At 51.8% G+C, this 143,417-nt stretch overlaps 1 protein-coding gene across 2 annotated transcripts; it reads right to left on the bottom strand.

Annotated features, from left to right (window-relative positions):
- Positions 1-26,446: 26,446 nt before the first annotated feature.
- Positions 26,447-101,068, bottom strand: GFRA2 (GDNF family receptor alpha 2). 2 transcript variants are annotated; one of them, XM_081135766.1, is made up of 9 exons: positions 100,342-101,066; positions 95,090-95,404; positions 90,955-91,038; positions 75,952-76,306; positions 41,277-41,386; positions 40,407-40,547; positions 38,296-38,468; positions 28,634-28,687; positions 26,447-27,804 (listed from the first exon to the last, which is right to left on the bottom strand). In XM_081135766.1, the coding sequence occupies exons 1-9, from the start codon at positions 100,379-100,381 to the stop codon at positions 27,682-27,684; spliced, it is 1,395 nt and encodes a 464-aa protein (XP_080991892.1). In that variant the 5' UTR covers positions 100,382-101,066; the 3' UTR covers positions 26,447-27,681. The 2 variants fall into 2 exon arrangements, with proteins under 2 accessions (XP_080991892.1, XP_080991893.1); XM_081135767.1 differs by lacking the exons at positions 90,955-91,038; positions 95,090-95,404 and having other exon boundaries at positions 100,342-101,068.
- Positions 101,069-143,417: the final 42,349 nt, after the last annotated feature.

Consider the following 143,417-nt stretch of genomic DNA (forward strand, 5'->3'; position numbering starts at 1 on the left):
AGATGAACAAGGGCTGTTGCAGGCACCTCACTTCCTTCCCTTAATTTACAACAAATCTCTATTTATTGAGCCAGTAACATATTTGAACACTGACTCATAAGAGACCCTTCTCACAGACACCGTATATCTGGCAAATAACTCCCCTTCCACTGAGGTGTGTGCGGAATTCAGCCCAGGCAATTTACAGGGCTGTGCGGGGAGGGGCATGCGGGGACTCACAGCAGTAAGAAGAAGGGAGGGCTATCCTGTGGAGGGCCCACCCCTGCAGCACGACTCCAGGCCCCGCTCCATGGGTAGGCCCTTGTCCCCACCTTGTGCAGGAAGACAGGTGCAGGTATAGAGGGAGCGCCTCGCCGTCCTAGGGGGCCATCTCCCTGCTGATGCCTCCGTGCCTGCTCTCTCCTTCTTTCCTCGGCCAGCTCCGCGAAAAACCAGGCAGGTGTGATCATGTCCATTTTACAGATGGGGAAACAGGCCCAGGAAGCAGAGAGAGAGAGTGACTCAAGGTCACATAGCATTTCGTTCATCATTTGTTCTGGGCTCCAGAAGGATATTGCATCTCCTTAATTTTGATAAGGTAGGAAAAAAAGAAGGTAGCAGCTGTCTCTCCCTCACTCCCCGCAGCTGGCGGGAAATGTAGCAGTGTGAGGTGGCTGGCTGAGAGGGAGAGCTGGCCATTAACAGTGAAGAGGGGGAGACAAAAGGTATCTGACTGGAGTTAGAGGGGGTTATGACAGATCTACTTACAAACCAGTTGCTCTCCCCAGATTATCACCTTCAAAGCCCTTGAAAGGCAGCTGGTAATTAAACCTCATTACTAGAGTAGGACACCCTCCTCCCTGCCCCTACCTCTACACATAAACACATGCACACACACACACATCACACACATGTGCACACACGTATACACATATACACAGATGCATGTGCCCACACACGTACACACATATATACACACACATATGCACATGCACTGCTCTCCAGAGGAGAATCAAAAGGCTCCCAAGGTTGTCCCAAGTTCAGGGATATGACTATAGAGTGCTGCACTCAGGCCCAAGGAGGTGTATTGCTTACAGGTGTCCCTCAAAGCCAGCCCCAGGTACCCTAAAACCACAGCACACCAAGGAGGTAGCAGAATGAAACAGAAAGAGTCGGGGACCTGAGTTCAAATGTCACTTGCTAACTTCATTACCTGGGCGAGTTATTTAGACTCTGAGCTTCATGTTCCTCAACTATAAAATGGAATCATACAGATCTGTTTTGGGGGTCGGGTGAAATATTAGACATTTAGCATCGTGCCCAGCATACTCTAGGTGCTTAATAATTTACTCAACAGTTTCTCCTTCCTCTTTACTCTTTCTTCCTTGCTAAAACGTAGCTCTTTACCTCCAGAAAGCTTTCCCCCAAGGCCCAGCTCCCTGGACAAAGACCTGAGATTCTGAGCCAGGGTAGATGTGGGAGTGACTTACTGAGGAAATGCTCCCAGGAGGAGCTTGTAAGGAAGAGGGAGCCAATGTCAGAAACAGAGCTTCAGGCCAAGACCCAGGAAGGTGACCTCAGCAGATACCTCAGGGATAGTTCCACATCTGAGATGTCCTGACAGTGAGACCAGGGAGCTGGGCCTTACACTCCAGTCAGGGAGCTGGGGGTGAGGGGTTTCCTGGCACCCCAGCACTTTGAGAAGCAGTTCCCAGACCCCCAGGGCTATCCTCCTCAGGGACAGGTGTTGGGAGAAAAGCTTACCTGAGCCAGGAAGAGACACATGGAGGCAGTCACAGAAGGGGGATCCGAGGGAACCGCAACTCCTCCTCGGTTCCAACTTGCCGAGGCGGCCGGGGGCCTGTGTTACTGAGCATGGAGGAAAGGCCAGAGCGACCCCTCGTATTCAGAGGGGAGCATGTCAAACGCTGGTAAAAGTCTGACACAGACACTGTCTAATCCTCTCCCAGTGGCTTTGCATGAAGCAGACGGGCCAGAGAGCATTACCTTCCTTTCTAAAGAAAGTGAGGTGTGGAGAGGTGGGATGAATCTCCGTAGGTCACAAAGCTAATTAACAGCCATCTAAATCCACATTTCTGGACTCCCAGTGTCAGCCTCCTTCCAAAAATAGTGTTCAGATGCACACACCATATGTTGATGAGAATTTGGCCACTTTTCAGAAGTGAGGTGCAGGTAATACTATGGAAAGGCAGACGGTAGGAACCACGGCAGTCAAGGTCCTTCCCCCCCCAGACAGGCAGTCCCCAGGTTGGGGCAACAAGCTCTCTGTGAAGTGGAAGTCACCCTGCAGAGAACTAATGGTGACTTCATGTCTCAGTGTAAATGCTTCCATTCGTTTGCTCGCCTGCAAACAGGATGGTACTATGAGAAGGTGAGCGTGGTGGAAAGGGGAGGTGGGTAGCCTTTGCTGGACACTGAGGACGGTGCTCATCACTCGGTCGTGGCCACCTTGTCAATCATCTTTTCCTCCACTTCACCATCAGCTCCTCAAAGGCAGGCTGGCTGCTCGTGCACTGCTATGTTCCCGGTGTGCCCTGGGCACTCCACCAACAACCAATGAAAGATTAAATAAGCACACGATGCTAGGGGGTAGGGCTCTGTGGTGGGGACCTCAGGAAACGGGCTTGTGTCAGCAAGTGTGAGAGGTAAAGGTGGGGGTCAAAGAGAGAGGAGGCCCTAAGAGGTTGGGACAAGGTCACAAAAGAAAGACATCCTTGGCTGTCCCAAAATCGTCCCTGTGGACAGCAGTTCTCCAAATACCTTTCTCACCCGCTGGTCTATTTGTTTATTCCAGAGCCCTCTGGGCTGGGTAAGTGTGAGGACTTTCCTAATAGCTCTGGTCTTCATGGAGGTTCTCCAGACTCTCCTCCCTGGCCGCCCTCCCCCCACTCTCGGTGCTGAAAGGGTGGACATGGCAGACCCCCCTGCACTGCGGGGCCCCTGGGGAACCAAGCGCCCAGGCTCATCAGCCTGGATTCCCGCCCCCTCCCCCAACGCTTTGGCTCCAGGACCTTGGAGAACAGGCTGCACCTTATCCAGCCAAGAGAGAGTGAGTGGGTGGCAGGAAATTCAACCTGAACTCCTGTAAAATTTAAAGAAAGTAGTGAGAGAAGGCAAACATCTGTTGCCAGATGGGGCTGAAGGTTTGACACATTGTTTCTTCTCCCTCCTGCTAAGGAAGCAAAGCCTCATTGAGAACAGACCCATGAGGGGTGTGGGGGTGTGGCCTGGCCTCCCCACATGCATTCCACTGTCAGCTTGGGGACAGCTGGCCCATCCTGCTCCAAGAGCCTCCTCTTTTAACCTCCTGTCATCCATTCTTTGCTCTGACAATGCAAACTAAACTGTCTGGCCTGCCATGGTGGGAAGTCCAACAAAAGCAGCTCTGTCCTCTAGGGCTAAGGGGCCTAGAGATGCTGCCTTGGAGGGGCTTCCCTTCACCCAAATGTTCACTGCAGAGAGGTCCAAGTGTGGGGTAGGTGCCAGGCAGGAAAGTGAGTTCCGGCTGGGAAGGGCTCTGGGAATGGCCTGAAGCAGCCCCCCATTTCACTGGGGAGGAAACTGAGGCTGCAGAGAAAAGAGGCAGCCCCCCATTTACAGCTCCTTCTCCCTCCCACAGGAGGCCCAGCAGTGTGCGGGGTGACCTGGGAATGCAGGCAAGGCAGGCTGCTGGGAGGACTCCAGCCCTGCTCTTGCTAACACCTCCTACCCGATCGATACCTACCACAGTTGGGCTTGGCAGGTCTCATCTCTGGCTCACAAATTCCTCGCTGTCAGCAGCAAATCAAAAATCCCAAGCCTTTCCAAGACATCAGTCCTTGGGGACGTCAGTGAGAAACAGGAAGGAAATGGACTTTTTCCTCCTGATTCCAGAAAAAAGACCAAAAAATGCTGGAAAAGAGGGGCCAGGAAAGGGCAGGGCAAGAGGCCAGCCTGCAGAGGGCTGCTGTTGTCCTTGTGGACAGCTGGCCTCACCCTCAAATCTCAGCTCTCAGTGTCTTGTAGCTTTGGCTCTGGGCCCACAGAGAGCCCTAGCTGGAGAGCCTCTCAGCCAGGTCCCCCAAATAGCATCTCAAAGAGAGCCTCCAAACTGTCTTCTGAGGACCAAGACCATGGCCCCATTTCCCAAGCCTTTGTACCTCCTGCATGGTCATTATTTGGGTTACTTCCTGCTGCTCCCTCATGAAGATTAGCCGTAAAACCCTTGGAAAGAAAAAGGTGTATGTGCCCAGCTCCAGGGTCAGGGAGGAAGGGAGCAACAGAGATGATCTGCCTATGGGACACATGGCCCATAGGTCAGAGAGGAGAGCTCCAGAGGAGAGAAAGGGGAGATGGCCTGGGACCAAGAAACCCCCAGGACCTTCATGGGGGCAGTTTTGTCTGATTGGCTCCTTGTGGCAAAGAATGGGCTTCAGCACTTTCCCAAACTTTCCCCTCAAGGGACAGCCTGAAGACATACACTCCCGGGGCCCAGCACATACAAGAGGCCTGGGATCTGGATTAATTTTAACAAGTAGCCCAAGTGATTCTTATGATCAGGCTGGATTAGGACATTTGGATCTTTCCAAGTCAGTAAACACATCTGTATTCATCAAAATCCCAAGCTAAATAAAAAGATATACACAGAGAAGCCTTGTTAAGAACCTCCCCTACTCCCGACCACACATAACCCTTTTTGATCCACTTCTGGTCTGTCTCTCCAGTGTTTCTTTATGGAAATACAACCACTGGTGAATATATATCTCATTTCTTCTCACCCTTTCACAAAAGATGTGATAATATTTACGTCTGTGCCTAGCTTTCTTCACTTAACAGAAATATCCTGGAGATCTCAACATATTTGTATGTGGAGAGTTTCCCCTTCCTGTCTCACCACTGCAATTTCCACTAGGTCCATGTGCCTGATTTATTCATCCAGCCCCTGTTCCAGACACCCGGTTGTGTCCCATCTTTCGCTACCATGAACAATGCCATAATGACTGACTGTGGTGTGTCAGTCACACTTGTGCAGGGGTACCTGTGGGACAGATCTCCAGAGGTGGGCTCGCTGCTGGAAGGCAAACGCCCTTTTTTGCTGGCAGACATCACCAGTGTACTTCCACGGAATTATGCCACCTCACTCTCTGCCAGCGTCGGCAGAGAACGAGACGGTGTGCTTCCCCACAACTTTGCCAACACTGTGTTGTCAAGATTTTGGGTTTCTGCCAAGTCTGAGCAGCGAGAACTGATGTCTCTCAGTGCTATTGTAGTTTGTATCTCTCACTACAAATGGTTTGTGCATCTGTTCAAAGGGTAAAGGACCATTTGCATTTCTTTTTTGTGAACTCAGTGTTCATGTCCCTTGCCCACTTTTCTACTGGATTACAGAGCTTCTTGATTTCAAATTCTTTTTACATTAGAGGAATTAGCTCTTTGTGCTATGCATCGTACGTACTCTTTTCCCCAGTTTGTCATTCGCCTTTTGGTTCTGCTTATGGTGTTTTGGGCATGCATGAACTTTTTTATTTCACATAGTCAAGTTTTTCCAACTTTTCTTTGGCTTCTAGATTTTGAATTATAGTTAGAAAGGCTGTCCCCACCCAAGAGACACCCCATGTTTCCTTACAGCATTTTTATGTTTGTGTTTAACATTTAAGTCTTTGCTCCATTTGGAGATTGTCACAATACTGATATTGTCAACCAATGTCTGTTGGCACCAGTTCAGACGCCCACGGGAAACCCCAATTTGGGATGCAGTGAAGAAGGAAGCTATTTCGTGCAAAGGACTCCATGGTAATACAGCATGGCTGAAAATAGCATGGGCGTGAGGCTGTTCCTGGGCCAGTTGGCCCTGGGGCCAGGCCCCTCTTCAACTAGGCAGCTCTGCTCTGCCCTACTCCACACTGGTCTGCTCCACAGGTCTGCTCCGCTCCAGTGATAAGTCCTGGGTGTCTCACCTCCAGAGCTGGCTTATACACAGAAGTCCCCGCCCCTGGACCCTGATTGGTCAGAATAAAGCGGCTCTGATTGGTTAGAGCTGATTGGCTGGAGAAAGCCTCAGTCCTATTGTTTGGAATAGGACTCCAGAAGCTCCTTCCTAAGGGCTGGCTCAGGTGGCAGACACACAAGCAGGTGGACAGTTTGGCTCTGAGGCTTCTGCAGCAGAGGCTTCCATGGAAGTACAGTTTGTGTGAGAGGCCCCTGTACAGAAATGGCTGCTAGGTTCTGTTTGTTTGTTTGTTTGTTTGTTTAATTTGAGCCCAGAAAGCCATCAGGAGCCCTTCTCAGTAGGTGTCTTTTTTTTCTCAGGGTTCACACTTCCCAGAGACCCTCCTCTTTTCCTCTCTTCCTCCACCCTCTGTTGTCCGGCCAGGTTTGCGGCTCATTGCTGAACCAGTCCAGAGCCTACATCTCAGGCAGGCTACTGTGGGATTTTAGCAATAGGGATGGGCTCTGGGTGGGGCTCTGGGTGCACCTACAGGTAAACTGTGGCCCAGTGGTCATGTTCTGTTAGGAATTCAGCTTAGCACAGACTTGGGATCATAGTCATTCTCTTCCAGGAATACCATCTTTCCTCCTCCTTTCGAACCTTCTCTCCCTGGCTGGTTTTCTCCAGTGTCACCTCCAGGCGTAGGCATTTTGTTCATCTTCTGTGGGCCCTGGAGAACTAAGACCTGTCTTCCTCCAGGTCCCCTGCTTCAGGTCGGGCTGTGCTTTCAGTGGCTGGACCTAACTGAGCAGCATCCTGGGGACCTGTCCACCCCAAATCCCTAAACCAGCTGCCCTCTGGTTCCACTGTCATCATCCCATCTGCACTCTCCCCCCATCTGGTCCAACCCTTTACGAGGTCCTGCCCCCTCCACGGGGAGAAGGGTTGAGAGTAGAAACCTAGGAGGTACATATCAGTGTGCTAGCCTCGCCGCACTCAAGTGGTTGCCTAAGTATTGAGACTTCCCCACAGTATTAGCCTCTTCAGACTTCATTGTGCATTTTCTTGCATCCCTCCATCAATCTGGGGCAAAACTCTCATTTAAATTAGCTGGGAAATGAAGGGATACTCATCTAAATGAATAAAAAATCTGAGCTATAGAATCTTGCTTAACAAATGTAGTGTAATCTCTTTAAGGTAGGCGAACACCCAGTAAGGCCTACTGGATGCGGCCCGACTGCCTTTCCCACCCCACTCCACTTGCTCTCCACCTGCATGCTGTGCTCTAGCCACAGTGGTCTCCTTAAGAGGGGCCTTTTCTAAACACCCTCACCTGGCTCGCACCTCTGGGTCTTTGCAGCAGCTGTTCCATCTGTCTAGGACACTCTTCTGGTTATTACAGCTATGTCCTTCCCTTCCTTCAAGTCCCGGCTCAATGTCAGCTAATCAAAGAGACTTCTGTCCAAGGAACCCCAACCCTACTTCAGGACTCCCATTCTCTAACACTTTTCCAAAGCATTTTTCACATTTAGACAGAATATACATATATATGTGTGTGTGTGTATATATATATATATATGTGTATATATATATATATATATATATATATATATATATATATATATATATATGTGTGTATATATATATATATATACACACACACACACACACATATATGTTCCTGAGGGAAGGGGGGACATGTGTTGGGTATTTGTTATGATCTACCTCCTTTCATCAGAATGTGAGCTCCAAGAGGATAAGATCTTCATCTGTTGTTGCTTTCACTGCTATATCCTTAGCACCTAGAATAGTGCCTGGCAGAGAGAGGGACTTCAGCAAGTGTTTGTTGATTGACTGAAAGAAAGTAGGTAAGGAGTTCCAGTGGGTCTCAGGAGAGGACACAGGTGGCACACTGAGGGAGAACCCAGGAGGGGGAGGAAGAGAGAGAATTTTGAATTAGCATGTCAAAGTAGAAGCCCTGAGAATCTGGCCTGGGACACTTTTTTCTTGTCACTGAGGAAGTCCAGAGCCCACCCCTCATCCCAGCCACACAGCCCATCCTCAACATCAGGGCTGACACTAGTACCCTAATCCAGTCATCCTGCCTTCCACCCTGGAAGATGGCTTCCTCTCTTAGGTGGTTACATTTGTACCCTGCAATCACGTTTAAAGGAACTAACTTGCTTAGCCAACTCTCTTCTGGTGGACAGAACAAAGGGAACTTTGGGTGGATTTAGACCTGGTTGTATTTAATGGGGATGTTTGAAGAGAACCCCTTGGGGAGAGCATCTGGGTTGTGAACGGAGGGAGACTCTGGCATTTATTCATGTAAGTTCAGCTGAGTTCCTCCACGGGAAGCTTATCTTATAATCAAGCTGACAGTCGTCTGGATTTCTCCATCCTGTCCCTCTAAATAACTGCATGTCCTGGTTTACCCACTTAAGAAAAGTGACGTTCCAGCCAGGCGTCCACAAGTCCCTTTCTGAATTTGCACCAAGAGCGTGTGCTTGCTTTGCACTGTGGCCAGATGTCTGGTAAATAAACTGAGAAGTTCGTAAGAAAAAATCTACCCAGTGTATAAGCTGAGCTGGGAAGGGTTTACAGAGGGGCTCAGACAGGGAGGGAGAAGAGGAAGGAGCCTTATTTACTAAGTGGGGCAGCTGATAATAAAAGGGGAACATTGAGTCTTGCTTGTTCAGTTTTGTGATTGAGAAAGGCCATCAGCAGAGGGACCAGGAGCTTGTTAAAAATCACCAGGCCATTATAACCAAGATCAACAGCTGCCTCTCAAAATGGAGAGGAAATAGATACAATCTCAGGAGAAAGATAAAATGGAAAGATTCCAATGTACCCCAGTGCACAGACACGGCTTCATGGAAACCTGTGTGGGTGAGCAATCTCCTTACGGTAATTATCCCCTACCATCAGTGATGGACACTGAAGGGCACTGGTGAGGCCAGGGCAGGGGGGCAGAGGCAAAAGCTCCTCCCACTCTAGTCAAGGGTCCCAAAGCTGCCGACTGTTAAAGACAAGGCAGAAGGAGAGACCAAGAACAGCAAGCCCTGGGTCTTAAGTGTCCTAAGTTTACTGACAGTCTTCTACTTTAAAAAGTGCTAGTGCGTGCAGGACAATGTGCTCTTCTCTCCGGGGAGGGAGGGTCTAAGGGACCTGCTCATGGCACTGCCTGCTGGAGTGCTACTGACCCGCTGAGCTGGTGTCAGGGCTGAGGCCACACGCGTTTCTCCTCCCTGTGCCCCCACTCCGCAGTGAGGAGTGACACGGCGTGTGCATACTGGTTGGTTCATACATATGCACACACGTAGAAGTTTCTGGTTCACAGAACATGGAGGGGATGGAATTGTTTACTCTTTTACAGAACCACACATTGAGTTCCTGTGTGGGAAGCTAACAAATCAAAGGGAAATGGACTGAGAAATAACCAGAGAGATGGCCTCCTTGGCCCTGCCCTTCATCGACCCAGCTGCTTGTGGTCTCAGGCGACCACAGGACCACAGCTGGGCCTGGCAGTGGGCTGGGGGAAGCCCACCATGCAGAAGGGTCCTGCTGCCTGTCTGCCTGCCTTCCTGTCTCAGACTCCAACTGAGAGCCTGTTGGTCCAGGGCCACTTCCCTCAATGGCCCCCATGATGGCATTCTTCCTATGACAATTTGCAACTAGTGAAGAATTTTACTAAGCCTCTCATTTGGCTTTTTAAAAATGTCATTAACTATTTGCACTCAAACTCAGAGAAATCAAAGGCAGAGAGAGTGGACGGAAAGAGAGAAGCATCCGCAGAGGAGCCTAGAGGAAGGATTTCCCCTCTTGCTTTTCTGGGCTTCTCTGTGCATGGCGGAGATGGCCTTATAATAGGGGATGGATGGGATTTGGGACACTGCATCCTGGTGGATGAGGTCCCCTTTGGGGAATTCTGTGCACGGTCTGCAGGGCTGCACTGAAGTGGCCATGGCCTTGAGACGTAGGGCAGGCGAAGGGCAGAGGGGTCCTAACAAGCTCCTCCCTCACCACTGAGAAGCAATCAGTCTGGGGGCTTTCGGCCGGCTGCTCCACCTTCTGCTGGGGCTGGAAGGAAAGGTGTGAGGGAGAAGGTACCTATCTGCCTGGGAGTCAGAAGAGCAAGGCTGTGGTCCCTTGCCTCATGCCTGCCTCAGTGTCTTCTTTCGTCAGATGAGTGGACCAGGCAATCAGGCAATCTAGAATGAGTGGAATGGGTGAGAGCTGTGGGTGGTCAGCTTGAGCAGGTGGACTGCCTCCATGTGGGCCAGCTCAATTTCTAGGTACTTCAACAATAAGCGCCAGCTATGTGACCCTAGGAAGCCACTTAACCCCTGTAAGTCTCAATTTGTCACCTGTAAAGGGAGTTAAGTGACACTTTGAAGAGTTAGGAGTACTGAATGAGCTAATGTGTGTGAAGTGCCAAGTGTAAGGAATGGGACATAGTAGGCTCTTAATAAAATGGGTTTCCTTCTCATTTCCTATTTCCTCATTGCCCACACATATATTCTTTTTGCTCAGTTGCTGCACAAGTTTGGAAAGCCACACAGGCGGCTGCATTATTTTGATTCCCTGTATAAATGTGGGCGCTGGGAGATATTCTAGCACCTTCTCTCGGCTCTCTCAAGGGATTTGGAAGCCACAGACACTTGATGAAGGTTTGCACTGTCTGCACACCCATTCTGGGAGACACTGCCCCTTATAGACAATGTCCCTGAAATATGAGTATATATGATCTGAGATTTTAGTACAGGAAAAATGAAATCTTCTTGATGTTAGACCACTAAGGAAGAGATATTTCCCTGTTTGCCTTTGTTGCCAGAAGTCTTGATTAAATTTTATGCTTAGGAGCTATAATATCTGAAATATGGTATTACCCCACCTCTCCTACACATCCTTCAAGGAGACCTCTGGTTCCCCAAGTCTGGGAAAGGGACCCACTTCAATGTTCCTGGCATTCATGCTTTCCTCCAACAGAACACTGTCCCATTCCCTTCTCTCAATACACATACACACACACACACACAAACTTGCACAGGCACACACAGGCACACACAGAACTCTGAGGCCAGAGCGTGTGATCAGCTCAGTACACCCCACAGAATACCCAGCATCTGAAACTTATGAGATACTAAATGCTTGTTGAGTGGAGAGAAGAATGAATGAACCAATGGTTAAATAAAGCATTTTAGTTCAGGTGTCAGATATAACCATCTTCCCCTTCTACTCTATAGGTTTTATCTTTTACATTTTGATCTTTTACAATTACTGCATACCTTTTATTATAAATACAACCTTAACGCTTTTTGAAATTATGTGGGCGGGGCATAAATGCACACATAAAAAGCACCTCTTCCCCAAAGCCTCCTGTGCCAGCTCCAGCCAGTAAGCACCTTGTGCTCAGGAACACAAACTTGGGAACAAAGCAACACACGTGTTTTCCTGGCTCTGTCACTTAACAGCTGTGTGACCTTGGGCAAATTGCTTTGCCTCTCTGACCTGCTGCTGCTTTACTTATAAAAATGGAGGTAATGAAATTTCCCTCACAGGATAGTGGAAGATTAAACAAGACCTGGTAAGTAAAGTGAGTAACAGAGCATGTGGCCCATAGTAAGTGTGCGGCGAATGCTTATGAAGCGAGAAAGTGCTCGGCAGAGTGACGTGCCTGACATGTCCTGCTGTTCTAACTTGGCTCTAAGCTCCTTGCCTGATGCTCCTCTGTCTTGTGTAAACTTGACCACCTGGCCCAATACTGGGCACCTTGGCTCTGCAAATCTCTGAATAAACTTCTGAACATCACTGGAGGTAGTATCCAAGCTACTATCAGTCTGGTTTTTGAACTCACAGCACATAGATATGGGAGGGGCCTTTGAGGTCAGGTGGTCTGACCCCCATTTTACGGTGGGAGAAATTGAGGTCTAAAGAGGTGCTGGGTGGCCAAGAGGCCGGGACCCTGAGATTCTGACATCAGGCAAGCACACCTTCCCCACCCCACCCCCGTCACATTGCTCTCCCTGACTGCTGATGGAGTTGCTCACAGGGACACCAGCCTGGCCCTGGATATCAGCCCTCTGAGCATGTAGCTTCAGGCGGTCTTGAAGCTGCAGTCATTAGCCATGGTGCAGGCGTGGAGCGTTATGTTCCAAAGTGCCATTCACAGCCATGATCTTATTGTATCCTCGCAGGGACTATGTGAATGAAGCAGGCGGCAGGTGTTTTCATCTGGACACTCTATGAGAAGCTTGAGGGCCAGTGACATTAAGGCATGGGTGGAGCTCCCAGGTCCCTCCCTTCTTCCTTGTCTTTTAAAGTTAGCAGCTTTGGGACACCTGACTGAAAGTGGAGGAACTTTTGCCTTTGCCCCTGGCCTTGGCCAGACCAATGCCCCTCACTCTCCATCACTGATGGCCCAGCTGGGAAAGGAACAGTGTTCTTTTCCCTGGGCCTGGTGGGAATGCCGCCAGGGGCTATGTCCAGCAGTTAGCACCATCTTTCAAGTTTGCTCTGGAGAAGATCAGAGGCTGAATCCCTCTGAGTCAGTCTGTGGGAGCTGAGAGGGCCTGGCCTTTTGGTGAGGCCACCTTCGCCTGTGGCTTCCGCGAGCTGATGGAATCAGGGGGAGCCTTGGGCCAACTTTGAAGGCCCTGACTTGTATCCTGGGCTGGACTCAAAGTTAAAAGCTCCAACAGGCTGAGTTGCCAAAGACAGTATTACTAATGTGGTAGGTATGGGAAGGGCCATGTGTGGAGAGTCAAGGCTGTGACGTGTGCCTCGCGACCTGTATCATGTACATGCACACACCTCCATTCGGAGCAGCTGCCGGACACACGCATGATTGGCATTCAGCAACTTTGCAAATGCAAATTGCAATATAAATTTAATTTCACATTTAAGGGCTTTTAATGCATAGCCTATTTATTCAGCAGCCCTTTATGGTTTATCATCTATGCGGTAACTTGCTCCACATGGAAGAGAGCTGGTGTTAACCCTTAGCTAAAAGAAACATATCTTTCCTGGGCTGAGCCAGGCTCAGCTCCCTGGGCATGTAGGACAAAGGAGGCCCAGGGGTGCTGCTGACTCAAGGAGGCAGGTAGGCAACTGGAAGGGGGAGTGATCTGCCTGCCACCCTCCCTCTATTCTGATGACCTACTTCTCCTGGTCCTCTGGAAATCCCTGCGGGCTCAGAGCCTAAGATGCAGGACAAATGTGTTCATTCAATACCAAAGCCTGCTGTGTTGGCCACAGGGGAGCCCAAGGGGGAACTGCCTTAAAAAGTCTGACAGGCCAGCAAGCAGCATGGGCTTCCCCCCATACCATGTGTGGGTGACTGGTACTCATAAAGTCTTGTTCCCCCAGCCTAGTCCCCACACTTTCCTAGGGAGTGAAGAAAGACTTGCACCCCACCCCCACCCCTCCCCCCAGGAAGATCCTCACGCCTTGTCCTTGATCCTTCGGGTCAGCAGGCTGGTTTGAAGGTTTCAATGAAGTCTGTTCTAGAGAGGAAAGCCCTTTCCCTATACTGGACTAATAACACAAGCAGCTCTCTCTGGGGTCTCCTTCTGGAGAATGACTTGGGCCTCACGGGGTATCTCCTCCACCTCCTCCACTGCTGTTGGGAAACATTTGCGCAAATTATTAGCTGTCTCATTACATAGCCAGGCCTTTGTCAGAACTTTTCTGCTGGGACCTTATGTAAAGTTGGGGTTTGAGGTTCAGTAAGCATTTCTGAGGAATTCTCTCAAAAGCCCATGGAACTGTAATTGAGCTCCTGCCCTGCTGAGCTCCAAGTGCCACCGAGGAGCTAACCCTGACTGCAGAGCCTCCAAAGGACACTCAGTTGGGACACTCTTTTTTTTTAATCCTCACTTGAGGATATTTTTTCTATTGCTTTTCAGAGAGAGTGGGAAAGAGAGACAGAAAGAGAGAGAGAAACATCAATGTGAGAGAGACACATCAATTGGTTGCCTCCCAAACACATCCCAACTAGAACTGGGGATTAAGCCTGCAACCAAGGTATGTGCCCTTGGCCAGAATGGAACCCGGGACCCTTCAGTCCACAGGTGGACACTCTAACCACTGAGCCAAACCAGCTAGGGTGGGACACTCTCTGAGTCCATGGGCAGGCCCGGCACACCAAGCTCTGGCCTCAGCCAGAGCAGGACCATCTATTGGAAGGGGCAGAGTGTAGTAGAAATCACTCTATAAAAAATGTGAGCCCCAGCCCAACCCTCAATCCTCTTGTTAAATGTACCACTCAAGCTTCAAACCTCATTAACTAAATCTCATTAGTGGCCATGAGAGTAACTAACATTAATTGAGTGCCTTGTAGGCATGTTACCTGTGGTATCTTATTTAATCCTATTAATAATCCTGTGAGGAGGTGTTCTTAGGTTCTCCACTTTATAAGGATGGACACTGAGGCTAACAGAGGTTTAATACCTTGTTCAAGGTCACTTATTTGTGGTAAGTGGTGATGATGGAGGACTGGGATTTGAACCTGAGCCTCCTGCTTACTGCTGTGTTAGCCTGTCCATTTGTACACACATATTGGATGTTTTCTGTGCATCTAACCACTGAAATTCAAATGAAGTCCTTACCCTGGAGAAGCTCAGTCTACAGGGGAGGCCTTCTTTGAAGTTTGCCCTGTGGGCATAGCCTGGGGAAGTGCTCAGGTAGAGGACACAAAGCTTGCAGCCCTGGAGCACCCCCAGGAAGGTGGCTCAGTGTCAGTGACTGACTGTTGGCTATCCTACCAGTAAAGGTCAGGGTGCTTCATGGCAGCTGAGTCTGGAAGGAATGGGCAGGAGATGCCAGGTGGCCAACCCAGCAGAGGGAACAACATGTGCCAAAGCACAGAGAGAGGAGAGTTACTGCCACTTCTGTTCATTGTGAGTTGTTTGGTGTGGATGGTCCAACACCAATAGGAGACTGATCTGGATGGAGGGAAGGGCCTACATGGAAAGACAAGGGGCAATTTCATGGATCTCAACATCTTGCTGAGGCCCATCTTTGCTATCCACAAATGGCTTTCTCTCTAACCTTAAACACTTAAAGCCTGTTTTACACGTGCTCTTTGGGTCAGTGTCATAGGATTCCATCCCCTGCGTTAGGTAGTTGCAAGCTGCTGATCTCAGCTACTTTCCCTGGGGCATCTGGGAATCTTTACCTCCTTGTAAAACCCCTCCCCAGTCTTAGCACATAGGAACCACCCACTCAATGTATAACTTATCTTCCTTTGTTCCCCCCCATCCCACCCCCAATGTCATTGAACAATCTTAATCCTAAATGGATGCTCAGGAGATTATGAAATGAGGTCACATGTTTGGTGCATCTTGCTAAATAAACCTCCTCAGTGCTCCTTATGTCCTTTCATAAAATCTTAAATAATAGGAGTAAACTAGGAACAGTTGGGGAGTATCAGGGGAAAATGGTGACTTTAGACTCAATACTGAGGCTCACTGTGCTATCACCCCACTGAGCATCCACTGAAGACCCTGCAGCTGGAGCTCCTTCTCTCTCCCCAACCCCAACCCCACGTGTGTCCTGGAATGGGAAGATTCAATACCATGAAAAGGTCAACACTCCTTAGGTTAATCCGCACATTGAATACAATCCCAATCATATGCCAATGGGTTTTGTTTTCACCCTAGAACTAGACCCGGTATTTTGAAGTTTATATGGAAAAATAAACAAGCAAATAAATCCTGAGAAACAATTTTTAAAAAGAAGAGCAATGAGGGGAGACTAGCCCTACCCGACTATTTGAAAAGAGTAAACAGCCTCATAATTAAAACGGTTTGTCATTGGAACACATTAGTGAACCAATGGAATAGGGCAGTCCCAAGATAGGCCCAGAACATATGTAAGAAATTAGTAAATGAGACGGCAGCATCTCAAATCAACATGGTAAGGAGGACTTTTAAAGAAAGGATTTGGGAACAGGAGAACAGTCATTTTTGGAAAGAGATAAATTTGGCTCTATATTTCATACTGTGAACACTGAAGGGAGCGGGGGGGGGGGGGGGGGAGACACCTGCTGAGAAGAGCTCCTGGCAACTAACTGGGCTCAAATTTAAGAAACAAAAACAGCATAAACTTTAGGAGAGCAAACAAGCTGGCGGCGCTGGTAACCACTGCACCCGCTGCCTCCCGCAACCACATCAAAATTACAACTAAAATACAGAACAACCATCACTCAGAACCTCCTGAAATCTGGCTGAACAGAAGCCCCACAACCAGGGAGCTGAAGAAGCACCGAGACCAGTAGGAGGGGCGGAGACGCTGGCGGATCGGGGCTGAATCAGAGACTCGCCTCGGGCCCACACCCGGTGGCGCAGGTTAAACCCGGGAGGGAATCTCAGTGGTGGGGGTTTCCTGGAGAAGCGAGGGGTCCCAGCCCCACAGCAGACCCCCAGGCAGGGCTCCAGGGCTGGGAAGAGAAGCCCCCACAACTTCGGGCTGTGAAACCAGCGGGACTGTCGCTCAGGGACGCAGAGGCTTGAGGGAGCCCCAGGCTTTCCTCTTAAAGGGCCCGGCATGGACTCACTCAGACGCGCTCCCTCTGAGCCCAGCGCCGGGCAGCAGCCTGAAAGGACCTGGGACACTCGAGGAGGAACTAACCTGCCTGAAATTGGGGCAAGAGGTGGAGGGGTGGCTTCCTCCAAGGCAGAAGGGCTGGCAGAGGCCATGGCTCCTGTGGCGAATCCTCCCCGCACACAGTGGGCAGGCAGGCGCCATATTTGAATCGACAGCACCTGGCTCACACCTTTGGCCCCGCCCCGTGATTCCTGGAGGCCCCGCCCCTCCCCACCTGCAGCTCATCCAGGCCATTTCCAGGGGCTTTTCTGTGCAAGTGGCCTCTCGAGCCTCATGCTTAGAACTTTCCTAAAATCTCTCAAACAAGCAGCAACAGGCCCCATACAGCTTGATAAGCGGCCCCAGGCCTGCACTAGTGGCAGCTGCATTGGCTCATAGCTTGGCCTTTCCTGGACACCTCCAAGCCCAGGACAAGTAGCAGCCAACTACGGTTTGCTGTGTAGCTCATGCTGGGTGGCCCTGGGCAAGGCACTGGCACAGGCTGACTTTGCACCTCCCGGGAGGCCCCAGAGACAGTGCACCTGGTGGTCACACTCGACCACACTGGATCACAACCCTACCACATCCACGAGTGACACTCAAGGGACGCACTTGGTGAACACCAAAGCTCCACTGAAGTAAATCCTGCTCCATAGGGGTGTCTCCAGCACAGCCGCACTTTGGCTGTAAATGCAGCTGGTCCTCACACCTAATTGGCCTGGGGGTCAATTCCTCCCAGTGACGCCAACAGCAACCAAGGCTCAACTACAACAGGACAGTGCACACAGCCAACACAGGGGAGCACCTACAAGGCCCAGCTCAGGTGACTGGGGAGGCTGAGCCACTGGACCCTATAGGACACCTACTACACAAAGCCACTCTACAATTTCCAGGAGACATAGCAGCTCTACCTAATACATAGAAACAAACACCTGGAAGCAGCCAAAATGTGGAGGCAAAGAAACATGTCACAAAGGAAAGAACAGAAGAAATCCCTAGAAAAGGAACTAAATGAAATAGATCCAAGCAAGCTAACAGATACAGAATTCAGGATTTTGTTTATAAGGATGTTTAAGCATATTATTATGGAAATAACTGAGAAAATCGATAACATAATAAAGTACCAATTTGAAATGAAGGCTAAAGGAACTGAAGTGAAGAATAATTTACATGGAATCAACAGTAGAGTAGAGGACGCTGAGAATCAAATCAGCAATTTGGAACATGAGGAAACAAAAAACACCCAACCAGAAGAGCAAAAAGAAAAAAGAATCCAGAAATATGAAGATAGTATTAGGAGCCTCTGGGACAACTTCAAGAGGCCCAACATTTGTATTATTGGGGTGCCAGAAGGAGAAGAAAGAGACCAAGGAATTTAAAACCTATTTGAAAAATAATTACAGAAAACTTCCCCTACCTGGGGAAAGAAATAGACTTATAAGTACAGGAAGCACAGAGGGTCCCAAACAAGAGGAACCCAAAGAGGCCCACAGCAAGACACATCATAATTAAACCAAAGGTTAAAGACAGAGAGAATCTTAAAAGCAGCAAGAGAAAAACAATTAGTTACCTACAAAGAAGCACCCATACGACTGTCAGCTGATTTCTCAACAGAAACCTTGCAGACCAGAAGGGAGTGGTAAGAAATATTCAAAATGAAGAAAAACATGAAACTACAACCAAGATTGATCTACCCAGCAAAGCTATTATTTAAAACTAAAGGTCAGATAAAGAGCTTCACAGTTAAGAAAAAAACTAAAGGAGTTCATCACCACCAGACCAGCACTACATGAAATGTTGAAGGGTCTTCTTTAAGAAGAAACTAATGAACCAAAGAATCTGATGAACTAAATAGATCCAGAGACATTGATGCATGAATAGACCATCATATTTCAGAAGAAAGAGGGAAGGAGGGTGGAGGGTGGGAAGAGATTAACCAAAGAAGTTATATGCATATATGCATAACCCATGGACACAGTCAGTAACTGGGTGAAGGCCTGGGGAGGGGGTGGGAGCAAGGTGGAGGGGGTCAATTGGGGGGGAAAAAATGGGACACCTGTAATACTTTCAACAATAAAGATAAATTAAAACAAAAAACAGAACCTAGCAGCCATTTCTACACAGGGGCCTCTCATGCAAACTGCACTTCCATGAAAAGCCTCTGTGCTAAACCCCTGCCTCTGCACTGCTAAACTCCCTGCCTTCACTGTACTTCTGCCAGCCGAGCCAGCCCTTACAAAGGAGTTCCTGGAGTCCTATTTCAGCCAATAGGACTGAGGCTTTCCCCCATCCAATCAGAGCTACACAGCTCTAACCAATCAGAGTGGCTCTATTCTAACCAATCAGAACAGTGCCTTTGGACCAATCAAACTGTGAGGATTCAGCATCCTCATTTGCATGAGGAGGGGCCAATCAAGAACCAGGGGCAGGGGCTTCTGTCTGTATAAGCCAGATCCCCTCTGACTCCAGCAGCACACTTTTCTACCAGATACTGAAGCTGGGAGAACGTGGAAATTGTCTCAGTGGAGCTGACCTGCAGACAACAGGGGAGAAGGGCACAGAGGAGGTTAGAGCAGAGCTGAGGGGACTGTGCAGGGCTACTCAACTGAAAAGGAGCCTGGCCCCAGAGCAGCTTTACAGCCTCACGGCAGTGCAAGACAACCATGCTGTAGCACTGTTGAGCTGTTGGCACTAGTTTCTTTCTTCACCGTACCCCCGAATTGGGGATTTCTGTTGGCATTTGATTTGTCGCCAAGGGTCATCTGTTGACAGAAGCAACTCCCAAGGGTAGCCAGGTTCCTGCAGAAGATGACAGGACCTGAGGGGATCCCCCTGGTTCCACTGGAGATCAGTCATGGGACCAGTCACAATTACTCAGGAGACAGCACCTGGAGTTCCTCAGTTATGCCACCGCTGCAAATATTTCATGTTAAAGCTGTAGACTTGCCAGACTACATGGAGATGCCCAGGTTGAGCTATACCTGCCATCCACAGAAAAGGCAGCCCCCTGCTGGGGCTGCTCTGACTGGGTCCTTTCCTGGGGCAGACTGAGGGCAGGTGTTGGTGGTGTGAGGAAGTCCTGCCAAAGAGTAATGTGGCTCAGTCCCATTCCCAAACAAGGACCCAGCTGTGTGGCTGCTTACCCAAACACTCCTCAGATTGCCCAGGACCTGTCTTGTACAGCTGCCCTGGGCCAGACAGTGAGGCACACTGGTTTGGGCAAGTTTGTGGGTCTGGCAAGGGGCCATCCCTGTCACCTGGAATGACAGCATCTCTGGACCACTTCCAATCGACAATCCGGTCAAGTCTCCTCCAATCAGAAAAGAAATGCTATAAACTCCCTTTCTAGAATTAAGTATGAGTCCTTTAGGTCACTCCAGCATCACACTCACCCAGTTTTACAGCACAGAGAGTGATTTTAGGTTGCTGGGGACCCTGGAAAAAGGCCTTTCATCTTCCACCGAGGATAAAGGTGAAGGATGGCCTGGACCAGAAGTGTCATCCCACAGGGATCTGTTTAGCCAGCTAGGCTGGACTCTGCTTTTTAAATGGAGTAAGGTGAGAGCTGTGGCCTTTATTTAAAATTGTCAACCTCCTGCCTGTGGGTAGGTGGAGGACGGGAGGAGCAGTCCACTGTGCAGGCCCAGGAAAAGTCAAGAGGAAGGTTTTCCTGGAAACCTGGATCATAATGGTCATGGCTGGTATACAAATTCCTGCAGAGAAGTTGAGTTAGTTACTTCTAGTCTGGGTGGTCCAAGTGTAGGAGGTCAAGGGTGTAACTGAAGGGTTCCCTCCCCAGTTCTCTCCTAGCCCGGCCAGGGAGAGAGGCCAGCACTGGGTCAGTCATCATTCCATGTAGCCCAGCAGGTGCTGCTTCCCAGGAAACACTGTCTTGCCAGGAGCAGGCGTGGCAGAGTGAGGGGCACCACCTCAGCCATACACAGGAGCCCACAGCTGCAGTCCGCAGCTCTACACAAGACACTTGCTGAAAAATTGGAGCAACCAAGCAGGGTAGCAGTGTTTATTGAGAGAAATGAATTCCATCTCCTTCCAAGTCATTCTGTGCTGGGCCGGTGAGTTCAGAAATAGCTGGCAGTGAGAGCATCGCAGAATCCCATTGTGGAATGGCACGGAGAGCAACACCTCTGACCCTTCCCTTTGTAGATGAGGAGAGGGACAAGGCGAAGTTAAGTGACTTGCTGACTGCCACACAGGGGCTCTCGGGGGCTCTGCTGCCGCTCCTTGGCCTTCTATGTGTGAAGTGGCCCATCTCCCTTCCCACCCCTTGCTCTCAGCTACTGGCCCTGCTCCAATACATGCAGGCACCTTCATGCAGATCAGGGAACAATGCCCCCTCCTCAGGGAGGAGGCCCTGGGTGGGTGCAGGTGAAATTTAGCCCCACTTGCTGACCTAGCCTGAAGCACCGTATAGAGCACAATTTCACAATCTACATGCGGCTCCCATGCTCCAGCCCACACTTGTGTGGGTGTGGCCCATAGGCCACCTGGTTTCTCTCCCAAACTTTCTCTCCCACCACTTCATCTGTGAGTTCAGCTCGCTCATCAGAGTGGCAACCTGATCTCTCTTCCTCTAACCTGAGGATAACTTCAGCCCCATCATTCATCATCACCACCAAAGCTCTGTGGTCAGACTGCCTGGGAATGAGAGCTTGACCTCAGAAATCATCTAGAGAAGGGGGAGCAAACTGTAGCCCAGGGACCAAATCCACCCTGGGCCTGTTTTTGTAAACAGAGCATTATTAGAGCACAGTCTCCATCACTGACATACTGTCTATGACTGCTTTCAAGCTACAGTGGCCAAGTTGATAGCAGCAACCAAAATGGCATGGTCCACAAAGTCTATAATATTTACCAGCTGGCCCTTTACAGAAAAGGTTTGCCAGTACCTGATCTAAAGCAACCTCTCTGAGGCTCAGAGAAGTTTGGTGATTTAGCTAGTTTCACTAACTGATGGATGGCCAAGCACACCGTTTGAAACAAGGTGTCCTGATATTCTTTCCAGTATATCCCAGACTTCTTGCAGAAAGAAAATGGGCTTGGACATATCATCAGACGCTCAGCTTATTGCCAGCCTTTTTCTGTAGGGAAATCACAAGGGAGAGATGGTTCTGCTCAGAAAGCATTGAGGTCACTCTGAACTCCTTCCCAAAAGCTGGTTTTGAGGGTCTGAGGCTCCCTGCCTGGAGAAAGTTCCTGAGAACCTGTGATAGCTAAGCCACTGTGCTCTTGCCTTGGCCCCAGAGGTACCCACACGAGCCTGCCTCCCGATGGTGCCAACGTTGCCCTAGCTCCCAGGGCCAATTGATGCCTCCTATTCTGAGTTTGGAGCTGGTGCACTCACTGCAGTAGCATATCCTCTGTTTTCACGAGTGGACAGAGGGTGGCCAATCAAAGGGACTCCAGAGAACATGACATCTGGGTGTTCAGTAGCCAATGTCCCCGGCAACTGGCAAATCAATTCAACTGCGATTTACAAATGTGAGGAGGTCTCCTTTTTCTTCCTCCTGACCCCTCCTGCCCTCCCAACTCCACCTGATGATGCTTCCAAGTGCACAGTCCGGGGCCTGGTGATTGTCATGTTCTTGTGTCTGCCACAGGGAATCCATCAGAGCTCCTCAGGAGGAGGAAGGGAGAAGCTCCAAGGACGGACCCCAGGAAAGCTCCTTCCACTGCTGAGAGTAGGAACCCTGGCCTGCCAGGCAGGCGCTGAGAACCCAGGGAGGCCCAGGGTAGCATGCCCAAAGGGTGAAGGGGAGGGCGTAGCATGCTGGACACGTAAGATGTCCCACTTAACCTCATCAGTGGTCCATGAGGCAGGGACTGCCATCCTCATTTACGGATGAGAAAACCAAAGCCCAGGTTGGACGTGGTCACCCAGTTGGTCAACAAAGGATGTGGAACTCAAACCCAGGTCTGCCTGACCCCCGGGTGCATCCGCTTTCCTCTTCACCATAGTGCCCCCAAGGCAAGAGCAATCCAGAGTCCAGTGAGCAAGTTTCCAGCTGGCCAGTTTCCTCCCAATAGGCCATCTTCCAGTCAGAGCCATTTTCCGACACGGCCATTATCCACCCCAGAAAAATCAGGATGGCAAACACCAAGGTGGGATGCTCACACCATCCTCCACTAGAAAGGACTGGGGCAGGAGCCTGTCTGGGGCAGCATCTTCCTTGCACTTCTCTCCCTTCTCAAGTTCACACCACACTTGATTCACTGAACTAGTTTACAGAACTCCAGAGGAGAGTGAAGTACTGAAGCCTCCCAGGGGGCAGCCATAGGACAGCATGGGGCAGGGCATATAGTGAGGGTTGGCAGCCTGGCATGGTGGTTACAGCACAGACCTGCAAGCCAGGCTGCCTGGGTTTGCATCTGAGTGCCGCCCCTCCCCCCGTCCCATCTTGGGCAAGACGGTAACTTCTCTGTGCTTCGGTCTGCTCTTCTGTAGGGTGGGGAGACAGAGCCAGCCAAACCCAGATGGATGAAAGGAGCTAATGTTTATGCAACTCAGAACAGCACCCAGTACAGGGTGAGGGCTACGGGAGCATTAGTTAAACCTTAAATACACATAGTTTAAAGTCTCTTGTTTAGTTTTGGTTTTCAGTAATGCTATGAAAACCCTTCTGAAATGTTCACTCCCCTTTTTCTGCTCTGGAAAGTACAACACAAATAATAAGTCAGTAATTCACTCCGGAGGTGGAATATGGCAAGTATCGTTCTGTTTAATCGATAGTCTGCATAGCCCTGGTTTTGTAAATAGCATCTTTGTGATTTCAGTGCCCTCTCTGTTTTCTCACTTGCTTTAATGTAGGAGGTGTACAATGAAGTGGGGTGGCTGGGTTTTTAGGAGACACATCACAACTTAGAAATCCCAAGTGGTCACCTGGGCAGGCTAGGGTCCCTTTATTCAGACAGGAGGCACTGGGCAGGAAACCACCTCAGCGTGGCCTCTGTCCACCTGCCTCTCTCCTCTCTTCCTTCCCCTCCCTCCCCTCTGGAGCTTGTTTAGAGTTTAGAAGGACCTTAATTATCATCGAATATGACTTCGTGGGTGAGCTAACCAAGGTTGAACAGGGGACTAGAAACTGGCCTCTCCACCACTTAAACCAGCCACTAAGAATGTTACCAAACCTATTTACCACTTTTGGCTCCAAATGACTGGTTAACCGTAAAAAAAAAATTTAGTCCACTTTTAAAAGACAAGTATCTACCCCCACTGAGATTTAAAAGAATGAGCGACCAGCTATGCACACACTTACTAGTACTATCAGAGTATATGACAGTTTGTCCCCTTGACATCCAGCCCACTTGGAGGAAGAAAGGCCCAGTTTAAATTCACATCACAGATTAGAAAAGGCTGCAAAGAATTCCTCTAGCCAGCAGGCAACATTGGGGCTTTGCCCATATGCGAGTGAAGGAAAGTCTGTCATATACTGGCACCTGGCAGTCAGTGGGACAGGGCTGGGAACCAGGGACAGGCAGGTGTGCACACACACACACCCACACCCACACAAGGCCCACTGGCAGGAAGTTAAGCCATTGCAGGTGGACCATCAGACCCTGGGAGCCCAGAGACCAGCAGTTAACCAGCACTGGATAAGTTATACCAGGGCTCCAGGGTGGGCATTTCAGTGAGCAGGTGAGCCATGAGCAGGAACTGGGTAGCAGTCAAGAGGCAGCCACCCTGACAGGCCTGGAACTGCCTGGTGTCAAGATGGCCTGGAGGAGATAGCAGGGCCCAGCTAGGGCCTGAGTGCCAAGCCAGGGCTCGTGTCGTGGAAGGACTCGCAAGAGCAGGGCTGGGATGTCTTGGCAAACCTGTTGCCAAGCAGGTTATAAAGGCAGGGACAGGAGTACAGGGAACTGAGAAAATGACCCCATGTCTGGTCTTGGAACAAGGCCAGCTGTGCAGCCCACCACCAGGTCAGCACAGGACCAGGGCATGGCTCTCTCGGTGCCAGATCCCCTGAGCTTCTAAACTGCCTCCTTGGATCCCCAGCCACCACCAGCGGGTATGGGGCAGGGGGGCTCAGCTGGGCCTTTAGACAGGTCCAAGTGGTCCTAGCTGCATTGAAAGGAGGGCAGCAGGGGCAAGAGCCAGGTTGGAAGCTGATGTTCTTGGCTGAGCAAAATCATCCCACGCTGGAAACTTTCCCAACGAGGGGAGAAGTATTCCTATGTGGTTCCGAAGTGACAAGGTACCGGAGCCTAGAAAACGCAGGATAGGTAGCACAGTCTTGCAGATAACGTGTGTCCCAGATCAGGAGTCCCCAGGGGGGCTGGCGGCAAAGAAAGTTCATTTCATAGATTTTGCTGACTCTGGAGGTAAAGGCACAGTGAGCCTACACTGCATGTGGTAACTCTCCCAAAAGAAGTCCAAAATAGTTTAAGATCTATCTCTGGTAGCCCCTACCAATCTCCTGATTTCTTTCCTGTTTCTTTCCCCTTATCTCCCCCAAGCCCAATCTCAACATCTAGGCCCAAATGTCCTAATGTTACCAAGACTCATTCAGACTATTAAGCTAATTAACACTAAATAGTAACGTTTTATTCTTCCCAGTTTTATTAACACATTTTGAGAGGATCACAGAGAACAGGAGTCATCTCAACCAAAGGAGTGAATATGTAATGGTAAAATTTTAGCTATGTGATGCTTGGGAGATGTTTTAAGGCAGAGTAAAGCTGCCCAGAATCCATTCCTCCCTTCATCATGGCACCTCCATCTCTTCTTGGGAAATTCCTCTTCCCCATCATGCAATCCAAGGGCTTATTTCCCATTAGGGATGCTGGATGTGACATATCCGTGCACCCAAGAATGGCGGGAGGTAGGCACAGGGTCCCAGTGCACACAGCTGGATGATGGTTGGTGCTCATTCATCACGGAGGAGGCAGCATGCTGACACCATAGATCCTGACATCTAGCCCTGCAGATGCTCTTTGGCACCTGTCCTAGCGTCCTTGGTCTCCTATTTCCCACTGATGCTATGAGCCACCGCCCCACCAAGCCTTTAAGTTAACCAGACTTAAGTTAACCAGACTTTGCTGTTTGCAAAACACATGGATCCCAAGTGGCCCCCACAACTGCCACACACAGTCAGGCCAGTGATGATGGGGAAGAGGGCGGGCTGGCTCAGCGCCCCTCCACACAGGGGCTGGAACACAGTACATCACAGTGGCCACCACCGTGGACATGGCACATGGGTGACCAGAAACAAGAGTCACTTGGAGGGACCCAGGATTGGGAGAGTGGAAAACGGCATCCCATCTCCCAAAGGTGACAGGATGGGATCATGGGCATCCTGAAGGCCATGCAGACAGCAGGAACATCCCCTCACCTGGCGATCTACCCCCTCTCCTGCCATGTGCACTGGCACACGCACAAGAACACTGCAAGCCCACACACACGTGTACACACTCAGCTAGCAGGCAGTCCACTGGTCCTCTTGGGGAAGCTCTCTCCAGGAGAACATGGCAGGCCCTTGTCTGGGGGAGGCTGGGTGGTAAGTGGAGAAAACAAGAAGGGGTGGACCTCAGTCATCTTCCTTCCCTGGTGGGACCAAGAAGCCAGGCCTCTGCCTTCACAATCACATACCTTAAATAAACCAGGAATCTCCGTGGGGACACTAACAGGGCAACTACAGAGTCATCCAGGCAGCCTTAAAACAAAAACATACCCTAAGCATGACATCAAGTTGTCCCCCACCTCCATCCTCAGGGCCACTTTTGTTCCTTCTGGGTTGGGACCAACCACCAAAGGGCACTGGCACCGATCAGGAAGGGGAGGTGGGACTCTCGGGCCCACTGAGTGTATAAGCACCTCCTAACGAGCGTCATCACCCACACCAAGCACACAGGATGGATGGTCCACCAGGGGCCCCAGGTAAGCAGCCGAGTGTGGCACTGGGCCAGGAACCGGGGGAGAAGGCACAGCGGAGTGAGGCAGAAAACAAGCTGCTTCCTAGGACGTTTATTGGAGCCTGGCCAGCGTGATGACAATCAGGAGCCCCCTTCCAAGGCCCGGCACCCGACGGGCCGGGACACAGGGCGTCACTCTCCTTTGATCCCATTATAGACAATGTTATAAAAAAAATAAACTTTACAATAATACATTTCGCTCATCTGTTGGGGTATTATTTTGATAGTTTTGTTTCTTAAAAAAAGGAAAGAAAGGGGAAACCACACAATATATGTATATGGATGTGTATATACATATATGTTGAGAAGGGGAAAATGTTGTGTACATACAGTTGGTGTACGTCTCAGAAATGAAGAAAGGTAAGGTGGGAGGGGGAGAGAGAGCTGCAGACACCAGAGCGTGGGGCAGTGCATGTCCACCGTGTTCTTCTCTGCCCCTCAGCAGCCCCTCTCTCCAAAGAAACCCACCAAAAGTATCATTTCTCTTTGATTTAGAAATTCCTGCAACCAAGGAGGAAGCAGCAGCCTTGAGCTGGTGCCCAAGTGTTGCTCCCTCCTCCCAAGGGGGTCTCCCAGGTGGGCCGAGCTCCCAAGCCCCTGGAGCTGCTCAGCCCCCCATGCTGCAGTTGGTGGGGGGACCTCCCTGTCACAGCCCTCCACAGGTCAGAAGCAGACTTGCCCAGCCCAGAGGAAGGGCAAAATAAACTCCACCCTTGAAGCCATGTGGAGGTGCTACAAGTGCCCAGTTGGACCCAGGGGCCAGCCTCACTGCTCTGTCACCTGACACCCACTGCCAGCCCCAGTAAGTCCCCAGAGTGGGCAACTTGAGAACAGCAGTGGCCACTGTCCTGCCTCAGACCACATGAGGCATGGCCACAGGTCCCTTGGCCACAGGGATCTCATCTTGGTTCCTTCCAGCAGCAGGGACCAGAGAGGAAAACACCAGAAGAAAGTGCAGGGCGTGTTCTAGACCCTTGTGCCCTCCTCGGTGCTGGGTGCCCTTGCCAGGGGACCTCCAGGCGGCTCTCAGGCTGCCGGCCTACTGTCTGTCTGGTTTAGAAAAACTTCTCCAGAGAAGAAACCTGGGAGCAGACAGGTTCAGAGACAAGGTGGGAAAAAAATTTTTTGCAAGGTGTGTGTGTGTGTGTGTGTGTGTGTGTGTGTGTGTGTGTGTGTGTGTGTGTGTGTTTCCATTTCATCAGGCGGGTGTTCTCGTCACATAGCTTTCGGAAATCTCCAGACGTGGTGCCCAGAGTTTACAAGGCCAGCTTCAACATCAGGAAGGAGACTGCGGTCAAGGCGGCCGATGGTCTGGCTCTGCAGGGGCCTGAGTTAGGTCTGATCACCTTGTTAGTCCCTGGGATGATGTTGGTAGTGAGCTGAGGCCCCAGTAGAAGGAGAGACAGAGGCAAAGAGAACACAAAAGACAAACCAAATGAGTCAGAAGGGCTGGGAGCAGGCAAAGAAAAGGACTCCCCATGCTCCTGACCTCCCAGTCCACCCAGGACGACAAGCCTTTGCCCTCCTGCTTGGAGGCAGAGCCAGGCTTCCAGGGAGTTGGGCTGAGCCCCCAGCTGGGGCAGGCAGGGCCAGTCCCCAGGACAACCCGGCTGACACTGCCAAGTGAGGAAGGAGGTCTTCAGACACAGGCCAGAGAGGAGGGGTGATATAAAGATCTCAAGGAGAAGAGGCTCCCAGGGTCCACAAGGACCTATTCCTACATGTGGCTGACTCCCTCCTCCTCCAGGAAGCATCCCCTGCATGTCTCTGACTGCGCTCTCCTCCTCCTGTAGAACCTCACATGGCCTCCTTCTCTGCTAAGTTACAGAGAGACTATTACGTAGTCAGATACCTTCATGCACTGGGGCCCCTGCTAGGAAGGGACTGTCTTTCTCCACGTCTCTGTCTCCTTGAGATCACGGAACCAGCACAGAGCAGGTGCTCTGAACACCTGTCTTAAAGGGTCAGGAAGGCCTGGGAGGGCCCCCGCTCAGAGCAGCCACTCGTGCCTCTCCCAGAGACAGCCAAGGGCCCTGGCTGCAGCCTCTGCACCCGCCCCCCCAGAGTACGTGCCCACCCAGGTCCAGGCGAACCAGCAGCTCGGCTGGCCCATCCCACAACGGGACCTGAGGGCTCTGAGTCTGAGGCTCGCCTGGAAACAGCCTCCTGTGGCCAGTCCCTGCACCACCGCACTCTGCCCCCACTCACCTCTGTGAAGCACATGCTTAGCTCTTTGGAGCTGTTGGCCTTCAGCCCCTGCTCCTGTGGGAGAAAAGGCACTAGTAAAGACGGGACCCCACAATTGAGCTTTGTTCTGTGACTGATGAGGCCCAGTGATTCCGTGGCCCTGCCATCCGCTGTTTGCATCATGAAGCACAGGGCACATGTGAAGAGCACTGGCTCCATCCCAGGCAGCACAAGACCCTGCCCCTTTCTGGCATCCTCAGCAACTAGGTCCTGTCTCTGTGGGCTCTGAAGGAGAGAGTCCTAACTCTGCTCTACAACTTATAGCATAACAAAGTAATAAGCCACTCACGGGTCTCTCTACCATACTCTTGACAAAGCAGGGATCATGTCTTCCTCCCCTCACACAGAGCAGTGTCTGGCCCGTAACAGCAGCTCAGTAAATGTTTTACTCAATGCATGAATGCATGAATAAGTGAATGAATGCATGCATGCCACGGATTAGCATTGGCCTCTGAGCACCGGGATGACCATGGGTCCTCATTTGGGTTCATGGGGAAGGGCTGTGATTGATTAGTGATGTCTGCCACCGGTGCATGTTAGGTGGCCATCTGGCAATAGTGCCAAGTGTTAGCCTTTCCCCCTAAACAGACGTGTGGCGCCTGGGAGCTCTCTGGTCAAGGTGAGGAATGGGAAAGGAAAGCTGACTTGGTGATGATTCAGGGTTCTGTGCCCCTGGCATGACCATGTGGATGCAGGACCAGAGGGTGTGCGTGACGAACAGGCCTTTGCTATCATCATCATAACAATGATCCATGGGAACCAGCTGGTGGATGTGGTGTTTGCATCCTGGCTTCAAATGGGCTTGGTTCTCAAGGCACCTGTGGGGAATCTCTGGCCACCAGAAGCAACTGGAAAGCCCAAGAAATTATGCCTAAATCACTGCTCTTGGCCAGAAGTATCATAATCCCTTGGACATCACAGACAATCTACCACCCAGGGCATCTGGTCAGCTAAACAAAGCCCCAGCTGTCACGCGGAGGTCTGGCCAAGAGCAGAGTCACTGCCAATGGTGGAGATGTGACCACGGTGATGATGAGTGCCGTGAGCACGGAACTAGGGACCAGACCCAGGAGGATCCTGCCCAAGACCATAGCACCAGTGATCCCAGGGGCCAAGATCCAGCCCAGTGAAGCCACCAACCTGCATCCCTGGGGAAGGGTATATGTTATTGGGCCCTTCTGGCCCCAAGAACTGGATTCTGCTGCCCAAGACCAAGTGCAGCTCCGGCCAGGGCTGTGGGAGGCCACTGCCAGAATGACCCGCATGCCCCACCTCAGAGACTGTGCTGTCACCGTCTTCTGACTGCCCCCAACCTTCACCTTCACCTTCACTTGGTCACTTCCCTGAGCGATTCCCAGCCCCTGCTACCTCCCCACCTGTGATGTCCTGCGGCCTGTCGGGCTCTGCCACATAGCCCAGCACTATTCTTCTCTGCACCCTTTCCTGCTCTCACTGTTCCAGGTGTGGCCAGTCTGTATCCTTCCTGGGGCCCTCCCCACAGTGCTCACTAAATACAGAGCCCGTGCAGTCAAATAGCCATGATCAGGGTCCTCAACCCACACAGCTCTGTTTTTGTTTTATATATTGGAGTTATGCACAAAATGGTTTTAAAAACTAGTCTACTGCTTAAAAATAAATAAGGTCTGAGAAAACAACTCAATTAGATGACCTCTAGGCCCAGCCATACAACCTTCTCTGATGAGATGCCAGCTCTCAGGGAGCTCAGGGTCCTGGACACTGCTGGCCTTGGAAGGCTACGCCAGGGGAAACCCAGCAGCTGAGATGAAGCCTGGTGTGGGCACTCTGGCGTGGGCACTCCGGAGCGCCTGGCCTGTGGCTGGACTGCACAGTTCAGAGTGAGTGGGATTGACAGGCTCCTCTTAAGAGGGGAGAGGGGAGGGTGTGCTGTCAGCTATGAGAGAGGGGAGAGGAGGGGGAGGAAAGAGGTTGAAGAGAGCAAATGCGAGTGAGGGAGAAGTAGGGAGAAAGGGGGAAAGGCAGCACCCAGAGATAAGGAGCGCAGGGAAGAGGGGGAGGGAGAGAGCGAGGGGGGTAGCTGGGGAGAGGGGAGGGAAGGAGTGGGTGGGGAGAGGAAAGGGGGAGGGGAACAAAGGGTGATAGGAAGAGGCAGGGAGAGTAGGGGGGGAAGAAGGGGGAAGGGGGCAGGGAGCAGAAGGGAATGGGAGGGTCACAGAGGAGCAGGGAGGGAATACAGGAGAAGAAGGGGCAGAAGGGGACCCCTTCACCCTCTCTGACCCAGGATACAGTGAGAAAGCCCCAAGGGAATCCAGGGCAGCTGTGTCTCTGACTAGGGCCCCAGGGACTTTGGGGAGGAAAGGACTGACCTCCATGAAGATCAGGGACAGGACCCTCCCCATGCCTATCACAGCCCCATCACGGATACGCCTTTCCCAGCAGTCACCAGCCTTCCTGCACCGGCCACATGGCAGAGCTGCAGACTCCAGGCTGAGGGCCCCACACTGTGCTGAATGCAGGTAACATGCAGGCCCCACTGGCTGTCCCAAAGCTCTTCCCTCGGTGCTATGAGAGCTAGAGCACAGATGTTTGTCCTGAGACCCTCAAACCTGTTCATTCAGACTGCCCACCCCCCACAGGATCACCCTTCACCTAAGGAAGGGCCTGAGAGGCCAGAGCCCTGGGCTCCAGTCTGTTTCAGCCAATGACCGGAGACAAGCCCCTTCATCTATTGGAGTCCCAGTGTCTTCATCTATAAAATAGAGAGAGACAAGCGTAACTCACTGACACATGTGATGATATATGACACAGTGCATATGGGACAGCAAAGCTCTGCACAAACATAAGGGCTCCTTAATTCCACAAGGCAGGACGCTGAGCCAAGCTTAGTTTGGCCTCCTAAGACAGGGATTATGAGAAGAGCAGGGAGGGCCAGGGAAGAGGGCTATAAGGGGAAACCCAGAGCCTCCTGTCCGCTTCTCTGCCCCAGCAGCTCAGGGAGCAAAGACGGGAAGAAGTCTGCCCCAGGTGAACACCAGCTGACTTCCAGAAAACTCAGAGCAGAGAGTGAAGGCTGCGGTAACCTCTAAGGCGAACCTGAGAGCCCTCACCCGGTCCGGGCACCCAGAACAGTGCCAGGTGTCTGCCCATCAGCTGACCTTCTCTGAAAAGGGCACATGGGAGTGGGATGGGTGCAGAGAGAAAGAAGTTCTACTACCTAATTCAAAAACAACAGGAGTTTCAAATTCCTGGCCGTCCTCCTGACCAATGCTCCCTCCCACAGGGAGTTCCAAAGATGAATGGTCACAGCCATGCTCACATCCCAATGAAAGAAACATCCACAGTCACCTCCACACCAGTTGAATAAATGAGGGGAAACAGGCTGCCTCCTTCCCCTGAACCCCCAGGTGGCAGGCTGTCCTCTGCTGCCATGCCCCCACCCAGGCTACCCCTGAAGCCCATCTCACTGCGTGGACTCCAGTGGAGAGACTCTAGGGGAGGGCTGGGAAACCTTTTTTTCTGCCAAGAGCCATTTGGATATTTATAACATCATTCTCGGGCCATACAAAATTATCAACTTAAAAATTAGCCTACTATATTTGGTCAAACATTTAATGAACTCACCCCTACCTAATGTGATGGCTGAAACTTCGGTTGCCTTGGCAGGGCCAAACCAAATAATTTCATGGGCCAGACGTTCCCAACGCCTAGTCTAGGGGAACAGGGGTAAGCTGTCCCAGCCCCTGCCCCTAACCTTACTCTGAGCCTCTCATCCCCTCAAGGCAAGCTCAGGGTCTATGACTCTGCAGTACCCAAAGGGCACAGGCCTGGGCTGCTGAACAGTGGGAGGCTGGGCTCTGGGACTGGGAAGAGCTTTCCCACACTGTGGGATGCCACCAGAAGCATGAAAGAGCTAGCTATGTGGGTGGCACGGGGGGACCTGAACTGGGGAAAGAATGCAGCAAATGCAAGATTTACCCTTCTAGAAATTCCTCCTAGAGGAAGTTGGAAGGAAATTATCAACTTCCTCCCCTTTCTTGCCCACCTCTGTCTACACTCCCAAGCCAAGTCTGGCAGCCCCAGAGCCTTGTTGGTCTCGCCCAGGTGCCAGCAGTATGGAAAAACTGCTGGCAGGAGCTGGCCAGCTCTCTGCTGCATCCCTGCTTCTATTTCTGGCACCATGCCCAAAACTCAGTGCCCTTGGTCACTTCCCTGCCACACACCCCCACCCCAATAACTCACAACTCCTCCCCACAGTTCAACCCCTCCTTTCTTGCCTGACTACCGCCAAGATCTCCAACAGGTCCCTCAGTCTCTCCCTTACCAACCAATCTCCCCAGCTGTCAGATATCTTCCCAAATCACAGTTCTCATCTTATCACGATACTCCCTGTTCAAAAGCCTTCAGTGGCCTCTCAACACTCACCACTTCAACCTGCTCTTCAGGCTTTATTCCCACCCACCCCCTCTCTGTGCTCTCACCCAAACCTACCACCTGCTGGGCCTCCAGATCTGGAGCAGGCAAAGGTTTCTCTGCAGAGGGACAGATAGTAGCGATTTTAGGCTCTGTCAGCCAAGCGGTCTACCCCACTCTGCCTGCACACATGGGCAATGTGTACACAAGGGTGTGGTGTTGATCCAATGGAACTTAATTTATCCTAAAAGGCAGCACATCCCCTTCTCAACCTGCTCCGTGTACACACAAGGGTGTGGTGTTGATCCAATGGAAATTAATTTATCCAAAAAGGCAGCACACCCCCTTCTCAACCTGCTCTGTGCTGTCGTGACTCCCTGACTCTGCTCTGCTTGCCACTCTGCCTGGGGCGCCCTCAGTTACTCCAGCCCACCCCCACATCTCCGGGTGGTCAATTCTCCCTTCCTTCCAGGCCTGCCTAGCAGTACCTGGTCCATGAGTCCTCTGCTTCCACTCCCAGCCCTAAGCTGGATCCCACAGCAAGAGACTAGTCCTCTTGGTGTACCAATCACTGCCTCCCCCATGATTATCTGAGCATGTCCATCCCACCGGTATGGGGACCAGGTACTGGCCTAGTGAGCCTGCTGGCCTCAGTGCCTGAAATACAGTGACAGGCAGAAAGAATTTATGTTGAATAAATGCATGAATGCACAGATGGATGAATACATGAATGACTATAAGGGAGAGCTGGAGGGAGGGAAGAAAAGAAGCAATGCACAAAGGCCGCTCAAAGCTTCAAAACAAGCCAGATTTCTAAATCAGAAATTGTGCCTACTGGACATACAGACACAGGACAGGCCTCTCAGCCCCACTCTGATGTCCGGGGCCTATGCAGGAACTAAGAGACCCATCAGGGAACAGGCGGGAGGAGGGAAAGGAGGGAGGTGGCTGCTGGCTGCAGAGCCCATGCAGGTATGTGGTGAAGGGGCTGTGGCAACCCCTCCAAACTCATTTTTAATTCCCCCAGATGTGATGGGCAGAAACTGGCTGGTGGAGACACGGAAAGCAAAGGAGATTGTGTTGCTGGGGCCCTTAGCACAGGGGAGGATGAGACTCCATCCAGTTGATCTGATGAGTCCTGCAAACTGGCCCAGAGCAACCCATGGGGAGTGCCAAGGACCCTAGAAACAAACAAGGGCAGGGGAAGGTGCTAACCCACTGCCAGTCACACTGCACCGTCCTGGTCCAAGCCCACTGTATGACAAAGGGGCCTTCCAACCAATCTTCCTGCATTCTCAATAGAAAGACTTCACCTCCGCACATTCGGGACACACAGAGGGCATCAGTGGGAGGGAGGAAAGCGGAATAAAGACCTGCCCGCGAGCAATAAAACAAACTGTTTTCTAAACTGGCGAGCAGGACATTCCAGCAGAGCAAATGGACTGGGGTTATTTCCCTCCCTGCACAAGCGCTACTCAGTGCCAAGCACCATGCACTCAAGTTATCCAGGGCTATACAGAGGGTGAGATGCGGCCAGTCTTCCAGGGATGCTTGCCTGGAAGCAGCAAGTATAATGCATGGTGATGGGGCCAACATGAGGCAAAGCAGGAGCCCCGAGTAAGTGGGAGGCAGCAGGGACTGACCAGTGCACAGCCAGCACCTTGCTTGCCCAGCCTTCAAGTCTACAGCATGGGACAGCCTCATTGGGCTTCAGAACCGAGGGCCTTGGGTGAGAGTACAATACGGGCCTGTCTCCTACAGGTTCCCTGCTCCAGGGGAAATTCACATGGGGGGTGTATGTGTGTGTGTATGTCTGCCAGAAGGGAGAGGGGAGAGGCCATTCTGCAGGTTAGATTCCGCCATGCGTTCCCCAATTCCAGAGAGCCCCTCCCGTTTGGGCAGGGCCACCGATCAGGACACAGCTGGGAGTGGAAGTGTAGGACCACAGGCCTGAAGACAGGACCAGGATGCCCAGACACAGGGCTAACTCAGGGCCTCCGGGTTCCGGGCTCTGCTAAGGACACCCACATGTCTGCTCAGCAGACCCTGATTTCTTCTCCCACCGTGGGAGAGCCCCAGAGGAGCAGGAGTGGGGGAGCAGGCAGCACAGCGCAGCCAGGAGGAAACTACCCCAGAGCTGGGCCCTGGGGACTGGAAACAAGTTACTGTCCTCACTGGGCTTCAGTCCTTTGGGGTTTAAGGAGATCTCAGTGCCATCTCTTCCTAACATCCACCCATTCACGTGCGTCCCCAACTGGCTGCTGTCTCTGAGTCAGTGAAGGGTCCCTAAGGTTTCTCCAAGGGTCCAGGTCTGTGGATGGGGAGGACGGGGGTGTCTGGGGTGCACGGCCTCCCCCATCCCCTCCCACCCTAATCTCAGCTTCCTGTCTCTGCCCTCACCCAGGGACTACCTTCTGTAGCCATGGGTTGCTGTCTTTCCCAAGGATCCCACAACCGCCACCCATGGAGCCCTTCCAAGCCAGGAGAGCTGAGGGGGGGGTATGGGCTGGGGAAGGGACAAACCACCCACACAGCCTCCCGCCAAGGTGAGGGTCCTTACTCACCCTCACTCCCACACCTGGCATGGAGCAGCAGGTGCTCATTAAAAAGACTGTCATTGAAACAGAATCAGGGGCCCCTCCCCTTCAGCTTCTATGGGAAGAAACCAGGCATGACAGTGGGTGGGCAGCCTCTGAGGATCTGCTTCATTCTCTTCCCTCCTGGGAGGGCTGTCCCCAGCTGTCCTACTCAGAGAGACAGAATCAACAGACCCCGAGTGGAGGGTCACAGCAGCCAGGCCTTGGGGAGCCCCTGCCAGGCAGCCTCCTGAGCCCAGCCCCCGGGACTCATAACACCAACCATAGTGTTCCTCAGTTTCCCAGGCCCTGTCACATTCACCACCTCTCACATGGATCAAACCAAGGGTAAGACAAGCCCCCACATGGGGATGCTGCAGAAAATCAGGCTGGGGTGAAAAGAAACCAGGCAATGATTTAGCAAACCTCTAAGGTGAAATGGGGCGAAAGGGAGTCGGAGTCCTCAGGCACAGAGGGGGCTGTGGTGGGGCAGGAGGTCACAGCTTTAAACTTTCTACACCCATAGTCAATCACAGTGAGCACCGCTTGATGAGTCATGATCTCCATGGGTGAGCCGCCCCAATGGGCTAGGGGTGGAAGCGTGACACATGGACGCTGATGGTTCTCGGAGGGACATGTGGGCCTCATCAGAGCATGGTTACCCGACAGGTGGCACAGCCCAGACTGGCCGAGCTGCCCGCTGCTCTAGCATGAAATTGAGCTGGTGACTATCTGTGCAGCAGGCCTCTGAGCCCCCAACAGCCACCGCTCAAGTATGCTCAGAGTAATTAGGAACAGTTCAAGGGTGACATGGCACCTCAGCCCAAATCTGCGGGGGGGACCTAATGGAGGGGAGCGGGACATGGAAGGCCCACGCTGAGCCTGACATGAGGGCACGTGGAGGTCAGCTATTACCTCGCAGGGGAGCCCACTGGACAGGGAAGGATGTGGGCTTCCCACCCAGGATGGCACCAGCACTGGCCCTGTGGTGCAGTGGGTGCCCGGGGAACTTAATGCCTCCACCAGGCCCATCCCTGCTCATGTCCTTGTCCTGGCACTGGGGGCTTTTCCAGCTTGATTTAGGTTATAAGTGACCATCAAAAATTGCATACAGGGTGGGGCAAAAGTAGGTTTACAGTCGTTCATATGGAAAATAATACAATAATAAACAATATAAGAATAAAACCCTGTGTTTCATGTACTCACAACCGTAAACCTACTTTTGCCCCACCCTACATATTTAAGTTGTACAACCTGATGAGCCAATATACGTGTAGGCTGTGAAACATTCACCCCAAGCCAATCAACCTATCCATCAGTTCACACCTTTGCCATTTTCCTGAGTTTTCTGGTGCCTGTGTGGCAAGAACAACTAAGTCTAAGGTCTACTCTCAGCAAATTTCAAGCACACAATATAATACTGTCAGCTACAGTCACCAGCTCTCCAGAACTCACTCATCTTCGTGAATGAAATTTTGTAGTGAATGCCCACTCGCTGCTGATCCCATTCAGACTGGTGTCTCCACTGCCTGACACACAGCCAGGCCTTACTCCCCTTGCCTCCCACACCTATGCTCAGGCTGTGCCCCCAACGCCACCCCCAATGGCTATCCTTCACACTGCACCCACCTTCTCAGACATTCCAGTCCCAACTCCTGCCTGAAACATCCCTCTATGCCACACCACCCACCTCCTCACTGTCCCCTTCCTCCTCTGCTCTCTCTCAAATTCTGCATTCTGTCCTATTTTAGACTCTTTGTTCCAGGTGTGCGTGAGAGAGAGAGAATGAGTGTGTGTGTGAGTAGGCACGAGTGTATGTGTGTCATTGAGTGTGTGTGTGTGTGTGTTATGACCAGAACCAACCTCCTAAGCAAAGAATCTACTGCAGCACCTGGTGGGACAGCATGAGGGCAGGTCAGCAGAGAGGGACGCTGAGTGGGGAGCCCTATGATAGACCCCCACAGTGCCACCTGTGTCCCCGATGTGGGCACTGATTGCAGTCCATGTCTAATGGTTGTTAGATTGTTTGGCCTTGGACAACACCGTAAGGACCACAAAACCCAGGCCTCTGTCGAACTCATTCACCAACACCTCCCTAGCGTCTCACGTAAGACCTGGCACACACTGAGTACGTAACGCGTGTTGGATGGATGAGCAGACGATGGACAGACAAAAGAAATGATCATCATGGGTCTTGGAGTCAGATGTAGGTGAAATCTTATGCCACCTCTAACTAGCTGTGACACCTGGAGCATGCTGCCTAAACATTCTGGGTTAGCTCCTATGTGTAAAATTAGAACGCCAACACCTCCCTGTGCGAGAATTCAATGAAGTAGGTAAAGTCCGCTGGCACATACTTGGGAAGTAACAGATGGCTGACACACAGTAACCATTCCATTTCTCCTGCACCCCATGCTACCTAGTACAATCCTGTGATAGAGCAGGAGTTGGATACTTGCAAGGTAAATGCCTCGTGAATGAACACATGGGCAACTAGCCCCACCAGCTCCTCCCTGCCTCTGGGCCCCGATCCAAAGGGAGGAGCTGGCGCACCCCAGTTTGCTAATTTCCCACACCCGCCTCTGACATCATGATGTTTCTCCAGGCCCTCAGCCTGCCCTGACTCCGCTCCCCAGCTGTAAAGCCACGTCCCCTCACCTCGACAGATGTGCAGGTGGTGATGACGCTGGTCCCCAGGTTGGTGCTATCACTGAGATCATCTGGCAAAGAAGGCGTTTTCTCCACCCTAGGGGCCTGCGTGGCCTGGAATGAGGGATTTTTAGGGGACAGGTTCACATCTGTGCCGTTGCCAAAGGCCTGGATGGCATTCCCTGTGGAGGGAGAGAGCAGGCGATGCAGAGAAGTCAGGGGCCACCTCCGTCACTTCTGCCCCTCGCCATCTCAGCCACTATGTTCCCTGTAACAGCCCTGAGCTGGGACAGAGTGCAGCTTGGCCAGACTCAACTGTGCTGAAGCTCTCCTTTGGATAAATGGTGTCACATGGAGAAGAAAATAGCAAGAGGGCAGTTGAAAAAGACAAGAGATCAGAAGAGAAAGAAACATAGGTGATGGTGACAAGGAATGTAGAGGAAGAGAGGGGGGTGCTGGGAGTGTGGGAAGCCTGCGGGGAGGAATGGCCATGCCCAGGGCGGCAAGCACCCTCTTCCAAGTGGCATTCAGTGCTGCAGACCACACCCCCTTCAGGAGCTTCCCCAGCCCAAGCCCCCAGGCACAAGTTCTCCTGGCTCCTTGGCCACCTCAGATGCTTCTAGGTCCCCACCGCTGGTGTTCCAAGGGCCCCAGACCTGCCCTCATCCCTGGGTGGCCTCGCCGACTCCCACACCATTAATTCACACTAATTCACCGAGGACTGAATTTAATGCAACCTCTTGGACAGAACTCTGTCCCCAAGACTTGACCCTATAATCCAATGCTTAAAGAAATTCCTACTCCATGTCCTCCACCTCGTGTCTGCACCTGAACTAGGCATCGCTCCCTTGTGTTTCAATAGTTTTCCCAGGTTTCCAGTCCTGAGATTTCATCTCTCCCCATCCAAGTGCCCCAGTCTGCCTCCCTAACTGCCCACTTGCCGTCACTTGGGCCCACCTCCAAAAGACCTCTGCACTCCATCACTCCCCTCCACCCTCCCTGACACTGCTCTGGTTCACAGCTGTCATTGTCATCTCCCATGACAGCCACAACTCCCTCTGAGCGGATCCCATGTGGGTCACCAGTTAAGAGCCACATCCCTACCCTGACCCCTCCACACCAGACCAGAGAGTGAGCCATCTGAAAGGCAGATCTGACCCCAGCAGCAGGTCCTGCCCCCTACAGTGGTCCACACCATCACCCCAACACCTGCTGGGGACCACAGGATCCCCTTGGGGAGGAAGACTCTCCTGTCCAGAAAACCTCAGCCATCCTCATGCTCTGTAGCAAGGCTCAGTGGTCTGCGGTTCTTGCAACTTTCCCTGCCTCTTCAGCTAGCCGATGTCCCTATACCTCGGTGAGTCAGGCTCTGAGAAGCCTCCAGGGGCTCCCTACTGCAGGCTGAGTTGGGCATTCCACCCTGGGCTCCTGAAAAGCCCTGTGCAGACCCTTACCCAACATGTACACCCTGGACTCTGACTGCATGGACCTCGGTCAGGCTGCAAGCTGTCCATGACAGGCACTATGACTTGTATCTCTGAGTTCCCAGTGCTGTGCAGAAAGGGAAGATGGACAGATGGACAGATGGACAGAAGGAAGAACAGAGGGAAGAGAAGGGAGAGGAGACCTTCAGGTGGGCGTGGGTAGCAAAGGTGTCAGTCTGAAGAGATGGAGGTAGACAGAGCTTTTGGCTCCCCTTGCTCTCTGGCCTTTGGATTAGAAGTTTGATGACTTGGGGTGGGGGGGATCACTGATTCCAATAGGTCCTTTAAAATAGATCCTTAAAGGGAGAAGTGACAGCCAGGATCCTCACCACAGGACTGTCCCCAAAGGAACCTGTCTGAAGTCAGCATAACAGACCAGAAACTTTCAACCTTGACTTGACACAGGCTCAAGACCTCCAGGGGCAAACTGAGGCTGGTCCACTGACAGCTCTGGTGTGACTCTCCAAGAGCCCAAACCACAGTTTCCACGGGCAACACCATGCTGGAGAAGTGACACATAGATCACGGGCTGTCCCAAGGGAGGAAGAAGGGAACACCTCAGGCAGCCCTCCAGGGCCCCTTGGGACATGAGGGCTATGAAGGGCTTCTGGGGAGGGGGGATGCTGCAGGACTTACGAAGGCAGGGATTCTCAGTGAAGTCCCTGAGGAACTTCTCACATTCCTCTTCCATGTTCCCACTCCCACGACAGCTGCACCAGGGGGACACCACGATGCCAGTGGGGCTGGAGTCCACGTAGTTGGGAGTCATGTCAAACCCTGGGCAGGAAGAAAGGGAGGCAGAGAAGAGGGGAGCGGTAACACCTCTTCTTTGGGCTTCCAGACCCCAGGCCCCACAGACAAGAGGCTTGGGGCGCTCCCTCCCACCTACCCCCAAACACACATACATCCTAACTCACAATCCAAACTCTGAGTGTTACTATTCCAGGCAACCATGGGGGTCAGCAGGGGCAGAGGGCATGGGGATGGCTGAAGAGACACCCAGCTGTCCTCCCAGAGCATGGCCCTTGCCTTCTCCTTGGCCACCAGAGTGTGTTCTGGAGTTAATGCAACTAAGCTCATATCCTGGACTTGGATCCCAGTGCCAACATTTACTAGCCAGCTGAGCCTGTGCAAGTTACTCCACTTTTCTAAGCCTCAGTTTCCCCATCTGCAACATGGAGATCCCAACACCTCCCCAGAAAGTGCTGTTATGGGAATTAGTCATGTAAACTGCTTAGCACAGCATCTGGAATATCAAACTGTGCAATCAGTGTTCCTTTTTCTTCTCATTTCGAAAGCCATATAAGTTCCCTGGGGCCTCCTCCCCCATGAAAAAGAGCCAATCTCACCTCTGGTTTCTCACGGCAGTTCTGTCTAAAACTGCCACCTGAAAAGGCGAGCTCAGGCTGTCCACCCACTGGCCTGGAGCTGGGCCTCGGCCCCCGCCTGCTGAGACTGGGGCCGCACAGAGGCACTGTGAGCTGGGGCATGCGGGGGGTGGCTTACCAATCATGCCAGCATAGGAGCCCAGACACGCCTGGTAATTGTCAGCTGGGCAGCTGGTGAGCGTCTGGTAGGAGGCGTGACAATTGGCATGGAAGTCTGCCAGCCGGGACCTGGTGTTGAGAGAAGACATGGTGAGGACAGATTAGCGTGGCTGCCTTTCCCGCCTCCTCCATGCAGAGGGGCCCCTCCCACAGCTTCCCTGGCTGCGGGAAGCCAGGGAGAGGGGGAGCATGGGGACACCAAGCCCTGGGGCTCGAGGCTGGGAGCTCCTAGGGGACAGGGCTCCGGGAGAGCCAGACACACAGTTTAGGGGCATCTCCTCTAGATAGATCGTTCAGTCAGAGAGACAGAGAATCCACAACGGGTTTGCCAAAAATGCCCGGGACCAAGGCAAGGAAGCTGGGCGCTGCCTTCTGCTTGACTGCACTCCCAGTGATCTGCCCAAGTCCTTCCACATAGCATTCTTCCCACCTGCAGAATGGGACGAGAACCCTGCCCTAGCTACCTCAAAGGATGCATCCGAGGTCCCAGGAGCCCGCCCCAGGGAGGTACAAGAGTCCCCCTGGGGGGCAATGCCCTGAGGGCGTTGCTCACCCATCTCTTCTCTATCAAACCAGGGAAAAGCCTAACCTGCCCCAAATCACCAGCTTCCGGTTCCCACCAGCCTCTTCTTCCCCTGATGACATAACCTGCCATCATCCATTCCTCTCTGTGGGCACCGGTGACACCGCTTCGTATCTGTGTGCACACAGCTCTGTGTCCCCCCTCAGCCATCAGCCACCTGGAGGCAGGCGCTATCTGACCTGGCCTGCCCCCAAGGGGGGGTCACATGGAACCCAGGGCACTACAGCAATTCCCACTCCTTCTTCCTTCTACCCTAGCGGACGGACACAGGTCGTCACATCAGCTTGGATGGGGTCCCCTCCCGTCACTGCCTATTATAGGCCAGTGCCCTTTGCAACATGGTCCTTGTGTGTCACATCATTTGTCTCACAGCAGCAAGTAATAGATTTTGTTCACTGCTATGTTCCCAATGATGGCACACAATAGGACCTCAACAGATATGTGCTTAGTGGGAACACCACAGAAAGACCAGAACCCAGCCTTTGACTCCCTATCCCAGTTCTTTCCACACTGTGAGGTACCTCACAAAATCATCCCAAAGGTCACCTTGAATTCAGCTTCCCGGGTTCTCCACTGGACTCTGTCCCATTTGAGGAAGCAGAGAGAAAGACAGACAGACACGGGGACAGCCTGAGAGCACTGCCCTCACAGCAGGTAGCTGTGTGGGTCCCAACACAGGACAAATTCGGGTTTGCCTGGGGGCCCCCGGGTCCTGTGGGCTGGAGGTTGGGAGAAGGAAGATGCTCTCTGGAGGGATCTGATCCCAAGGAGGCTTTGCATGCCCCTGACCCCTGCAGCCTGCAGAGGCAGCGAGGTGTGGGAGGTGGCAGATGACAGGCACCAAACTCAGTCAGGGGCCCAGGGTTCTCACGTCAGCTGTGCCCCTAAATCACAGGGACCTTAGGTGAGTCCTTGCTCCTCAGGGACTTGGTTTCCTTATTTATCAAATTAATAAAACGTGCTCTTAGTTTATAGTTTAAAAGGTATTTTCAGAGTTTGAGAAGATGAAAAAGTTCTGGAAATGACTGGTGGTGATGGTTGTACAACGTGAATGTGCTTACTGCCACAGAACTGGACACTGAGAAATGGGTAAAATGGTAACTTTTATGTTATGTATAATTTACCACAATAAAAAATGATTTCAGAAAAGGTGCTTTCACAGCCACCCTTTATCACTGAACCCTCACAGAAGCTCTGTGAGGTCCGGCAAGCAGTTATGATCATCCGACTTCACAGAGGAGGAAGCCGGCCTCAGAGGAGCTAACTGACGTGCCCAAGGTCCCCAGCTGCTGAGCAGCGGAGCTGGGCCTGCACCCAGACCTCCACCACCAGGCGATGTCCGGCTGGCAGGCCCCTGCTCCTGTGCAAAAGCCCTTAAGGTCCTTCCAGAGCCAGTGTTCTGCGGCACTGTAAACGTATTTTGTCTTTCACAGGAAAAAAACAGGGACCGGCGGTTATCTCCGCCCTGCCTCCTGCCCATACATACACCCCCTAGCTCACCACCCAGCCCCCAAATAGGGAAGAGCAGCTTTTCCAACCAAGCCTCCAGCCCCCACAGAGTAAGACTGCATCTTGAATGGGAAGACCAGCGTCTGCCCACCCCCCACCCTGCAGCCCAGCAAATGAGGCAAGGAGCTATGAGAAGGTGAGAGGGGGTGGTCTCTGCCCACACCCCAGACCTTCAGAGACCTGAGAGGGGACAGAGACTTTAATAGGTTCAGGGGATCTGGAGGCAAACACAATCTCTAAGCACCTGTTATGAGTTGAATTGTGTCACTCAAAAAAGATAAACTGTCCTAATCCCTGGTACCTGTGAATGTGACGCTATTTGGAAATAAGTTCTTTGCGGATGTAGCCAAGGTGAGGCAATAATGGAATAGGTGGACCCTCAATCCAATGGCTGGTATCCCCATAAGAAGAGGAGAAGAGACACAGACACGCAGCATGTGCAGATGGAGGCAGAGGTTGCAGTGATGGGCCTACAAGCTCAGGAGCACCAAGGATGCAGGCAGCACCAAACGCTGAGAGAAAGGCACAGAACGGATTCTCCCACCAAGCCTTCAGAGGAGGCCTGGCCCTGAGGACACCTTGATTTCAGACTCCTGGCCTCCAGAACCATGATAGAATAAATTTGTTTGAAGCCATGCAGGTTGTGGCACTTTGTTACAGCAGCCACAGGAAGCTCATACAATACCTTCAAAGACCACATTGTTAGCTCTGGCCAAATGTCTCCCTCCCAAGGAGGGATACGGTCATTCAGGCCCCAGCACTGAGGAGGACCCCAGGTGGGCAGGGTCTAGCCAGGACTGAGCTCCTGCAGGACATGGGCTGCTAGATCATAAGCAGAGCCAAAAGTTCCCATCTCCCCGCCAAGAAGGTACCCTAATACCATCTCTTAGCCAAAATACAGAAGTCTGTCCAATGCCATTTGATCGCATATAGGGCCTGGCTCCCTCCTGCTGCCTCCCAATGCCCACCTACTGTCCTGACCTGTGAAACCTTTTCTGACCGCCACCTGTGTGGATTTCTCCCACCTCAGTATTCCAGCTGCAGACATCTGAACCAGGCAATTCCATACTTAATTGCATAGACACTTACTGCTGTGGCCCTGTTTGGTCTCTCCAACTGGAACCCACGTTCCCAGGGGGGCAGACTCTATTGATTTCTTCATCCAAACCCCTTGGGTCTGGACGGGCTGGTAGATACCCACTTATCCTTTCTCCAAACATGTACTGAGCCCCTGCCACATGGCTGAGAGGCTGAGTATGGGAACAACAAGCATGTCCCTGCAGTGTCAGAAAGGAATTCCCAGGGAATGGGGACAGGGCAGAGCACCCACCAGGCCAGGGTCCTGCGGGAGCTCACTGTCCACTAAGCAGACCAGAGGGCCCCTCTGCAGGAGTGGGAGCCTTGCAGACAGCTCTGCTCCCACCAAGCACACAGGCCTCACGTCCCTTTTGCAAAGCTAGTGCTCCAGGCACTGACACTGGGAACTGTGAGGATCCTGCTGGGCCTCACCATCCATGAGGCCTCTCAAAGTGTCATTGGACCCCACAGGCTGGAGGAGTGAAAGCATGAATAGGGAGAATATGAGAACCCACAAAGAGAAGCAACATCCTGATCAGAGGAGAGGGGTGTAAAGGAAGGCCAGGGAACAGAGGTGAAAGAGCTCCACACAAGGTGGGACCCCTCAGTGAGGAGGGGCAGAGCAATCCAGCCAGTGGAGAGGAGAGGGTCTGCCGCAAGGCCATGCTCTGCCCATCCCTTGCCCATGATGTGACCTGTGCTCAGTGTCTCATTATCAAATGGGGTGACCCATGTCTGCCTACCTCCCTCATGGAGACATAAGAGAGGTGGGGCACAGAGAAGAGGCATCCATCACCCTTATCTTCCCTCTGCCTGGCGTCTCGCCACCAGCACTGTGCCTGCCACCAGCAAGTACAAACAGGGAACAGCTTTCCCTGTGTCTGACAGAAGAAAAAAATACCTGCTCACCCTGCCAAGGTGGATGTGGGTCCCACACAAGGCAGTGTGAACATATTAGGGAGAGATAGCTCCCTCACCCCTCTCTCGCCACCAGGCTCCTGAGTCACCCTGCTGGAGCCCAAGTGAAGATGTACTTCCTACCCCAAAATCACTTTCCATGCCGGGCTGAGGACATAGGAGGAAGAGCCGGGCACCGTACACAAGGCACCAGTGCTAGACCCCGAGGTGACCACAGGGAAGGGCCATCTTGCTCCTCTGAGGCCATGGCCTACTTCCTTTAAAGCAGACCCGCAGCTCTATCAGCACACAGGGAGGGGAGGAAGCAGGCCCAAGACCAGCAGAAGGCCTAGGGGAAGGGGTAGGGGGGAAGCAACTGAGCCTTCTGTCCCTCCACTCCTCCATTCTGTGTCAAAGCAGCCTTGGCAGGCGAGAGTGGCAAATGGGGCCATTTAGGAGAATGTCCCGTCCAAGTCTCCAGGAGGCCTTTGATTGCTCAGGTCCCCTCCACCCCTTAAGACACACTGAAGTCCACAGCAGCGGAGCCCTCTGTCAGCATCAGAGACCACATAGTGCCCATTTCCTTCAAGCCCGTGACACACTCGACTCCAACCACGACACACACCAGCCATGTGCCTGCTCCCAACCGAGCCCTGGCAGGTGCGGTCTCCAAGGCCAGTGTTCTCCTTTCCATAGCTCATGGCGAGCCCCCTGGGGATCTCTGCGCCATCTCTGAGCCAGATGCCACTCTTCCCTGCAGGTGCCCTAATTAGGGTCACCTGTCTCCTGGACTCTGCTCTCACTGCCAGGATAGACTTTCCGGGATCAGCCCCATCACTCCGCAGATTTCTTCCTTTAAGAGCCCCCATAAGAGAGAAGGCATAAAAGAAAGCACGAGACCAACAGAGACAGACCAAAAAAGAGAAAAACAGAGAGCCAGCAAGAGAACCAATGCGAACACAAGCCAAGTCCATCTCGCAGAGATCAGGCGAAGACTGCCAAATGGGCTCAGGGCAGCAGGTGGGTCTGTCCAAAAACACAAGCCCTCTTTGGGCTTGTTTCATCAGCAGCTGTCGCCTATTCAATCACAGGAAAGCAGCGGGAGGGACAGAGAGAGACACTCGACCCCCAATTTGATTAAACAGTTGCCAGATTAAATATACTTAATTTGAATTTCAGATAAGCAATAACACACCTTTTTATTCGTGTAAGTATATCCCATGCTGTATTTGGGATATACTTATATTAACCAGTTTTCCATTCTTTGTCTGGAATTCAAATTTAACTGAGTGTCCTATATCTTATTTGTTAGACCCAGTAATCCTATTTGATAGGCAGAGGTGCTCCTACAAAGTCAAGGAGATGTGTGGAGACTGACCCTCACAAGCAGAAACCATCCAGATTGGGTGGAGGGGTGGGTGAACTTCCTATAGATCAGTGGTTCTCAAAGTGTGGCCCGAAGACCAAAGCATCAGCATCAACTGGGAATTTGGTAGAAGCGCAAATTTTTGGGCCCCACCCTGGACCTAGCAGATCTGACGTTCCAGAGCAGGGCCCAGCAATCTGTGCTTTACCAAGCCCCCCGGGTGATCTGGAGCCAGGCTGCAGCTGGGGGGATGGCCATCTGCGCAGGCTTCAGAGCTGGTCTCAGCTTTCATCCCCGCCTCATGGCCCAGCCAAGGAAGAAGGTCATGCTTCAGGCCATAGCTCATGGCTACATGGACGAAAGGGAACTTTAGTTCCCTTAAATTCACTACGGGAATTTAAATGCCGTCTTTTAAAGGTTAAAAGGACACATGCTTACACACACACCCACACACACCCCTGTCCCCACACACACGCAGTTACACCTGGACACACCTCTCCGTGCCATGCTTGGTCTTAGTCAAGAGAAAGCACAGGTACCAGTTATCAATGGGACACTCCCTTGGTCCAGATTGTAAGCACCTTACCAAACACATACACTTTCTCAAATCTGTCTGGCCTCTTATAAAATTGGGGTGAATTGCTCCCACAGAACCCCTAAAATCCCAACGCTGGCCAATACATGGTCTGGAGTTGTTGTCAACTTCCCAAAGCTCCAATTTTTTAGGAAACCAATGTTCTCCTGGTTGAAGTGGATAAAGAAGAAAGGGGGCTAATGTTTACTGAGAGGCCACTATGTGCCGGACACTCTCTCGTTTAATTTTCTGAACAACCCCGTAGACAGATTTCTTGATTTCACAGTGAAGACAGGGTAGCTCCAACAGGCAGGACACACAGATACACCAGCAGCCAGCACACCCGGGCCAGGCACCTGCCAACGAGGACAGGGTCCTTTTTCTGGCTCTGCTGCCACAAGCCACCACTAACAGTGCTTCCAGGGTAGCCAGCAGCACTGCCTTGCACAAACCAACACGGCACTTGAATATTTCATGGAGGCACAGAAGGGCTCCCAAGAAGAGCAAATCATTCATAATGGGCTTCTCAATTTATGGGAATGCAGCGCAAATGGCTTTACTAGGCCCATGTGCCTCTGGAATGGCTTTCTGGGGTCCCCTCCAGTAGTGCAGGGCCTAGTTAAGTGGGTTCAATGTTACGTGACACTGAGAAAGGGGAAAGGGGATTTCACCCACATGGCTGCTTTCTGACACCTCCGGGGCTCACTGTGGACAGCCTGGGCCTCCATCCTTTCTCGCCTCCTCTAGGACACTGCCACCACTCGCTTCATAACATTAGGTACCAACTGGGCTTCCTTCCCTCCTGTGCATTCTGAAAGTGCACACTGGGTACTTATTCTTTCTGCCCAGAAGAACTGCTCCCCTAGGGGTGGGCTGGGGACTTCCCCTCCAGCCAGGGTGTCAGCCATGGCACCACACCCTTCTGTGCTGCAGGTGAACACATGACCCAGGAGGACCAACCACACAATTATTTTCCTGGCCACACTGACTGGTCCAGGGAGAAGGAATACAAGCTAGGCCAAACAGGGCCCTACCCTGAGGTCCTGATAACGGAGCGAGCATGGGAGAACATTCTTTCTGGTTGTGAGAGAGCACAGATGTGAGCCCAGAGGAATGGGGACCACAGTTCTAGGCTCATGGTGCGATATGATAAGTAGCTAACCTGAAGAGAGAAGCAGAAACAAGACATACAGAGAGAGACCTATTTGTATTTGAGTCCTGGAACACTCTCCTGCCCCTTTCTATATTTTATTGGGAATCAATAAACTCCTTTTTAATTTTTCTTAAGCTAATTGGTCTCTGTCACTTATAACAGAAAAAATAGCTACTATTTAGCTTCGCTCTCTGATCTGATATGATGCTCTCTATCCAGAAAAGGCACACACTGGAAAGGACACAGACCAAAACCCAAACCCGCAGAGGGTCTGGCTCACTCAGGCAAAAGAGCCGAAGTGCGGGAGCACTTCAGTGAGAGCAACTTGGAAAACGAGTGACAGTAAAATTCAGGAACGAAGACATGCATGGCCTTGGGTCCTTTCCCCAGCCAAGGAGAGAGGAATGGCTCAGACAGATAAGCCACAGAAAGCTACATCGCTATTAAAAATGACAAGGATGTAGATTGTGCCAATATATGAAAATTCAAACATGAAATCACGTTAAGGGGTAAAAAGCAGGAGACAATACAGTTTATGCACCCTGGTCACAATCAGGGGAAAATGGTGAGGGTATGAACTGACAAGATCCAGAAGTAAATTTCAAATGTTAATGCAATACGCTGTTCATTATGTTCTCATTTAATGAAGTTGCTTTAAGACTGTAATTATTTCTTTAAGTTTAATTGTACAGGGTCTATTATAAACAATGATGTTTCTAAGCCTTTAGTTAGAGAAAATGTTATTGGTTCCAGAAGCATCAACAAATTCAATGGACCCTCTGTCCAAGGCAAAGAGGCTGAGAGAGAAACGCTACCAGCTCAGAGAATGGGCTCCTCATTCTGGGGCAGCTCCAATCCCTAGGAGCTGGCAGGTTGGAGGCAGAGCCTGATGCCATGCTGGGAAATGCACATTGAACCCATCTGAACATGACCATGACCTTGGGGAAGGCTGCTGCGCGGAGAAATGTTTGGTCTCCACTCATAGGGGACCCTGAATTCTTCAAGAACCCTTCCCCCTGCCCCACCCCAACCCCCTGCAGAAGCACACCCAGTTGTGAGGTCCAGTTTCTGACATCATGTCATGCTGACTGAGTCTGAACGTTGGCTCAGCTACTCACTAGCTGTGTGACCTTGAGTGGGTCATTGAACCTCTCCAGGCCTCTGTTGCCTCATCTGCAAAATGGAGGTAATAACAGTACATACCTCATAAAATCGTGGCGAGGACTGAATGAGATGCCCAATGTGCCTGGACAGTGCCTGGTGTGCAGCCGGTGCCCGTCAATGTTTGCAGCCTCTGCTACTGAGACTGGAGGGCACCACTGACCCCTTCTGAGCATGGAACACTGTGGAGGAGGCAGAAGTCCTTTCTCTTCAGGACAAAGGGACATTACATCTCTCCTTTACTGACAAGCACCGCCTGCATCCGTGCAACGTCACGCAAAGTGTTTCCACTGACATCACCACCTTTTACTCTGACAACGAGCCTCTGAAGTCAGCATGACAGCTGTTTTACAGATAAGGAAGCAGAAGCTTGAAGCGGTTAATTAACTCACTTAACATCACAGCAGCAAGGCCAGAAGACTTGCTCCACGTCAGCTCCAGAGCCAGTGGGTTCTCCCTGCCACCACGCTGTCCCTGTCCTTACCCAGCCATCTTGTTCCCAGCCCACTACTCTCCCCTAATCCCAGCACTGTGGCCACAGAACCAGGGACGTTTATTTCTCCTCTGGCATCATGCAAGGGAGTCAGTGGGGTGCCACCTTCCTACTATGCCCCTCTTTTCCATGCAGTCTGGAGCTCACCCAGCATCCTCTCTCTCCTCCAGATGAGCCATGAGGACATCCATAGAAAATGACCTGAAGAGGGCTGTGGTTTGAGCCACTGGACCCCAGCTGACCAGAAGCAATCAATTAGACCGAGGCCACCATCAAGAGTGCGACACACCAACCACAGTGGCCAACCAAAGCCTGCTCTGGGAGAGGATCAGGGGAGTCCGATGGGGCAGAACTCAGCCCAAGCCCACATGGATCTCCCACCTGGGGCCCAGAGATAGGAGCCAAGACCACTTCCTTCTCCTGAAGACCACCACTGGACACACTCCTGTGTCCTCTGCAAATACAATCATGTAGGCAGGTACCCTTTTTTTCCATTTCTCCCCCCCATCCCTTCACCTGTGTTCCAAACCTATTATTACCACGTAAAAGGAGAAAAGAATTAAATGTATGCATCATTTGATTTTAATTGAAGGACTGTTCTATTTCATTGAACTGCTAAGTAAGCTGAACAAGAGATTGTGTTTACATAAGCAAACCCCAAGTCACTATAGACTTGCTGTCACATTAAGTCAATACTTATGAAGGCTCTCTATTTAATTATTCAGTAAGGATTGACTTATTATTGTGTTAAGAGTGTGGTTAGCCTTGAGCTAGGTAGCCAGCCAGCTGAAAGATTTCTTTCAACTTTCTCTGAATGCTGATATGGCTCTTGCTCGAGGTATGAGGTTAGGTTTCTTCCCTCTCTCCCTCCCCACCACCACCCTCCCCTCCTGCTGCAGAGCAACAAGCTCCAGGTCCACCGCCCTCGAGTCAGGGGTAGCAGGTGATCCTGTGGTGACCAAGGAGCAGGCAAGGTCCCAGTTGCCAGTCGTCGGCCTCTCACATGATCTTCCTAACCCCGGTAATTAGTCCTGACACTCTGACACCCGGGCTCTCATTAGCTTAGTTTTTCTCTTCTTAGGTCTAGCTGTTCTGACCTTCTTGCTCCAGTTCTACAAACCGAGGACCTCCTACTCAAAGACCCAGCTCCCTCCCCACCTTTGTTACTCCCAGCACTTCCCCTCCCTTCAACCTCCAGGGCACGTTTCTCAGCCTTCACAGCCCATCCAAACCCTATTACTCTATGGCATATTCTTACAGAGACTCAGGTAGGTTCTTACATCAAATCACATTTCCTGAAACATAACATGCGGGGAAAAGAACCCCAGAGGTAGATGCTTAGCCTAAACTGCAGACCAACAAGACAGGAACAGCGATTATGGACCAAATCCTAGCCGCCAAGCCGCCTCATTCAAACCCCAGCTCTGCAATTACGGGGCTGCAACCCTGGGCAAGTTATCTACCCTCTGGGAACGTCTGCATCCATAACAATGGCCTAGTCAGCTCTGGCGAGAGTAACGGAGATTCCTGGACAGCACCTAGGACCATGCCCCATGCTACTCTGGCGACGACAGCCCCACTAACATCCCCCAAAGGAGGCCTTCCTGGGCTAAGACAGCCCATCCTTTACCTATCATTTGCTCCCTGCTGACCCCTATCGCCTCATCCTCACACTCCTCTTCCTCTCTCGCACCCTAAACCCCAGCTCCCTCCCCACCTCTGGGTGGCAATATCAAACCCACATGCTCCCAACCATAATGCTTCACAGGTCCCTATCCCTCGGTGCCACTGCCGCCAAGAATGCCTGCCCAACCATGTCCTGTTTAAGACCTCTTCCAGTTCACCTTCCAAACCCCCTTCTGGGGCCGGCTCTCCCAGAAAACCTTCTCTGAATGCCTCTTGCCCCAACTCTGAACAGGTTTCACAAACTCCAGTTACTGCCCTAGCACCACCAACCATATCATAAGTTATATTTTTCACATCTGATTCTCCCAACTTGGAAAAACCATTGTTCAGAACAGAAGCCACTTAATTCGTGTTTGAGTCTTCAGTGCCCAGAGTAGTGCTTGACACCAAACGGGAATTCAGTAGCCGTTGGACGGAAGGAGAAAGGGAGAGATGGAAGAAGGAATGGATGGGTGGGCCCGGCCGTCGTGGCTCAGCGGCTGAGCATCAGCCTAGGATCCAGGCAATCTTGGTTAGAATCCAGGTCAGGGCACATGCCCAGGGTGTGGGTTCGGTCCCCAGTGGGGGGCGTGCAGGAGGCAGCTGATCAATGACTCTGTCATCATTGATGTTTCTCTCTCTCTCTCCCTTTCCCTTCCTCTCTCTGAAATCAATAAAGATATTTTTTAAAAAAAGAATGGATAGATGGGGAGTAGATGGGTAGATGAATGGGTGGGTGGCTAGATGAGTGGATGGATGGGTAAGTGGATGGATGGATGGATGGATGGATGGATGGATGGGGACTATATCTGAAGGCACAGAAGACTTTCCTCTAAGCAGGAGGAGAGTCAAGAGCTATCCTAACATCTCCCCTTGAAAAATAAAATTACAAGCAGATTTCCAGCTGGCAGCACAGCCAAATGCATTGAAGTTGCATTAACCTGGGCACCAAGATAACTCAGCCCCCGCAATGCACCCTGTGGGTCTGTCTTCCTCCCCTCCTCACATCCTGCCTGGTGGTTGTTGGGAACTTGGAAAAGTATCTTTGTCTGGTAACAGCCATTCGCTAAAAGAGGCCCCAGGGGCCTGCAAGAATTAACACACATCCTTAAGCACGACTCAAGATGAAGAAGTGTCTCGAGGACCTACAGAGGAAATCCAATGGGCCCCTCTGGAGAAAGGCTGGGTGAATTGTCCATTCTCTGACAGGCAGAAAGCAGAGAGAATCAGTGACAGGCCCAGGTATCTGGGTCAAACATCCACTGCCCACAAGCCGGGAACCCTGGAAACGTCGCTGCACCTCTCAGTGCCTGACTCTGACACCATACAGAAGAGTGCTTGGAATGAAGCCACATATGCAAAAGAACTTTTGGAAAATAGAATGCACTATCTACCTATTTATTCTTTTTCTCCTTAGGACTAAAAAGAGAGAGAGAATGAGGCAGGACTATTACACCCAAATTCTCCTCTTCAGTGGACTGGACAGAGCCAGAGCAGGGACAGGAGGCTGGTGTGGCAGAGCAGGTGAGGAGCCCACACACCACAGCCTGGACCTACTGGGAGGCAGGAAAGACCAGGTGAGGTTGGGGTCTGCTCTCAGAAAGCACTGGGCCAACACACCCTCAGGCCCCTCAGCCTCTATCCCAGGCCTTCTAGAATGGACAGACCATAGAGACAAATATTCCTCCTATCAAAGAGCTGAGCAGCTAGGCCACCACTAGGAGTCTTTCTCATTATATAGACTAATGAGAACACTGAGCTTCTCTGGAGCAATTCATCAAGGCAACATCCATTATAAATGACATTTTTCCTGAACTAACAAAGGATGTGAGGCTGGAGAAACTGGTTAAAAGGAAATATTTAGCTTTTTCCAGAAACCAATCCAAAATTAATGACCCACCCCCTTGCTGGCCAGGGCTCGCTCTGTGCTTCTGCCTCCTCCCTCTTGGACCCCCTGCCCTGGTGACAGGGCCACCCGAGTGGCAGGTTGGGGAAGGGGAGCGGGGCTGGCTCTCAGGGATATGCTGCCCTAGGAGGCAAGCGAAGTCGTACGCAGCATCACTGAAGCATGTAAGACCAGATTATTTGTGGCCCCGATTTGCTGAGGCAAGATGAAAAACAGCAAGCTGCAGCTGCTGAACTCAGCTCTTTCTCTTTTTCTCCCTTCTTTCTCCTTCGTTGAGGTGTTTCACAAAAAGGGCTTTAAAAAAGCAAAATCTATAAACTGGGGGGTTCCAACCTGTCAGCTAAGGCCAAGCACACAGAGCAGGATCCAGGGAGGAAAGAACGAGGGCTCTTTGTCTCACCTGCAAGCAGGGTGCTCACTCAGGTGCTTTCCCACACACATGCCTGTGTGACAGCCCTGTGCCCGACTAACACAAGGCCACACAGCCCCTCAGGTAAAGAGGCCTCATTCCCCCCAATCACAGTTCCTTCCCCTAATCCAAAATCTTTCATTAGTTCTCCCTGTTTCTACTCCCAACTCCAAAGCAAGCAACAACTTCAAGTATCCCTTTGAAATCAAAGGGCTGGAAGCCATGCCTGGTGCTGTGCCAGCAATGAGTACCTGAAGCTACAATTCTGCAAAGGGTCAGCTTCTACCAGTGCCTTCCACATGGCCTGGACTAGGTGGAAATCAGAGGGGACATGGCAAACCACTGAGGCAGAACAGTCAACAGCCCTCTAAAAACCTCTACTCTAAATCAATGAAACATCAGGACCTGGAGCTTCTGAGAATTGGAGCTGGAGCCTCTGGCTTCAACTGAAGAGAAGATAAAGTATGCATGTAGACCATTCCCATGGGGCAGGAAAAAGATGGTGACTCCCATCTGACATATGACTAGGCAAGGAGTGAGAAGACTCTCAGCTCATCAAGCATTTAAATGTCTTTATCTTAGGCCTGGTAAAGTTCCTCACTGAGTCTCTCACACATTTCCTTCAGGGCTCTGTCAAGGAATACAAGATACAGAGAGAAGAGCCTGGGTGTAAATTGAGACACAGGTAGGGGCAGACCCAGGGAGAGAGGGAAGGCCATCATGGCCAATGGTGTGACAGAGAGCAGGAAGGGGATCCAGCCATGGGAAAGTATAAATGAGTGGGTTCTTGAGGCAGAATCTAGAGCAATGCCCAAAGTCTGAATGCAAACAACAGAAGCCTTTCCAAGGCATCTGTGCTCCAGCTGGAGAAGAAAGCCCCTGAGGGGCTGCTGTAAACTGAATGTTTGTGTCCCCCCAATTTTCATATGTCCAAACTTGATCCCCAATGTGTAGGTATTAGGAAGTAGGGCCTTCGGGAGGTGATTAGGTCATGAGGGTAGAGTTCTCATGATGGGATCAGGGCCCTTATAAAAGAGACCTCACAGAGCTCCCTTCCCCTTACCACCATGTGAGGACACAGCGGAAAGATGGCATCTATGAACCAGGAAGCAGGCTCCCACCAGACACTGAATGTGCCAGAGCCTTAATCTTAGACTTCTAGCCTCCACACTGTGAGGAATAAATTCCTGTTATTTATAATTCTCCCAGTATGGTATTTCTGCTCTGGTAGCTCAAATAGACTAAGACACAGTCCACTACCAACCTCCATTCTCTCCACCAGGTACAAGGACTCCCCGGGTCCACTGGGAAAGCTTCAAGTTCCCCGAGGGAATCTGAAGTGGAAGGTAGGTCCCCAAGACTACTCTCGCATCAGTCCTCTTCCCAGTAAGCTAGAAAGTGAGTCAGCCAGAGCGCCACTGGAAGTCCAGCACGTCCTGTAAAAAACTCTAGTTCCCTGATGCTGCTCCTGTAGTACCTCTGGGGTACAAGGTAGGAGGCAGCATTTCAGTGTGTCAGCCAAGGTGGACCACACAGCAGCTGGCAGAGGGCAGAGCTGACTCAACACACAAGGCCCCGGTACGGGGAGTCACACAGGGCAAAAGAAATGAAGGCTGGTGGGGCACAGTGCGTGGAAAGCCACCAACTATGGCCCAGACCCACCAGGAAACAAGAGGGGCCATGGGCAGCCAGGGTCCACTTGAAGAGAGCCACCAGAGGATTATACCCCATGAGGCACAGAGCTTGAAGGGAGAAAAGCCAATAAGGCTGATGACAGCTGACCCCAGGGCCCAAGGAGCAGTAACCCAGGAAGGTAACCCAGTGGATGGTCTCTCACAGAGGCCTGGTGTTTCATGGTGTTCCTCCTTGCTGCCCCTTGGACTACTGGATGTGCACTGGATGTCCTTATTGGCAACCTGAATTTCATCTGGATTTTGCTGGTGGTGGTGATTTTGGTGTTCAAAGGAAAAAGAAAGTAGAATCTACTGTTGCACTGGAATGGGGAACACGAGTGAGTCTGGATATATGTGGATCTGTGGCAAGGAGGGAGGTAGACCAGTTGTATAGCTGATGGGAGGACTATTCCTTGAATACCCAGCTGATGACTCCTGTGCCGCAGTAGGTCTGCAAATCGTGGGGAGGCAAACGTGCTGTTGGAAGGCCTTAAAGCAGAGCACTCCCACACCGGGAAGCAAGCTGGGAATGGCAAGTTGAGAGCTGGTGGCTGGTGATCTGTGGGCAAAGGGTCTGCAAGGGACAAAAGCTGATATTTTAATGAAGGAGTCCAGGACCCCAAGGCAATGGAAGTCTTGCATAGAACTGAATATAAATGAAATAAAAAATAATTCTATCCCAGGGGACGTTCAGGAGTTGGCATAAGATGCAATAGTCTCCTTGGCCCCCTGACCCACCCTGGGCTCAAATACAGGCAGCACATATAATGGTACCACATGGAGTGAGACACAGTGAATGTCTGCACTAGGCTGCAATGGCCAAAGTCATGGCTCATGCTCATGCTCACGCACACTCTCTGAGCACCTGCCTTCCAGGCTAGGACTTCCTCCCCCTCACCCTCACACAGCAGACCTTCTCTAAACCAATCCCTTTTCATCCCTCCTACTCTGAAAGGGAACAGTGGGGATAGCAACAGGCACAAGAGTCAACAGAATGCCATCCAAGCTTCCACTTTCAGAGCAGAGCCAGCCAGCCAGCTTGGAGAGGTTCAGAGGTCAAGGACTGATCATCCCAAAAGAGATTTCTGAGTTTCTCCCAAAACTGAGACCTCAGAGCTGGGCCATTCCAATCCAGCTCCACAGTGGTGCTCCCACTACAAGGAAATGAGCCGCTGCTGCCAGCAATGGGAGGCTGGAAAGGCTGAGACTCCCAGGGCAAGACCAGGGAGGAAGGCCTTCACAGAAACCCATGGCCCAGCCCAGGGCAGGGAGAGCCGCATGGGTGCTGAGTCAGCCCAGACACTCGGGATCTGAAACCTGTACCATGGAAACGTGTATTGTACGCTGTTTGTGTTTCTATAATTATTTCCTTTTAGTCCTGCCTTTGCATTTCCTGAGAACTACCAAACCAATACTAAATAATAAGACCTAACAATGTGGAGTGTTTACTGCGTGTTTGCCAAGCATCTCTAAAAGCATTAACACATTTAATCCTCACAAACGCCCCGAGATGGGGACCACAAAGTCCCTCACTTTGTAGAGGAAGAAACCGAGGCTTGGAGAGAAGCGATGCTTGTGGCCTGACTGGGACGTGCTGGGGCTGGGACTTCAGCCAGGCCTGTCTGTGGTACAGGTTCAAGGCCACCAGTCCTCTCAGAAGTGTGGACGGGTTTGGGCCACTGTTCCCATGTGAGATGGGCCCTCTGGGATTTGATGGTGGCAGCAGAATCCAAGAGAGGCCTCAAGGTGGGGTGATGGTCACGAGGGCAGAGCCAGTGATGCCTGACCTTAAACAGACTCTGCCCCCTTTCGCCTTGAGAGCGACATCCAGGCTCTGCCCAGAGGACACGGGATTTTGCTGCCATGAGGAAGGCTGGTCCCTCGCAAGCCTGCTGTCCAGCTTGGTCTCTGCCCTCAAAATCGTGATCTTTCTCCAGCTCTCCTCTCTGCCTAGGAAACCACAGCATTCCCTCACCCCAGAATAGACCCCAGCCCGTCCTTTCCCAACCAAGGGCCTGGCACCCACCATCTCTCTCTCCCGTTTCTCAGAAAGCCCCCTAGCATCTCCCAGCCTTTCTTGGGCAGTACCTGCTCATTTGAGCCCCCCCCCCCCCGCCTCTCATGGGATATTACCCGTCATAAACTTTGGAGAGCCCACCAGCCTTGGAGCAACAGTGACAGTGGCAAGCCACCCTTCTCTGCCTGGTGAGCCCCCTGGGACCCTCCTTAGTGTATTAGTGTCCTGGGCTGACACAACAACAAAAAACAGAAATTAATTCCCTCACATCCTGAAGACTAGAAGTCTGAGATCAAGGTGTCAGCTGGGCCATGCTCCCTCTGAAGGTGCCAGGAGAGGACCCTTCCTTGCCTCTCCCCAGCCGCTTGTTCCCAGCAGTCCTTGCCGTTCCTGGGCTTGTAGCTGCATCACTCCAGTCTCTGCCTCAGTCTTCACATAGCCTCCTCCTTGTGTCTGTGTTTGCTCTCCCTTGTCCTAAACACACTGGTCACTGGATTCAGGACTCACCCTCCTGCAGTATGACCTTGTCTCAACTAAGTATATCTGCAAAGACCCTATTCAAATAAGGCCACATTCTGAGGTTCCGGGTGGATATGAATTTTTGGAGGAATACTGTTCAAGCCCATTTACATTCATCCATAGCCTTCCCCTTGCAGCAGGCACTTAACCTCACCCCGCCCCCACCCCAGCTGGGTTCAGATGCAGGCTGAGACCCTCTGTGTGTCCAGCGGGGGTGGCCACTCTGCTAAAGACTTGCTTTCACTCTCCAGGGTCTCCATCTCTGCTGCCCACCCAGTGCTGGGCCTAGCTCCCCACAGGAGACAAGCAGGGCCTCCTCTGCCCCTACTGGAGCCTTCTCTGGGTAGGTCCTCTGGGCTGCCCTGGGGGAGAGGATTAGGATCCCTCCAGCATCAGGTCCCTGGGACCTACACACCACAGTGACAGCCCTAGGGGAACAATTCCTACTGTGCTCTCCCCTCCCTGTGACCAGTCAGGCCAGAACAGCTGTGGGGCCTTTGCTTCACTTCCTCAGGGTCCCAGGCCACTCCCAGGCCACTCCCCAGGGCCAGGTGTGCCCCAGCAGGGGGTAAGAGAGGCCATGCAGGATGCTGTATTTGGCAGGTTGCTATAATGGGGCCAGCCAAACCTGCACAGGAGCACGGCCACCCCCTGCCTAACCACAGCTGGTTTTAACTGAGTCTTTGAGGACCAGGCCCATCCATCTGCTCCATACACGCCACAGTGGGCTCCCCACGCTAATGTCCGATTTCCAACCAATGTCTGGATTCACAGCAAATACTCTGATTGTTTCCAGAGGATAAACAAGCAGGGGTCATTTTAATAGTACAGATGCCAGCTGGATATTAAAACAGAAGTGTCTGGATGTTCCACACAAGTAAACGGCAGAGAAATCTGGGCCACTCTCCAGCTCGAGTACACTCCGTCTCCATTGGCAAGATACGAGAGAACGCAGAGAAGGTGACAACACCAGCAAACAGTCCCCCTCACAGGTGGGTCTAGTTTGTCAGGCTGAGGCTGCACATTCCAGGGCCTTCTCCACAGGTCTCTGTTCCACATTGACTCTAGGCACAGGCCCCAGTGCCAGGCCGCGTGTACTGCATGCCTTGGTTTTCAACCCTCACTGTGATCACCCAGGGAGCTGGGGAAAATTGGATTCCTGGGCCCCAAACCCAGGGACTGTTTCAATCGGTTTTAGGAGAGACCAGGGTCGGAGTTTAATAAGCCCCACAGCTGATGGAGGCACATCGGGAAAGAGAATGCAGAGTAACAGTGAAAACGCAGCCTGTAGAGCCAGACCTGCTTCAGGCTTCTGCTCCACCTTAGAAGCTGTGTGGTCTTGGGCAAGTCACTTAACGTATCTGGTCCTCAGTGTCCTGATCTGAACATAGAGAAATAATAACAGTGCCTGCATTAAAGGCTGTAAAGAGCATGTGACATCAGGTGGGAAAATTCCTACCAGTGACACAGTGCCTAACTCAGGAGAGTTCCATCAATGTCACCTGCCTTGGAAGACCACATCCTTTGGGGCAAGCCTGCCTCCTGAGGGGTTAGCATTCCCAGTGTCAACTACAGGGGCAGGGGCAGGTACCCCCTGGCAGCCTTGCTCTCTGGGGTCTGGGCAACAAAGAGTCAGGTACTCAAGCCTGTACCCAGTAGATCCCAGTGGCATCCACCACGTGGGGCAGGCCAAGACCAGAGCAGGATGGGGCCACTAGCCCCAGAGAGCACACCAGGCTGGGGATGGTCATGAGAGCAGTTTATTCCCTGTGTTTATCTCCCTTAGTCTCCCCTGAGCCTTTATTGAGTGTCAATAAAAACCTTGGCCTGAGGCTGGCTGTGCTGCAGGGGACAGGCATTCCCACTGGAGCCTGAGTCTTAGAGGGAGCAGGGCTGTGTCACCCCTTCAGGCCCACAGGGACTGGTGGTGGTCAGATCCCTAAGAGAGAGGGTCCCGAGAGACGGGGCTGGGGCCCAGGAAGCCCACTCGCCCTTCCTTCCACATATATGTTTCCCCTTTCACAATTTCGCAAAACCTGGGTTCAGTATTAATAAAGAAGGCAATTTCTTTGTAGAAGTAGCACCTACAGTTCAGAAACCAGGGTAGGGCATGCTGACAAAATCCATGACAACACGTAGACCCTCTCACATAGAGAATCCCTCTTGCACAGCTACACACACATGCACTCACCCCTGCAGCCCTGTGTGAGTGTACTCATCCCCCAAAGAACACACGCTGAGTCTCCCCTCCCCCCACCCCACCCCCCAAAGGGCTCGGTGACCTGGGAGCAGTCACTAAGGAATGACTCTCATTTCTGCTCTTCCAGCCACAGAAATTAGGAGGCCACATCGCACCCTGACCTGTGTGGCCCCTGTGTTCCTGGGCCTGGGAAGCCCAAATACCACACAGAAGAGTCCAGGGGCCCACGGACCTGCTATCGGACCTCAGAAACCTAGAGATAGAGCTGCAGTGTCTAGGATGTGCTGAGGAGATGAGCTGGCATACACCAACCCCCCCCACCCCCAGAGAATCCAGGGGGGCAGGAGCCAGGCACATCCCTGCATCCTCTCTGGGGGGCAGGAACTGTAAAGGTATCTCAAGAGTCCTGTGTTGCCCTGGCCAGCGTGGCTCAGTGCATAGAGCACCGACCTGCACACCGAAGGCTTGGGGGTTCAATTCCCAGTCAAGGGCATGTGCCTGGGTCACAGGTTCCATCCCAGGCCCCACTCGGACTGCCTGCGGGAGGCAACCAGTCGCTGTGTCTCTCTAACATCGATGTTTCTCGCTCTTTCTTTCTTCCCTGCTTTCCTTCCACTCTCTCTAAAACTCTCTAAAAATCAATGGAAAAAGTATATCCTTGGGTGAGTATTAACAACAACAAAAAATAGAGTTAGTGTTGTGGCCCAGCCGCTGCTCAGAGAGGAGTGGGTCACCCACAACCTGCCCAGCTCCTGTCTGCCTGCCAGAGTGGGGCGGGGGTGGGGGGAGACCAGCACACCCACGCCGTATGCAAGCCCCTCCTAACCGCTCAGCCACTCAGCACTGTCCAAATGCCCTGGCTCCTCTGTCCCCACACCTCGCTCAGCCGCACCCATGTGTGCAGCACCAGCCAACATACACACCCGCATCTTCTCACACAAACTTACTGAGTCATAAGACAAAGCTCTGCTCTCCCACCTGGCTAGATGGCAGGAACTTCACTAATACCCTGAGCCCTCGGTTCTCCTCGGACCATACCCTCCCCCCTCCCCTGCTCCAAATTCCAGAAATAAGGCAAGTCACAGCTCATGAAACACAGAAGTTGGGATAAGTGTCACTTCATTCAGCCCCTTTGTTTTCAGAAAGAGGGCAAACCCCAAGAGTGCTCCTGAGGTTTCCAGGGAGATGCGCATGGATTTGGGAGTAGGACCCAGGAATTCTGTCCCAGGGCTCCTCCCTCCCTTCAAGCTGCTGACGCCAGCCCAGCTCGCACTTCCTGCATTTGAAGAGAAGCCCTTGCTATGCACTATTTCTACCTGGTCCTCACAGCACCCCTGCTGAGGACTGGCATTACTGTCCCCATCACCCACCCAGTGCTCAGTGTCACACCCAGTGCCCACATGGTGATGAAGTGACAGTTCCAGGATGAGACAACCTGAGACCCCAGCCACCCTCATCTGAATCCCTGGGCCTGCAGTAAGTAACAAAACAAAAAAAACACAAGGTAAAATTGTGCTGTGACCCAAAGTCATCAGGGAAACAGAACTGAGAGGATTTGGTCATATTTTCCGCAGAGAAAACGAAGTTCACCTATTCTTACCCATCTCAACAGCCAGCGCTAACTCCAGAAGGCCTTAATGTGCTCTCTGTCCCTTTTCCAAAGTCATTTTAGAGTATATATCTTTAATCTAAAGGGCTCCAGCAGAATAGCACTGCCAAGAGTGAGGAAGTGCCTGCACAGAGTATAAAGCCCGTACACTAAAACAGCTATTTTACTCCGAAGAAAATCCTTTATCTCCCACTTAAAGTCTAGTTGCTCTGAGAGCATGACTAGTTCTAACACAGGGGCTGTTTCCCTTCCATGGAAAACCAGCAAAAGAGAAAGAGAGACAGAAGGAAACTCCCGAGGCGGACAGAACCTTCAGCAAGAAGTGACAGCAGCCCTGGCTGGTGTGGCTCAGTTGATCATCCTGTGCACCAGAAGGTCTCTGGCTCGATTCCTGGTCGGGGCACATACCCAGGTTGCGGGTTTGATCCCAGGTCAGGGCATGTGCAGGAGGCAACCGGTCAATGTTTTTCCCTCACATCGACGTTTCTCTCTCTCTCTCTCCCTCTCCCTTCCTCTTTCTCTAAAAAAAAAAAAAAAAATTCAATGAAAACATTAAAAAAAAAAGTGACAGTAAACACAGCGAAGGAGTCAAAAATACTAAAATTGCAAAACACACTGACTGCAAACCCACAGACTCTGGGGCTAATTTGTGTGGGGCAGACAGCTCCCCAAGTCGGTAACACTGGAGGGCATCGCCAACACCACCTGTGTGACTTCGCTGGTAGTCAAGGATGGCCCTGTGTCATCAGGGAAAGGTTAAGTTACCTTCTATAATCTCCATTCAAGGAAGCAAAGAGCATTCAAGAACTGCACAAGTAGTTATCACACCCTGCAGTGTGCCAGGGCTGGGCTCGAGGCAGGGGTGACTGAACAGCGCAGTGTGACCGGAGAGAATGCATGGGCGCTGCGTGCAGGATAAAAGCCTGGCAGAGAGGGCAGCTGTGTCTCACCCTCCTCGAGGCGTGAACGAGAAAGAACTAAAACGGTGAGAGGTCTTTTTCCTTCCTCTCCCCTTCTGGCCATGTGGCCTTTCTAGAAGGCTAGCAGGATTTTGAGGCCAGGATGCTTGGGTGTCCCTGCAGCTAAGAAGAGGCCGTATTTTCAGAAGCCTGGCGAAAGCCAGCCAAGAGCTGGGGATGCCCAGGGCCTGGAGAAGGAGGGGGCAGAGAAGGCCACTGGGCAGAGAAAAAGACCACTTCCCTAGGCCAAAGGAAACCTGGGCCCCAGGAGCTGCTGAACAGGGAGCCCCGTGGCCTGAGGGTCCTCTCTGTGCAAGTCTGAAGTCAGTGGAGTTTACAACTGTGGGGGCACGGGAGCACCCAGATGCTGAAGGACAGGCCCCAGTGTGAGGCTGTCAGCAGAGCAGGCTGCCGGTGGGTCAGCTGCCCTGCCCACCCCAGCAGGTTTCCCCTGCTGACAGCCTGGGCCCTGTAGGCCATATGCTGGGGAAGCCCAATCCACTGGGGTAGCATTTCATGCTGGCCAGGGAGGAAGAGCAATCCTGGAACTGGTTTAGAAAAATCAGGAAATGTGATCTGACCCCAGAGTGCTGTGAAGTCCATACATTTCACAAGTGCAGTCATCCTAAGAATAGCTCGGACGGGGGGCCGGGACAAAGTGGTGCTGGGCAGCAGGGCACAGAGCACACCTTCCTGGAAGAGAGAGGCTTTGGAGAGGTGCTGACCTCCAAGGGTCCTCTCATATGACGGGACCTGTCCCTGAAGATCCCAGGGGCAGGAAAAGCAGAGGCAAGTGACACATCCAGGAAGGCTTGAGCTCAGGTGCCTGTAAGAAGTGCCAGGGCAGGGGGCTAAGACCCAGATTCTTCTGGAACCAGAGGCAGGAGAGTCCTGGGGCTGAGCTCTTTGAAAAGTTCATTCTGAGGTCCTATCTGATGGCTGCTCGCTGCCGAGCAGTTTGATTGCAAAACTCATTTCCAAATGGCCTGCTCATCTGGGAGAAACTAGAAGGACTATATATTGGGAGCCGCCACCCCCTGACATTCCACATCCATCCCAAGGTTTCTCAGGATGCAGCCAGCAGGCCCTGATGCCCCTCCAATCACCAGGTGCCTACTCCGGGCCACCTGGCCTACCTGTAGCCAAGATCAGGGAGGAGAACCATTTCTTATTAGAATGAGCAGATTATAGCCCTGGCATTCATCCACAGTATCTGGTTAGAGTGAAGGGTCAAAGTCCACAGTCCCACTAGCAGCCTCCACCAAGCACCCCCATCCCAAGGATGTGCCCCTTCAATGCTCAGTGGCGAATGGAGGCAAAGGGAGAGAAAGCCTGGCCCTCCTCCATTTTAACCACCTGGCAGGTGATCCCAGGCCCAGCAGGGCCCATGGCTGAGCTGGGGCCACTGGAAACCCTGATCTAGTTAAAATACATCTATCTGCAGCATTCAGAAAATAGCTATCTACAGTATTGCTTTCAGCTATAATGGAAAACTGATGGCTTTTATCTCCCCAACTTTATGACTATTGATGGGATAGAGGCTGAGGTTTGATGACCATTTAATAGCCGACCCTGTGCAGTTAGCGGAGCATCAGAAAGCAGTGAAAGCGCCGAGATGATTGTCTGGCAGAGAATTCTCTGCTGAGGTCCAGGAAGCAAAACAACCACCCTCCCCAGGCTCCGGCAAAAGAAAATATCAAAGTCATCATCATTTCTGTCTCTCCCCCTCCTTTCTGCCATTGACCTTCGGGAGGTTGATCCAAAGGGGAGAGGGGGTCAGGAGAGGGGACCACGGCAATGCAGGCATGAGCCCTTATGGAGAAAGATGGCGAGAGAGGGGGCTCTGGACTGGGGACCCCGTGATGAACACCCCCTGCCCCCCCACCCCTTCCCGCCCATGGACTGGCTGGCTCCTGGCAGGACTATAGGGACTTGGGACTGTCTGACAAGCTCCAGGGAAAGAGCTGGAAGGAAAGAGAAGGAAGCAGAGGTCTGGTCTAGCCTGTGATCCAACTGGGCTTAGACCTTCTGTCCTAAGCCAGAAGCCAAAAGCCATCTCCATGGCTCTGCATGTATTCAAGTACCAAGCTCTTCCTGACCTTCTGCCCATCCCCCTTCAGGCGCTCTACCCACAACTGCCCCACCTTTCTCCCCAGGTCCACGGGCCAGCACTCTGCTGGGGACATCACGCTTTTAAACACAGGAAGGAGGGGTGCACGGAACAAAGTCTTGGCAGCACTCATGAATCTTCTCTCATTTTCTACAACAGCCGCATGAGGCAGACAGGGCAGATTTGATTCTGCCATTTTTTTTAATTAAAAAAAACTGAGGCTCAGAGATGTTCCATGTCCCAAGTCTGGGGCTCCAGGGTTTTTTTTTAATAGTTTATTGATTTTTTGAGAGAGAGGAAAGGGGAGAGAGAAAGAAAGAGGAACATCAATGTGAGAGTACAATATTGATCGCTGCCTCCTGCATGGCCCCTACTAGGGATTGAGCCTGCAACCTGGGCAAGTTCCCTTGACAGGGAATCAAACTGGCAACCACCTGGTGCATGGGATGACACCCAACCAACTGAGCCACACTGGCCAGGGCTGGGACCCCAGTTTCGACTCCCTGTCCAGTTCACCCTCCACCATGCCAAGCTGCCTCTCGGAACAGGACACAACCCAGGGTGTCAAGGCCTGGCCTTTTGCTCGGGTCCTGCCACTCCCTAGCTGTGTGACTTTGGACAAATAACTTCAGCTCTCTGGGCCTCAGCTTCTTCCATCTATAAAATGAAATACTGTTGGGATGAGCTTTGAGATCTCCTCCAGCTCTGTTTCAAAGTGAAATTGTAGATCCTTGGGGCTCCACCCAGACACATTCTCAGGCACAAGGATGTCTTGCTCTGCCCATCACCTTTCCAGACAGCATCTCTCTCTCCCATCCTAAGGCTGGCACTAGAGATGCAGAATCCGAGGCCCCGTCACACCAGGAACTCTCCTTCAGGCAGTGCAGGGAAAGTGGGACATTCAGGCAAAGGCTGTCCCTTCCCCACCTTCAGGCCTCCTGGAGGTGCTCTAGTTGGTTCTCTCTCTGAGATCCCCACACCTGTTCACCTGTCCAGCTTTCTTTTTGTCCAACCAACCTTCAGAGGTAAGAGCCCACCTGTCCTCCAAGCACAGCTCTACACCCACCTGTGAGCAGCTATTTAACTCTGGGCCACAGCCCCCAAGTTTTCTGAGCTCACTGGTTACCACTTGGTAGCTACTAGTTGACTCTGTAGGGATTCCCACCCGTCCCTGCTAGGATCAGCAAGCAGCAGGCAATGATCCTTGCTTGACTGCCTTAAAACTCCCCCAGAGAAACCAAATACTAAGGAAGGAAACCACATAGAGGGAATGCGCCACTCCCTCAGACCTTCCAGGCTCAGGCCCCCAACTCTTCGCTGCGCCCATGGGCCCCGCTCTCAGCGTTACCAGCCAGCTTATATTTTAATGACACCAACACACACACACTAATTCCACACATTTTCCACGTTGGGCACCATCTTCATTGTCTTTGGCTGGCTGCTGAGGAGACGTCCCATATCCATTCTGAAATCCACCGGCCCCACCGCAGCCCTCGCCCGGTGCGCTGAGACAGAGCAAGCAGCCCACGCTCTCTAATGGCCCAGCCCAGCGAACAGCCCGCACCCACAGAGGAGGCTGCCAGGAGCACCCCTGCCCCTGCGAACAGGCTGCTCCGCTCCAGCCCAGCCCAGGCCCCTCTTCACCTCCCCCAGTCCAGGGGCAGGAGCCAAAAGCTCTCTGCGGTCTTCTTGCCTGAGTGTCCCCTTCCCTCGAGGGCCTAGAATGTGCTGTCCCCACCACTGGTCAGGCTCAATCCAGACACGGGTTTCTCACACTGAGAAGAATGAAGGAGCATGTATGAAGACACACTGTGCACGTTACCTACAGGGACACAAAGCCACAGGGAAAACTAGACCGCCATTAAAGACCAGTTAACCTGCCCTGGCCCGCGTGGCTGAGCGTCACAGAGAGGCTGCAGGTTCGATTCCTGGTCAGGCACATACCTAGGTGGCGGATTCAATCCCCGGTCGGGGCACATATTAGAGGCAACCGATCAATGTATCTCTCTCACATCAATGTTTCTCTCTCTCTCTCTCTAAAAAACCATTTTTTTACAAAACATATCCTCAGTGAGGATAAAAAAAGACAACAGTAAACCTGTATGTATAATGTTAACAAAGACTAGAATGTTAATATATTTAGGAAAAAAAAATAGTTTACAAAACAGCATGTACTGCATGACACCATTTTTGTTAAAATCTGTGCATACATATTTTAAAAGTCTGGACGTACACATACATTCTCCAAAATGTGAACCCTGGCTTATTTCAGGGTGTTAGGATTGCAGGTGTTTTCTATTTTCTCTAGTATACCGTCTGGCCTTGCCTGAGTTGTTTTACAGTGAGCACATATAGTTTTCATAACCAGCAAAGCAAATTTCATTTTGACAATTAGTAAAACAGGAAAGAGAAAGAGAAAAAAGGGGATTTGGGGTGGGGGGGGGGAGGAGTATAAAAAAGGGAGGAAAGGGGGAGGGGAGGGGAGGGGAGGGGAGGGGAGGGGAGGGGAGGGGAGGGGAGGGGAGGGGAGGGGAGGGGAGGGGAGGGGAGGGGAGGGGAGGGGAGGGGAGGGGAGGGGAGGGGGTGACGCCTCCTAGATCACTAATCCATTCCATTCACTTGACCCCTGAGACAGGAGACCCACATTGCACCTGCTCAAAGGGGACTTATAAAGGTCACTAACCTGGCACTCATGTGAGGTCTGTCAAGGGGACTCTAGCCTGTACTCAGAACCTCTGAGGATGGGGGACTCACTACCTAACAAGGCAACTCATTCCAGCTTCCAGCAAGATCAGAGAGTCAGTTACAGGCAGAGGCAGTACTGGGGCTACAGGAGTGTTAGGGTTTAGTATGACTCCTAACCCAGGGTTTTCCAGCTGAGTCTATTTCCCCCTCTTATTAAGCGGCAAGAGCAGAGAGCCCTGGGCCTGCTGGGGTTGGGGACTGACAGATGGGAGGCCAGGAGGGCAAGGGAGACCCTATCTGCTCAGTGTCTCCCCAGGGCATCTCAAAACTCCAATCTCTCCCTCCCTCTAGTCCCTTCTGCTCCAAGCAGAACATCCCTTCCTATCTGGGACAAGCCATGTCCAATCCTCTTTCCCCCTCCTGTCCCCTCTCCTGAAGGCTCTGCCCCTAGGATGCCCTACCCTCCCTCCCTCCTGCGGCAGGACTGACCCTGTCTCCCCAGCACCTTCCATGGCTCTTCCAGCCACCGCTCCCCTTCCCTGAATGCCCACAGCAAGCAGTTTAATCCTTACAACACTTAATTAAAGAGGGCCTCCTCTTCGTATTTAATGTTTCCACACGGGTGAGCCTTGTCTCCCCAAATGAGCTTATAAGCGCTTTGAAGGAAGTAATGTTTACCGTGTGCTATGTGCCAGGCCCAATGCTCACTGCTTCTCCTGCATTATTTCACCTAATCCTATAATCTCTATCTCAAGCCCTGGCCTCTCTCCTGAGCTCCCACGTACACAAATACTTCGCTGACATTTCCACTTACACGTTCCAAAGCCTTTCAAACAACAGGTTTGAAACCCAAACTTCTTCCCTCTATGCTCAGACCTCCTCCTCTTCCTCCCTTCTCTCATGTAATGACCTCACCAGCCCCATGGCCACCAGGCCAGAGATCTTGGCATCACCCTGGACTCCTCCCCTCCCTCATAAACACACTCAGTAAGTCCCCAGGAACAAACCTCTGCAGGTCTCTGCAGTGTCTCAGATCAGGGCCCTCCCCACTCACTCCTGCCTTGGCCCAATCACAGTGGGTCCCCAGCTGGACTCCCCAACTCGAGCCTTGCTCTCCTCTGACCACTGTGCACATAGCAGCCAAAGGGGTCTTTCTAAAACATCAACTGGATCGAGTCGTTCTCTTGCTTAAAATACTTCATGGCTCCCCATGGTCTTCCTGAGAAAAATCAAACCCCTGGGCAAACTGTACACTTACAGGCCCCCTCTTCTCACACACACATTCCCTCTGCAAGGACCAGAAGGACCCGTGTCTTAGTTCCTCCCCAAACTGAGCCCAGACATCCCCTCCAAGCCACCTGACCCTGGCCCCGCCAGCCTCTTGGGGCTGGCCTCCACCTCCTGGCCAATCCTAGCCTGTGGGCTGCCCAGGGCAGGCCTGTGGTTCACCTGGGCATCCTGGGTCCTGAGCACCTGGACATGGAGCTCCAGGACAATCCTGTAGAATGGGTGCCAGAATCCTGGCCTTATTTGACAAGGTACATAGAGGCTTCGCCATGTAAGAATCTGCCCAAGCTCACGTAACTGTGGAGGCGAGGATCTGAAGCCAGAATTGTGACTCCAGCGTCTTCACCACCCTCTGAAGAACACATCAAGGTGTGGGGTCTTTCCTCGGGTACATCACATTGTTCAGAAAGCACCCCCAGTGGGCCCAGGGAGGGAGAACCACACTTCAGGAGGATGCCTGCCAGACTAAAGCAACGATGTGGGGCCAGGCAGGATGTGAGCAGCTCTTCCACAATTTCCCTCCCACTGTGCAGGAGGAGCAAACATCTCACTGTTCCTCTGCGTGTCACTCAGCACCCTGGTCTACTCTAGGTGGGAGGGCACCAGGGGTGGTCTGATATGCTTGCCTACCTCAGAGACCCGGGATGACAGAGCTACCTGTAGGTCTTAGTCTTCCACGACAGCCCCCAAAAGGGCCCTGAGGAGAGCGGCTGGCTCTAGGACACCAGGCTAATGCTACGTAAGAAGAGGGAAGGGAGCAGGGCTGCCTCACCTCTGTGAACATGGCCCCAGGAAGACAAAGAACACAGAAAAGCCACATCCCACCCCTGAAACACCAGGAGAGGAGCTCAGTGCAGGTCGCCCGGGGGCACCTCTCCAGCACTCCTCAGCACTATTCTAAGTGCCTCCTCCATGGAGAAGGCAGAACTAGCCAGGCCTCTCTGGGCAGCCCAGGCTATCTTCCCTGACGGTGCAGGCCATCTAGGTTGCTCAGAAAAGCAGGGGGATCAGAGAAAGGTCTCTTCCCACAGTTCAAGGACTCTTCTGGCTGTAGCTGGAGAAGCTGGGTAGTGGCAACTATATGACGGCTCCCAAGAGCCCAGGGACATGGAAGGTGGGATGTTTGGGGTCCTAAGCACATTGCAGTGTATGGGTCAGCATTGAAGACCATTAGCACAAGTGGCCCACGCCATAGACTGTCCCCAAGACTGGGGTCTCGGGATCACAGACTGACCCTGGCCAAGGCTGTGGCCTGAGGACCTGCAGAGTGCCATAGTGGAGCACCTGGGGCTGGCCACAGTGGCAGTGGCCCCCCGCCCCACACTTCCCAGAACCAAGCCAGTATAGGGTCCTCCTCAGCCTTTTTCTACTGAAAGGACAGGTGAGCAACTTCTCCACACTGCATAACCCTTTCCAAGAGCCTCTTTCCCGGGAAGCTCTGACCAATTAACAAACATTCCTTTAGCTCTGATCAGGTTTCTGTAATCACTACTTCAAAACTGCTGTGGAAGAGTCACCAATGCTTACCTCTTTCCAAATCCAGTGGTTACCCTCATCTTTCTGGCTCTCTCTGCAGCATCCAGCAGAGCTGTCCGTTCCCTCTTTTTCAGGTATCTCCATTTGACTCCCCAGGTGCCATAATAACACTTACGGGCACCTCCGGGGGCCAGGCATGTTCTCAGAGTGTCCTCTCATGCCAGCCTCTCCCTAGGAGATCCTACCATTCCCTGAGCCTTAAACACCATGAGCATGCCAATGACCCCCAGAATGTATAACTCCAGTCAAGCTCCAGATAGGAATGTCTCAAGAGCACCTCAAAATTAACACGCCTGGAGTGGAATCTCTAATGTATCTTTCCCCCACCAAGCCTTCACCATCTCAGAAGATCGCAGCATCACCAACAGGCTGCTCAAGCCAGAAGCCTGCGAGTTATCCTTGAGATCCTCCATCTCCCTCGCTCCCAAATCAAGCTATATCATCTCCATCACCAAAATATCTCCAATTTACCCACTTATCTCTCTGCACATGGCTACCCCCCGGCCTGAGCTGCCATTATCTCTGATCTAGTGACACAAAAATAACCTCCTCCCCATCTCAGAGGCCAATCCTGCCTCCTCCCTTAACTCTTCACACAGTAGTAGCCAGAGTAATCTTTCTCTATAACAATTTTAATAATGTCACTAGTTGGCCTCAGAAGCTTCTTTCCGACTGTACTTAGAATAAATCCGAACTGCTTGCTGTGGCCTGCAAGGCCCTGTGTGTGATCTGGCCCTGCCTGCCACCCAGCCTCCTTCTGCACCTGTCTCCCAAGTCCCCTCCGCTCTAGCCACGATGGCCTCGTCACTTCCCAGCAATGCCGAGTTCCTTCCCTCCTCCAAACTTCTGCACGTTCCCTTTTGTCCGCATGAAATGCTCTTTCTCCCATCTATCTAATTTCTGGCTCTTCATTCTTCAGGTTTCAGTTTAAGTGTCATCTCCTCAGATAAAATTTTCTTGACCCCCCTTTTCTAGGTAGGTCTCCCCTCTTTCCCCCATTACTGTCTATCTCTATATCCTGATGGAAATGTTAATTATATATTTGTCTCTTCACTTGACTATTGTCTATCTCCTCCATAAGACTAGAAGCTCCAAGGGGGCAGGACCATCGCTACTGTGTCCTCCAGTAAATAGCTAGTGTCAAGCACAGTGCCTGACACAATAAGTATTTGTTAAATAAATTGACATGGTAGTAATATGAGAATATTAAAAATCAGAGATCTAATTGGGAAGATAAAGTATTAAAGGAAAGCCACATACATGATCAGTGTCACGTGAAGGACACAGACAAGTTCGAGAAAGCATTAGTGGGAGGTGTGGCTAAGAAAGAGCTCAGGGCAAAACAGGCTTTGAATGAAGTATAAGTCTAGGTTCTATAGATGAAATGGTTGTGTCCCCATTTTGACATGTTGAAACCCCAGTCCCCAATGTGGTATCTGGAGGTGGAGCCTTTTGACAGGTCACAGTGGAGCCCCCATGATGGAACCAGTACCCTTATAATAAAGAGGAAGAAACACCGGATCTCTCTCCCTGCATGCACCCACCAAGAAAGGCCATGTGAAGAGGGCCCTCACCAAGGCACTCAGATCTTAGGCTTCCAGCCTCCAGGACTGTAAGAAAGAAATATGTGTTGTTTAAGACCCTGAGTCTCTGGTATTTTATTACAGCAGCCAAGCAGATTAAGACACTAGCCAGCCGAGAGCCCATGGCAATGACTGAAGCAGAGATGACCGAGGAGCCAGTGAGCAGAGCAAGATCAGGGGAGCCATCAGTGTGCCCCGCCCCTGTGCAAGCAAACACCACACAGGACAACTACAGGTGAGGCACAACCTGCCTCAGATCTGAGCAAACCTCACTGGCTTCTGTTCTGATTATTTCTGTGTAAGTGGCACCTCTCCAAATAGGTCAGTCCTCCTGCCACTAACCCAATGGAGTGGGTTCCCATGCAGAACTCCACAGGGGGTGCACCTCGTCTCTATGGGGCATGAGCTTTGTAGAGCCCAGATGTCCAGAGAGCAGCCTAGATGGTCGAGGTTAAAGGCACTTTCTGCCCAGCCATGCTGATATCCCTATGGTGGCCAGAGCAGGAAGACGCAGGAGCCAGATCTTGTAAACTAGATATCTAGTTTACAGCTTCTCTGTTTATTTTCCCACGGGCTTTAGTGAAGAAATAGTCAACATTCCAGCCTTATCTCAACTTGCCACAGGAAATTCTAAGAGAAGTCCTTTGAGTACCCTTGGCCCAGAGTTCAAGGGTGAGCAGGGCCCCTACTGAGGGAGGCCAGCAGCAGGAGGCAGCATGGGATTCCCAAGGGAAAGATGGGTCTTGGGGTCTCCGGCAGGGCTGAGGATCCCACGGTCCCTCCCCGCATGCAGAGCATCCCTCCACCGGCAACCACGCTGGTTGGGATGTTCTCAGGAAGCGGTGGCTTCCTCACCTGTGGCACTCCGGGACACAGCTCTGGCCTGAGGGTGCATGGGGATGTTGGGCAAGGTTCACCTGTCCATGGCTCATCTCCCCCAAGAAGGGGCTGCTCTCCTATGCCACCAGAGTGACCCAGGGAAGGCCTGCTAGGTAGCAAAGTGGAAGTGGAATTTCAAGAGAACCTGAGTAGAAATACTATCATCTAGTCTGTTATGTGGCTCTTCCCATTGCAGGGGCAATAAACACTGTGTCCTGTCGGCCAGGACCTCTACCTACTTCATTCACTCTCCCATCCCAAACAGAAGGCATGGCACAGAGTGGATAACCAATAACAGTTGATAAAAGAATAAAGTAATGCCCCCAAGACCCTCATTCCTCTTGCAACAGCTAACCCACTGGCCCCAGGAACAATTGGCTGGCAAGGACCCTCTCCTTCCTAAGAAGTGAAGGCGTGGAAGCCCCACAGCCCACCTACCACTATACAAATAATCATTTGCTGCTATTTAGAGGTAACCTGCTAAAAACAGCAGCCAACAGGTTCGATAGAGAGTCCAAAAGAAGCTGAGGAACAGCCCCACCCAAGGAGCCAGGAATTAAACCCAGACCTGTCATCCACACTGCCTACAGACACCGGACACGCCCCAAGCTAGGCAAGAGGGGGCTTGCTGAAGGGATTCTCCCCTACTGCCTGCAGATAGCTTTGAGGGAAGGGACCCCAAGCCCTCTGCCTTCTCAGCAGTCCTCTGGGACAAGGACAGTGTCCACCACACGAAGGGGTCCAGGCAGCCAGGGTAGCCCCAGGCTGGAATCTATTTATACACATCCTCAGCACCCAGAGGTTAGCTGCAGCCCAGGATATGGCACAGGGCCAGAGCCGAGTTATTTATATCCTCTTGGCAGACCAAGAGGAGCAGGGCATTTCTGAGGGCCTCTTCCACACAAGGCCGAGGAGGGAACAGTTTACAGGACAACAGAACCCTCTTTCCCACAGCCCCCCAACCACAACACACACACACACACACACACACACACACACACACACGATCTGGACTTCCACACCCATCCTTGCAATGAGTGTCAACTGAGAGAGTAGAAATAAAACAAAACAAAAAAAGTAGGTCATAGCCCATTGGGGAGCTGAGGCGAGAGAATTTAGCCAAATCCCATGGATTCATTCCAAGAGATCCTCCGGGCTTTACAGACTCCATATCAGAACTTTTTAAAGGAAAAGCCTCTTCTGGTCTTAAGTCCACAGTCCTGAAGGCTCATGGGCTGGGAACCAAACAAGGGTGAAAGGCAGGGCACAGGCTCCCTGGCTGCGCCTTCAAGATCAGTCCTGTAAAGTCTACTCACCAATAATCTCTGAAATGACACATTTCCCTCCATCACCATGGTCACTACCTTAGTCCAGACCAGTACGCTATCCTGGGACAAAAGCAGTATAGACCAGACCCCAGCTCTGAAATGCATGGGCTGTGTGACCTTAGGCAGGTCACTTTCTATCTCCGGTTCCTCATTTGGCATATAAAGATGGTAACAGTGCCTACCTCACATGTAGTCTCATTGCAAGGATTAAATGAGATAAGCCATAAAATAGACAGATGCCTGGTATATAGTAGGCACCCTCTTTCTGCACTGTAGGGAGCCCTGTTTCTCTAGCAGCTTCACCTCTGGCCTCCTCACCTCATGGCCCATACTCTATATGTGCCTACCACCTGTCCAGGTTCTCTCCTACCCTCCAGCCTTTGCATATGTTTTTCCAGCTGACTTAGTCCCTGACTTTCCCCCTCTCATTTCCCAAGGTTCAGCTCAAGACCCCTCCTCTGGACCCCCAGGCTGAGGCAGATGCCCCTCCCCTGTGCTCCCTCCTCAGGGTGCCCTCAGCCTTTGTCCCACTGCACTGGGACCACTGCTCTCCTGTCCTCCTTTCTGGGCTGGATGCTCCTTAGAGAGGATCGTGTTCACCTCTGCATGCCCAGGCCTTAGAACCTAGCACTGGGTGTGAGAGGGGCCCCAATAAATGCTTAGCAACAAACAGGAAAAGCAAGAGAATCATAAAGAGGCAAATTTCAACTCACTGTAACAACAAAAAAACCTAATAATTAGGCTACACTTAAACATATACTATTGGCCAGGCTCTGTGCTAAGCTCTGGACACACACTATGTAATCACAGTAACCCTGGGATATGGGTATTTTTATTCTGGTTTTACAGGTAAAGGAATGGAGACTCGGGATATTTAAAAAACTTGCTCCAGTGACAGATAGTAAGTAGAAAAGTCTAGATTCATACCCAGAACTCTCAGACTCCAGACCCATGTTCTACCCCAGCACTTGATGGGCTCAGCTCTTGATATGGGAAGACCTGCCTCTGCCTCCTGAGAGCCCTTTGCTGATGGCCACATTACCTCATGGGGAGATTGGGGGCTTCTATTAGAGGTAGGGCTGAATTAATGAAGACCTGTTCCTGGCTCTAGGGGTCTATAATTTAAATTATAAGCTCTTTGGGTTTTCATCTTGTTTTCCCCATGGTGCTTAGCATGAGGCTGGGCACAGGGAAGGCAAACAAGACCTATGCGGAGGGAGGGAGGGATGAAGGGGGGGAGTGGGGAGGGAGGGGGGAGGGATGGAGGGAGGGAGGGAGGGAGGGAGGGAGGGAGGGAGGGAGGGAGGGAGGGAGGGAGGGAGGGAGGGAGGACAGTTTATTCTGCACACGTCCAAGTCTTTGCTGAGCCCAGGATCATAATCCAGCAGCCAGGGGATGCCAGGAAGGGAGGGCTCCCACCTCTGACACCCTGCAGGACGGCGGCCAACATTCTTACCGGCACAGGTGGTCGGCTCGGCACACGCTGCGCAGGTCCAGGCAGTTGGGCTTCTCCCTGTCCTCGTAGGAGCAGCTGGGCAGGATGGTCTGCCGCCGGCGCTCGGCACACGCCTGGTCCTGGCAGGAGCAGAAGAGCATGCGGTAGGTGTACTCGCTGGGCACCCGGTCGAAGAACTGGCGCAGGGCCTTGTGGCACTTGCGGCGGTTGCAGCGCTCGGTGGGCGAGATCTCCCGGTTGCAGATGGAGATGTAGGAGGAGCGCAGCTTCTTGCAGTTCTCATTCAGGTTGCAGGCCTTGGCAGCATCCAGGCAGTGGTTGCTCTTGGCACTGACCGCCGGGTCTGCCCCAGTCCCTGGACAGGGAGGGCGAGAGAGGTCAGAGGCCTGCACAGGCATGGGGACAAAACCTCACCTGCTCTCTGGGGACACCTCCCAGCATTCTCTATGCTCTGCCTCAGCTTCCTCATCTGTGAAATGGGATCACCTAACCGGGCTTCCTCCATCAGGCTCAGCCCCCCCTTCTCTACCTGCACCTGCTCCTCAGGGCCCTCAGACCACCTCGTGGCCTTAACTGTCATCAATAACTCCCAAATTTACATTCCCAATCAGACTTCCCCACTGAACCCCAGATTCATATGTCTACCTGCCTGCTTGCTAGTTCCACCTGGAAGATTGACACCCACATCCCAAACTTAACATGCCCCAAACCAAACCTCCTATGTTCCCCCAAGGCTGTGTCCACTCCCGGTCTTCTCCATCCCTCTGAAAACAGCCCCACCCTTCTAGACCTCAGGCCGAAAATCTTGGTGTTTCCTTGACTCCTCTCTCATCACATACCATGTCAGAAAAATCTGGCAGTTCCACCTTCAAAATACATCCAGAATCCAACCACATATCACCACTGCTACCACCTTGCTCCAAGTCACCATGGCTGTGTGCTGGTAAGGGCCTCCTGCCCAGGCTCCCTGCTCTGTCCTTGAAATTGCCTCTCGCCTCAAAACAATTTTCTCATCACAGGTAAAGCAAACCTTCTAGAACCTGAGGCAGAGAGATAAGGATCCCAGGCCCCAAAGCTTCCAGTGACTTCCCGTCTCATTCAGAGACCTTAGCATGGCCTATGGGCCTCTACACCTGTGCTGTCCAATACTCGCCACGCGTGGCCATTGAGCTTGAAGTGTGGCTGGCCTACAATGAGATGTCCACACCAGATTTCGAGTACTTCATAAGAAAAAAGTGTAAAGCATTTCACTAACAACGTTTTACTTTGATCACATGTTGAAGTGATGATATTCTGGAGATATTGTGTTAAACAAATGTATTATAATTCATTTCACTTGTTTCTTTTTACTTTTTTAATGTGACTACTTGAAATTTTAGAATACATATGTGACATTATACAGGGTGAGGCAAAAGTAGGCTTATAGTTGTTCATATAGAAAATAATACAATAATAAATAAATAAGACTATATGAATAAGCACTGTGTTTTGCGTACTCACAACTATAAACCTACTTTTGCCCCACCCTGTATTCCTATTAGCCAGCAGTGCTCTATACTATCTTATCTCCTACTCCTTCCCCCGCTCACTCCATCCATTCCAGCCACACTGGTCTCGTTGGTTTTCTTGGAACATGCCCTGACCTCAGGGCCTTTGCACTTGCTGCTTTCTCTTCCTGGAAAGCTCTCCCCTATCCCCATGACCACACAGCTCCATTCCTCACTTCTTTAAGGTCTGTGCTCAAATGCTACTTTATCTGTATGTCCTTCCTGACCGCCCTATACATAACAAGTCATTTCCTTTACCCCTACTCCGATCTGTTTCCCCTTACTGACTTATTTGTTTGTATCAAATATAAGCTCCATGAAGGCAGGGGCTTTGTCAGTTGTGCTCACTGTGCTGTATCAATATGTCCCAGCTCCTGATGCATGGTGGGTGCTGAGTAAGCATTTGATGAGTGAAAAAATAAATGTACTTAGAACAGTATCTACTTCATAATAAGTGCTCAAAGAGTGTTGGTGAATATTATTAAGGAAGACAAGCTGACAGAAAGCAAGATCACGTCTGATCAAGTATCAATGTGGAGCCCAGCCCAGAAGTGCTCAGAAGTTAAAGTCGGGGTCAATCAACGAAGACCAAGCCATCACCCCAATAGCGTACCTCACCAGCAACAGCCCTACAAAGGCAGAAAGAGCAAACTCCCTCTCTCCTTGTAAAAACAAAAAGAGAAATAAGGCAGGCAGGGAATCAAGCTTTGTTTTCCTGCTCATTCAATTAATAAATCTTTATTGAGGGCCTACTATATACCGGCACTTCCCCAGAGACGCAGCTAGGGACAAAGGAACAGGCCATGCAGAGAAGTCAGGGCGCTGTGGGAGCAGAGCAGGGAGCGTCCTGCCCAGACCAGGGTCAGAGAAGCAGTGACATCCTTGTTGACACCTACAGGACGAGTCAGAGGAAGAAAAGAGAGTGGAAAGGGGTCCCAGATGGAGGGCACTAACAGCAGCAGAGGAGGTGACAGCACTCAGGGCGCCTGGAGGTGGAGACCAAAGGAAGGAAGCGGCAGAGATGACTCTGGAGGCTGAGCAGTGGCTTTCTGGTCACAGTGGGCGCGCGGCCCCCCTGGCAGCTCCCTGAGCTGCTGCTAAACCACTCTGCCCCCCGCCCGTCAGGAACCCGAGGACGCCTGTCTACACGAGGCCATTCTGGAGGGATGGCCCCTAGGGAGGGTTCTCCCCGACCCGCCAGGTGGCTCTTTCCCGTTCAGTGCACCTGTCGGGATGCTGGCAGGAGGGAAGAGGGAAGCAGCCTGGGCCGAGGTGAAGGACAGAAAGAGACCCCAGACGGGCAGGGCGACAACCACAAACGGAACAGCAGCTAATTTAGGCCCACGGCTACTTTTAGGTTCCCCAGGTGCTTCGTTCCCGCTCCTCTCAGCATGTTTCTGAGCTAATGCCGGTGTAATTATAGCCTCAGTGCCTTCCATTTGGAGCTTGAATAGTGAAAGCTTTTGCTACGGGCTGGCAGATGTAAACCCCTGGGCCAAAACTTGGTAAATTTCCTAGAAAAAAAAACAAAAGAAACAAAAAACTGTGGCAATAGTAACAGTAATTGCCTAGTTACCAGGAAGATGTCCCTTCTGATCCTCCCAGAGTGGGTGCAGGGGGTGAGTGGGCCCATTAACAGGACCCGCACTCCATGTGGGGAAAGGCCCCGGGAGCTGGCCTTGGCTCTGGCTAGCCTTGGCTCTGGGAGGCATGTGCCAGGGGCGGGCAGGTAGACCCGACAGCCCCTTCCCAGCCCATCACTGCCTCTCCATCCACACTAAGGTGCCCTCCCTCAGGCCCAGAAGGCTTTATTTTCCTCTTCAAGAGGCCCCACTGGGGAGCAAGGGGGAGGGACTGGATTCCAAACACCAGCCTTGCCCAGTGTGGGCCCCAGCCCCCTAAACAAAAATGTCCAAAAAGCAGGATGGAGGCGCCTGCTAGCACCACCACCCCCAACACACACACACACACACACACACACACACACTCCCACACCCCACACCCTGTGCCTGAACAGAGAGATGAGACCACACAGGAAACTGCCAGGGACTCAGCAGCTACAAATTCATCCCAGGCCTGGGCAGACCCACCCTCAGACTCCTTCCCACTCCTACCCACGTGGGTTTCCCAGGCCTGCTGACAGGAGCCAGATGGACAGACTCAGCCAAGGAGTAAATGGTAACAGCTGCCCCAGGAGAGTGAGGCGGGATTTAACCAAGCCTGGCACTTTCCAAAACCTACCAGCTCATGCCCCTGGGGCAACATTCTGGCTTCTTCATCCCCTCTCTTACCCTCCTTTGGTGAGGGCAGGGTGGGGCAGGGGGGCAGACAACCATGATAGAGGGGCTACCTCACCCCAGCAAGCCTCGCCCACCTCCCCTCTTCCCTCCTGGGGTGCTGCCCTGAGCCAATGACCATCTGTCCCTAGAACTTCAAACTGAATATCCAAGATTTTTGTTTGACACACATAGAGTTTCTGTCTCCCAGGTAACGCATATATCACTTCGGCCATGTTTCCAGTATCACCTATACTAACATATAATTATCTTCTTTTTTAAATCCCTTACTTCTTAAATTAAATGGAATGTTTAAATTTCTTCAGTCAACTCACTTTTTAAATTTTTCAGTACCCACCTAGATTTGTCCTAAATGATAAGATCTACGCTAGTTCTGGATTTTTCTAATATGTGTTCCAACGCACTGCTATTAAAACACAAATATTTATTCTCATGCTTGTAGCCCATTCCAGCAGCAGTGCGTGTGCACTAGAAGGGAAGTGACCAATTTAAGGTTGAGGCTCTTAAACTTTGGTGCACTCTGACGTGCTAGAACTGCCTCTTATGCACGGATGTCCAGGCCCCACCCAGCCCCACTGTATCGGGAGCTCCATGGCTGGCGCCCTTGAGTCTGGATTTCCCAAGCTCCCCACAATTCTGAGGCTGCCCTCCAAAGCTGGAGAACCAGGGACTTAGAGGAGAGGCTGAGCTGCCCATGGCCTGCTCCCCTAACATGCACACACCCTGCCCAGCTCACAATTTCCCAAATCACCCTCTGAAAAAGGCAGTTTGTGGCCTGTGTGGTCACCAGAGCATGCCCCTCGGAGCGACCTAGAGGGTCATCAAGGTAGACCCACCCTCAATCTGATGAATGGCAAACTCACTGAAAATCAATTCCAAAAAAAAACCAATTACTTTTTAATATCATTTTACATTTTGTCAAATTTTAACCACTGTCAGAATTCTTTCTTTAATTCTTCAAAAAGCATATTCATCTTATTTTGTGTTTTTAGCAGTTAAAATTTCATTATTTCACATTTGAAGGGACTTCTTCAGCCACTTTTGAGGGCTCGATGTTCTTTTAAATATAGTTTGGGTGGGTTATTTTTTTAATATTTAGGATTTTTACCATTTTCACAGCAATCCATACAGTGGTATATCAGCTTTAATTTTGTATTCAAAACCAACACTGAGGCATTTCATATTGATGTAATACTAACTCCTTCATCTGCATTTTTTATTTGTGAATGGACGTAGCACTGGAGGCACCAATCATAAACTACATTTTGTTTACTGATAATGAATATACTTTTCTTGCCATAAGAAGTACATATCAATCATGACCCTTAGATCTCAAAACCTCAATATACCTTAAAATAGTGCTATGAAAACCATTTGCAAAAGTCTCCAGAAGCCATGAAAACCATTCAATGTGAATTTCTGAAAGCTTTTAAAATAACAAAAGAAACAAGTTTTGGTAAATCAATAAGTTTGGTAAATTGGTGATCTGGTCATTTAAATACGGAGTTTAAAAGCAATGACAACTGGACAGCTCATGTGACGTGCTTTGGGTCCCATCCCTCCTCCTTCTCAAGGGCATCACTCCTGAAATTACCCCTTTTCTCTTGGCCCTTCAACTTCTCCCTCTCCAATGGATCACTCCCAATAGCGTCCCACAAGCTGCCTCATTGCCCAACTCAGGACACACCAAAAAAAAGCAAGGCCCTCCTGTGACCCCACATCCTCCTGTTTCACTGTCCCCTTCACAGAGAAATTCCAAAGAGCCTTCTATAGTTGCTATTTTTACCTTCTCACCGCACCTCTTCTCCATCCCACACAGATCAAGCTTCCAATCCACCACCCCACTACGGGGGGATACTCCAGTCACGGTCATCCGTGACCTCCATGGTGCCGAATCCAATGGTCACTTCTCTAAACTTCTCCTACTTGACTTCTGGGGCTACGCTGGCACAGCTGACCACCTCCTCTGTCTGGAGACCGGAGCTTCTCTTGGCCCACCCCACCCCGGCACCCCTGACTTGGCTTCCCCTTCCTCATTGGCCCTAGTCTTGGCCTCCTTTGAGGGACAGCCCCAGCCTCCCTCTCTCTCTCACACTCTCTGGATGACCTGATGGTTCCGTGGTTCTACACACCATCTATATGCTAATGACTCTCAGTCTACACATCAACCTGACCTCTCCTCAGAACTCTAGGCTTACAGCCAACTGCCTACTTGGCATTTCCAGCTAGAGGTCCAACGAGCATCTCAACTCTAACGTGGCCAAAAGAGAACTGTGGATTTCTGCTCACCCCCAACCTGTTCCTTCTCTCATCTTCTCCACCCTGCTACAGGGCAGGACCACTGCTGCTCAAGCCTAAATTATCAGAGTTATCCTTAACTCCCACCCACCTCCTCTCAACTCTGCCCCACAACAGACCCCAGATCTGAGCATCCGCTCCATCTCTCCTGCTGTCCTGGAATGTGGCCACCGGGACAGCCTTTAACTGTTCTCTCACTTCCGATCTTGCCATGCCCCTCCCGCCCACGATGCACTCTCCACCGTGCAGGGTAATCTTTTCAAATTCATAAATTGTACTGAGCTACTCGAGTGTCTACACCCTCCAAAGGTCTTTCAGCACTCTTAGAGTGAAATCCAAACTCCATCACTTGCCTGCAGCATCTGGCCCATGATCCATGATCCGGGCCCTGCCTGCCTCTGTGCCTACCTCCCAAACCATGCCCTCCACCTCATTCCCTGGGCCCAGCCGCACAGTCTGTCTGAAGTCGTGCCCTCCACCCCGGGTGTCCTCACCTGGGGGCCTTTCCCTGGCTGTTCCCTCTGCCATTCCCCGGACCTTCCCACAGCTGGGTCCTTCCCGGGAAGACTTTGGCATTCCCAGTCTACAGGAGCACCAGTCACCTCTGTCTCCTCATATGAAGTTATTTCTCTCCTTAGCATGTATCACTATGTTACATCTGTGTTGTTGTTCATTTGTTGGCTTGTTTTCTGCTTTTCTCTGTCTCAGGCTAATCAAATCTAAGCTCCATGAGAGCAACAGACTCCTCTGTCTTGTTCACGGACATATCCTCAGCACCTAGGTCAGCATATGGCATGCAAGGGACGCTCAGTGAAAATCTGGGGACACAGTCACACACACATTGCTTCTACAGAGAGGGGCACCTGAGATGCAGAGCCAGTTACATAACCTCAGACTCAGGAAGCCCCTAAATACACACACAGAGGTTCAGTGCACTCATTCTTTTTGCTGATCAGGTGCAGATGGCCTTCCGATCTTCTAACACCCCTCCGTATTCATCCCGACCACCACTCCCAGAGCTGCCCTAGAGGTAAGAAAGGGGCCGAGGCAGCGGCCAGTCCCATGAAGGAGGGGTCGTATCTCCCTTCAATGCTTTCCTACTCACTTCCTCTCCAACCTGCCCCCTTCCTTCCCTATCCACATGCAGAGGGGGCCACTACCAAACACCCTTAACTACCCTCACACACAACCACACACGCACACACCACTCCACACACATACCATCACACACACACCACTCCACACACATACTACCCCAAAATACACATCACCCACGTAAACACACCACCCCCATACACACACCATCTGCTACATCACACACATACACACATCGCCCCACATACAGACACAACACACCCCCCACACACACGCCATTCCATAACACATGCAAAACCACACACACCACCACGCACCACACCCCAACACACATCACTCCCCCCCCACACACACTAGCAAAGCATGTACCAAGCACACTTACACTCCCCAACTACACACTACATACACATAAACACACTCTGACCTCTCTCAGATTCATTCCTTGCTATGCCCACCCCTGGGGTTAAGTTGACAGATATGGTGGGAAGGGCCATTCCCAGAGCTGTTATTTAAACCCTGCTCCTATCCAGATAAATAAGGTGAATACAGTTCATGGCTAAGCCAGGAGCATGCTCTGGGGACAGACCCTGCAGAGCCATGTCAGGAGCTACTAAGAGCAGGAAGAGCCAGCTCAGAACACCGCACGCCCACCACTGGACTGTCTGTCTTATGTACCCACAGGGAAGCAAGCAAGCAGGTGCCCTAGAAGGTGTTATTTAAAGGGTACTGAAAAATACCTTCACCCAAACCACCTCACACCAATGAAGACACCTGAAATTCTACAGTTAAAAGGCCTTGTCTGGGGCTAAATTTTATTCTCTCTCTTTTTCTCACAGCAATGTCTTCCTTATACACAAAGGCAATCAGACATGAACTTACCAATGCCTGCCCACACCTTAGTGGGAGCAGATTCTTCTAGGCACTGACAGGAGCCTGAGCTCCCTGCCATTGATGGGAGACGGGAACATGACATTAAGGGGGAATGCAGACTTCTCCGGTTCCCCCAGGCCTCTTGGAGCCCCATGATGGGGAAGCTGGCCTCCTCCCACTCGGTCCCAACTGCCGATCAGTAGGACAAGAGTCCTGGTCCCCTGGCCCTATCTACCCAGACACCTCACTCTCCCTGCCCCCAGTCCTCTCTCCCACCCACGCCCTCTCCTTGGCCATCAGATGACATCTCCTCTCTCAAAAGGGGAGGTATAAGAGGTGACGGAGCTGCAGCTAAAGCCCAATTTTCGTTGACACTCAGAGTCTCTGACAGCTGTAAGAAGAAGAATGTGATTTTGAAATTTAAATAACACGCTTGTGCATTCGGCTCAGGGAGACAACCTGAGGATAAGCAGTTTATCGCCGGAGCCACCATGCAGGGGGGCAGGGAGAGAGGCTGCCTGTTCCCTCACTTCCTCTCCTGCCCTCCATCCCTAACCCCCACCCCTCCCCACAGGACTGCCTCAGAAAGGGATCCCCCAGGGGCACCAGCCAGCCTACAGAACCTGGAACGCTCTCACAGGTCTGCTCAGCAACCCAAGGGCAGGAGGGGCTCGGGCTCAAAGACTCAGACACCTCCTCAGTAGAGCCAGGGAAGGGAGGGGCCCCCTAGGCATACAGCAGAGCTGAGCCAGACCGTCCTTCCTCACCCACCCCCTGCTAGGGCCACTAAGCGGACCTTAATTAGAGATTGAAGCCCTCCCCCACCCAAGGGCAGCTCAGCTTCTCCCCAGTGACCCTTAGTGCTCTAGGGGAGCAGTCACACTGAGCTCTGTCCTCTGGGTAAGTCCTGGGCAGGAGCCCCCAGGGAGGAGATCCTGGAGGCCAATATCCCATCTGCCACAAGTGTCCTATGAGCCCACAAGGTTCAGAGATGTGTGGTTCCTTCCACACCCTAAGCTTGGCCAGGCCTCCAAGTCATGGTGCTGCCAGGGGCATCATTCCCAGATCCCACTCCTTCCTCTTCCAAGACTTTCCCGATTTCCCCGCCAATCGCAGCCTCCCCTGGACTCCTGGGGCAGCATCTTGTCTACACCGCCACCAACAATAAAGCACCTAGTGAGTGTATCAGTGGGGGTCAGGACAAGGGTCTGATTTCATTTTAAAGCTCTGTCGTATGCGGACATCCTGAGAACTCAACATTTACTGAACAAGATGTGGACCTCCAGACTCAGCTCAACCCCACCTCTGCCATCGGCACTACAAGCACCTGGCCAGGGTCCCCGCTCTACTCCTGTGATGCAGCACACAGGATGCCTCAGACTTGCTTGGGCCCCCTTACCACCTTTCCTGTGCAGCCTAACGCCTCACACTAAACCATGCTCCCCCACCAGCCCCTGACAACATCACCACGGCCAGTGGTCCTGCGCTCCAGCGCCGTGTGAGGAGCCGGGCACGTGTCATTGCCGATCCTTGCAGGGCAGGCCAAACTGCTCCATTTTACAGATGAGAAAATGAAATGCAGAGGGGTTGTGACCCACCATGTTATCACCCATCTGGTAGGGCGAGGCCAGGATCCAAAACTAGGACCAGCGAGCCTCAGAGTCCACACCTACCCACTTTCCAGGATCCTCCAGGGAGTTATATTAGGGCACAGCACTGACAGAGACCGACACCCACAATCCCACACGTCGCCAACAGGCAAGAGCGAGCACCGTGATGAAGGACAAAGTGCTATGGCATCAAGGGCAGGGTGGTGTTCACCCCTCAGGGGCCATCTGCAGGGCTTCTTGACAGGGTAGGGCTCCCTCATGTCCTGAGCCCCCAAAAAGGGGACCACCAGAGCCTCCATCAAGAACATCTCTGGGCCTCTCCTGGCCCCATCCAAGCAAGATGGCCCACTCCAGAGGCCTGCTGTCCAACTGAAGCAGCTACCGCCCATCTCTTCTTCCTCCAACCCTGAAAAGTGCCTGAGCCCAGCCTCTCGCCAACTTCCATGTGTCCCCACCCAGTCACAGTAGAGCAACAAAGGCCATAGCAGCTCAGCAGGAGCCCTGGGGTCCTACTGCCTCCTGAAAATCTCCCAATCGCCTCCCACTCCAGCCCCCGCCCAGCACTCTTGCAGGCGGGAGGCAGCCTCACATCACCAAAGACATGTGTTTCCCACATACTAAGTTCAAGGCTGGCCCTGCCACAGCCTGCCATTCTCCCTGGAAGAAATCACTCTGCAGGCAGTTTTAACAGCTACGCATTTCGATGCAATGTGCCAGGCACTCGCCAAGCACCTCCCTGCAGTATCTCATTTGGTCCTCACAAACCCTGGCAGGTAGGGTTTTTCTATCGGTCCATGTTGTGCAAGGGGAAACTGGGGCTTAGACGTGAGACACCTGCGGAGGTAGACACTGGCAGGGGCAGAACCAGGATTTGACCTCAGTCTACGTCTGTACCTTCTCTCTGGGCCTCAGTTTCCTTTTCTGTCAGAGGGAGGGTGGGTCTAGATGATCTCTAAGTTCCCTTTCAGCTACAGAAAAGACAAGTTTGCATAAACATGCTCCATGCCCAAGCATCTGGCGATGCTCTCCTGGAACGCTGCAGGCCCTGGAGGCCCCGCCCCTCACCAAGGATGCCCAGGCAGCCCGGCCGCAGCCATCTGCCTGTCACTGGGACGAAAGCCACTGCCTGGCCTGCCCGCCCCATTAGTCCTCACCTGGAAGGCCTCCCCCCAGGTGGACAGGGCATCTCTGCTCCCCTCACTTTCCACATTGCCCCTCAGTGACCTCTCTCTGCCTGGACAGTCTCTTCTTTCCCTAAGAAGCCCTTCTGTCCTCTCTTATTACAGCCTCTCCAGACTCCCCAGACCAAACTAGATAAGCCCAGCTGGGATCCAGTATTCACAAGGTCACAGATGCCGGGGGACAGAGAGAGAGACTCCCAACTTTAGCTCCTCCGCCCCTGCATCCGCTCTAGAAGGCACCTGACTCAACTGAATGTCCTCGGTGGAGAGAGGGTGACTCTCCTTCTCTCTGTGTCCATTCTCGTGAATCCTCCTTATCAACCCTATTAGCAGGTGTCACACTCCCATTTGACAAACATATGCACTAGAGCTCCAAAAGGCCACAGTGAGGCCAAGATCACACAGCCTTAAGTGGACGAGTCAGGATTCAAACCCAACTCTCTGTGGCTCAAGGCCCACACACTCTTCCCACGTGCCAGGTACAACTGGAGCACTACATACTCCACTTCATGGTTTCAAGGGCAGTTTGAATTGTTAGAAATAGAACCTTGTTTCTTCTCCATGAAATCTCCTTTCCCAGCTACAAGGCTAGGGCAGGACACTGGATGCCTCCAACATTACTCATCCTGGTTCAGGGTGGAGCCAGACTGCTCTCCTCCTGGCCTTGGACTTAGGACTAACTGGACACCAGGAATCCCAGAGCCAGTCACTGACCCCGGAGCACGTGTCTGAACTGGGCAGAGAGGAGGGGAGGGCTCATCCTTCCCCCAGGGCCTCTGGTGTCAGGGAGTGTTGGGGAGTCCTAACAGCTTTCTTTGCCAACAGAAGCCCCGTGGGACTTTCCAAGAACCCCACCAGAAAGAGAAGGGGAGAGATAAAGAGCACACACATTCCAGGACACCCTGCACCAGGGCCCTGAATTCTCAGACAGTAAAGAGAAAACAGCAACTGAGCCCCACAGATACAGCAGCACCCTTCTCTGAGTCCCTGAGGCCCCAGCTGGGGGCAGTGGGGCCGAGAGGAGGGCCACCAACACTGGGGGTAGCACACAGCCAAATATAGGTGTGTGGAAGTGGGAGGAGCTCCACCCAGCCCTATAGGCATCGTGCAAGATCTTGGGTCACCCAGGCCAGGCCTTCCCACTAGCGAGCTACGGGCGGGTAACTCGTGTGGCCAGATACTGACCCCTCAGCTGGCAGGGGCTTGTAATCGCTGAGCCCCAAGCTGCTCTGCTCATCCAAATATGCCAACAATACTGCCATTATCTGGCACAGTGACAGGGAAAGGTTGGGGAGCACTGCTCTACATTCACATCTCCTTTCTTCAGAAAAAAAATGCAAGGTCTAGAGCAGGGAGTGACCTGCCCAATTCCTTCAGCTGATTTGTGGCAGAGAATGCCCTGGAACCTGGGCCTCCCAGCTCCCCAACCAGCCTTGTCTCTGCTGAGCCTGCCATGGCCCACTTGGTTTCTTGGTGGCCAGCCCAGGGCCTCCTCACCCACCTATGCACCCAAGGCAGACCACCTCTGTCTCCCCACACAGAGTCTCCCATGAACCAACTTGAGGGCTGCTGTGGGTGGAGCAGAGTCAACAGGGGTGATAAGAAGGGAACTGTCCCAGATCCCGAAGCCTTGCCTTCACTGTGGGCCGCGGTCCCCAGAGCCCAGCATCCAGGGCAGCAGGTGAAGGATGCTGATTTAGTGAGTCGCAGACCCAGTAATTTCCTCATTTGTCTTGTCAACATCCTTGTTCCACAGTGTCAAGTCCATTATGTAAAGATTTTCTGCTAAGAAGATACTTAATGTGAGCCCAGGAAGCAGCAGGGGCCTGACTAAAATGAGGACTTCTGACCTTCAACCTTCAGGGAGTAATCCAAAGCGACTTTTTTACTGGACTTAAACCCAGCGGCTCCCACCCATGCAGCAGTACTCAGCTGGTACCTGAGCTACTAGCAGGGTGGGAAATGGATACATCAGAGCCAGGGGGCATCCCCCCCATAGCATCCACATGCCAGTGATATGCTCCACCTGCATCTGTGCCTCCAAGCAGTCTCAGAGGAGTGGTCCAAGGTGGATTTCTGCCCAAAATGAATCAGGAAATGTGAGAATCAGAATGTGTATGCTAGGAGGGACCTCAGCCAGCCCCTCACCCAGTGCAGTGCTGTCGGATGGGCAAGGAGTTATCACAGTGCCTACATGCAGAGCCACCTGACATCTCTGCTATTACCCCGGGGGAGGGTGGGGTGGGCTTTAATGGTGAGAGCCCAGGGCAGAGAGCTCAACACAGACCATCTTTGAAGCATCCATTCCATTCACCACCACCACCAGAGCCCAAGGGCATGTCCACATGGTCACCCTTTGGTCAATGCCTCCCTTCTCACTAGTGTCCAGGGTTTCTCTCACCAGGCACATGGGTATTGTCCCATCTCAATCCCTGAAACATGCATTCTCAACAGGAGAGGATGGTGTCACCCTCAAGGGAATAAAAATTGGTTCTTGGTTTGGCAAAAAAATAGGTATTACAATGGTTTGTGGCCCTCCAAAACTCAACTCTATCTCACAAAATTTTATTTCTTGGCATTTGCTAAGTTGTGTGCCCCTCAAATTGCTGTAAGCCCCAATGTGACTATATTTGGAGAGAGGGATTTTAGAAGGTAATTAAGGTTAAATGAGGTTATAAGGGTGGGGTTCTAATCTGATAGGACTGTGACCTTATAAGAAGAGATGGATCTCTCTCTTTCTCCCCCTCGCCCCCCACCAACTCTCCTGTCCCACCCCACCCTGTGAGGGCACCGTGAGAAGGTGGCCATCTGCAAGTCAGAGACAGAGCTCTCACCAGAAACCAAACCTGCCGAACCTTGATCTTGAACTTCCAGCCTCCAGAACCGTAAGATACTACATTTATATTGTTTAAGCCTCTTGGTCTATGCTATTTTTGTTACGGCAGCCCAAGCAGACTAAGATAGTATTTCCCTAGTTACAGAAAATTACATTTTCTCTGTAGGGAATAATAATGGGGGAAAAAGTTTGAGCAACACTGTCCTAGAGAATTCTTCATCTGAAAGGGTGTGGGGGCTCACTCGTGTCATTCCTGTCTCAACTGGCAGCCACCGTGCCCCCAGGCAACATCTGGAGACATTTGGGGTTGTCACACCTTGGGGAGGGGATGCTACTGGCATCTAGTGGGCAGAGGCCAGGGACACTGCTAAGCATCCTAAATGCACAGGGTGGATGGTTCCTCCCACAAGACTTACCCAGGCCAAAATATCAGTCATGGTGCTGTTGAGAAACCCTGTCTTAGAGCAAAAGAAACTCTGGAAGGTTCCAAATACTGCCAAGAAACTATCTGTAAGCCTGGGGCGCTGCACACAGGAATCCCAGGGAACAAGCCCACCCTGCCACCTTTAAGCACCAGTGGTGACTGGAGGAAGCGCTCGCCTCCAGCTCCCATAGAGCAAGTCCAAGACCGTGAGCCACCTTCCAGTGCCCAAGCGGGGCAGCCGGCCCTGGACCCGCTGAGCCCCCAAGTGGCAGAAGAAACAAGGCCAAGAAGAAAGAACCCAAAAACTCATCTGTCTTCTACACGTGGACCACGGCAAGCAAAGCTGGAGTTCAACCTGGGCCTTCTCCCTCCCTGGGGCAGGCAGGGCGGGAGTGGCTGAGGCTCGGGGCCCCCCTTCAGTGGGGTGCTCAGGGAAGAGGGAAACCCACAGCAGAATGGGTAGCAGTGACACGAATGCCAACCACCACACCCAGCAGCACGCTGAGCCTTATCAACCACTGGCTCATTTAGGCCTCACAACAATGTTCCAGGTAGGCATGCTCCCCATTGCACAGCTGAGGAAACTGAGGCACAAAGAGCTTGAACAACTGGAACAGAAGAGCTGGGGAACTAGAAAGACGGACCTATCGGGGCAAGACAGGTGACAGGAGATAAAAGTGACATCAGGTTTCAGATGTCTCATTTATATATGAGGATATGACGCTCAGAGATGTTAAGGGGTTTGCTGGTGCTAAAGGCCAGGATTCCTGAGCCAGGCCCAGGGCTCCATCGGCCACACTGGGACCAGAGGAAAACTGGCGAGGCCCCAGCACAAGGCCACTTACCTGAGAAGATTGAAGCAAGCCTGAAGATGTCGGAGAGGCGGGAGGTCACTGGCTCATAAGGCGAGGCCTCGTAAAACTCCTCACCTGGAAAAGAGAACGTCATCAGGCACAGGCGCCCTCTGAAAGTGCAGGGGCAGGTTACCAGTGAAATGTTGGATGTGCCCCATGGACGAGTTATTTCCTCCAGCTAGAGGAGACGGTCTCCCAGAGCAGGTCGGGCTGCCTAATAACTCTCCCTCGTGACCTGGCATGACCTGCCTGCCCTCTTCTAAGGACTTCCAAATGCTTCTGGAAAGAAGGCACAGGGAAGGTGGAACCACGATAGCCTGTGGAAGGCCAGGTCCCATCATTCAGTACAGTGTCCTCATTTCAAAGACAGGGCCTGGAGCTGGACCAGAGAGGCGAAGCAACCTGCCTGAGATCACACAGCGCCTCATGGCAGCGCTACAGCTGGACTCTGGTATCCCAGCCCTCACACCAGCCCTCTACCATCACACCAAGCTGACTCTACCCAGACCACACGAGGGGATAGAAAGTCCTCTTTGCTTCCCATCGTGACACGGGAAGAATCTGGCTGGAGGGTCAAAGGTCTGCTGAACGGAGGCCTGACTCCCAGCTCCTGTCCACCTGACCCCCTCCTATACTCCCTACCTATCTGCCCCACCACCTGCTGGCTTCTCAGACCTTTGGATGTATCAGAGGCTCAGCAAAAGGAAAAGCAAAGGAGTGACAGGAGGTAAATGGCACAGGGCTGCCCCAGGCACCCCCTACCATCTCATTAGCCTCTGCCAACACCTTGCAGGAAAGAAAATATCCTCTTGAGATGTTACCATGAGAAGAAATCAATGAATAATCAGTCAGGCTGTTCGTACAGCCTCACACAGAGATCTCCCACCTACCCAGGGCCCAGCGCTATGAACGGGCACTTCCTGCCTAAGGGGACCCCGTGTGGGCAGCACCCATGGGGACCACCTCTAGGAAGGTGCCAGCAACCCAGACCTGGGAATCCCCTGTGAGGGGCTCGGTCAGCCAGCCTATGAGGTCACCCAGAGGCTAGGACTAGAGGTGTAACCAGCCCCTGCTGGTGCACAGAGCAAGGTCACGGATATGCTATACTGGCAGCCGCCAGAAAAGGGTACAGACCCCAGACAACACGGGAAGTGCATCCCCCTAGAGAAATGGTCCCACCCTTCACTCCACCTTATAGGAGAGCCCCTCATGCCCTGTAACACCCAGCACACAGCCCTATGCACAGTGGGTGGTCAACTGATATCTGCCTTTTGGCCTGAGCATAATGTTACTCGTCCCTTCAGGCCCGTCTCCATCCCCACCCCTCTCTGGGGCCTGTGTGATCTGTGTCCTCCACTCTACCCACCAGCCCTAGAGAAACTCCCAGTGGGAGGGTTGTCAGCTGGTGCTAGTTGTTGAGGCCAAATAACGTAAGAGCTTAGTAAGTATTTTTGTAATAAGAATGGTCTTATACTGTGCTTTCCGTGCCAGCCCTACTAAAAGTGCTTTAGATGTACTAACTCATTTAATCCTCTTAGATTTATCTATGAGGTAGGCATCATCAATCTCCCTATTTTACTGATAAGGAACCATGACACAGAGATGCTAAGTAACTTGCCCAAGGCCACACAGCTGGTAAGTGGCAAAGCCAGGCTTCAAACCCAGGCAGCCGGTGACAGGGTCTGAGTACTTAATCGTTATGAATGCTATCTCCAAAAATAAAGTGTTATTGAAACCAAACTGTTCTTAAACAAGTACTGCTGTGGTGTAAATCTAAACAGGATCAGGCTCCCGCCAGCTGGACTACTTGCCCAGAGCAGGGCCTGCCCTTCACTACTGCATCAGATGCTCTGCACCTGGGTACAGGTCAGCCAGTACAATTGGCTGAGGGTCTCTGGGGGAAAACAGCCTCTCCCAGGACTGGCTGGGAGGAGTCCATCCTACTTACGTCCACAGAATTCACCTGTGGAAACCCGAGGCCTGGCTACTCGGGCATCCTCAGCAGCGAGACTGAATGAAGCTAAATCCGGACATCAGGTTGCTGGGCCATGATCTGGGAGAACTCGCAGGAGAGGCCTCTGCTTTTCACATCTGAAGGACCAGGGTGACCCTGAACTTCACTGTCACCTTTGAAAAGGGCAAGAAGCCTGATCTCAAGTCCAACAGCAACAGTTCCACCCTGTAAATACCAGCAATGATGGTGGTGGTAATGAAGGAAGGCAAAGACGGGCCCAAGGTCACAAGACCTCCCCCAGGGCAGTGTAAAGGGGTTAGATAAGGCATCAGGGGCCTGGGCCTCCTCTAGCTTGCTGTGTGCCCTGGGATACCACCCTTCCTCCCTGCACATCAGCTTCCCCACCAAAATGGGCATAGGGCTGAATATCCCTAGGTCCCTGCAGTTGGAACTCTAGCTCAGTAGAGGTGACATTCCTGCCACCACAGTTCTTTCCACTAGCTGAGGGTCTCAGCCTCAGGCAGAAGGAGAGATGGGACCAAGTCTCCAGGGGACTCACACCCACCAGCAGGGGCCAAAGAGAAGACAAGAACCGAAGTCCAGACCTACACAGGTCTCTCCTCTCCCAATCCTCCCACCCACCCCAGGGACCAAGCCAGGTTATTGGATGTTATTAGGAGGAGGGAGGAAGTGCTCAGGGGACCACTTCCCCCACGCCGTGAATAATTAACTGTCAGGTAGATCCTCTTACTCACAGAAACATTACCTGCTATTAAAAGGCCTCGAGACTTCCACTGGTTAGCTCTCAGCAGAAACTACCTCTGGCCCCCAAGAGCCAGGAGGAGGGGATTGTGGAACCCTGGGGGTGGGCTGGAGGGGGTCAGGGTTCTGAGGAATGAGAAAAGTGTGGGGTCTTCTTTTCTAGAGTGGGCCCAGGGGAAGGCTCTCTCAGCCTATACACTGGCTGGCCAGCATAAGGACCAACCGGCTTTTTTACACTGTCACTCTCTGAAGCACACAGTATGTGCTTAACAGATGCTTGTTGAATAAATAAACCAACAACAGCTCAAGATTTGGAACGGAGCAGTCTCAGGACCTGAAAGACCACAGGGCGTTCCGCAACATGAACACACAGTATGTTTACTGTCATCCTTCAAATACCTCATTCCCCAGCTCCAATCAGAAGGTCCTCCAGAGGGCCCCTCATGTGGAAAGGTTCTCAGGTAGCCCACCTGGCTCTTCTGGCTGGCAGTTCTCTGTCCCCTCCCCCATGCACTCTGCAGCACGCCCACCCCGACCTGCTGCCCGGTCTCCCTTGGGTTGAAATGGAAGGCTGCTGGAGAAAAAACAAGAAACTGAAGGACCCAGCTCACTGAATCGGGGACCTTAGTCTTCTGTGCACTAGTCAGCCTGGGGCACAGCCAGCTCCTGTCTCACAGAGAACACGCTGCGTGGGCCCCTGTCTTTGCTCACTTCTAGAACTCGAGGTTGCCAGAAATGGGAGGAGTGACCACATTCATGAGGAATCACTCCATTATTAGTGGTGGTAGTGCTATTAATAATTGTATGCACAGCTTATTCCTATATTTGGGGCAGAGCTGAACTATCTTGGCCACTGGTCAGGAAGCCCTCGCTATCCAGCCTCCACACCTAATCTGTTTCCTCCCTCCTTCCAGCACCTGGAGGAGGGATTGCTCCTCTGAACTAAGGCTAACCCCCCCCACACCCAGGGCCCTGGACCACCCTCCCAGGCACTGTTCACAGAGCACCCCTCTCTCCTTCACCTCAGCCTCTCCATCACTACTGTCCTGCCTTAGAATTTAAACTGCCCAACCTTCTCTCAACTTAAAAATAAATGTTCTTACTTCTCCATTTGCCTGGGACTCCTGCCTCGCCTTCTCCTGTGTCCGCTTCACACAGTCATGGGTCCTTCTGTCCCTGGTTTACTTTGTGTCCCTTCACCCCTGCTCCAGCTTTTTCCCCCTCCCACCACCGTGCCTTCTCCCCTCTTCAGCTACCCTCCTAGATCAGGAGGCTACATCTTCTGGGCTCTTGTTTCCCCCAGCCGGGAGGGATAGAGAGCTGGCCAGTTCACTCCATTACCAAGTCCTGCCCCTGAATCTGTGGCCCCCACACACCCCTCACCACCACCACCATCCCTGCCAGGCTTACCTTCGGTCAGCCCCAGGTGGATGCTCCAGTAGATCTGCAGGCACTGCAGCTCCTTCTTCATGCCCCGCTTGCAGCGACAGTCATACAGCGGGCTCTCCTGCAGGACCTCCAGGGCTGCCTGGCACTCCTTGTTGGCCAGCATGGTGTTGCGGTCCCGGCCAGCCAGGCACTGCCGAAGAGTGCGGTAGCGGGAGCTGCAGTTGGATTCGGCGGCACACAGCTCATTGGCCCGGACACAGTCCACTGGGGGGCGCCAGCCGTGCAGCTCGGGGCCCTGCAGGGAGGAAGGGCTGGCCAAAGAGCGGAGGGTCTCGTCTGGGTGGTGGGGAGGGAAGACAAGCATGAGTGAGGGCCACCGGAGTCTCCCACACAAGATGCAGGGCTGAGGGTCCGGCCCCTCTGGAAATTCACACCCATTTACTCCAAAGGCCACTCAATGCCACCTCCCCAACAGAGCAGGTCAGAGGAAGGGCTACTTGTCCCAAAACACCAACATTCCTCTTCAAACCCCAAGAACTCAAGCTGCCATTCTGCCCTGGCTTTATCAGATTCTCTTCTGGTTCCACCCTGTCACCCCTCAGCACTGGACCCAGCCAGAAGGCCCTTGAGAGCAAGACCACAGACTGTTGAAGATGCCAGGAGGCCAAAGAAGAATGCGACAGCCTCGGCAGATAGCTGGAGGCTGCAGGGGGGGTCACATTCATACCCCCCAGGCCTCCTATCAGTTTCAATTCCAGCCAAAGGTCCACCAAAGCACAGGTTACGCCGAGTAAGCAGAAGAAAGTAATTTAACTTTCATAGCCTGTTAAGACCTTAGATACCACAGAGTCCAGCCCCTAGATTTTACCCTGAGGAAACTGAGGCCCAAAGAAGGGAGATGACAACTGAAGGTCACACACAGGCTGAAAAGGCTTCTCAGACCCATAGCCTATTCATTATGAGTTCTGTAATTGAAAAATAAAAAACATTTTTTAAAAGATGGGGGGGAGACTGAAAGACAAGCCTGACAGTGTGGTCTGAGGTGTGCCCAGAGGAAGGAGCTACACCCTTCTGGCCCAGCCCTTCCACACGCCCAGTCCAACTTCATAGCAGCCAAAAGCTGAAATGGTGCCTTCCCAGGACAATCTACACCCCACCCCTCCAAAGAAATGCTCTAAGCAAAACACTTCCTCTCTCTTTTTCTCTCTTCTAGCTCTTTTTCTCTTTCCTCTCTTCCCAACCTCCTCTAAAACTCTCTCCCCCTGTCTCTCTCCTTTCTTTTCTTCCTTCCAAAAGCCAAGTAATAAGTCAATTGCAAAAGGGGAGGCATGTCCCTCCTAGACCCCCATCTCACACATGGAGCCCAACTTCTCCAAAAGTAAACATGCAGGAAGCTAATGTCCCCCTTCTATCCACAGCCCCAGAGGGTCCAAACCCACAGTCCTCGGAAGAGAGGGTGTCAGGGAAGAAGATTCAGAGGTGAAGGGCAGGGAGAGCCCACCTGGTCCTTTCAAAATCAAGTTCCCAGAATGGTTTCATCTATCATAGACATCCTGCTGGTCTCCCTGTCCTCTCCAAGCCCCTCACTCCAGATCCTGCCCCAGAAAAAGCCCATAACATGGCCCACAGCCAAGACTGCCTTTTCCAAGGCCCAAGGAGTGATCTGGGAGTCTTCCTCTACTCAATCCGGCCACAAAACATAATATGATCTTAGGCCAGAAGTCTCCTCCTCAATATCCAGAAGAATCCCCCCATGTCTACCCAGAACTGCCAGGTCTCCCTCCTTCCCCCCAGGAGGCCCTGCTCAGGGGGCAGCTACCACAGGGAGACAGCGACACCTAGAGGCAGAGCACTGCACGGAGAGCCGGTTCCTCCTAAAAGCCGCAGAAGGGAAAGGAACCCTCTCCTAGAGGGACCAGGCCTACAAAGAGGAGCAGAGGGTGGGCCTGAAGTGGAGAAGGCCTCTGGGGCAAGAGCCATGGACATTTCCTTTGCCCACTAACCATACTTCTGCCTCAGGACAGGAAGAGCTGAAGGCTGAGACAGACCAGAGAAGAAACCAGCATGGAGTGTCAGTATGGACAGTGGGGCATCTGCTTTATTTCCCGGATTCAGCAAATTCCTAGGTCCCTGAGCAGGATTCTGTGCATCTGGGCCACCCAGGAGCAGCTGAGCTGACCTAGCCTCACTTGCACCTGCTACCCTCACCTAGCCAGCCAGCCAGCCAGCTGGAGCCTTAAGACCAACCCAGCCCTTGGCCTTCCACTGACTTTGATCATCAATCCAGTGTCCCAGCAGGTTTCTCCCCTCCCGCCTTGACTGTATCTGAAGTGGACTGAGGAAGGGGCACCCTCAGCAGGCTTGCTGACCAGGACACTGGCCCAGAGGATTGGGGCAATAAGGACACTTACCCTGACTGCCCTACAGGTGCGGTCTAGAGTCCCAGGGATGATCCTTACAGAATCCTGACTCCTGTGCCAAAAGCAAGGGCTTCCCCCATCCTGCCAACTAGCACATGAGACCAGGCGGGAGATGTTCAGCAGAGGCCAGGTGCGTCCTTTCACCAAAATGCCCAACTGCCACCTATCCCTGAGTCTTCTAATTGACTTCATGACCCCAGGAAGCAATCAAGCTCAGCCAGAGAAGAAAATCATGGCAACTCAGGGCCAAGAATTCTAGGAAAATAAAAGTCAGAAGGTATCCTCGTGGTGTTTCCAAGTTCTAGATCAGAAGAAAACTCAGATCCATCAAGAAAAGAGGTGTGGAAGAGCTTCCAGAGACATGGGAGATAAGCGACTATACAGAGCTATAGCACTCTCCCACATGAGTGTCCCCACCAGACCTGAGCTGTCAATGTGAAGTTGGCCCTCTGACCAGGCCCCGCCCCCAAGTAGCTTTCCCCATCGCATTGCCTCCCACGTATGTCAACACTGGAGGGCAGGATGGCTGGGCCTCTGGGTAAGGCCTCCCCACAGCCAGACCTCATTGAGAATCTTGAGAGGGGTGCACAATGAAGGCCCTGCTCCTGGGAAAATGCTTCACCGTGCCCCTAACCAAAGCTCCAGAGAAACCTCTCCCCTAAGTGAAATTCCAATGAACTCCCAACCATGGCTCCTTGCCAGGAAAGGGGCCCTGGGGCTGATGTTTCCTTAACATCAACCTATCCCTTCCTTCTTGACTGGCCTAACCCAGACTTTTTCAATGTTCTGTGGTCACTCACTTAACCCCTCGCCCAGCTTTGGAAAGGGGCTTCTCAAGGGAAGAGAACTGAAGGGGCTGAAGACCAAAGGGGCTGCCAAAGCTGCTCTCCAACTGCTCTCACCCCCTCCTCTCACCATTCAGCCCCCAGGGTCCCAGGTACCAGGACAGGCACCTCTGACCAGCACACTCTCCTACCTACACACCCACACATGCACCATGAGAGCACAGTCAACTCCTCAGTCCTCTCAGCTGGGAAAGGCCTGCCTGCAGCACGGGGCCTGGGCCTGGAGATGACTGACTGAGGGTCCTGTATTGCTCTCCTCCACTCCGGAACCTCAGAGGGTGTGTGCGGCTCAGCAGTGTGCAATCTGACAGCTCTCCCACAAAATGCAGTTTTCTTTTTTTCTTGGCCCCAGAAAGCTGGCTTTTCAAACCAGTGGGAGGAAAGGTCAGGTTTTATAACAGCCCCTTCAGAATGAGAGTCCACTTGCAGAGGGTTGCAGGGACCTCAGTGGGTCCAGAGCACTTATGCAGCTTCCTACCTCAGCCCCTCCTAGCCTGGAGAGAAGCTGTCTCTGGCTTTGGGCAGCAGGAAGGTGAAGGCCACACCCTAGAGCAGGGCCAAGCCCCCTGGGAAACTCATGCCTGGGGGAGGGGGAAGAAGAGGGGGTGAACAAAGGGCCCTGGGCCAAAATTGACTGAAATCCCCTGTCCTGCTCTGGAGGCACTTATTAGACCCCCCACATCTTTCTGAAACCAGCACCTACCTCCTCAGGCCTTCCCTCTCATCTCCTTCAGGAGGAACAGGGTATACTAGTGACCCAGGGCAGCCTGGCTCACCACCAGCTACACAGCAGGCCACGGTGGCAGGAATAGCACCCACACTGAAGCAGATGTCTCTCTCTCTCTCTCTCTCACACACACACACACACACACACACACACACACACACACGTCACTAGCTCCCTCTCTGGAGCACTTTCTCCTGGACAGCAGCCTTGCCTGGGACTCCCAGTCCGCACGTGAAAACACCCTCTTTTCCTCACCTCCACTCCCCAAATGCTCTCTCTATACCCACTTCCCAAGCATCTGAGATGTCACATAGCATAAAAGTGGGCAAAGGTTGGGAATTCTGGGTGGGAAAGAGCCTGCCTAGGGTCCAGAGCCCCTCCTCCCTGCCCTTAGGGGAGGGGGCTTATAGAATGAGCAGTGGTCTTTGTTCAGATCTGGTTTTTTCATCACCCCTCTGTCCTCCAGCACCCAAGGAAGCAAACTTTGGCCTCCTTTCCTTTCTTCCCACCAGCCAGCTACCTGGTCACCGGCCCCCAGAGGTGAGGAAGGAAAAGCAGGGAACACTGCTCACAACCCTCCACTCCTGTCCACCCATCTGGCTGGGCCTGGGCAGGAGGGAGGGCAAAGGGTGGGGAGAAACTTGAAAAGTATTCCAGGGAGTGGAGCTGGGGGAAGGGATTCAGGGAGTTAGAAACGGGGTGCATTTTCCAGAGGTTGATTGGCAGGTGGGGGAATGGCTGCCAGCACCCCGCCCCTCCAAAAAAGTCCAACAAGGAGCTCCTGGAGAAACCCATGCCCTCCACCACAATCGACTCTGGGAGCCTGGAAAGGTGGGACGGCTGGGTTTTTCTCTCCTGATTCTGAGCCTTTCTCTTCCCTCCTCTCTTCCAGATCAAGAGTTGGGGCTTTTGTGTTTTTTTAAGTTGCCGCAATTTGAACCCATTATTTTGAGCGAAATGAGTACATCATTGTGTGTGTGATGAGTGTATGGGTGTGTGTGTGCTCGTGCCTGTGTTCGGGAATGGCTTGGGCGTTCTAAGTCTCCTTCCCAATCCCCCCTCGTAACCAGACAGCCGCGGCTCGCGCCCGGCCCGGCTGGGCTGGCAGCGCCCGGGCTGGCTCACTCCGCGGCGCGCTCTCCCGCCCGTCGCCCCGCCGGTCTCCCCCGCGCCCCGATTGTCCCCCGCGTCCCCGGCTGCTCGCTGGCGCCCGAACGCGCCGCCTGCGAAGCCCCCGGGTTTCCGGCGGACCCGCTGCCCTCGCTGCCCGCAGGTACTCACCTAGAAAGAAGAAGAGGCAGAAGGCGTTTGCCAAGATCATGTTAAATAAATCCCACAGTTTTGTTTTTTGTCCTTCTCCCTTGGGTAAAAAAATAATAATAATAATAATAGCCAAGCAGTGATAATCAGTCCCAAATCCAATGCGGAGATCCCAGCTAGTCCACCCGATGAAGATCCTGAGTCCTGCGATTCTCGCCTCTGGCCGGAGGGGGTGGGGGAAGAAGGGCGGTGGGCGCCTCTCGACGCCCCCTTGCCCACTAAAATTAAACACACAGGTATATCTGTGGATGTCTGCTTCCCAGCCGACAGCGGTCCTGAGCTCTGCCGTCCCTCCGCTGGTCCGGGAGGCGCAGGTCCCCGCGGGTCCGATCCCCCGCGCTCCTCTGGAGGGGTCTGGGGAGGTGGGGGAGAGGCGACGGGAGAGTGGAGGGTTGGAAGGAAGCGACCACGAGGGTGGGGGTCAGAATAAAACGCAAATAGGAAAGCAATCCACCGACGGGGACAGAGCCAGGGAACAATCCAGCGGGAGCCTGGAGGACGAGAGACCGGAGTCGCTTCTTTCGCTCCAAGACGAAGGGAAAATTCAAAAAACCTGCTCCCGCTACCCCTTGGCCGGCTCACTTTTTTCTATTGGAATTCCGGTGCCCGAGTCTCGGCGTGCGTCTTCCTCCCTCTCCCTCCCGCTCCTCTCCGGGCTCTCGCTCTTTGCTCGCTCTCCCCAGCTCTCCCTCGCTCGCCTCTCCCTCCCCTCTCCCTCTCTCCCGCTCCTCCCTCCACCCGCCCCCTTCCCCCGTCGCCGCTCCCTCGCCGCGGCTCTCGCTCCCGCGCCCCTCTCCTCCGCCCGGGGCTCGGCGCTCGGGCTCCCAGGCGGCTGGCGGCGCGGGGCGCGGGGCGCGGGCGCGCGGCGGAGCAACGACACTCTGCAGCGGTGGCGGCGGCGCGGCGGTTGCGCCGGGGAACGCTGGCGGAGAGGAGAGCTCGGCCGCCCGCCCTTCCTCGGACTGACCTGCTGCCTGGGCCGGAAACTGACCGACTCCCCCGGCTGCGGTGCAAACCCCCCAAAGCCTCCGCGCCGGCCTCCTCCCTCCGCCGCGCCCCACCCACCCCACCCTCCCAGGGCAGGATTCGCTCTCCAACCCCTAAGGCCCCTGCCCCGCCCCCTCGGCCACTGGGTCTCGGTAGCCTCGGGAGGCTGAGCAGAGGCCGGAGGGCTTGGAGTCCTGGGCGCCCCAGTCTCCTAGGGACTGGGGGAGGGGCGCCAGGAAAAGTCCATCTTGGTGGCCTGGGTCTGGGGAAAAGGCTGCACCGTCCGCTGGCAGATGCGTCCTTGACCAGGAACCGAAGCCAAGCGTCTCCCCGAAAGCGCCAGGGAGGAGAAGAACCCCCAGGGCGCCAGCCGCCGGCGTCCCCGCGCAGCCAGACGCCTGGGTCTAGCCCCTCGCACGCATACACGTGTGATCTCCACGCGGAGCTCGAGAACTTTCCCCGCACGCCCGCGGGGCGCTCGCCCCTCGCACACCCGTCGTCGCATCCCTTTGAGACCCCTTCCCCAGTGTCTCCCGTTCCCGGCGCGGGCAGAAGGCTGCCGAGCCCGGCCGGCACGCCTGCCGGAACCGCGCGGAACAGGTCAGGCGAGGACTGGCACCCTACCCTGGCCGGAGCGCCCCGAGACCGCCCGGGCCAGGGCTCAGCGCCAGGCTCGCGGCCCCAGCCTGGCAGCCGGCTGGGTTGTAGGTAGCTCTCCCGAAGCAGCCGGCAGTCCCCGCTCCCGAGGCTCCGGGTGGGGTCCCCTTCCCCCAGCCGGGAAGGGGACGATTGATCCATCTGTCGATGGGCCGGGTTTACCGGCTTGTTTTAGTCACGGAATTTACAACAAACGTGCAGAAACACCGAAAAGGAAGCGTCTGGCTGGGAAAGGGCTGAAGGAGATGTGATGTTGCAGACACGTTCCGGCAAGAAGGGCGAGGCGGCGGGGCACACACCCACTCATGCCGGGCACCCCAATTGCACGCTGCCCCCGGGTACATCCTTAGCTACGTTAGCGCTGCCCGCATCCCGCGGCCCCGGCGCCCGCATTCCTTCGTGCAGCGCCGCGCGCGCCCGGCGTGCTGTGCTGGGGCGCGCGCAGTGCCTCGTAAACTTTCCGCCCTACCCAAAATCGGATCTGAGCTCGATCCAAGGTGTAGTTGGGGGTGCCTTTTAAGATGCATTTTTTAAAAGAACAAGACTCTAGCAAAGAGTAAGTGCTAGAAATCGACCGGGGCGTGAAGGGAGGGGTCACTCACAACACCAGCAGCCTTCGCTAGCGGGCAAGCTAGAGGGAGCAACTTCCATCTTGCGGATTTCGGCGGGAACGCGGCTTCTCCAGCCTTGGAAGAGGCGAGAGCCGGTCTCCTCCCAACGCCTCTTCTCATTTGGCGCATACTGGGGCGTTGGCCCTCGCCGTACTGTCCCTGGCCACTGAATGGTGTCCGCTGAAGGCGCGGCCCCAGCCTGTTAGTGTTGGACCTGGGCCAAGAGGGCTTGGGGAGTGGAGCTGGGGAGAGCCCCCTCCGGGCTGCCCTCCTGTCATTCCTCTCCTGTGCTAGGAAATGAGTTTACTTCTGACAAGGTCTCCTGGCTTCTTCCCAAACATTAGGCGACTTAAGGAACCGGAACCGGCTTCAGAAAATAAAGTGTCGGTTAAAGGATTGGAACCCGACAGGATAGTCTGCTGAATAGTCTTTGACTAGAGGCTGGGAGCCTGTCCTATATACACACTTTCTCCCTCCCCTCCCCTACTTCTGAGACCTTCCGGTGGCCCAGATGTCCCCCACATTTTGTATCCCGGGCAGCTCTTCTCTCTTCTAAGTGCCCTACTCTCCAAAGTCCAAAATTACTGCTCAGCACATCCCTCTCCCACCTCCAAAAATGCTTTTAGATGTCTTTTAACCCTCTGGGCATAAGGAGGAAAACCCTCTGTAACATATGGGAGCTTTGCCCTGTTCCCACCCCTTTCCAGTGAAGGAGCTGAGAAAGCAGCAGGGGACTCAGAGGGGTGGCTCCCACTAATTTCTCCTGGTGGGCTGGTGGGGAGAATCTCAAAGAGGGAAGTGACTAGCTGAGGCCTTTCAGGGGTTCCAAGTCACCCAGCCTTCACAATAACAGTGGATAACACCAACCAGACCAACATTCATCTTGTTGTGGCTCTGGGACACTCTGACCTTGGGCCCTCTCCTCCTGTCTACACAAGCCTCTCCCTCTGTACTCTCCTCTACCAACCCCATCCCTCAACCTGAGCTGCCCTTAGATATGGCAGAGTCCAAGTGTCACATCGATATTTTCTGATCATTTGCTATGTGTAAGCCCCCCACCCCCCACCCATGCCAGGATCTGCAAACTCAGATGAACACCTACGAGTTATAGGCAACTTAATCTCGCTGAACCTCATTTGTCTCAGCTATAAAATGGGGATTTTAGAAAAGCCCATCCTTGCAGAGGTTAGGTGTGATACTATACACAGCAGCTAGTCAAACACCTGGTTCACAGATAGCTGCTCATAAAATGTCACCTCTTTCTCCTGAATTCAGAAGAACTGGGAACCCATGACAAGGCATAAAACCTAAGTGACAACGGAGAAGCAGAGAGAAAAAGCTATGGGGGTTCAAGGGAAATAGAGACTACTTGGTAGAAAATCAAGCCTAAGAGATCTTGCAAGAGCGAGTCACAGGAGGAAGGAGGGTCAGCAGGTGTGAACAAAAGCGCTAGGTTCCCTGATACACTTTCACAGGCCCTCAGGTACTGCTTCTTTCAGACCACCTTCAAGGGCCCATCCCAGCTGTTCCTGAGCTCACCAGCAGGCGAGCCTCCTGTCCCCCGAGACAGCCCTTCCCCATCACAGGCCCAGGAGTGGTCACGTGCAGGAGCAAAAGAGGACATGCAGGCCTTCAGCTTCTTTCCTTCCCCTCATCTCTCTAGGCCTGCCTACCCATCTTGTGGGGTGGATTCTCTGGAGGGCAAGAGCGGTAGAGAAGCAGAGAGAGGGAAGATGGACTCGTCAAAGGGGAGAGGGTTGCAGCCTTACCCCAGTGTACACACTCACACGCATGCACGCATTAGCGCACAGCTCACCAACCAGACTTGTGCTGCTCCCAGCAAAATCTCATCCCTTCCCTTCCTTTGGTGGAGGGAGGAAGGCTGAGGGTTCTGTTGTCCCAGAGATTAAATAATAATGAAAATAAATCAGGAATAGAAAGAACAAGGTGCCAACCAAGACGTGTCAGGATCCATGGGCCTGGCAAGCAGAGGTGCCATGAGACAGCAGCTGGCCCAGGCCTTCCCACAATCAACCAACCAACACAAATTCATTGATCCCTTCTCTGTCCCCAGCACAGTACCAGGGCTGTGGGGAATATGCCCTCGGCAGGCCAGATAGAGTTAGGCCAGGTCCCCATGAAGAGAGGAAGCAACAGCTGGGCACACTGGGTGAGTGAGAGGAAGAGTTAGCACCACTGGTTTCAGGAGGACTTGCAGGGGAGGCAGGATCCAAGCTGGGCCGGGAAGGATGGTAGAATGTGGCTGAACGCAGAGGAGGGCAGTCTGGGAAGGAGGCAGCACAGGCAAATGCACAGAGCTAAGAGAGGTTTGAGGAATAGCCAAGAGTTGGGCAGAGCCCCAGCCAGTTTAGCTCAGTCGTTAGGGTGTTGGCTCGCAGACGGAAGGGTCCCGGGTTGGATTCTGGTCATGGGCACGTACCTTGGTTGCGTGCAGGAGGCAACCAATCGATGTTTCTCTCTCTTTCTCTCTCTCCCTTCCACTCTCTCTGAAAAGCAATGGAAAAAATATCCTTGGGTAAGGATAGAAAAATTTTTTAAAAAGAGTTGGGAGGAACTAAGCACACAGGTGGGGAAGGGGCTTGGAGTGACAGGGTCTGGAAGGTCCAACTGGGATGTACAGTGAAGGACAAACATCGAAGGCTTCGGGCTTGCTCCCCTGGGAGCCACTGAAGGTTCTTGAGCAGGCGAGGGACTTAACCAGAATGGTGTTCCAGGAAGATTGATCTGACAATTCTGTGAAGGATGGAGACAAGGGACCAGTTAGGAGGTGATTGTAACAGTCTTGGCTGGGGGCAATAAGGGCCCAAAACAGGAGATGGTGGGTATGGAAGAAAGAGGTGGCTGTCAGAGGCACTGTAAAGATAGATCAGCAAGATGTTGGTGACAGATGCCACACAGGGGACAGGGAGGAGGGAAATTGCAAGGATAAAGTGACCAGCCCAGACCTCTCAGGCTTTGTCATTGGGAAAAATCAAGTAGCCAACTTTATAGCAAGATACATGTTGATGTTTCTTTAATTCTCGCAATAACTCCACGGGGTAGGCACTATTAATAGCCCTACTTACAAATGAGAAAACTGAAGTAAGACAAGTGATATAAGTTGCCTGAGGTCATATTTTAAGTGGCTGAATCAGAATTCGAACTCTGGCAGTTGGGATCCAGGGTCCCACCTGAGCTGAATAAATAAGCAAAGTGAAGGCTCTCTGGTCTATAAATTTTCATGTGCCAATTCAGAACACCTTAAATACTCTTTCTCCCTCCCCTGTAAAGCAGCGGTGTAAAGAAATCAAGAGAATTGAAATTTCTTTTTATTTGTCCTGTGGGCCTTGTTTGGCCTAACCCTTGGAGTTCAAGTCTAGAGCCTAGAAAGGATCCTGTCTAGCATGGCGCAGCTCCACAGTGCCCAGCTCATCGTGGTCTTTCCCAGCCCTGAGCCAGCCCCTGTCTCCCTCCCAATGGCAGGTTGACCCCCTCACCAATGTTCCCTCTCCCCATGGCCACTCCAGATCCCTGAGGCCCAGCCTGACTGCAGTGGAGACCAGCAGGGATTTAACTAAACCATCTGATTGCCAAAGAGTGAGCAGGGCTGCCAGGCAAGGTGAGCGGGACTGGGCAAGGAGGGAAGAAATGCACAGCCCTGCACTCAGGGGCATCGATTCCTCTAATTGATTTCAGTCCGTGTTCTCCTACTTCACCATTTTCTTTAGATGTGGGCACCACAGGAGGTGGGAACTGGCTTTACTTAGCCTCTCCTCAGGACCTCAGAGACCTTTCTGCAGCCCCACTCATGCCAGGGAGCCCCCAGCCCCAGGGTAGCCCATTAGAAAAGGAGGCAGGAATGCAAATGGAAGCTGCTATGAGCACCTCAGTGTCACAACCTCCTCCTCAAGGTCTGGAGTCCTCACAATATCCTGGGAGGACAGTGGGGCACAATTACCTTCCTTTCCAAGTGAACAAACTCAGGCTTGAAGACCATCAAGGTCACAATGCAGCCAGCAAGTGGCAAAGCAGGTCCTCCCACACCTTGGTCTAGTGAACTCTTCTCTAGACCGCAGAAAACCAGCACCCATCTGTCACCACTGCTTTCTCCCTCCTAGGAGATCAGGAAGGAGAGGGAGACAGCACCCAACTGTTAAGGGCACTGTCTTTGATTCATCCAGTACGGGCCTGAGAGGGGCTATTTCTCTAAACTCCTCTTGTCCCAAAAGTCACAGACGTCCTAAGAAAACTGTGACACCCCACTCCTCCCCTGGCCCCTTCCCACCTCCCCAGTGGCAGCAGGAGCTGGGCTGGTAAGCGTCCTTTAGGTGAGCTAGTATCAGCTTAAAATCCCAGCTCACTGTCAAGCCTCCTCCCTACAGGCCCTGACTACACTGTGCTCTGCCTGTGTTGACACCATCCCGGCCACGCCCCAGCATTGTCCTGGTGCCAGCACTGCGTTTGGCAGACCCCAGCTGCCTGGAACAACCCACAGCCTCTCTCCTGAGCACCCACACCCACCCCAGTTCTCAGGCACTGGCCATCTGCCGGGTTACCTAAGGTCAGAGGCAGGATCCAGAGAGAGGGGCAGTGATTGCTTCTGACAAACTGTCGGGAGCTGGCTCCTGCTGCCTAGAGTGCCCAGCAGAGCTCTCAGCCCCAGCAGCTCTCCACAGGGACCATGTCTTTATTTAGCCAAGCCTGACAAGGTGGGTAGAGAACCAGAGCTAGGTCTGAGATGGACTGTCACTCGAAGGGCCCAGCTCAATCTCCTCCATCTCGTCTCAGGAGGCTAGAAGGCAGCTCACAAGGAGCTCTGGACAGAAAATCGGGACCAGAGTATCCCTCTCTAAGCGGACCTGCTTTCTCTGAGCCCAAGCTATAGTTTGGCCGAATGAGCACATTTACATGCATGCCCACCTCCCTCACCCTGACCTCAAGTCCTGAGAACTTCTTTTCCCATCACCCACAATGTTCTCTCCTTACCCCCACTGTGCCCATGCTCTAGTGCTTTCTTTACTCCAGTAGGAAACAAAGCTGCTCCCAGGGGGAGGGGCAATGTTTAACCCAAAGGAATGAATTGTTAATGGTAGAATTTCAATCATCACGGGCCCTCAGGCTCTTGGGGTTAGAAGAAAACTTCCAGGCCAAAGATAATAAACAGCCAACAAGGGCAAAGCACTCAACAGCTTACAAAGCTTTTTTCTATAAATCTGTCTCCCTAGGCTTTCCACACAGCCTTTGTGGTGGGCGTATTTTAGATGAGAAAACTTAAAGTCAAGGCATGGAGTGATTTGTCCATGATCTCAGAGTCAGTGAGTTGCTGACTTAGGACTTGAACCCAAGTGTCCTGATTCAAATCCCTAATTGTGAGGTGGCCTTTGCTTAAACACTTCAGAAAAATTAAAATAAAATAAAATACTTTTTAGTTGCAAAAAGTAAAAACAAAGACAACTTCACAGAACACTACCTATGACAGGGTGCTTGTTTCTCTCCAGGGCCCCCATTCCATGGTCCAGACAGGTGGGATCACTGAGTTCTTCCTTATGCCAAGAGGGAATCTGTCTCCCCGTAACTTCCCTGTCCACAGGATGCAGAGGGTGGGGAGTCTTCCAGGAGTCCCTCAGACTACACGCACCCATGGACAGCCAGCTGCCATCAATCTCCCTGGCCAAAGGCCTGTTCTGGATGCTGTTTGCTTATAGCAGAGCAGACAGAAGCTGCTCCCATCAAAGCCATCGGATGCACTGCCCACCTCCTACTCTCCAGCCCAAGTCACCACAAGGGAGACATCTCCATATCTGCAAAGCAGACTCCAGGAGGGGCCATTCTCAGGGGTCCAGGCACCTGTTGCCTCCCTGCTCCAAAATGAGTAAGTTCCTGCTCCCTGGAGAGGAGGGGTTGGCTGCACTAGGGGGTCTACACTGCTGAGAGCAATGGGAGCTTCAGGATTCTGCAATCTTCCCAGCCCTGGGGTGGTCTTATCTCTCCATATTCTTGCCACCTAGCTCCCAGGCAACACCCCAATTGCAAGTGTGGCATTGTGAGAAGAGGCCCCAATAGGGCTCAAGTTCTAGCTTTGGCCTGGGCTTGCTGGCAGGTCAGAGAAGAGGTCAGTACTGCTTGGGGTAGCACAGTGCACATAGTCGCCCTTCAGTAAGCATTTCCTCCTTGAAAGGAAGGGGGAAGGAAGGAAGGAAGGAAGGAAGGAAGGAAGGAAGGAAGGAAGGAAGGGAGGGAGGGAGGGAGGGAGGGAGGGAGGGAGGGAGGGGGAGAGGGAAGAAGGGGAAGAGGAAGGGAGGAACTTATATACTATTAGAATCTGTCCTCTCCTAGTCTCCGTGCTCCATCCTAACTCCTCAGTTCATCTTCCACTCCATTCACCCCACGGAATAAGTGGGTAAACTATACTTGAGCCCTAGCTCCCAGCTCCACCCTCAGCCATGCGTGTCACCTTAGCCCCTCCGGAGTGGTAATCCCCACCCTGCCCACCCCACACCCGAGAAGCAGGATTAATGAGACACCGAAGGCGAAAGTGCTTTGGAATGTACGAGCCACCCCGCAGGCGCCAGAAGCAGCCATGCCATTTGGAGGCAGCCCCCGAGCTCACGGTGATTCTGCTTCAGGGCCGGGCAGCCCCTGCCCAGCGCGCGGCTTGGGGCAGCTCTTGCAGCTGCAGTGATTAGAGTTCCATGGGAATGAGGGACGTTCCCTTCCCACAGGTGGGAGACTCGAGGCCTCCAGAGCTCAGCACTATCATACTCAGCTGAAAATTCTCGTTTTCTTGTCTCTGTGCCCCACTCAACTCAAAGTTCTACGTGGACAGGGACAGGACCCATGTCATCTTCATCCCTGGGTTGTCAGAGGCTGGCACATGCAAGTCCTCAATAAGTGCTTGTTGGATGAATGAATGAATGAATGAATGAATGAATGAATGAATGAACAAATGATGCCTCTTACCTAATATAACCTTAGCCCAGGGATTCCGGCTGGGATCGCTGACCTGATTCAAAACATGTACACCTGTTACTGGACTCATGAGGGTGTCACGGACACATATATAAATGCTTCTCTTTCCTACCATTCTGTTCTCCTTAGAAAAAATTAATAAATCTGACCAGAGGATTTTTTTTGCCATTTAAGTTATTTTAATTCAAACTAGATTGGCTTATGCTCTGCACTTTAAAGTCTAATTCTATGAAGACAGTACATTGACAGGAGTTGGACTCATTAGAATCCTTGATTGACACAAAGAACTGTTTTGCTCCTACTTGTTAGCGTCTAAGCCCCTACACTCGGCACTCTGGCCCAGTGGACCCCAATAACTTTTTAGTCTGAAGAAACAAAGCAGCTGCAACTCGGTTCTCCCTCAGCCTGACCCCCGCCCCCTGAAGTGGGTGACAGAGGCACATCCCTCAGAGCATGGGTGTCAATGCCAGGAACACGGGCTCCCCAAGAAAGAGTCTCTGAACAGAAGAAGGAGCAGAGTTGGTCTCATGATTCCCACGGGTGCTCAGCACCTCCTACCTCTGGCCCCCCCATGTCCCCACTGCAGAGTGCACCCTGAGGGAGTACTTCTAGTTTCCAAACCTGCCTTCCACTAAAGTGACCTGCTCCCCCATTTCCTCTCAGTCACCTGCCACTTTGGAAGGCAGTCTGGTAAACCGATCCTAAGCCAAGTGATAATCTAAGGATTTTAAGAGTCGGCAATGTGTTGCATTTTCCAGAACTAGCAAAACTGATAATGGTCTTTTTGTTTGCAGTCGATCCCAATCAATAAATTATTGAATTCTTCCATATCTTCTTGCTACTCCTCTCTGACACACATGCATTTTAAAGAAATATGAACAGTGAGACAAGGTCTTAATGTGAGGTAATGGCTCTCTAATCGTGGAAATCAGGCACTAGGAAAGAGGGATTCAGATGAGATCCCAGATGACGAATCTGCGGCACTCATGCGCTGCTCCCCTCTCCTAACTGTGGCAGGTACTGTTAATTGATGGCTGCTAAGCCTTCTCAGTGCAACACTCCAGGTAGCCACAACCAGTCACTTGTGGTGGGCACACAGGTCCATCTAATACATTTGCAGGTGCTGGTTAGATGAATTCTGAGTGCCCTCCAGTTCTAAGATCTGGGGTTCTGAGAGGTGACAGGGAGGCTGCTCCCTCCACTCTTCAAATAACACTACATGCTGACCTCGAGCTACCCAGCCATGCCAGCAGTGTCCAGTGGGGGTGTCCAAAAGTTTTTCAAAAGAAAAAGACCTTCCCATTCCCCCAAGGAGGACAGTAACGAGGTCTATTGAAGGAGACCTACTATGCCAAGAAAAAGGATCAGCTCCTATTGGAATCTGATGACCAATTAGAACAAACCTCTGCTACAGAAGGGCTTCTGCCTCCTGTCAGCCCTAAGGGGGGAGCTTTTTTTCTGGATGTGCTCTTCACAGCCCCTGCTGGACAACCACTCATGGTCCACCCATCTGCTCCTGGATAGGACACAGGCCATGAGAGGACAAGAAAGGGCCTCCCTTCAGGTCCCCCCACCATGAGGAGTCAGGAGTGTGGAAGGGCTCGGCCGATATTGTGTTTGCTAATGAGCATCTGAGAGTGCTTAAATGGGCCACACAGGTGCCACAATGAGCCAGCCACGCACAATATCACAATGGCAGTCAACCATGTGCCTGCGTTTCCATAGGGCGGGAGACAGATACCATGTGGGCCCCAGGGGATGCAGCCAGAGGGCAAGCAGGAATGGGGCCTAAGTATGGTCCTCACCCCCCCACCCCCATCATAGACCCATGCCTTTAGGATTCAAGTTGGAGCTTTCTTTCCTGCCTCTTTCACCTGTTTCCTCCTTCCCATTTGTTCAAGGGACACTATATTGAGACCTACTATGCTCCAGACCCTATCCTGCTACTGAGCATAGGACAGGTAAGGCCCTCCCCTAAGGGAGTGTCCCTCCCAGTCCTCCCCTCAACATACTGCCTCAGTCCAACCAGGCCCTTCCCCACTATGGCACTACCACATGGAGCTCCCTTACTGGCCTTTGGAAGTAGGAGATACAAACAGCAGGAAGGCCTTACGCAGTGCCCTGGCAATACAACCTCATTTGATCCTCAAAACTGCCTGTGCAGCAACAGGCTGGGGTTGTTGGTTATGAAGATGGGGCTCACTCCTGGCCCTGCCACTTACTAGCTGTGCCACCTTGGGCTGGTCCTTCAACCTCTTGATGTACCTCAAAATGGGGACAGTAGGCCTGCCCTGCCCACCTCACATGATTGGCGTTTTGTTCAGCCATCATTAAAGGACCTGCTGCAATAGATATAAACACACAAAATCAACAAATACTGCCTTTATCTTGAATAAAACAGTATTGAGGAGCTCCAGCCTGGTGGGGGAAACAGATGCATGAACAAATGAGTACAACGAAGTTTGGAAGAATTAGGGTATTGTGGGTGGGGAGAGTGATTGATTGAAAAACAGGTATGTGTAGAAATGTGGATCTTAGAGATGTCATTACGTAAAGAAATAACAGTGAGCTCTTAGCAGCAGGAATTCACATAAAGGTAATTGTTCTGAGGATCAAAAAAGATGATAGGTGTGAACCTGCTCTATAATAAACTGTGGAAAGCTATACAGTGCAAGGTATGAGTTTTACTATTAATGTAACATGTCAGCTCTCAGTCAACCAAAATGTGCTATATTAGTTAGCTAGTATTAGTTAGCTAGGCTATGCTACAGTGAAAAATATCTGGAGCCTCCTAGGGTTACACCACAGAGGTTTATTCCTTCTTCATGCAATAAGCTCCATGTAGGTTTGCAGGGGGCTCTGCTCCATGCAGCCACTCAGGATCCAAGCTGACTGATGCACTATCACCTTCCAGCTCCCAGAACACTAGGCGTCTTCAGTCCCTGAGGAAGGAGAAGAAGGAGCCGGCCAGCAGGTGACGTGTCACTTTCACCCACATCCATTGGCCTGAACCAATTACATGGTCTTCTAAGGGCACTGGGGCTGGTAGATGTGGGGAAAGAGATGGGATGTCTGTTGGGTATCGATGTCTTTATCACAGGAGCAAAACAAAAACTCTCTGCATCCTGCAAAATATGGTGTTTGGCCAATCGGAGAGTTCTTGAAGGAACTCTGACTGGCCCCTCAGGACCAAGCAATCTGTGAGGCCCATGAGTGAACCTGCATTCTCCCTAACTCCAAAGAGACTGCTCATGGCAAGAATTAAGGAACAACCACAAGATTCAGCTTATTTCTGTGACTCAGATGAATCCAGAGTTAAAACCATAATAATTATAATTTATTGAACACTTACTATGTGCTAAGTCCATGTCACCTGCATTGCTCTGTTTAAGCCTCGCAGTGACCCAAGGAGGTAAATGGTTTTGTTTTCCCAGTTGATCTATGAATATAAGAAGTCCAAGGTTCTTCATACTCTTCTGTGAGGAAAATAACAGAGCAGAAAATTGAATGCAAAACTATCCTGTCTCCAAAAACCATTCACTTTACCATCAAGCTATACTACCTCCCATAACAGCAGAACTAATTGCGCGCGCGCGCGCACACACACACACGATCTGCAATCCCAAGATCTAGATTCTCAGCCTGGTTCCGTCACCAGCTATACGGCCTTGGCTAAGTCACTTCACCTCTCTGAACCTCCACTTCCTCAAACTCTAGAACAGAAATACCTACCTCAGGGGATGGTTGAAAGAATCAAAAGATTATCTCATGATTATCTTGTAATTATCTTATAGAAAAGAGTTTTGTCAACTATAAACTTTTCTGCTGTTTCATGACGAAAAAAAATGGATTAGATATCCCCTTGGGTATGAGGCATGGGTCTGAAATGAGGACCTGCTGGTTGTCAGGCAAAGCAGGACAGGTCCCTTATCCCCTGAGGAGTCTTGCTGACACACCTGAAACAGCCCAGCCAGCTACAACTACACTCACACAGGCCTTCCTGGCCTCTTCCTCTGGTCCCACATTCCCTTTGGCAATTCTGCCATAACTTTACATTCATTTATTTTTCCTGCAGAGGTTTTTGCAGTATTTCTCCTAAGTGGGACAACTATATCAATAAGTTCCATTGCATCACGAGTGTGATTGAAGAGCAGAGTGTCAGGCTTGCTGGCTGGGGCTTCTGGTCCAATGCACAAAGGCACTATTTCACACACACACACACACACACACACACGCACGCACGCACGCACACACACATACACACTCCCCTCCAGTCATTTTCCCCTCCTCTGGCCTCCAATTCCATTCTGCTCCAGGACCTCAGGACCCGGTCCACACGTCCAACCCCCATGGTACCCACCACAAGTCCTACCTTGCCCCAGCCCAAAGCTTTCACTCAAGCATTTCTTCCACCTAGAATATCCTTCCCCCATCGCTGCCTGTCAAAACCCTCCCAGGTACACACAAAAAAGTCAACAGCAGTTATCTCTGGCTGATGAGATTACAGATTATCTCCTTCTTTCCAATTTCCTCTATTTAGAGATTTGGGGAGATAAGCACATGTTATTTTTATAATCAGAAAAAGACAATGAAGTTCTGCCTCAAGTTCCTGCCCTCCGGTAAGGCCCCCCACACCCCAGCTTAGTTATCTTTCTCCTCTGAAATGCTATAGCTCATGGCCTATCACAGGCTGCTTTGTACTCTATAGTTAGTTTGCTGTCTGTGAACATCTGATATCCACAACCAAGCTGTAAGCACCATGAGAGCAGGCACCCATTACACCCATCTCCCTTCCATGCCTTGCCCTTTGTGATATTAGGGCTCCAGGCACATACTAAGTTCTCAGTGAGCTCAGCAATTACAGAGTTTCAGGGATGGCCCTGGTATACCTTACATGAGCCTGGGGAGGTGGAATCATAGGAAGTTGGAATGAAGGGGCCTTAGAGTTTATATAACCCAATGCCCTGCATTTAGACATACTGTCTCTGACATTTAATTTGCCCAATAATAAGGTTCTATCACTCCCACCTCATGAGCAGCCAAACTGTGGCCTAGAGGGGTGAAGTGATTTGGCGCAAGAGTCTAGAACCCATGTCTTTTGTCGCCCAGCCCATGCCATAACCACTAACCCACGGCTGCACTAGAAGACCTTATTAATAGCCATTTCTCCCCCCAGTCAGAGGCTGGACGTAGCTTGCCAGGTTAATAATTTGTTCATTAGGCACCTAATGAATTACTTGTTAATTGCTCACTTGATGAACAGCCAGCAGTCCCCATCTGCCTGGAGAAATGGCAGCAAATAACCACAGAAGGGCCAGCCAAGCCCCAGCTGCTGGAGAGCAGGCGCTTTCTGCCTGAGAGAGTGGTGGCTGTGGCTCCCAGGGGAGAAGCCTGTCTTGGCCAGTCACTGAGAAGGCCCCAGGGAGTGACACCTTCCAGGTAAGTCAGCACTGATGGCCACCTTTCGTTGGACCTATAAGTTCTTCACAAATGCCCACAGCAGCCAGATCATCACCCCCCAATCGTTCAAGCCCCCTGTCCACAAAACCTCCCCTATAGACTTTCTTTTATTTTTATTTTCCCTGAGCCTCCACCACTCGGTCAACACAACTCAATTTAAACTTTACATATACACAGATAAATATATGCTGCCATAGTTTCCCTAAGTGCTGGTCTTGTCTTCCCATCTTAAAGGCAACTTCAGTATCCCTGTCGGGCTGTAAGCTTCCTGAGAGCAGAAACTGTATCTCCTATACCACATTGTGCCCAACTCTAAGTATGTATTAAAGGAGTGATCAATCCATACTTTCTGTATAAATCTATATTAGTCTGTCTGGGCTTCCAGAACAAAATACCACAGATAGGGTGACTTCAAAACAGAAACTTATTTTCTCACAGTTCTAGAGGTTGAAAGTTCAAGGTCAAGGTGCAGCAAGATTGGTTTCTCCTGAGGCCTCTCTGCTTGGCTTGCAGATGACAGCCTTCTCTCTGTGTCCTCATATAGGCTTCCCTCTGTGTGTGCATGTCTCGTGTCTCTCTGTGTGTCCAAATGTCCTCTTCTTATAAAGACACCCTTACAAGACTGGATCAGGACCCACCCTGATATCCTCATGTTAACTTAATTACCTCTTTAAAGACCTTACCCCAGTATGGTCACATTCTGAGGCACTGGGGGTTAGGACTTCAACTTAAGAATCGGGGGCTGCCCGGCTGGGCGTGGCTCAGCAGTTGAGCGTCGACCTGGGATACAGGCGATCGGGGTTCGATTCCCGGTCAGGGCACATGCCTGGGTTGCGGGCTCGATCAATGACTCTCTCATCATTGATGTTTCTATCTCTCTCTCTCTCTTTCCTTTCCCCTCTCTGAAATCAATAAAGATATATTTTTAAAAAAAAAGAACCGGGGGTTGGGGGAGGGGACACACATGCAATTTAGCCTGTGAAAACTTCTCACCTCACAATGCCTACCTCAGTGCTGGGCATGTGTTAAATATTCAGTGCATGCTCCAGAGTTGATATACATTCCATTTACTCTGGGGGAAGGGTTCATCTGGGTGGCATGGGCTCCAAGTCCTGCACAGATCCCTGGAAACTTCCAGGGTAGAGTGTTTAAGGCAAACCTTCTTGGTCATGTTGGCTCCCAAATCCTAATAGTTCTGTTATTTCTGAAATCACTTTAGAGCAGCACTGAATAGAGATGATGACTTTTTGCATTTGCATAGCAATTTTTCTTATCAGAGCACATTCTCAGCTTAGACTTCCAGCATTGCTATGAGGGAGGAAGAGGAGGGTTACGATGTCCATCTTACGGACGAAGAATTGAAATAAGGAATGCATCAACTTCCCCACATCAAGCTGAGCCTAGTGTGTGGCTTTCACACCCAGGTCCCCTCCTTGTGCACCCATATAGGACAGGACTCAGTCATTTTCTTCTCTGTGTCTAAGCACCGAGCCCAGGGTCAGGCATGGAAGGGATGCTCAGGTAGGTTTGGCATTAATGATTATGGAGCTGGCGATAGAGCCTTGACCCAGAGCAGCAAGGGGCTGAAGAGTCAGAACTGACCACTACCAGCCCCCAACCCCAAGTACCCTGAGGCAAAACCAGCCAAGAGCCAAGTAGATGGTCAGCTTCAGTGTCTAAGGTTTTCATGCTGGCCTGCTTTTCAGCTAAAGCCCTGAAGCCCAAGGTTAAATGGAAAATGAGTCTGGGAAATAATATATCTATTATCACTTTCTCACTACTCCCAGTGACGAAAAGGAAAATGTGTTTGCAGCACAATTGCAAAATGGTTTCACATACTATTTATTTTTACCCCTTTATATCGTAGGTATTTTTAGAAGCTGCCTTAAATCCACTGTGGATTGGAGCAGGGTATGAATTTTTTAAATTTCACCTTCAGAACTATGCCTCATTGGATAAAGTGGATAAGGTTATTACACCCATTTGGCAGATAAGTAAAGCAAGGCAGAGAGAAGTCAAGTATTTGCCCAAAGTCATAGAAAGGTCAGGTTAATGACCTGGCCTTGCCTCACACCCGTGCCCTTTCCTGGAGGCACTGGATTGGTGTGGGAGGAAACCCAAGGAACTGCACCAGGAAAGGTCCCTGCTGAGGGCAGGATGAAAAAGGACAGGTCTGAGCCAGCAGCTGCCAGGTTCTATCTGCAGATGTATCTTCCCCCGGCAAACACAGACTTTTTGAACAATTTGTATCTAAATGATTTCAGTTGAGGTGCAGAGTCTCCCACACCCTCTTGCATCAGTTTATCCATCCATCATCTGTCCATTTATGTTGCCATCCGGATGCTAAAAACTTTGGAACTTGCAAAGCCGTTTGGTCTTTGACCAGCAGCCTAACGAGATGTCAGGGACAGGAGAGATCTTTAGGTAGGAGACGGGGCTCAGGAAGGACACCAAATGCAAACTGCACACCCCCTCACCAAGCAATGTGATTCTGCCAATCAGCAGACCCTGCAGCGGATGATGGGGCCCGGGGCTTCTCTGCTAGTCCTGGGCAGAGGTGGGCCACATTTTTATCTTTCCTGATCCTCCAACACATGGTGTGAAAAAGGCGCAGAATTGAAAGTCACAGTCTCTCCCCAGCTCAGCTCAGCAAGTGAACTTGTGAGCCGCACAGGTTCCACAAAAGCCAAATACAGAAGGCACATAGCGGATGACACGACCCCTCCAACCAGCACCACTGCCTCCTCCCTGCCAGCTTTCTTCTCTGAGGAGCACAGGTATCCGAACAGGGCCCCTGCTGTGGTCCATAACCCTGAACTCTGGGAGTGGAAACAACCCGAAACATACAGCCTTTCTGCACCCTCCTTCCCAGGTATGTTCTGTCTCTAGCCGGGGCGTGGTCAGCCCCCTTCTCTCTCCCCCTCCCCTAATTGGTCTGGAGCCTTATAGTTGCTTTTTTGCCCCATACTGATGTTTCCAATCTTTTCAATTCCTTCTGCTCCCCAGATAGAGTCCTTCCTGGGTGTTTGCTAACAGCATAGATCAAAATCTACGGCCATGTGGTGCCAGCTCCTTGGCACGCTGAGGATACAAAAGGAATGGGCTCCAGGGGGCAGGAGCATGGCCGGTCAAACGGGCTGTCCTAACAGCAAGTTTTCTCCAGAAATGAATGGACTGCCCCTCCACCCCCACTCCTAGGGCACTCATAGCAATCTCTGGCGTAGCTTTGTTTTGTTTTCTTAAACTTAAAAAAAAAATAATTACAGATTCACAGGACGTTGTAAAAAAATAATCTGGATTGGTCTCATAGACCCTTCATGCAGTTTCCCCAATGGTTACAATTTGCATAACTATGCTACACAATCAAAACCAGGAAACTGACAAGGTACAAATGCATGTATATAGTTCTGTGCCATTTTCTCACAGTTGCAATGTACATAACTATACTACAATTATCAAAACCGGGAAACTGACAAGGTACAATGTGCATATATAGTTCTGTGCCATTTTCTCACAGGTGTAACTGCCACTGCAATCAAGATATAGAACTGCTCCTTTGCCACAAATGTCCCCTCATCCTACTCCTCCACCTCAAACACATCTCCCCTCCCTCTCTCCTCCCCAACCCCAGAGGATCATTAATCTGTTTTCCTTCTCTATAAATGTATCATTTCCAGTCCTTCCCCGCAATGAGCTGGTGGTCATTAAAAAGCACCTCAGAGACTAGGCGGACCCCAACTGATAAAAGGACTGCCAAAGCAAGCAGGCTTGGGACAAAAGTGGCCCAAGGCATAAGGAACCCAGCTTCACTTAGATTCAGACAACCCACATACCTGGAGCCTGTGTGCCACAAACCAGTCTTCACCTGCCCTGGTTGGGCCTGCCTGATCACTCCTGTCCCATGCGGCCTCCATTCCTCTTGCTGCCTTGGACAGGCCCCTCACCTGGGTGGTTCACCCCCCTGGTGAGCTCCCCAAAGTAGCTGCTCTCTGCTGCCCCCATCAGGCAGTCCGCTGCTCAAAGTTCCCCGGGCCACAGAATTTTAATTTGAAATTCTCCCAAGTCATGCTTCCTGTACTGTACCTACATAATTCATTTTTATTACCTAAATATAGGGCTCAATATTTGTCCCTGTTAAATTTCATTTTGTTTGTTTCAGGCATCATTTCAGCTTATCAGGATGTTTTCAAACCCTCAGCTATCTCTCTGGACCTCAATTATCCCTTCTAACTGTCATCTAAAAATTTAATAATCTTGCTCTCTGTGTCTTCACTCACGTCATAGATGAAATCGTTGAATATGATTTAGTACCGAATTCTATGGCATAATACAAGGATACCTCCCCCCCCTTTTAGATTGAGAGTTGAGATTTAAGCAATCCCCTTTGGGACAATTGTTCGGCAGCTGGAAGTCCATCCAAGTGCACTCTCCACTGGGCCTCTTTGGCTTTTTTTACTTTATTCAAAGGCTACCATGAGTGGGTGCACTGCCAGCTCAAGAACTGACCAACCCAAGTAGCTAGACCTCGCCAACCTCTACAGGTAAAAGGTGGTCTCATTTTCTTTCATACCCAAGGTAAAATGGTTTTGAGTCCCTAGCCACTTAACCAAGGATCAGATTCCCAAGTGCATATTCCCAGGTTGTATACACCTGTCTAAAAGTCAGCCATCCTCAAGGTTAGCTGGCAGTGACCCACAAAGAAAGTGGAACTCAGAAGCCAGCTCTTCTCACTGGCTTGGCCCAACCCGAGACCTGATTTGCTGGGCCATCATGGCTCTCCAAGGCGGGAGGGAGCACACAACACCTGCCCAGGACCCATGTTGTGCACCTGTAATTGGAAGTATACAGCTTTTCCTCAGGCCTACCAGGGTTCTAATTTAGCCCTGGGCCACTTGAGAGCTGTCCCCCAGCCCCACCTTGCACTGAGCGTCCCAGAGACCTGACACTCCTCCCCTGGCGAGTTTCCACCGGTGGAGCCATGCTTCCTCTCCTGCTCTCCTGGAGTCGGTACATCAGTGTGGGCATGGGGTCCATTCAGAGTCTCTGTGGGGCCCCTTCTGTTCCTGTGTACATCCAGGATAAAAATACAGAAATAAGAGAAGGGCACAAGGGAGAGAAGGAAAAGCCTAAATGTTTGGGGAATGGTGGCATCTACCTGTGGGAGAGTAGGCGTAGGTGATGGGGATTGTGGAAACAGGTAGGAATGATATTCAAAATAGCTAATACATGAAACAGCTCTGACATCTGGAAAAACTTGGGTATAACCAATTAAAACAGGCATGAGCTGTGATCCCCCCAACCCCCAGAGCACTAGTACCAGCATAAGCTTGAGTGTCTTTCTGGAAGCAGGATAGGCAAGGAAAGGGGCTTGCAGTGCGGATGGAGCTGGGACTGGTAGGGTTGGATCCCAGAAGCCCCAGAGGGATGGGCAAACATCTCTGTATCATGCTCTTTTTAGAAGAGCAGCCTTATCACCTTTGCATACGGTTCCAAACTCCTCGAGATTCTGAATGTCTCATTCCCAGGTGATGAGCCTGTTGGCTGAAGCCTGGGAGAGATGAAGGACTCAGTGAAGGTCAGGGGAGGTCACAAGTAGGGACCCCTGTGTGTGCTGGGCAGACAGGCAGGCGGCCTGCAGAGCTGTCTGGGCTCAGTGCTGCTGGACTGAGGGCTAAGAGAGGCGTTGGGAACCTGGCTGTAGATCCAGCCAACAAACTGCCTTTTCCATGAGTTTCAGGACCTAATAAAAAGTGTAGCAACGTGTGCCCCGCTGACCTCAGAATTATTCTGTGAGCATATGATGAGGAGCAGTTAGAAATCACCTTGAAATGAAAAAGTGTTTTATGGGCATAAGCACCACTTTGGGCTGGTGGAGAAAGCACTTTCCTCCCAACTTGTCCAAGAAGGAAAATTTTTTGTTTAAATAACACAAATGTAATAGAACTGTCCGAAGTACATGATTTTGGCAATGAAATTTTTGAGATTCAACTCGCGGTTCTCTTAGGTTTATAACGCTGTAAAAATAATACACTTTTCATCAAGATAGAAATAAAAACAATAATAAAAATCTAACATTTATTGTGTGCTGATTGTGTGCCAGCAGGTACTTTGCATCTCATTTCATTCTCACAACCAACCTGTGCGGCTCATACTATTATAATCCGCATTTTGTAAAGAAAAACGATAAGAAAGTTGATATAACTCAATTGACGATCATGTGGCAATTGTTCTACCTCACGGAGAGAGCTAAGAAAGCAGTGTCCTACACCCGCTAACATTTCAGCCATGCAGTGCCCAAGTCCACAAAGGCCAGGCACTGGGGGACGAGTCAGCCCTCTGCCCCATTTCCAAGTTGTGTAGGTCTGTGTCTTCCTGACAAACAGCCACTTTCTGCTCCTACTGCATTCTCTCTCTCTCCTAATTTCTCTCTGCAAAGCCTCTTAACTTCCCAAGAGCTTGGGAGGAGTGTGGCATATGGAGCTGGGCTCCAGGAACGAAGTAATTCTGTCGCTTTCTCTGAGGTCTGGTCAGTCCTCCTGTGGGGATTGGGTGGGGAGCAGGGAGGGGGAGCTAAATTGAGAATCTGCATCACTTCTCTCTCCCATATCAACAGCTGCCAATGCCCAAGGAAGTTTATGGGTCTTACTAGACCCTCCTTGAAATTCCATCAATACCAGGGTCCTCCCTGCTTTCATCTGCCTTCCCAGATCCTCCCCCTTGAAGGTCAACCTCCAGGCACACCTTTTCCAGGAACCCTGTCTGCATCTCTTCCACTCGGGTGCATCTATCCTTCTTGGCCCCGTGTTCGCTGACCTTTGGCCACATGTGGTCCTTACTGTGAAGGACATGTTGAGTTGATGTTAGCAGCGAGGACCCATAGCTGGGACATTCCAGCAGGTAGCTTCCAGGACTTCTCCCACTGGCACACACTCACGTGTCCACCAACCCACTTAGGCTTGATTCTTTCTGCCCTTGATGGACATTTATGAGAAAAAATGGTGTAATGAGCTTGAATCCCTCGCCTACCACTTTCTCTCTGTCTTCTCCTGGGCAAATCACTCCATTCTCTCAACCCCCAAACAGGGTGGGGGCTAATGGTATCTCAAATTAGATGCAACTTAGGCACAGCACTTGCCCAGTGCCTGGCTTCACATAATGGCCCTGGGGTCCTGGACTAAACCAGGAGTCAGGAGAACGGAGCCCTTATCCTGGCTCTGTGGCTGCTTGGCTGAAGTTGAGCAAGTTTCTTCTCTCTTCAGAGCCTCAGTTTCGTCATTTGCAGGGTCTGGGTGGTGTTTGTGGTCTCTCCCAGTTCTGATAGTGTCTCTGACCCAGTCCCCAGAACCACCCTTGCAAGGCCTGGACCAAGCAGCCCAGCAGGACTCAAGAGCTGGCCCTCAAGAGCTGCATTTCCAGGGAACCTGGTTGGCCTCTCGTTTGAAATTGAGGAAAGTGGGGCCCTTGGCTGTCTGAGGCCTGGCTTGGAGGGGACAGAAGGGGTGGAAGGAAAGGGAAGGCGCCTGGGAGGGGGCCAGAGTGAACTTTGAGTCAGAGCCCTGTTGCCAGCCCAGAAGTGACAGGTTGGGGGGGTTCTGGCATGCTGCTCTTCTCAACTTTAATTACTATAATTCCGAGAAGACTCAAGCCTGAGCCTTAGAATTCCTCTGCGGGAAACTGTCTCTGCAGCGTCCGCAGACAAGGACTTTAGCGAACCGGCAGCCAGCGCTCCATCAGCTCCCAGGCGGGGGGACCACGCTGGCACACGGAGGGCCACGCTGGCACACGGAGGTGTGTCTGCAGCATGGGGCACGGCCTGCGAGCACCTTCCAGCGGGCCTGTCTCCCTTTCCCCTGGGATCACATGGCGACTGGGCCACAGTCACAGTTACAGAGATAGGAAGAGGCTGTTCCCTTGGGTGGAGGGGCGGGGTGGTGGAGAGAAAGGACAGAGCAATTCTGAATGAGGCCAAAAGAAGAAAAAAAGGGGAAGATCAGAGATGCTGACTTTGGGTGTCTTTATGCCGGATGGCAATGTCCATGTTAGAGGGGCTGCAGGGTCCTCTGAGTGTAGTCTGGGGGTGCCCTCTGTGTGTGTGTGCATATATACATGTGTGTGTACATGTGTGTGTACATGCGTGCACGTGTGTTCATGCATATGATCATGATGGTGAGCCAGAGGGGAAGGAACAGCTGGCAGAGCCTGAAGAAGTCTGGCTTCCACTTAAGGATCTTATGCATTTATTGGGCCCAGATAGCCCAGAACCTTTCCCGATTCTGGAAATGATTATTCAGTGATTTCAACGTTGCCTCTTTGCAAAATTCCAAAACAGATGACTGAAACTGATGATTTGTGAGTTCTTAGAAAAAAAAGGTGATTGCTTGGAGCCAGCATGAGTTCACTTTGAACAAAGCTGATCAACCCACCTTCTGCTCCCTTTTGACAACTGTTAGTCTGATACCCAGTATAGCTGGTGCTTCTGCTCCACTGGGGAGATAGGGGCAGGTGGGTGGGGAGTTTCCCTTTTCTCCACATTGCCCATGTGCACATGGAGTTTGGGTGCTGTGGGGTGGCCTTGTGGCCCTCCTAGGCCGTCCATAGTCCACAGTATTTATCACCATTTACTAGCTCCCCAAAGTCTCTATTGTGTAAACTAATTTTTTTTTCAAACTGCATGTTGTGTATCATTAGAGGGTCATGGAAACTAATTTAGTGGGTCACAGTGAGTATTCTTTAACAAAACTAAATAGACTACGAAGTATCCCAACATATTGCCAGTGGTCAGTATGGATCCCAGCACACACATGTACATACACATATATATGTGTTGCATACTGATGCATGTAAAATATATTTCTCACTGTGAGTTTCAGTCAAAACTTATATTTATTTTTATTTTTACTTTTTTTAAATATATCTTTATTGATTTCAGAGAGAGTAAAGTTGACGGAGAGAGAGAGATAGAAACATCAATGATGAGAGAGTCATTGATCGACTGCCTAGCCCGCAACCCGGGCATGTGCCCTGACCGGGAATCGAACCCCAATCGCCTGGATCCTAGGCCAACGTTCAACTGCTGAACCACGCCTGGCCGGGCAAAACTTATTTTTAAATATGGGATATTAGTGCTTTCCATTCTCAATAATACCATGAATGTATAATCTACCCAGTTTTTCCAACAGAGAATCTACCAGGAGTGAGGTTGTGGAGAAGAGGCGTGGGGCCAAGATGGTCCACTCCTGCCTGGGAGAGAAAGCATAAACTGGCCAAACACTGTCAGGCCTGCCCAGCACATGACATGAGTGAGGAGATGAGAAGCTCTCAAGGGCAGGATCTCTGCCTCTTCACTCACCTCTCTCCCCAGCACCTAGAGCCCAATAGCAGCAGTTCAAAAGTGCTAGTGAATGGATGGCACAGGTTAGGTTAGCTTACTCTGTGATAACAAAAGAGAACATGGCTTAACACGGTTTATTTCCTACTCACGTGAGGTCCACTCCAGGCTGCTTTCCTCATATCACTCTGCCTACTGTAGCAACACATGTCATCGTGGCAGGACAGAGAGTTAGAGGCCTGCACATGGTGACATATGTTACTTCCACTCCCAGCTGTTGTCCAAGCCTTATCACGTGGCCCCCACCTAGCTGCCAGGAGTATGGGAAATACAGAGAAGCACATAAAAATTTGGGGGGCAGTGAATGTCTCTACCACCACATGGCATGAGCTATTTTGCCTCTTTCCTTAACTGTGCTTGACTATGTGTTTACCTTTCCTCCCCAGCTACCCAGTCATTCATTCCACACAACTTCTGAGGTCTGCTCTAAAGTAAGCCCTAGCCTGGCCAGTGTTGGTCAGTGGTTGAGTGTCGACCCAGGAGGTTGTGGTTTGATTCCCGGTCAGGGTGCATGCCAGGGTTGCAGGCTCGATCCCCAGTAGGGGGTGTGCAGGAGGCAGACAATCGATGATTCTCTCTCATCATTGGTGTTTCTAACTCTTTCTCCCTCTCCCTTCCTCTCTCTGAAATTAATAAAAACATATTTTTAAAAACTATTATAAAGTAAGCCCTGTGCTGATCTCTGGAAATACAGAGATGACTAAGACAGTGTCCTAATTTGGACCATCCTGGAAGCAGACCCTGAGCCAAGGAACTGAAGGAGCTATCAACACACTCCATAAGCCAGTCACAAAGCCCTCATCCCCCTCGTCAGATTCTTGGTCTTCCAGCCTCTCTTGTATGGAGCAGTGGTCACGTAGCCTGGCTCTGGCCAGTAAGAAGGGAAAGGAGATCTGCTGGGGAGGGTTCTGGAGCAGCATTTACTTTCCTGAGCAAGAGAACAGATGGGTTTGTTGCTGTCCCTTCCTTTCCTCTTGCAAAGGTGATGCCTGAAGCCATGACAGCCATCCTGCGACCATCAGTATTGAGCAGGACAAAACGCCAAAGAGCTAAAGATGGTAAAGTGGAAATGGAGAAGGAACTTGGAATTCTCACAGCATCACTGAACAGTGTCTGGCAACTGTTGGTCTTCTCATCATGTGAGAAATGTTAGGTCCATAGACTTTAGCCCCACTTATTCCAATATCCTCTACTTGCAGCCCAACACCATCCCAACCAGCCCAAGTGGGCAATTTCAGGCAGAGGGGCCTTTGTGCAGTGAGTCCTGCCTGGGGCTGTGAGAGGCTGTCTGCAGGATGGAGTGGGCATTAGAGCCTGGGGGGAAAGAGGCTACCAGGGAAGGTTAGGAACAGAACATAAAGGGCTCTCTTTGCCATACAGAGGTCAAAAGAGAGCTTTACACAACTTCAAAGGAGGGAGGAAGATGATCGTATTTGTGTTTTAGGAAATAACTGCCTGACCCTATGAAGGAAGGCCTGTCACTCCCTGACAGACAGAGATGACCTATAAGTTGTGTCCAGTGCGATTTCATATCATCTGCAGCCTCTAGTACAGTCACCATTTAACACTTATTGAATTGAATTAAAATGGAGTTACCCCAAGTATTTTCATGTGACATACACACACAGCTTTGATCAAAGGCTAAAGCAATTCAGAACGGTCTTGGGTGTGTTCCTGGCTCTTCCACCAATATTTGTGGCAGTGTCTCTTCCCTCTCTGTGCCTCAGCATCCTCAAATGCACAAGGACAGTTTATAACTTAGTGCCACTTTCTACACTAACCCTGGGGACAACCGGGAGAGGTGTTGGGGCTTCCTCTTTCTTCGCATGACATGGGCAGGGAAGTTGGTGGAACGGCTTTATCAAGGCCCTGGGGCACCAAGCTCTGAGCAGAGAAGATAGGTCAATAGCTATGTCCCCAAGCCTAACTTGGGAAAGAAAGATTGCTGATCAAATGTACACATTTCTGTAGGTCTCAAATTACTCAGGTTCCAATCTGGTTCTTTCTCTATATACAGCATATATGCAACAGTTTTTTGTTTTGTTCTGTTTTGTGTTACTCTTCCAACTACTCTTTCAAAACCAAGAATGAGGGGAGAAATGAAATCAGATGTTTTCCCCTGTGGCAATCAAATAAAGAGTGATCAATTAACCCCCCAAATTAGGTACGTACCAAGGAGACCCATAAAGATGAGGCTTTGGACCTCATGTTCATACACCCATCAGCACTCCAGTCCTAAATTATATTTGACATTTAATTAAAACCACAAGGCAGTGAAGTCAAGAGCTGAACTGCTACATTTCTAGAAAAGGAGACACTCTTTAGGATGGATTCATTTATCTCCTGTCACCAAAGGCATCAACACCCATCCCCTCCACCACTCCCTGCACCCAGCCCAGCTCCACTCACCACCCAGAGAAATACAATAGAGGCAGCGATTGGAGGAAGGGAACCCCCTCTACTGCCCTCCCTTCACCCCACACCCTCCCTCAGATGCTACCACTGCCAGAATGAAGCTGGTCTTCCCTGGTTCCATGCCATCGAGAACCAACGTCCCTCCTGGCCTTCCACCCACCCCCAATTCCCCACTCATTTCCTTTCCCAGGGGCAGCGCTTTTGCCTGTCCAAAGACATGAAGGCTTTTAGCACTGAGTATTCTTCTTTCTCCCTTCTTCCCCCCCTCTCTCCTTATCTTCCTCCCTCCTCCCCCCCATTCCTCCTTCTCTCCCTCCCTCCCTCCCTGCCTCCCTCCCCCCCCCTTCCTTCTTTCCTGGCTGCCCCCAGAACTCACTGAGCAGCCTCCACATCTAGGCTGCTCTAAATGTGATGGAGATACAAGACCTAAAAGAACCAACTGCTGCCCTTGGTCTTTGTGGGAACAAGGGAACTAGGAAATGCTGAGTAGCTACACTAGACGTGACCAGATGACGTGTAGTCCGTGCCAGCGAGGGCTCCAGGTGGCGGCGGTTTTGGAGTCGGAGGAAGGGGAGACAGGTGGGCAGGAAGAGCCAGGGCTGTGCTGGGCCTCACATGCTGATATGATCTAGAAAGACAGGAGGCAAAAGAAAGCATTTCATACATATGCAAAGGTCTAGAAACAGAATGTGAACAGGAAATAGTGAGAAAGCCTTTCTGCCTGGAGAGGAGGGTCAGTACATTGGGGTAGGAAAGATGGGTGGGAGATGTCTGTTAATAAGAGGTGGAGCCTGGACTTCCTCTGCAATCTGGAATCCTGTAGGCCCTGCAGGGGTTCTGGACGCGTTGGCGAATGTGGAACTCACAGCAGACTCAGACTGTGTCGCTTTCTGCCTTTGCCAGGGCTGGCTGCATAGCCTTGGGCAGGCTGCCTCCTCTCCGAGCGAGAGTTCCTTCCCTCTGTGATGTGGGGAGGGCCACCACATACCTGCTCCCCCCAATCTACGTTTCAGGACCAGATCAGTACTAAATGGTACCGCAGGCCAGCTTTGGGGTACAGGGAGCGTCCCTGTTCCCTGGGTCCTGCTCTCTTGTTCTATAGCTTTGAGATATTGGAACAAACGATGCTTCCCAAACACAGATCACAGACCCGGCGCAGGATCAAGATACATTAGCAGTGACTCAAACACACATAATCTCACCCTGCTCAAAACAGAGCATTTCACAGCCCCTGAATCACCTTGTTCATAAGTTCATCCCAGAAGGTTTAGAAGGTGACAAAGGCAGCAGCTTAATTCTGATCCACCAGGAACAAATTACTGAGCACTGGGAATGACAGAAACCATGCACAGAAGGGACAGGAGCTTAGAAGAATGTGAACATGTCTTCGTAGGGTTCAGAGCAGCCCAGAGGAGAACAGCGGTCCGGGGGGAGGGTGTGAAAACTCTGGGAAGCCCAATTTCCAGAGAGTCAGGGGAAAGGTGGCCACTATCCTGTGACCAGAGACTAAGGGGAAGACAGCTTTGCAAGAGATGGGTAGAAATTCCTGGAAACAAGATTCTCACTGAGTGATGGCTCAATATTCCAGGGGGAGAGAGGAGAGAGAAATCGAAAGAACACTATAGCAATTCTGGCTGCACCAGCAGCTCTGGCTTCAGCAGGAAAGCAGAATTTAGTAAGCTGCTACTTTCTTCTGCATTGAGGACTATCTTCATTCTGAAAATCCAGTTTGAGTCACATCACTAGCCAGCTTTAAAATGTGCCATGGCTCCCTCTTTCACTGTGCCCAGCCTGCCAGCGTGCACTTGACTTACCTGCAACCCTCAGCTCCACTCCATTCCACCCCTGCCACATCCAGTGCTGAGCCAGGGGTCAGCCAGCTACAGTCCACAGGCCAACGCAGCTCACCACCTGATTTTGTACAACCCATGACTTAAGAATGGTTTTCACATTTTTAAATGATGGGGGGAAATCAAACGAATAATATTTTGTGACATGAAAACTCATACAAAATTCAAACTTTAACATTCATAAATAAAATTTAATTGGCACACAGACACATTTCTTTGTTTATATGCCGCCTGTATTGGTTTCCTGGGACTGCCATAGCAAAGCATCACAGACTGGGTGGCTTCTTAAATAAGTCATTTATTGTCCCACAGTTTGGAGGCTGGAAGTCCAAGATTAAGATGCCAGCAGGTTTGGTTTCTCCTGAGGCCTCTTTCCTTAGTTCATGAAAGGTGGTCTTCTCCCTGTGTCCTCACATGTGTGTCTGTGTCCTAATCCCCTCTTCTTATAAGGACACCAGTCATATTAAATTAGTTCCCGACCTAGTGACCTCATTTTACCTTAATCACCTCTTTAAAAACCCTATCTCCAAATCCAGTCCCATTCCTGAGGGTTAGGACTTCAACATATGGATTTGGGGACACAATTCAGCCCATAAAATTACCTATGCTGCAGCTGCAACAGAGATCATATGGTCCACAAAGACTATCAAAGACAGACTTTTACTATCTGTAGACTATTACTATCTGGCCCTTTACAGAAAATGCTTGCCAACCCCTGTGCTGGATGATCAGAACTTCCTACAGGTTCCCTAAACACCGTGCTCACTCCCTTGTTACTGGGCCTGAGTTCATAGTGAAACTTAGACTCCCCCTCCTTTCACTGGGAAAGCCCTTCCCATCCTTCAAGACACCAACACTGGCAACGGCTTCATGTGTGGCCACTCCCAGGGGCATTTTCATTTAAGCCAAAGAAACGTGTCCCTCATGAGAAACTTCAGGTCATCATTCACGCTGATCAGAAGTACAGCGGCCCCTCTCACATTCCATACATCCCACCCTAGGGCAGGTGTGGGGGACTGGAAGTGATGGCACCAAGGAATCTGCCAGAAGAACAGGAAATGCTGCTGGGACCTCGATGTGGATGTGGTTGTCCTTACTCAGGGAATGGGCAGGTCTGAGGAATGAGCCTTAGAGATTACAAGTAGGAAAAAAAAAAAATGTGGTAGAAGATTCTAGGCCAGAGAGCTGTAAGAGGTAGGTGTCAGAGGAGAGAGGAGGGGTCGGAGTGGAGCACCCAGAAGAGGAGGAAAGACAGGTAACAGGGACTAAGAAGGGGGCTTGGAGAGAGCACAGGGTCATTTGACATCTGGAGACAGGAGTCCCTGGGGGCACACAGTGTCCTGGTGCCCTAAGTGAGATGCTAGGGCTAAGGGAAGGAGCACCAGAGAGGGGGGTCAGGGGGCTGGGGCTCCCATGTTACCAGGCTGCATGAAGGGGCAGGTCAACTGGGCAGGAATCTGTAAAGGACACAAAACCACCTGTGGGATAAAGAATTAAAGTGGTGCCCAATAAGTTGGGTCTCTACATACGGCTTCTTCAGTAACTCGATCCTCACTTCCACTAAAATGGACAGGGCCAGGGCAGGACCCCACAATGCTCCACTTGGGCACCAATTCCAACCCCCTTAAAAAATGTAGGGCACATTTCAGAAAGCCTGTTTGAAGGACACCAAAAAAGGACTGGCACCCATACGTACAGGTCCAGGCCCTGGATCCAGCTCCCCAGCATTGGCTGTGTGACCTTGGACGTCTGTGTCCCTTTCAGCCCCAGCAGCCTCATCTGAAATAGCAAGGCAGGGCCAGGCTCTGCCAGCAGTAATGTTCTGGGCGGGCAGCTGTAAGACATTGGGCATAATGTGGGCCTTATGGGGGACTGACAGATGTGGGGAGGGCTGGGCAAGCAAGGGAGAGTGCTAGCTGGATGCAGCCCAAAAACCCTCCCTGTGGCTTATTTGCTCTGAAAGCTTGATAAGGGTGTGCTGCAAGGGAAAGGACAGTGGCCTTGCAAATGGGGCCCACTGGCAGGCAGAGGGTGTGTTTAGCATAATGCACACACATACACACATGTGGGGCTGCTGTGCATGGCCTTAAATGTGCCTTCCCAGCTGAGGAGGAAGGAAGGGACTCCTCAAGAAGATGGAGCTCCAGAGAGGGAAAGGACAGGGGGACATAGGGAGACTCATTCTGCTTCAGTCCTACACAAAGCTATATCACTTTCCCCATTTTATAGACAGAGAAACTGAGGCAGCCCTCAGTAAGAGCATCCTCTTAAAAGATGAACTAGGCCGGCCAGGTGTGGCTCAGCGGTTGAGCATCGACCTAGGATCCAGACGATCAGGGTTTGATTCCCTGTCAGGGCACATGCCCGGGTTGCAGACTGCAGCCGATCAATGACTCTCTCATCATTGATGTTTCTGTTTCTCTCTCCCTCTCCTTTCCTCTCTCTGAAATCAATAAAGATATATATATATATTTAAAGATGAACTAGAAGCAGGTCAGAGGCCTCGGATGCTGACCGTGGTCTGGGTCTCACTTTAATTGATGGCAGGAAGGGAGAGAGGGACAGGAGGATGACTCAGGTGGAGGGCAGGCTGGAAAACATCTCACCCTTTACAGAGGAAAAAGCCACAACCAAACAGAGCTGCCATCAGCAGGGAGCAAAGAGAGGAACATTCTGGGCGCTGAGGCCTGTGGTCAAATAAGTGCCCCAGCAGCCTCATCTCCTCCCCCTCCTCAGTGTATGTTTCTATTTGCCAGCCTCCGAAAGGGGGCACCTTCAAGGGTAGTGGAAGCCCTAGATCTCTGTATTCTTATCTAATATAATTCCTATATTAAAAAATAGCATTTTAAGATACATTCCCTTAACTCTCAGACATAGTCCAGGCCTCACTCTCTGCATTGATCCCCATGGAGATGTCTCAGTTCATCACAAACTTCTGGAAGCTAAACTCAAGCCTGTCTTGTTGAATTTCAGCTCCGTGGAATGAAGTCCAGTAGCCACAGAGGAGTCCAGCTTTGTAGACATGAGTTTCATGCATCAGTCAGGGCCCATGGGGAGGGAATGAGGGTGGAAAATTAAAACAAAACAAAACACAGTTCTCACAGAACAACTATATTGGGCTTACTACTGTAGCGAGTCTGAGAATTTGCCATCTGAGGTGAAACCCTGATGATTCAGCCCAGGCGGAAGTGGTTCAGCAAGTGCACTGAGGGGTGACTTCTGGTGGGGGGAGTAGGTTGGGGGTGGTCGCTTCCCTGACTCTCATCCTGAACATCCTTTATTTCCTCTAATATCACCTCATGGAGCCATCACCCACCAAGTGAACTCCCAGGGACCTGTTTACATTTCTAGCAGGGGCTCTTCTCAAGGGGCTCGGGCTTCCTGTTTGGTCTAAAATTGCCTCTGGAAGGCTCCCTGGGGCCCCTGGTTCTGTGACTCAGCACATCCTCCCAGACAAAGGTGAGGGGCGAGAGGCTGAAATCTCTGGTCAGTCCTGCTGCCCTGAGGCACATGTGGGGGACCCCGCAGGATTCAGGGGTCTTTACTAGGGAGTGGCGGGGCCCGAACTGCCCTTGGGGAAGCAGCTCCCCAGCAGCCTTCATTGCTTGTCACTCTCCTGTGCTGGACAGGTGACTTCCTGGCTGCATTAGTTTCCTGTGGCTGCTGTAACAAATTACATCAAACTGGGTAGAAGAAAACAAAAGATATTTATTCTCTCACAGTTCTGGAGGCCTGAAGTACAAAATCAAGGTGTCAGCAAGGCCATGCTCCCTCCAAAGGCTCTAGGGGAGAAACCTTCCTTGCCTCCCCTGGCTTCTGAGGGCTCCCTCCGGGCATTCCTTAGCTTGTGGCAGCATCACTCCAATCTCTACCTTTATCTTCACATGGCCTTCCCTTGTGTCTTTCTCTTATAAGGACACCAGGCATTGGATTTAGGGCCCATCCTATATCCAGGATGATCTTATTTCTAGATCCTTAATTGCATCTTCAAAGATCCTATTTCCAAATAAGGTCACATTCCCAGGTACAGGGGGGCGGGGGGGGGGGGTGTAAGGCTTAGACATCAATGTGAGAGACTTAAACATCAATTAGCTGCCTCCTGCACACCCCATACTGGGGATCGAGCCCGAAACCCGTGGATGTGCCCTGACCGGGAATAGAAACAGCAACCTTCTGGTGCATAGGAAAACGCCCAATCAACTGAGCCATACCAGCCAGGGATGGTCATTTTCTTGAAGGTGACACCCTCTTCTAAACACTGAGGTCCAGACTCTCCTGTGAGTTATTCAAGGTCTCCCATCTTACTTACCTGGTCCCATTTCCCATGTTTCTCACAGCATGCTTCCATAGCAGTCCTCTCACTTTCCCCTCCTCAGTGTCCCCAATCATGTTACTAAACTCTGCTCTAGCTGTTCCCCCCTGAAGTGACTTCCCCCCTTCTCTCTGCCCACTGGATCCTGCCTCAGAGTCATCCCCAACCACCCCAGCCCCTCAGAGCCAGTGGGAAAAGAAGGATTTGACTCCAAGGTCCTGAGCCCTGGCTCTGTCACTTACCAGCTGCTGAAGGTCAGACAATCCTCACCATGTCTCTGGGCCACTGTTTCCCCACCTGAAAATGGAGACAAATACTTCCATATAGGAATACTGCGCAGCTGTAAAGAAGAAGGATCTCGTACCCTTTGGGACAGTGTGGATGGAACCTGGAGAATATTATGCTAAGTGAAATAAGCCAGGCAGAGAAAGACAAACATCACATGATTTCGCTTATATGTAGAACCTAAAGAAGTTAATAAATTGATGAACAGAGTAGATTCAATGACATGGAAGCATGGATCAGACTGACGAATGTCAGAAGGATGGAGAAGGGCAGGTGGGTGGAGGGGGAGAGAGTAACCAAAGAATTTATATGCGTATATGCACAACCCAAGGACACGGGCAATGATGAGGAGAGGGACTGGGGAGGGGGATGGGACGGGGTGGAATGGGTCACTGGGGAGAAAAAGGGGCATCTGTAATATTTTAAACAAAAATAAAATTAAGGGGGGAAAAAAACTTCCATATAGACTGGTGAGAAGTAAATGACACAGTGCACATGAAAGAGTCTGCCACCCAATAAATTCCCAGTAAATGTTTGTTCTCCAGTTATTTGATCTCCCTCCTCTGAATCCAGTTCTATTTATGATGGGCACTGCCCTTAATTATTTCATTCCGTTACCCCCATGTCCTCAGGTTAAGCTTTGTGAGGAAAGGGACAGAATTTGGGGCTTCTGTGGGATCTCTCACGGCCCCTGGTGTGGCCTTCGTCAGTAAAGGCCCAATGCCTGGAATAAATGCCACAGCAATGTCCTACTTCAGCCTAGAGAAGCAGCCTGGCCTGGATCCCAGACCCTGTGACACTGTCACCTTCCTAGTCTACTCCCCCCAGGGCCTCACACCTCAGAGGAGAGGCAGGGCTGGCCTAGCTCCTGCAGGCAGCAAGCAGCAGCCAAATGGAGGGGAAGGGGGGTTGCGAGGGACAGTAATGGAATGAGAGGCACTGAGATCCAATTCCACAACCATTAAGGTGAGAGAAACAAACTCCAGAGGCCAACTGTTGGGTGTAATTAGGGAGAACAGCTAATCACGGCAGGCTGAGATCCCCCAGGCCAGACAGGCCAGCCCAGCCCTGTTTCAGGAGGACCCAAGGAGATCTCTCTCCATTGGGCCCTGGCAGGGAAGGGCCAGTGGCCTGCTCTGCATCATCTGGGTGGAGCGGCTGAGTGGATGTGACATAATTGAATGAAGCCTCCGCACCCTCCACCCCGAGCAGAGGAATTAGCAGGCTGGCCCTCGCCTGGGAGACTGCGTTCTGCCCTCATCTGCCTGCATTGCTCCACTCCGTCCCCCTGCCCTACCCGGGTTGGGGGGCGGGGGGTGCCGAGTGCTGGGAAGAGACTCTGAAAGGACTTCAGGAGGGAGAGAGGGAGATGGGGTCAGGGATGCTCAGCCAGGGCGGTCCCAGGGGAGGGCTATGGAGAAGGGGGGACAGTGATGGGCAGGGGCGGGAGACACTGTTTGCCAGACTGCCAAACAGATGGCAAGGAGATAGCCAGACCAAGGAGGGAGGCTGGGGCTGGGGTGGGGGGGCTGGAAAGGGCTGGAGACAGGCAGAGATCGGGAGATTAGAGCGAGATGGGCCAACAAGACAGCAGCCAGAGATAGAGGCACGAGCTGAGCGACGGAGGGGAAGAAAAGGGACCGATAAAAAGAAGCTCAGTAAAAAAGATAAACTGATGGGCAGTCAGAAGGAACAAGCAGACAGGAAGATAGGAGCTTCCTGCAACATGGGGCTGGGGCGTCCCCTGTGCTTGTTACAAGACTCCTTGTTCCCTTGTGTATTCACAGTGTGGCGGTCACTATCCTAAACGCTCCAGGTTTTCTCATGTATTTCTCACAACGCTCCTTACAGATAAAGAAACTGGGATTGGAGAGGGTAGGTTACCTGCTTAAAGCAACCCAGCTGGAAAGCAAGGGAGCCAGTCAGGATCTAGCCTGGCTTCATGGCCCCCTCACTCCCACACTAGTGGGGCCTCGCCTGGGTTCAGCCCCAGGTGAATCCATTCCAAGTTAGTTGCCTCCCCAGGCTGGCCAGATCCAGAGGACTCCCTGGTAGCTGTGGGCACAGAGTGTGGTCAGGAGACTGTCTTTTCACCCTTCCCGATACGGTTCTCTTCTCCTGAGACCTCTCCAACTCTCAGCTGGCCATCAGTAAATCTCCACCAAAGTATGGACTGATGGCCTTTTAAGGTATGGCCTCTGCCAGGAGTAGTTCATGTTAATAGGGGGCTCAGGGTGCGATAGGAGAGACATTGGGGGGCAGGAAGTGTTCCCTGTAACCTCCCCTACTTGCCTATCAAGCTAGTTCTGGCTATATGGCCTGCTGTGTCCAGGTAGGGAGAAAAGACATCTGAACACACATCACTTGTCTTTATCTCCCACCACCCCACCCCCCGCAGCCATGGAAGATTTCCAGTCACAGGCTCCAGCTGGGAAAGCTCTGCCTGCCAAACCAACCCACCCTCCCGCAGGAGCAGAGCTTTGCTTCTGATGGGAACCACGGACCAACGGACCAACGGCTCCTACTCATGCAAGTAGCTCCTGTCCTCCCTGGCTGTCCTGTCAGGATCCAGAGGGTCTTCAGGCCGGTACAGCCCCCCAGGTGCCTAGTTGCTGGGCACTCTCTGACCCAACCAGATGGCTATGGGGGTCTGGTGAGGGCCCCCTGCCCCACCCAGCACCTCCGCAGACCCTGAGAGAAGAGAGAGGCAGTGCCCATTTCAGCTCATAGACAGCAGCAAAAGCTGGGTCACCTTCACGGTCAGTAGTTTCCTAACAGCAAAGCTGGGATGAACAGCGCCAGGAAGGAGGTGTGACCTCTGTCCCCTCCGCTCTGGTGCAGCAGGGCAGACAGCAAATCAGCTAGCAGAGAAGGCAGGGAGGGAGGCAGAGGGAAGGAACGAAAGTTCGAAGACATTGGCAGGAAAGAGACTGGAGAAAAGATGCTAATGAAGGAACTCAAAGCTGGAGGAACGACTTCATCCAAGCCCCTGCTTTTACCCGTAAGGACTCAGATTGGTGAAGGGATTCACCCAAGGTCACTCAGCTAGTCCTAACACTGATGGGGTCCTCCCGTGGCAACCTCATCATCAGATCCTGATTTGTGGATCCAAGAGGAAGCTCATGGCTTAGTCACCAAGGGACCAGAACCTAACTCTGTCCTGGGAACCAAGGATCCATGTCTCTGCCTCTGCTTAAAAATCCTCCATGGCTTCCAGAACCAAGGTTCCCTCCTGGGCCTACAGCCAGTGCCTTCCCCACCTCGCTCCAGCATATTCTCTCTTTTCCTCCCACTAGTGCTCCCCAAGTATCCCTAATCGGGCTACTCCTTGCTCTGTGGCAACACCTTGCACTCTCCCATTTTGGATCACACAAGAATCCCCTTCTCTTTGGCGCTTCTTTTAGGTGTCAGTTGTTCTGAGAGGCTTTCCTTGAGGCTGCCAGGCTTCAGGAAGCTCTCCCTGTCTTGTATTGCTGTGCAACATTTTTTTGTACTTCTTTTATGGAGAGAGAAAAATATTATTTATTGAGATCGGTCCCTACCTTTAATACTCCTGATATTATTATCTTCACTTTATAAATGAAGAAATAGATTCAGAAAAGTTAAGTGAGTGGTTGAGGTAGAATCAAATCTAAGGTTAACTCCAAAACCCTGCTTTGTTTTGTATTGTAATTTCTATATATTACCCATTCACAACTTGTTGTGCAGTAAGTTCCTGGATGTAGGGGCTATGCATCTTTATTTCTGTATGCCTAGTGCTTAGAAGAGCATTTGGTTCATGATGGGCACTCCAAATAATCATTTTTAGGATGGGTGGGTGGGTGGGTGGGTGGATGTGGATGGATGGATGGATGGATGGATGGATGGATGGATGGATGGATGGATGGATGGACAAATGAACAGATGAGTGGGTAGATGAATGTGTGGATGAATGGGTAAGTGGATTGGTGAATGGATGGGTGAATGGATGGGAGAATGGATGGATGGATGGATGGATGGATGGATGGATGGATGGATGGATGGATGGACAGATGATGGAAGAATGTGACATCTCTACCTGAGAGGATGGAAGTGACTTGGAGAGGCCATGCAGAACTGTAGAGTGGGGTTTGGGCACCACTTTAAGGATCATGATCAGTCACCAGCAACATCTCAGCAGAGTCTTAGGGAAAAGGTTATGGTGGGACTGCCTTGGAAGCTAAAGTGTAGAGAGTTGCTACATCACCAGAGCAGGAAGGGGCACTTCAGCAAGCGGAAAGGATTCTTAGACTTGAAACATTAGCATTGAACTTGGATATCCTTAGAGATAATGAGGTCTCACCTCTCATCATTCCTACTCCCTCATTTCACAGATGAATAAACTGAGGTTCAGGGAGAGAAAATGACAGGCAATATCACACAGCTAGGTGATTCCAGACACTCAGTTTCTATAGAAACAAAATGACTTTATATAGGGGTGTAGTCAGTTAAAAGCATTAGATGATATTTAATGTTGTGTCTTGCTGCACAGGAGCCTCTGCTTGGAGACACTCTGTGAGGGGCCATGGAAAGGTTACTGCAAGAAAGTCACTGGACTGCAAGGACACTCACCACCAAGCCCCAGGGCACCGAAAGGGGCTGCGCCCTCTCTCTGCTGCGGGAGCCTTGACTATTGCCTGCTTAAGCTATACATGTGTCCCCTGTCTTGGTCTGCTTGGGAAGGGCTTTTGATCTGCTCTACCTGCCTCTGTTTTCTGAGGCTACTGCAACCCCAGGCTGAGTCAGCTTCTCCAGACCACCCTTGGTCCAGTCTCTGCACAATTCCTCCAGGGGTTGGGATATCCCCCCTTTTGAGTTGTAGTTATGCTCTGCCCTTTGCTTCAGGGGGTGTAGGCAGTGGGTCCAAACACATTCGTTGTGCTCTGTTTGGGCGCCCATGATATGACTACAAGTCACCTTCTAACACCTTCGCAAGGCAGGAAAGGAAGGTAAGAACACCACCTTTGTTCCAGGTGAGGAAACCAAGGCACTGAGTGGCATTGGGCCATTCGCCCAGGCTAAGCCAGGAAACAGGGGCACAACCAGAACTGCTGGACCCATCAGTCCCAGCTGCCCCAATCCTGCCTGCTCTCTGGGGCTCAGCAAACCCCAGAGACACAGCTGAGCTGGAAGTCCTCCCTGAAGGACATTTGTCCTTCCTCCTTTGTGCCAGTTGCACATCCCTGAGTGCTCAAGGGCCCCTTGAAGGAGCTTCAAATGGAATTAAAAGGGGGAAAAAAAACATGGCAGAAAGGAAGGCAACAGGGAAGGGCCCCAAACTGGGAAGGAGCCTCAGAAGGCACAGGGTGGGAAGCAGACACGCTCAGCGCGGCCAGCAGGGCAGGCCCATCAGGCCTGGAAACGTTCGAAGGAGCCAGTTGCGAGCTGATGAGAGGAACCACAGACAGGCCGGCCATCCTCCCGCGGCACTAATGGTCGCAATCAAGACCGCCAGGCTCAGGGCTGGGTTTCAGCTCCATGAAAACCCAGCCCTGCCTCCTCCCTTCCCCTCCCTCAACGAGATGAGGCAGCACTACTGTCCTCCTCTCCCCCCACCCCTAAGCCTGAACCAAATGAGACCCAGAGGCCAGCACTGTCACCCAGATCAAATTCTCCCCTCTGCTCTACTCACACGCCTTACAAATGTCATCGGAGACAAAAGTTGCAGCCCACTGTATCCAAAAGGCCCTGGCTGTCAAGGGTGTGTGGGAGGAAATGGAGGCCCACTTGCCTGGCTGATCCAGGGGCACCTCAAAAACTCAGGGTCCGGTAGGAAGGGCCCCCAGGGGCACCTGAAACACGATTTCTAATTCTGTTTCTGCTACTACTGAGTCGTGTGGTTTTCAGCAAATTCTGGCCCTCCCTGGGCCTGCTTTCCTTTCTCTGGGTAACGAGTGAGCTCAGGAGTTGTTGCTGAGGAGACAAGAGGAGGGGTCAGCAATGGGACTTGGGCCTCTATTCCCATTCTGCCCTGAGCAGCCTTGCTTTCGTCTCTTTTATTTGTGAGGCTTCGAGTAAGATTTCACTTGGGGGAAAAAAGGTTTGGTGGTTGTAAAAAAAAAAAAAAAAAAGAAGAAGAGGAAAAGCAAAAGCTTAAATCCATAGAGATGACCTCTGCAATCCCTCTCTTCCCTCTCTCTCATTCTGTGATGGAATCCATGCACTTGTATTTTTTGCTGGCTACCCTGACCTGGGCAGTCCTGATTTCACCCATTCTTTCCAATGGTCCCTATAAGGTGGTCATCGTAACCAGGCCTCATGCCCTGATTTGATTCAGAATGTAAGATCCACTGCACCCTTGGGTGTATAATACATGGCCCCACTCAAAGTTCAGGAACCAGGAGCCCCTAAAAAGATATAGCGCCCAGCCAGAACATCTGTACCAATCGTAGACAGAGGGTTTTAGCCCAGAAGGGTGGCAAGGGGTCCAGGAAGCAGAGGTGCCCTGGGCCAGGGCACACCAGGCAGCCTTCCTGGAAGAAGTAGATTAGACCCAGGAACATAAAGATTTCAAGATGGGATTCACTGGTTGGGGGGCTCAGCAAATGGACCGATCTGGCTTCAGGGCTGAGTAGAGAGGTAAGATGTCAAGACCTCCAAGTCTGAACGCCTGGGCTTAACTCTGATTCGGTCACTTAAGTGCCATTATGACTTGGACAAGCCATTTACAGTTTTAGCCTCAGTTTCCCCATCTGAGTTAGCAGTACATAGGATTCCATCCAGCTCCCTGTGAGTCTCCAATGCTGTGAGTCACCTCTTTCCTAGAGGTGGCCTTGGTTAGAGGTGGCCTTGGTCACAGTTTTCATAGGAGAAAAAGAAGACAGGGAGAAATTTAAGGCCCAGACAGGTCAAACCAAACCCCACAAGTTGGGGATGAAACAGAGCCCGGGGCCTCGCTCCCTGGTTCTGCCTCTGCCATAGTCCCCAGGTCAGGAGGAGCAAGAGGAAGGGCTGGGAGAGAGGAAAAGCAGGACCACATGGCCCCACTCATGGGGGAGAGTAAAGAGGGACCACATCCCACTTTTTCCTGCCAGGTTCATTAGCAAGCCTGGAGGAATTTCCACGGTTCAGAAGGGAGGGCTCCTGATGAATATTCATAGTCACCAGAGGACTCATTTGCATTGTCCAAAGTGAAAGGGCACAACCAACAGCAGCCGCTGTCCTCCCTGGCTGTCCCTCTCCCGGGAGGCGACGACCTGCCCATCTACTGACTATCACTCCTGCAACCTGACCACCTCCCTCCCTCACCTCATCTCCCCCTGTTCACCCCAACCCAGTACCCCCCCCCCAAGGCCCCAGGTGAGTATCAAGACCCACCACTGCTAAACCCCCAGCTGAGCAAGCAGGTGGCCTGCCAGACCCAGGTGAGGGAAGGCAGGCAGCCCAAGCTGCGAAAGGAAGAGAGGCGAGTGGGGCGTGCTTGCACCCTGCGGTGACACCCCTCTGGGAGCAGGGGACAGGATGGGGATGAGGGGAATCAGTGGGTTTGCCACCTCGTCCAGGCGGCACCAGTAGAAAGAGATGGACAAAGGAAGAAAAGCATCACTCCTGAAATCCTGAAAGCATCGTGCCTCCATCAGTGGACCACCAGCCTCACCACTCAGGCCTCCTTCAAAATGCAAGTTCCATTTAGAGCAATCAGAGGCCCATCAGTGGAGGACTGGTTAAATGAGTGGTGCTTCCTGCATATCACGGAATATTATATGGCCATTAAAAAGAATGCAGTATAGATTAAAGAACCCACAATGTCCACAATATGTTGCTAGGTAATATAAGGAAGCTGCAGAACTCTGCTTAGCAGGGTCCTGCTTTTCTAACATAAACAAACAAAGTTAGTGGATGGGCCAGAAAAAATTCTGTAAGGAAACATCCCAGCTATCTCACAGAGCACACGGTTGGAGAGAAGGAATTTTTTACTTTTCAGGTTAAATATGTTAAATATTTCCTTCCTAATTGAAGTTTGAGTGCTTTACAAAGATTGATTTTATAATCGGGACCAAAACATTAAATGGAGGGAAATGCAAATTTCCCATGAAAAGAGTATGGTGGTATTGCTGCTGCAGGCTGTCTTCTGTAGTGCCAGGGGTCTGGGCAATGGGGCTGGCCAAGGGGCTGCAGAGGAAAGGGTACTGACTGGTGTGCCGCCCCCCCCCCCCCCCCCAAACCATCCTGCAGGCCAGGCTCTAGTCAGGCATTGGCCTTGAAATCAGCCTCTGTTACTTCATTATGTGTTTGCCTAAGGCTTGCTCTCTGGAGAAGCATATTAAGTAACTTTTGTAAGTACTGACCAATTTACAAAGCACTTACACATTTTCATTCATTCATTCAGAAACATTCCTGAGCCTCTCCTGCAAGGCAGGCGCCAGGCACTGGGGATAGGAGAACAAATAAGCCATAGGCCCTGCTCCTGTGTGTGTGTGTGTGTGTGTGTGTGTGTGTGTGTGTGTGTGTGCAATCTGTGTAAGAGTGTGGGTATGTCTGTGTGTACAGTGCATTCACATGTGTGTATACAACTAAATTATAATTCCCTGAGGGCAGTACCAAGGCCCTGTTCCCGCTGAGTGTCAGTATTCCCCAGTCCATACCAGGAATTCTCTACATCTGCTCCCATGGGCACACTCCCAACTCCTCCCACCCAAAGAGCCCTCTGTTACCCCTGCAGCTCCGGGAGCTCAGAGCTGGGCATTTAGGGAGTGGCCAGTGCATAGATGTTGAATGACCCTTGAGCTGTGTATCTCTGGCTGCCACCATCATCTCCCTGTCCATTGCTCCCTCTGCCACTCCTGGTCACTGCCCTAAGGCCCCATGCCCAGTGACTGAGAAAGCAGGAGCAGAGATTCCCATTGTGTATCAGAAACTGAGCCACACTCCAGACCGCAAGAAGGGAATGGTGGCTCCAAGAACCTGGGGCGCTTGTTCCATGACCCTAAGCCTCTGGGAGGGCCTTGCCACCTGGGAAGACACTGAGTGTCCCTTGCCTCAGGCCTCCCAACTGCAGTGTGGGAGTGAGGAGTGGCTCAGGAGCCTGTCCTTCAGAGAAACGACTCAGAGAGATGGCCGGAGTGCCTTGGGGCTTCAGCTATAAAAGTGGGTCACCACGGGGGGAAAGGTGGTTAAAAAAAGACAGAATCTGTTTCTGGAAGCTGGTCTCAGTGCTGACTGGGAGCTGAGTGTACCTCGAGGGAGCTGCAGAAACCTCCCTGTTTTCTTCCCAGCCTCTCATGAGCCATGAGCAGCCAGGTCTCCAGTCCCCATCCCAGCAGCCACATAAACTCTAGGTAGAACCCAGGGAGGTTTGGGAGCCTCTCTTCCAGCCCACCCACTATCCCTGCCACCTCCTGGGGGCTCCTTGCTCCAGCCAATGGCCTGGAGCCAGAACTGGGCCCTGGAGTGGGGACTACAGGGTGGCGTGGGCTGCCTGTCTCTGCTTTCTGGGTTGTTTCTAAACTGCTCCACTTCCCCTTAAGTAGGACACACCAGGGAGTGATCGCACTGAGCCCTGAGAAGGACAGGGCGTGTGCACAGAAATTCCCAGGCCGAGGAGGGGCCTCTCGAGGACCAGCTAGAGGCAAGGCTCAGAAATGGGGGAGGGCTCACCCAAGACCACCCTATCAAAAGCTCTCTGTTGCAGTGCTTCTGTTCATGGGGAGGAAGGAGAGGGCTGGATCGGAAGCCAGAACACCCAGAGCCCGTACCAGGCTTGGCCCCTGGCAGAGCAATCTCACACAAGTCACTTCACTGCACTGAGCCTCAGTCTTTGCATCTCTGAAAGGGGAATAACAATATCTACTTCTTGGGTTGTTGTAAAAACGAAATGAAATACTATATATAAAAGATGTTTGTGCATAGAACTTAATATTATATACAAATGTAGGGTGTTGTTGTTACTCTTAGCTGTGGTCCCTTCTATCAGTAAATCCCCACGTTGGTCACATGTTGGCGATTGCTGAACCTGGGGGAGGAAGGTTCATTATCCCACTCTCTCTCCTTTTGGATATGCGTGAAAGAGGTCACTTCTGGGTGCCTCTTACGGGCCACTCAGTTTACAATACATGATACGACTGTCATAACTATCTTTTTATTAT

This window comes from Miniopterus schreibersii (assembly GCF_964146895.1).
Source record: "Miniopterus schreibersii genome assembly, chromosome: 4".
NCBI lineage: Eukaryota > Metazoa > Chordata > Mammalia > Chiroptera > Miniopteridae > Miniopterus > Miniopterus schreibersii.

What these genes read in the sequence shown, in the direction of transcription:
- GFRA2 (XM_081135766.1), bottom strand. Translation starts at nt 100,381, where the DNA reads ATGATCTTGGCAAACGCCTTCTGCCTCTTCTTCTTTCTAG. An exon ending in CCACCTGGGGCTGACCGAAG is followed by an intron (nt 91,039 to 95,089) that starts GTAAGCCTGGCA and finishes TCTCTTTTCCAG; the next exon opens with GTGAGGAGTTTTACGAGGCC. An exon ending in GCTTGCTTCAATCTTCTCAG is followed by an intron (nt 76,307 to 90,954) that starts GTAAGTGGCCTT and finishes CTCCCTGTCCAG; the next exon opens with GGACTGGGGCAGACCCGGCG.